The following is a 144,179-nucleotide window of genomic DNA, read 5'->3' as shown; positions in this document are numbered from 1 at the left end:
GTGAAATATAAATATCATTGGAGGTCTTTCTATTTACAAAGGAATAAAGATAAAACTTAGTATAAACTCAAAATGACAAACGATTTTGTATTGTACATTATTTGATTACATGAGCTTTGACAATAAATAAAAAAAAGTTTAACTCATTAGTAATAGCATAGAAGGAAAATTAGCATTTATATTTTCTGTAAGTATTACCTAAGTAATAGCGTATAAGGAAACTTATTGATAGAGACATTATATATTGTTGTTTCAGATGGTTCCAAAGAAATCTTCTTCAACAGGTGGATGTGCCAAGAATTGGTTTCATGCTACTTAGAACATGAACAATTTTTTATCTCTATTTTTTATCTAATGACAATGCATGCTCTTATTCTTAGGATCTGAGCAACACAAGTAATTGGAGAAAATTTGAGGTCTTTGCAACTATAATTTCAAATTGAGAAAAAATAGCATTTATATTCTCTGCAGTATGTAATTGAAAACAATACATTCTATTAATTCTGTTTTCAAAAATGTAGCCTACTACATATTTAACTTTACCGATCACAGTACGTAAATCCTAACCAAATTCTAAAAATAACAACCCTAAACCATAGACTACCTACAAAATCAAGCCTAAACACATTCAAAAGAGTTTATTTACCACAACAAACACATTACTATCAAAATTAAAAAAAAAAGAATTACCTATTCTATTGCAAACCAAATCACTAGAGCACAAATAACACTAGGGCAAAATTGAACAACATTTCATTCATGTAAAAAACAACTAGCAGAATCTCATTCTCTCTTTTGTAATCAAAGAAAGGATATAGGTTACAAAAAAAAGTTTTTTGTACCTTGCAGTAGCGCCGAAAATGTTGCCTTCCTTCCTATCTCGTTTACGAAATAAGAATCTATCCTCGCCGGAGAAGACACACATGACACTTGCCGTATAATCGCGCTTCAGAATCCAGCCTCAGTCGTCTTCTACGGAGCGTGTTGCTGGGTTCAAAGAGCAACAAGAACAAGGAATTTTTTTACTGAGAGTGAAGAGAAGTGTGAGGAATTAAGGTTTTGGCTTCGTTGCTATTCAATACGGTACCGTTTCGATGTCAGCTTCTTAAACACTTAAAACAGCGTTGTTTTATATGGTGACGTGTATCCCTAATGTGCCAGGTCACACTCAAAATGAAGATCGCATGATCTTTTAAGACCATTTTACATTACTCTTATCACTGACAAAAAATAAAAGAATTATATATATAATTACCTAATTAACCAGACACTAATTTCAGCAATGGTCAGCTTCTTGAATTTAAAACAATCTTGGCTTGAATGGTGTAAGATACCTTTCACATACATTGGACCACATGAATGAATCAATGGCTGTGCCAATTGTTATTTAAAAGAGCATGCATTATATCTAATCTAATAATCCTTGTATTTCAAACTCATTCTATGATTTCCAAATTGCTATAATTAACTTTAATGCTGCAAATGATTATCAAAGAAGAATAATTAGAGTCAAGCTCTGAGATTGCCCTTATTGGACTTACAACATTTTGGTTGTGACAATGACAACCCATGTTCGCTTGAGCTTTTCAACCATATTTAGAAGGAAATGAAAGAGCTCACCGAACATACATGTATTATTTAGTTTTCTACAAAAGAATATTTGTGTTACATCTTTTTTATTTCTTAAAGAATTCCATTTGATTGATCTTTAAAAATTTAGTTAACATACACTACAATATTTTTGGTTTTAAGCCTCGGTTTTTCATGTCACATTTAAAAATCATAACCATAAATAGTCTATAATCATACTTTTTTATTTATGGTCACAGTTCTGAAATTTTAAAAATTACTTTTTTTGTCACATAATTTTTCAAAAAGCGTGACAATAAACGCCAAAAGTCATAGTTTTAAATGGAACACATTTTTAAAAGAATTATTTTAGGCTTTAGATTACTTGTTTTTATGTCATATTTAAAAATCGTAACCTAAAAATGTCTATAATTACATTTTTTAATTAAAAATTGTGACCTTAAATATTTATAGTCACAGTTTTAAACTGTCACCTAAAAAAATTCTATACGTGACATTATATTAAAAGGAGATAACTATTATATTGGAGGCATAACTGTAAAATTTTATTTTACTAAAAGAAATTATAATTTGATGCAATTGATGACATTCTAAACCTTAGATACGACCTACGCATTTGATGTTAAGAACCTTCAGAGGTTAATCTCATTTCACATTTGAATTAAGAACCTATTTATGTAAAAAAATATTTTAAAATACCAAAAGGATGGATTTAGCATATTTAAACATTTTTTTTTTGTTTTCACGATGATCTGATGAGTTTAAACATATAATGAAAGGAAAACAAAGAGCTAACAATATTATTTTTATCCTTTAATAAAATTAGTTATTATAACTAATACAGTGTATAATAATTTAAATTTGAAAAGTTTAGGAAAATATTCTATACTTTTTACTATAATCTGTACTATAAAAATATTATCATTCAGTTTTTAATTTTTTTTATAAAACCCATATTTTTTTATAAGAATACCTTGATTCTCATTATTCAAACTTATACTTTTTTTAAATATATTATATATATTACATATTATTGGTAATTAACAATGATATTATATGGTAATTTATTAAAGACAAAAGAAATAAGATAAATCAGAATCTTAATGATATAAAGAAAAGTTTATATTAAAATCTCATTGCCATAAATGTAACACATGGGTCAATGGAGGGGAAAATAAATTAAAACGCATGGGTTCTTTTTGGTGGTGGAAAATACATGGGTTTGCCATTCATTATTTTATTTTTTCTTGGTCAGTAAGTTGCATGTCTTTGGTTTTGGACTGCAGTACTCTCAAATATCTTGAAATTTGGGCTTCAGCCCGAAATATAAACAGTATTCTGTTCACATATTTCATTCATAATTTTGTAGGTCTAAAATAGTTTAGCTCCATATTGATTTTGAATTTTTAACTATATATATATATATATATATATATATATATATATATATATCTTTTAGCAAAGTTAGTAAAAATAAGAATTACTCCTAAATGATATTTGGGAAGAGAAATAAGAATTGAATATGGAACTCCAAATTCAAGTGAAATAAACAAATTAAGTTTTGGACTCAACCGATGAGGTTTGAAATTTGAACCCAAGGTAGCATATGACAAACACTTAAACTGAATACAATAACAGTGGTAGAGGCTTTGTACTGTTGGCCTCATATAGCCACATTTTAAGTTTGATTTCCAGTTGTAGTTAAGTGTGATAGAATTTGTATTGTGTGTGAGTGTGGTGTGGGTGAGTGGATAGATAATGTTTAGGATTGAAAATTGTCCAAATCCGTCAACAACAAAAAATTGAATACAATAATGTGGTCTAATTCTTTTCAGATTATTGTTTGCTAGTGTTACAAATAAATTATACTTTTATTTGAACCAATTTGAGTCTAAAGCTAATTTTATAGGAAAAGTATAGGAACTAAGTTAAATCAGCTAATTTTTTAAACAATTTTATTTAATTATTAATTTTAATTTTTTTTTAAATTTAAAATTTGAATAATAAAAAGTTGACTAACCTAATCCTAATAAAAAGTGTAAAAACGCTCTCCCTTCTCTCCCACTCTCATTCTTGTAGTCATGCACAAAAATCCTTCCCCTTCTCCTATTTTCATAGTGACGTTGTTCACACTCCTCTCCATTTGGCGCAGCCGTCCCGATACCGAACACCACGTTGTTAGGCGACATCCCACAACCACCTCTTCACCACCGCGAAGTAAATCAGAAGAAGCTCTGTCGTCCCATCTCTTTCGATTCATCGTCGCACAGTCGCTTTGTCGTCCAGGATCACTGTCCTCCTTAGGAAGGACTGTGATCACCATTCTCTCTCATCTCGTTGGTCTTCTTCCTTATCTAAAGTGTCGATTCGTTGCTGCTCCAGTGCGCCGACAATCTCGCCTCCATGACCACCGTGTCGTTATCTCCTTGGTGTGCCAAATTTCGTGCCGATAGGTAGTTTATTACAAGAATCATCGCCAAATTTCCTTGGTCCACCGCAAGAATCATTGCCTCGCTGCCGTTTTCACTGATTGAAGGTTTTTGTCTAGCTATTTACTCCTACGTCATAATTTTGCAAGTTATTTTTCTTGTCTTCTATAAGCAAGTTTCTTTGATTTCATAACTATTGCTAGTGCTTATTTGGTTTCCATATTTTTATTTGTTGTTTTTTGTATGAGTCATTCCAGAAATTCAAAAAGGAAGACAAGCAACTTTCAGGAAGGAACAGAAGCATATATACGAAGATCTGATTCTTTGCAAAGAGTAAGTTCATGTCTGGTCGCTATGGCCATCAACTCTCATTCTCCCAATATACTTAGATACACTCTTAAATAATTGATCAATCAACTTGTTATGCATAACGCATATAGATAATAGACTTATGTTTATTGCCATGGGTTAGGTGAAAATTGAATAATTGATGGAATATAATTAGATTAGGGTAAAATCTGCCGTTGTAAACTAAAGATGAATGTGAAAAATTAAATAATTGATATTTATTTTTATATTTTTCGGATGTTCTCTTTTTATACATTTTTTATGTTTTTTACGAATGGTATTATGTGTTTCTATTTTGATTTGGTTGTTCTCTTTGCAGAGTAAATTGAAAAAAATGGACTTATAAGAGCAAAGGACAACCGACAATTCATGAGGGATACATGTTTTCTATGCTCGTTAGCAAGTAATTTAAATAATTGGCAAGTGATAAACTTCAGGAAAAGAAGATTGATGGTTGTGGTAGAAGTAAAAGAAACCTGTTCTTGAATGAAGGAGGCTTTAGATATATTGATTCAAAGACAAATTCAGTTGTAGATTGTAAAAATTATAGGCGTCACTTGCTTTTGAAACTTGCAAAGGTGTGGAAGAGTAAGAAATTAGAAAGGGGATATGATATTTTTGGAAATGAATGAATCAAAATTGATTATCAACTTGAAAAATTATAATTCATCATGGTTGCAACTTGCAATTTTTTTCCAATAGTTTGTTTTCTTTTTTTATATATCTGTGTTGGTATAGTCAAAATTAAAGACTGAAATTGAATATAGAATGTAGAATTAGTTGAGAGATGTGGTAAGTAAGAGTGTACAAAAGGTAATTCATTTTTTTATTCATTTGATTATTTTTGTAATAATGATAAACAAATAACTAGAAGTGTAACAAAACACTTCTGTCAAGTCTCTTTGGCAAAAAGAGATTGTGTTTTTTATCATTTGTTACATGTTTAAACATTGAATTATATACACAACACCAACAAAATTTTTATTCTTATTACTAATGATTAGATTATAAACATGTCTTAAGATTCAGAGAAGAGTATATGCTAGTTTAACAATGTTCTTCATTGCTCTTAAATTTTTAATGAAATCTTGTAATAAAATTGAGTTTTAAAGTCACATTATGCTAGTGATTAGGAATAGGTCACAATTAGATACTTTCTTGAGCAGAAGCAACTCTATTCTTTTCTTTTCATTTTATGTTGAAGAACTAATTAACAAGAAGCAACTATTAATTGTAAACAATTTTGATTCCATCATCAAAATAAAAGAATCAATGATGCCAAAAAAGGTGTGATTATTGTTTGTTAAATTGCAATTAATTTAGAAAAATCATCATTGTTAATCATTCTATTAGAAAAAATCATCATTGACTAACATGCGTGCGATGTTTTGGGTTTTGTTTTGTTTTTCACTTATGTGGGATAAGCTTTTTTAATTTGACATTCACATGGTTTCTGATAAAATAACATCCATTTAGTATGGAAAAAGAACATCCTAATGCTTGACAGAAATAACATCCACTTAGATATTTGTAAAAATAATCATGTACCTACACGAAAAAATATGCCGAGTAGGACTTAAAAAAAGGGTCATGCAATTCTTAAAGAAATACAGTCATCCACAACTACAATACAAGAAAACTCAAAAAATATATAAAGTAACATCCATCTAGTAAGAAAAAGGAACATCCTAATGTTTAAGAGAAGTAACATTTATTTAGATCTTTGCAAAAACAATTAGATATCTACACGGTGAAACATACTGAGTAGGATTTTAAAAAAAGAGGTCATGCAATTCTAAACGAAATATAGACATTCACAACTGCAACACAAGAAAACTTAAAAAATGTATAAAGTAGCATCTAGTTAGTATGCAAAAAGAACATCCTGATACTTAACAAAAGTAGCATTCACTTAGATCTGTGCAAAAACAATCAGAAACCTATTCGGAGAAACATGCCAAATAGAATTTAAAAAAAAAGAAAGAAAAATGCAATAGCCCTAAACTCAATAAAAAATCACCTGCATACATAGCAAATCGAACATCATTTTGATATGAACATAAACATTTACAAATTGGAAAGAAAAAAAGGTTTCAGATTCACCATCTTTAGATAGCTGAATCAATTGTGATTAACATACAACATACAACCTACGGGGCATGTATAAGTAGAGTCAATTAAATTACAATATTCACAATGAATTTAAAAACCATCTGCATACAAGATAAACTTCACATTTATGTTCTTGATAATTAAAAATCAACCATGGTGAAAATAAATGGCCTCTTACATCATATTTAAGATTAAACTTAAATTAAACCAAAATTAATCTAATTTTGGTATCAAACACTCAAACCACATTTACAAAACAAAAAGTCTGTGCAACGCGTGCATGAAGAATTCACAAATTCAGGGAACAAATAACAGTATAGAAAACAATTTAAATGATCAACATTTTAAATCGGAAAGAACAAAAATTTCTTCCTAAAAAAGCTATACAATCTCTAATAACAGTAACATCCAATCTATAATTGCTTCCAAATTAAGCATAATTAAACACAAATCAAATGAAAAAATTCTCAGATACTTCTTCCCTTCAATATAGGGTTAAAAAAAACAGATACATATTCAAACGTGGTAAAAATAGGGACAAAGGACTCATGGTGGAAGGGTGGCGGCGCAGTGGCGGTAGCACGGCAAGGAGGAAGGTCAGCGACGACAGTGGACACGGACGTTGCTCAGAACGCGCATGGAAGCACCGGCAAAGACGACGTCTAGAATTGGGTGGAAGTGGCGGGTTGGTCGACGCAGCTACAACGTTGGTAGTGAAAGTCTCGACAATAGTGGTCGTTTCACGTTGACGGTGACTTCACTGGCAGATGGCCGTGGCACAACAGAGATGTCGACTAAAGGAGGAAGAGAAAGGATTGTGCATGAATTTTTTATTTTACTGAAAAGTGAGGTTAAGATAATTAGTGGATGAATTTTTTGAGTGTTTCTTCAATTGTTTGAGCTTTTTGTCAAAAACCCATTTAAATTGGGTAATAGTTGGTAGATCTGAGTTGGTTTAAGTGAAATTGAATATAAAAACAACCAATTAATTTAAGTTGGTTTTATTTTAACCCCATTTTCTCCTTATATATATTCTTAGTTTCTATGTTACTGCATGACTGACTTGCACGGTCGAGTGCCCACCATTCAATGCTAATTAGTAATTAGCTATAAATTATAGACATTTTTTTGAATTGTCGTATTCGTGTGTTAGATATATTTTAGATATAATATTCATTGATATTCGTCCGACATGCATATTTATTGTGTCCAACCGTACTTTAATAAAAAATAAAAAAATTTTCCAACACATATAGACACTTCTAAATATCATCACGTGTCAACGTATCTAACCTTATTCTTAACATGTATTTTTGAAAATGAATTTAAAAATAATATATTATTATTTATTAAAATAAAATATATTTTAAATATTTTATATAATTAAAAGAAGACATTAAAAATAGTTAAAATTTTTTTTATATTTTAATATCAATAAAATATCATAATATCATTATAATTTATCCAAAAAATACTTCATATTTATAAAATATGTCATATTTTAATGCCTTATAAAATTTTAAAATTCATGTGTCTATATATCATGTGTCGTATCGTGTTATGTTCTGTGTTTATGTCAATATCCGTGCATCATCAATAATTAATCGGTAAATTCGATCTTTGTAATTTTTTAATTATTTGATAAAATATGATACTTTATTATTTAATATTTTTTTATATTTTTTTATTCTATTTATAAAATATATACAGAATATACATTCGATTAGTTAATTTCACTTAAAAATATAAGATAAAAAATCACATTTTATTAAACAATTAAAAAAAATAAACTTCCGATTAATTACTATCTCTTATTGTCAGAGGCTAGTATCATCGACTGCCTTCAAAAACCATTATTACACTAGTGGCGAATTTATAAAATTTTGATAATAAAAAATATATAATATAATAATAAAAGAGTGTATTTATTTTATATTTTTAGAGTATACGTTAAAAGTACAGAACTGAAATTTTTATTAAAATATAAAAAATTAAGTTTTTAATGTATTTATATTTAAATTTTTTTATTAATAATAAATTTATCATCTGTTTTGAAAACACATGTTAATTAAATACTATTAAAAATTAAGCGACTCAAAAATTTATAAAATAAATAATTTTACCCAAAAGTATATGATATAGAATTTTTTTAACCCATTGTTTACTCTATATAATATATAATAATTTTAATATTTTAATTTAATAAATTAAATTAACATTAGAAAATGAAAAGACAATCCTAAAAATATGGTAAATTGTCTTTGTTTTCAAGTACAGAATATTGAGATAAAAAAATAAAAATATAAAATTATATTTGACAAAAAATATTATATTTTTTATTATTATATTTTTTATTTTTTAAATAAAAATAAAAATAAATTAAATTTTTATAATTTATTATTAAATAAAATATAAAAAAATTAATTTTTATATCTTTATTATTTATATTTTGTCGTAACTAAACGCAACCATGATAATATAAGTCTGGCTTGCCGCCTAACTCATATTGCACATGGAATTTTTTTTTTTTATGATTATTAATTAACTTTGGCGTAATTATTAACAGTTAGTAATAATTAAATCTTGTACTGAACGGCATTATTATGTTCTATCTATAAAAAAAAAACAATATGAATAATGTTATATGTATGTACATGCATGTCTTTATCATCTTATTAGCATAGTTACGTGGTTGACAATGCAAGGTGCTAAGCAGTGTATGTGTCCACATGCATAACCAGATGGGGGCTCAGAAGTCAAGCTTACGAGCCACATGATTCTGTCTCCCATTGGCAACTAGAAGAAACAAAAATTAGAAATCAATATTCTTGCTTTAAATTTCAATATTTTGTGGTCATTGCACCATTTCCGAAGTGATAGCTATTATTACGATTTATTTTCATCCTAATTCATTTATATTAAAGTCAAAATATAATTTCATTAAATAACGTGATAGTGATCATAATGGCATATTACAACTACAATTATAGTTGTAGTTGGCAATTTAAAATGTGAGTTTAATTTGTTCGGTTTCTATTTTTATGTTTTGTTATTACTTTTTAATGTTTTTGAAATTTTACTTAAAAAAAGAGTAAAAATAAAACATGAAAATAGAAACAATATTTTATTATTTTTACTATTTATTTTTCTTTTTTTTCACTAAAGTTTATTTAGGTTGTGTTTCCATTTTTATAATTTTCCATTTTGAAAAGTTTTCTAAAAAAATGAAATAACAACGGAAAACACAAAATATAATATTCTTTTTCTTTTTCTTTTTTATCAGAAAATTTTAAAAATAAAGGAAAAATATCTTCTCAAACCAAACATGATCTATCTATGTAGGTCTACAACCTAAGTGCGAAATATGATCTATATGTTAAGTAGGTTAGAGTGTGTATTATCTCTATTTAGGAAATTTTTTAATGAGCTATTTTGTGCATTATTTATCTGTCTAAGTATTAATAAAAATAAAAAAAAAATTATTTTACTTAAATATTAAAAAATTAATAAAAATTAATAAATAGATATCAATAGAATTTTAGAGTTTTGATTCACAACATATATAATATAGCAAAGTATAATTTTGCAAAATGTCCCAGTAATTTTCAAAAACCGCCATTACATGTCCGTCGCTATTTATTAGCATTTTTGTAATATTACTCAATATTTAAGTGATTCATTTATCTGAACACAATATTTAAAAAATTTAGCCTTGGAATTTATCTGCTAAACATATATAGGTATTAACAATTTGAAAACTAGAGAGGGTTTTTTCTTGTGTCATAACTGTATACATGAATGTTAGATGTTACTTGTGCACACTGCCAACTTATAAACTATAAAAAAAATGGGCTCAGAACACAAGCATTTATAGCTATTAAGTTCATAGAATTAATTGAAACGGGGTTGAAGAATGAGAACCATAATAATTAAAGATTGAACTCTGCTAGAAATTTTGGTTATATATATGATATTATTATGTCATATCTCTTCTAATAATAGTGATATATATGCTGAAGATTTGAACATGATGATAATACTGTTGAACGTACTTGTCATAATTAATCCACAATAATATTATGGGAAAAAGAATTAAACAAATTTTTATAGTGAAGCATCTAAGATGGCATCCATGATATATATTGATTAATATAGAAATATTTATACACACTTCCAATGTAGGCCCAAAAAAAAAGAAAAAAGAAAACAACAGAAAAAAAAAATCTTGATTAAAAAACAGTGACATGCATGCATGATGAAGATAGTTAAATAAATTTCTCAATATTAGTCTCATCTAGAAGCCACTTCTCAAGCAAATGGAAAGGCATCAAAACTTGACCAATTTCTTCAGTCTTGCTCTCTTCTTGTTGGGAATAAATTGAATGAGAAAACTCTAATGATGAAGTAGTATTATTTGAAGACTCCAAACACTCCTCATTACCAAAAACTTTTGTTCCTAAAATGCCCTCCTTGCTAGAAGCAGTGTCATTATTATTATTCTTCTTCATCCACCCTTTGAGCAACCGAGCTATGTTATCAGCATTTGAAGCATAGCTTAAAGATTGTGTTGCTTTATTATTATTATTGGATGAACAAGAATTAGAATTGGAATTGGAAGAAGAAGAACAAGATAAGGATTCAATATTATTATTATTATTATTATTATTATTATTGTTTTGTGGTGAGAGTGCATGAGTGAGTGCTTTCTTTGCCATGTTGATATCTGTTTGGAGCCTTCTTTCCCACTGTCCACGTGGCATAACAACTTTCTGAGATGAAAAATCATTATTATTATTTGCCAAACAAGACCCATCTTTTTTTTCTTCTTCCAATTTCTTGCTGAGCCTTTTTTTCAGATAGGTGTTCCAATAATTTTTTATGTCATTGTCTGTTCTTTGTGGAAGGTAAGAAGCTATTGCAGCCCATCTGCACCATAATTTTAATTACCATGTCAAGAAATTCAGATATCATCCCAAATATTATTTAGGCAAATTCTTTCAAAAATAAAGAATGTATATCAAACTTAAAATTTTTTCCAAAAATAATTCTTTTTTCTCCACATCATATTCACTTATAGGTGAAAAAAGAATTCATTGCTTTTTTAAATATTTTAAGATATAAAAAAATATTCTTTAAATTTTATTTAATTTAATATTTAGGAAGGTTTTTAGAATCATAGTATTATATATATACATATTTATATGTGATTGAATATAAGTATATATCTTCCTTTATATATATATATATATATATATATATATATATATATATATATATATATATATAAAACAATTTTATTTGAACATTTGAGATTTTATAAGAGGTATGTTCTTGGACCCAAAATTTAAAACATATGAGTGTACCTGTTTCCCAGTAGAGCTTGAAGGTGAATGATCATATTCTCCTCTTGGTTTGTGAAATTACCTCTTTTGATTCCTGGCCTTAAGTAATTTGTCCATCTAAGCCTACAACTCTTACTGCACCTTAACAAACCTGAAAGATTATATAAATTTTAACAGAAAATAAAAGCACAATATGATTATATAAACATTTAACAAATTATTAGTTCTTAAAAGATTAAAAAATGGAACAAATATAAACTTTAACTTTCCATTTCTTAATTATATATATTCTTTGAAAGTACCAATTTCTTTAACAAAACACAATATAAAGTAAAATAAATGAGGAAATTAAATATATGATTATACTAATAATTATTATTAATTACCAGTTTTAGAAGGAATAGCTTTCCAATTTCCAGGGCCATGTTCTTGAATGTAAGAGACTAATAAGATGTCTTCTTCAGGAGTCCAAGGACCTTTCTTGATACCTTCTTTGTCACAACATGGTGGTCTTCCCATGATCTCAAAAGTATAATAGCTTCAAATTTCTTCTTTTCTTTTTTTGTTGAAAATTTCAATTTGAGTAGTACTATGCAAGAGTCCAAGCATAGCATAGCAAAGACTTAATATGGTGAGAGTATAAATAGGGGAATTTAAGTAATTAAATAAAATAAAATTATATATGGAGTGTGTGAAGTGAAGGCTGACTGAAGCAAAGAAAAGAAGGGGCAAAGGCTAAATAGTCAAAAGTTGACGGCAAATGCATTAAATATATTACGAGTAAGACGGCAAAAGTCAGCTCAGCTACACACCAATATTAATTGCCATGTCTCTCATTTTTAATTCTATCCCTTTATCCCATTAACATACATAATATTTATTAATTCACATTTAGAAAGATAATAAATATATATTAATATATAAATATTACTACCCTTTAATTAGGATTAGAATCATTCTCAACCTTACTCATGATATTCACCCAACTTGTAGGACAACTTTTTGTTTAGATTTTGTATTAAGAAATCAGACCTCCAAGTTTTTTATTTTTAAGTTTTTGGAAGTAAATCAGAGGGATCGTTTTGCATGGAGGGAGGATCTGAAATTCACATTAAAATAAATCGGACCTGCGATTTTTTCATGATAAAAAAAATTTTTTTTTTTACGATTTACATGAAATCGGATGGTTTGTTTTTTCTATTAATTTACTTTTTAAATTAAATTCAAGAAGTCGCTGAGTTTAAGTTGTGTCTGACACTACACCAATGTTAAGTATCATTTCTCTTCGTATCCAAGTTAAGTATCAGTTTTACCTCCATAATCAAATTAAAAAGCGTAAAAATGACGGATGAAAAGAAAAAAAAATAATAACATCTAATTATCTATATGTAAATGTTTTTTTTTTCTTTCGTGAAATAATCTCTGAATTAATATAACTAGTGTATGTTCCCGTACTTTGTACGGATAATACATAAAATTATATTAAAAATTTTATTAAAAAATTAAATAATATATATAGCAATTATTATTATAAATATTTTATGAAGTTATAATTAAAATCAAACTCTTAAAATTTTTAATATTAAAATATTAAAAATAATTAGTATTTATCTTAATCAATTTGAGTTTGTTAAGTGATCATCTCACTCGTCCGCTTAAACAACTATTAGGAGTTAGAATCTCGCCTTGTGTATATAGCAGTCCATTGGCTAGCAATAAACCCTTAATAAAAGGAGTATCAATACGTGGTTAGACTTGGCAGGAGTTTTCGAATACGCAGGTACCCGACCTGTCTATACCCGGATGAAAAGGGTAATAACTTGACCCGAGTCGGGACAGATTTTGCTCAAGACAGGTATCGTCAGGTTTATGGTGTACCCGCCCCAAATGTATACATATAAACACTTTTTAAGAATTAAGATTTGCCTCACATCACACATGATTCATAATTTTAGTCTATACTCTATAGCCATGCAAGATAAACTCAATCATCCTCACCTAAAATCTTCTTCTTCTCGACTTCTTCACAAAAAAACCGCATAGCTCCTGTCATGTTGTTGCTGAGTCCATCGCCGCTTACCTATTCACAACTCCCATCTTTCTTCACAGCCAGAGACGAACCCACGTTTAAAATAGAGGGGGCATTTGCCCCCACAAATTTTTTTAAAAAAATTAATACTTATATACATATATACCACTTATTATATTATATTTGTCTCAAAATAAAATATAAATAGTTCTTTTGTATTTTATGTTAAAAAATATTTTGTTAAACTTAACACATAATAATAATTATATTGTTAAATTTGATTTAGTATGAAAAATAAATAAATAAATACACTCAAAAATTAGTGATAATTAATTATATTATATTAGTTAATTAATTAATAATTAAATTAAAACTTAGTTTTCTAATTAAATACAACTTAAATTATTAGTTATTTTTTAAAAATTGTTTAAGATAAAAAAATATATTATCTATGTATTAATATATTGTAATTATTTTGGTTAAAAAATTTATTTATACTATAAAAATTATAATAAGTAGATTTGACAATTAAGTAAAATAATTGTTTAAAAATATATATATAAAATAATATTTAATCATGTTAAAAATAAAAAAAAGTCCTTATAAATATTTTTTTGTTATTTTAAATATTATACTATGTGTATGAAATTTTATTTTTATTATTTTAAATATTATAATAATGATTGTGTGTATATTTCTAGTTCTTATCAATATGTATTAGATAGTTCTAATTTTAAATTTTGAATATATCTAAACCAATTTAGATTGATCAAGTGATCAACTTAGTCGTCCACTTAAATAAGTATTGAGGGTTCGAATTCTGTCTCGTATGTATAGCAACTCGTTGCTGGCCAATTGTAGATTCTTAAATGGAATTCAAATTCATGACGGATTAGTCCTTAACTTGTTGAATATCGTGGGAAGCAAAAAAAATATCTATATCTAAATTTTATTATATTTTTGTCCCCATTACTAAATTTTTCTGGGTCCGTCACTGGACACAGCTTATGTTATCATCGCTGCTCATCCCGTTACCGTCGTTATTGAGCCCGTCGCCACCATTCTCATGCCGAGTTTCTTTTCTCTAGGTAGATTTTCCTCTCTCTCTCTCTCTGATTGTGAGTCTGTTAAGTTCTTCTATTCAAACATTGATATTTAAATTATAAAAAAATTGATTTTCATATTTTATAAAATATCATACTGGCGGTAATTATAAATATGACGCTACTTAAAATTAAATAAAGTAACACAGATAAAACAAATAAAAAATAAAAAATTACTTAATATTGTATAAAATTTACCTATAAAATTCTGTACCAAAAAATGAATTTAATTTTAGTATATTAATAATATAAAATATTTTATATAATCATTTAATTCAATTAGATTTATCTATTTAGGTCATTATTGAAAATAAATTTAAGATACCAATATACAATTACTTTAAATTAAGCAACAATTATCAATACTATATAAGAGACATACTATTCTACTAAGAATGACTGCCATAAGGAATAATTTTCCAATTTTCTATACTAATATTAAAAGTTTATATAATACTATATAATAATATTATCATTATCATTACTATATGATATCAAAACAAAAAAATCACCATGCTAATATAATATTATTAATATTATATAAATCATATTTGTATTTATTTTTCTGTGCGTATATAATATTTAATTAACACATTAAGACATATATAATATTTTGTTAATACATATATAATATAAAGTGATTTACAAATTATTATTAATTTGTATATAATGTATAATTAAATTTAATGAATTCAATTAGAATAAATAATAAATTATTTATTTTATTTCAGATTTTATAAATGAATAAATTAATTAACTAATATAATAAATTATAATTAATGTAGTAAAATTAATTAAGTAATATATATTATAATAAATTATATTAATATTTAAATATTTAATTAAATTAATTAGCTGATATAATTAAGTCATGGTAATAAATTATATTGAATGAGTTAAAATAATTAAATCGAAAAATACTCTCCAGAGTATGCCACGTTAATTCCATCATTAAGTGCAAATATCCGATTTTTATATAATAGAATAGATATACAGTAAAGTAATAAATGCTGAAGCAATGGATGCCACTGAAAAGCGCGTGAGGCATTGAATGATGATACACTGGGAATGGAAAGCTTCCCTCTTTGCTTTCTAAAGTCTAAAACCACAGCGACCCATTAATGCTAACAACACAATACTCATTATCCTTTTCACAGATAACTTCATTATTTTTCCTTTTTTTTTATATTGAGGGTTTGGTTAATATGTGTTTTTAATCAATTTTTTATTTATTTTATTAAGTATAATCTTTTATTATTTAATATTTTATTATATATATATTTTTTAATCTCACTTAAAAAATCATAAAAATGTACCTGAGTCTTGTTTTTTTCCTTTTAAATGAGTGGTCATCATGTTAAAAATTAATATAATATATTTTATTAATTACGAGAACATAATTAGTTTAATTGAAATTTCATAAACTATTTCAATGCAGGAGGAATTTGGAGAGTTTAGCTCGATTTTAATATTATTAATTAAAAATTTTTTGAGTTTAGTTAATATGTGTTTTAGAGTATATGATAAATTTATTATTAATAAAAATTTTTAAATATTTTTATTTAATAAAGACAAAACAAATAAATTAAAAACTTAATTTTTTTATATTTTTAATAAAAAAAATTTAATTTATAAATTTAACATATACTTTTAAGACAAAAATAGATAAATAAAAAAATTTTATAAAAAATGTGAATTTTTAATATATTTAAATATATTTATTAAAATAAAAATTTTAAAATATTTTATTAATAATAACTTTAAATAAATATTAGTGTCATTTTAACTAAACTCTTAAATTAATCGTCTTTTTTACTATTTATTTCACGTTTTATTAGTGTTTCAATAGATATTAATGTGCCTTTACTCTACGTTTCACTAGACACTTAGTTTGTTTTTATTAGATCATTATTTCTTTCTTTTATTAATAATGTATTAATCTTTATATATACAAAACTATAATAAATTAATTTTTATATAATATAAATATAAATATATCTAGATATATTATCAGTATCTTAATATATTAGAAAAAATGAAAGTTAATTTAACATGAAGAAAACATTAAATATTCTTATTAAAATGACAAAATGTATATTGATTAAAAAGTATCATGAATTTAGGTGAAGAGTTTAGAAGGAGATGGAGAAGAGAAGAGAGGTAAAAACAAAGAAGAGAAAAATTGAATCTACAATTTCTGTTTTTACAGAGTGAGATTAGTGTTTTTAGTATTTGTTTGGACACTATTATTTTGATAAAAAAAATTTAATAAAAAATATTTTTTTTATTTTTTAGTATGTTTGACAAATTTTTAGTAGTAAAAGTAAAAGTATTAGAAAAATAAAAAAAAATCTTTTTTGAGAAGCTGTAATTTACATCTTTTTTTAAAAGATTTTTTTCTTAAAAAAATATATTTTCATGTAATAAATAACTAAAAAAGTATTTTTATATTGTTATACCCAAATATAATTGATAGATAAAAAGATCTTTTTGCATAAGATACCCAAATATAAAATTACTTTTACCTTTTCATAAGATCTTTTAAAAAAATAACACGAAAAAATGATTTTTTTTTTGAAGTTCATCCAAACAAGCTCTTATAGTTACAAGTAAGAGAATCATTTTTAGAATTTTGTAGAAGCTTTGCACTTAATTGATTCTATTAATTTTTAAAAGTTGAGAAACTAAACTAACTTCTAACTTATTTCTACAAAATAGAAAGGTAAAACAAAAAGTTAACTGCTTTTAGCTGACTCAGCAGTGACTTAAAGCTTAAGACAGCTATACTGCACTACTCTTATATCACCATCTCCACTTTCTTTCTCTTTTAAATTCTGCCCACAGCTATGCTTTAATACTCTTATCATCATTTCTATATTCTTTTCTAAATTTTGCTTTTGAGAATACGAGTACCATAACAGATTTTGAGATATTAAATATTTCAAATTAATATTTCAATAATTTTCTATCACTTCTATCATTATCTCTGTTACTACTATCATGACTTTTTTTTCTCATTAGTTTTGCTCTATTTTCAAATTCTAACTGAGCAATATCTAGTTTGGACATAGAGTGTAAGAAATTCTCTAAAAGCATTGTCTTTGTTAAAGTATCTGTTAACTGAACTTCTCCTATAATGTGACTCACTCTGACAATTTTGCTATTGACATGGTTCATCACAAAATGTAAATCCATCTCAAAATATTTTTATTTAGAGTAAAAAATTGGATTGGCAGCTAATAGCACTGCACTTAAGTTATCACAGTATATTAGTGGTGCTTCTTTTAGTGAAAATTGTAACTTAACCATTAAATTCTTTACCTAAAGTAGTTCTTCCACTAAATTGGTATCAGAGCTTATGGTGTCACACCTTCCGTAAATTTTAAGAAACTAAATTCTGATTTAGTTGAGGCTCAAATATAATGGCATAACTGCACAAAGATTTACTACAACGTAACACTAATCTCAATGAAAATAGATGAGAACAACTACTTATAGTAAAAAAATCAGACAGAATCAACAATTAAAGAAAATGATATGCCAAATCATATTATAAGAGAAGGAATACCTCTAAAGTTTCTTGCATAAAAGAAAAATGGAATTAGTACAATGAATCATGAGTTTCAGAAGTGAAAGAGACAAGATACACTCATCAAATCGTGGTTATTAGCTTTAATAGCAAACCATTCACAAGACAAGAGTGGTTAGATGTGTGTACACTTGTCAAATTTAGAAGAGGTTAGAGAATCTCTTCTCGTATTAAAGTCACAATGATGCATTGAAACATAAGTTGACTAATATTCAAATTGGTCCATCTGTTACTGAAAATGTGTTATCAATAAAAAGAACGATTGATGAAATAGTTTTCATAGTTGAATCTATGAAGGGAAGCGATCATGTAAATACGATTCTAATTAAATGATTTGACTGAAGAATATTCATTATTGATAACTTCTGTTCTAGCCAGATTTCAAAGAATAACTATAAGTGAATTGAAAACTCTACTCTTAGCTTATAAAAACATGCTAGCAAGATTTCGAACGCCAGAAGCGTTTATCCATGCAAATTTAGCGTAACATCTTTAGTTTAGTCAAAACTAGCAAATGAAAGGTGGATTCAGAGGTGAATTTCGCGGTAGAGGTGGAAGAATGCACAGAAGAGATAAAGGCTCATATAGTGAAGGTAGAATGATGCAAGAATCACAAAGTGTAGAGAAATACAAAAATACTATAGTAAAAAAAATAGAATGCCAAAAGAGTACACTGAAAATAGAGAAGTGCAAGAACAACCTTACTATAGGCATGGAAGAGAACAATATAGAAGAGGCAGAATACATGATGGAAGAAATATATGAATAAAAAGTCAAAGTATGAGAAGCTCTAGCGTCAAGTTTGTGATAAGATAGATCACACAGTCAAGACATATTAGTACAGATACTTTGAGGAGCAATATGAAAGTGACTATAGCAACCATATTAATCAACCCAAAGTCAACTTTAGTAATGTGTTAGCTACATCAGCAACCATTCAAGATCTAAATTGGTATCTTGATTTAGGTGCTACACACCATATGACACATGGTGAATATAATTTGATGGAGAAAGAAGAACATGTTGGAGATGAATAAGTTGTGATAAGAGATAAAACATGTTTACAAATCAATCTAGTTAGTAATTCGTGCTTTAAATTTGATTTGAACTTTAGGTTATTTATGTTGAGAAAACTTCTATTTGTTCATGAAATCACAAAGAATTTGATGAGTGTATATCATTTATGCTGAAATAACAAAGTTTGTCAATTTTATCATAGTTCACACACTAGCAACTTATGTCACCATTCTGATACCATGAAAGGTATCATGAACTTAGATAAAAAATTTTGATAATAGAAAAAAGAAGAGAGGTAAAAAAAAAAATAAAATTGTAATTTCTGATTTTGCAGTATATTCATGAATTGAATAATATAATGAAAAAATAGTGATTTTATAGTTACAAATAAAAAAAATCTTTTCTACAATTTTATAAAAGTTATGCACTTAACTAATTCTACTAATAACTTCTAGAAATTTAGAAGTTAAACTAATCTTTAATTGATTTTTAACCGATTTATGTAAAACAGAAAGCTAAAGTTAAAATAGAAAATTAACTACTTTTAACTGAGTCAGTAGTGATTTAGAGCTTAAGACAACTATAGTTTAATACTCCTATCATTGATAAAGAACAAAAAAAAAAATTAAGATAACAATTTACAAAAAGTACGTCACTGCACAACTACTTTTTTTTATATATAAAATTATATAAAAATTTAAGTTTCTGACGTATTTTATTATGTATTTATTAAAATTTAAAATTAACAATAATATATATTAACTAATTAACTGTATGCTAAATTCTAAATGATACCGAAGTTTTTTATGCCAATTTTAAATATGCCAATTTTTTTGTGTGTACTTGTGAATAGTTTTGAAGTAATTGAAACCAGCCCCTTTCTCTTTCAACTTGTCTTTAGGTTCATTAATTGAATTGAACTGGTAAGTTGACTATTTAATATTTTTGACAGTGATCATGTGTATAATTGAGTCCCTTGATTCTGATCGAGATAAAAGCCATGAATACCTACTTATATGAATCATCTCGCGCTGCTCGTGCTTATGTAGAATATTAGATACATATATTAGAAATTAGAATATTAGATTATATTTTCTTTTTTAACCATCATATAAATAAAACATTAAATTTTCTTGACTTTTTGCCTTGAGGAAATTAATTCGTCTGCATAAATATTTGACTTCCTTAAAGTTTTATCATACATTAGACGAATAAAGTAATATATAACATTCACGTTTCACATTTGACACTATATATGACAAAATTAATAAAGAAATTAAAATGGTAAGGTACATGAAAATTAATTAAAAAGAATTGTACCATATATGCACTCCATGAATTATTTTATAATATTAATTAAAAAATTCAACAGAATTTATTATTTTTAATCAGTATATTTAATTATCAATTTAATTTCTTTAGTTTAACAATTTAACACATACTTTAATCTACACTTTTAAATATTATTATTTAATTATTAAATAAAAATAATAAATTCTGCTTTCTAACATTCTCATACATTAAGTTTTTATATTATTTTTTTTAAATTTATATGCACATATTTATAATTTCACAATTATCCGAGAATTTTGACTTCCAATCATTATTTGTATGATCTTATGGATTGGCATAATGGTATATTTATCTTCTATTTTATAGCCTAATTAATATGTATATGTATTATAGCTAAATATTTTTATATTTTATTATATTGTTAAAGTATATAATAGTTTTTCCTTAGTATATAAAAGAAGTACCATGAATTTTGTTTTTTAAATCTTAAACTAATAAATAGAGACACACTAATAATGTTATGTCTAAGTTAAATTAGAGAGAAGCCAAGAAGATCAAGTTGATGGATCATGCTTGGCCAATTAAAAGAGAGACCTTATTTTGGGGCATATAATACATGGCCATATGTATATATATGGAAAACCATTGGTGATGATCAAAGATGGGTCAAGAAATTTGGTGGTGGAAATCAAATCTAATAATGAAGTTATTTTAACTGTGACAAGATCATAATAAATTTGGTGAATTGCATTTGCAAGAGCAGGGAACCCATACATACAAAGTATCAAGGGCCAGCGCCATGCATGCCTTTGAATGCCATACTCTTTTAATATATATATATATATATATATATATATATATATATATATATATATATATATATATATATATATATATATATATATATATATATATTAATTTTTTAAATTATAAAAATATAACTTTTAGTCAACTAATATTAATCAACTTTTTTTTCCTAAAAAAATATTTTATTAATGTAATGAAATAACATGAACGATCTCCTAGGAACTACACACAGGAACAAATTTGAAAAAGATTCAGCAAAAACTATGATGTAATTGAATTACATTATTAATTGAATAAGTAATTTTCCTAATTTCTCAGTAAAAGTTCCGTTCTCTTCTCTCTTACGAAGAACTTCCAGTTCATCTTCTTCATCTTCTCTGCATGGATGGACGAGCCGTTTCAACACACATCCAAGGTCTCCTCTGTTCTTTATTGAAGACCAATTTATTCCTTGCTTTCCAGATCTGCCAGCACAGGTTCGCTGCCAGCTCTATATCACTTAAATAGTTGTGGCTTCTATGTCTGGTTGCTTGTATGAACTCTAACCATCACTCCCATGGTTCTGTTTGTTGTGCCTCTGCGAGCTTCCATGCTTCCACTAAGTCTGGATAATAAAAAATGCAATGACCCACTGATTCTTCTTTCGTTTGGTAGCAAATACACATAGGGTTAGAAGAAGTGATTCTGGAATGTAGCTTTTGGTTGACTGGTAAGCCTTCATGACCCATCTTCCAGATATAATTTTTGACTCTAGGTTGGCTTTTTATCTTCCATATGTTCATCCAAAACTCTTGCTGCTTGCATCGATCAAGGAGGAACTCCGCTGGAGGGTGGTAGAAGAGGAATGCTACTTGGTAACGTGACGCTACAGAATATCCGCTGTTGTTGGTCCGCATACAGGTTAGTTTATCATCGCCTTCACAGATAGGAGTATTGATGATTGCTTCAGTGATTTCTGGTTAGAAAAATTGTGCTATTTTAACCGGGTCCCAAGTTTTGTAAGGTAAAATTAGTTCTGAGACCCACTGAGAGATTCTATCAGTGTTTTGGTTAGAAATATGCATAACTACATGTAATCATTGATCCATGAATCTGTTTGAATGTTCACCATATTTTTTCTACCAATTTTTTAGATTAGTCCTTTTTTCAAGACTTTCCTGCCTTCCATGACCCTCCTCTAGTCCCAAGATGGGTTATTCCTTGTCTCCGCTCTCAAAAAACTTGTAAACCTGTAGTATCTGCTCCTGTAGACTTTATTAAGCAGTGAATTCAATTTAGTAAGTAGCCTCTAGCCTTGTTTTACAACCATTGCATGGTTGAAAGCTTTTAGGTCTTTAAAATTTAGTCCTCCTTGATTTCCGGGTCTACATGTAATCTGCCAACTTATCCATTACATGTTTCGCTCTCTATTTTTTTGTCCCCACCAAAAATGTAAGATAGTGCGATGTAACTCCTCTAGCAAAGTATCAGGCAATCCAAAACAGCTCAGAGTATAAATGGGAATTGCTGTAGCTACTGCCTTTATTAAAATCTCTTTACCGCTAGGAGAAAGTAGAGCTCGTTTTCATTGTTGGAGTTTTTGACGGACCTTGTCTTTATTATAGTTGAAAGTAGCTCTCCTGGACCTCTAAATAACTGACGGTAGCCCCAAATACTTATTTTGATTTTCAATATGCGAAACCATAAGAAGATTAGACAATTGGTCTTGGGTTTGAAGTGGTGTATTTTTGCTGAAGAAAATAAATGACTTGTCTAGATTAACCACTTAGCCACTTATACCCTCGTAGGTCTGTAAGATACTTAGTAAGTCTCGGAAGTCTCCTTCTGTAGCTTTGCTAAATAAATTTGAATCATCTGCAAAAAATAGATGGGTAATTCTGGGACATCTGTATTCAGTCTCAAACCAAAAAAGATCTTGTCTCTGTTCTCCTTTGTGGAGCAGATGAGAGAAACCCTCTGCACAAAATAAAAATAGGTAGGGAGAAAGAGGATTACCTTGACACAACTCTCTACATGGTTTAAAATAACTACGTGGTTGACCATCCCCAGTAACAGAGTAAGAAACTGTCGTCACACATTCCTTCATCCAATCTAACCATTTATCGCAAAAACCCAATTTTTTCATCATCGCCCAAACAAAAGACCATTCGACTCTATCATAAGCTTTACTCATATCAAGTTTTAGAGCTAGTTCACAGTCACCATATCTCTTATTTTTCAAGAAATGCATAAACTCATGAGCAATAAGAACATTATCACTAATCAGTCTTCCTTTAACAAAATCACTTTGATTGTCACTAATCACTTTATTCATGACTATTTGCATTCGATGTACTAAGATCTTAGAAATAATTTTGTAAAAAACACTACTAACGCTTATAGGCCGAATATGCTTCATAGAGCTAGCATTATCAATTTTGGGAATAAGGCAGATATGAGTGTGATGAAAAGCTTTCAAAATTTTACCTCAAAAAAAACTTCGGACTACTCTAATCACATCATCCTTAATTGTCCCCCAAAGTATTGAAAGAATTTAGCTGTAATCCCGTCATCCCCAGGAGTTGAAAAGGGGTTGATAGAGAATCAACCTTTTATTTGTGGTTGCATCGATTTTCAGAGGCACATGTTGAATCTTCTCCTCTGGATCAGTCAGGTTGTTAAAGGCAAAAAGATTCACAAAATAATTCTCTATGATTTCAGCAATTCTGTCCAGGGTCTGTTGCTGAGTTTCCTTCTTCATCCTCTATAACACACACCTTATTCCTCCTTGATCTTGATTTGAATTTAGAGTGAAAGAATTTAGTGTTTCTATCTCCCCAATTCAGCCATTGAACCCTGGATTTTTTCCTCCAATACCGTTCCCCATCCTCCACAGCCTCTTCAAGTTTTGCTTCCAATATCCGAATCTCTGTGGGATTAACATGCTTCCTTTTTTGTATTTAGCAACCAGTCTTTCCTTAATGTATGAAATTCAGACTTGGAAATTAGTGGCGGAGTTCCTTTGCCAGTCCACCAACCGATGCCTGCAGTTTTTTAGCTTTCCAGCCAACTTAAATATTAGAGATCCAAAGATTTTTATTTTTCATGCCTCCTTAATTAATGCCACCACCTCCTCTTTTTCACACCATCTTTCTTGGAAGTGGAATCTTCTCTTAAATGTCCTCTGTTGTTGATCGTCACTTAACAAAATTGGTTTGTGGTCTGACCCAATACAATCTAAATGCGTCACAAATGCATTTGGCCAAGCCACTCTCCATTCATTAGTGACTAGCTAGCACCCTATCCAGTCTATCCCATATCAGATTATCTCCGAATTGACGGTTGCTCCAAGTGAATTTTCCACATTCGAAACCCATATCCACCAACTCACCCTCATTGATAAAGTCATTAAATTCTTGAATTGAGAATTTTGCCTTGTTTTGACTACCTCCTTTTCATGATAGAATCTGATTGCATTAAAGTCTCCTATCACAATTATCTTTTTGTCCCCAATCTAAACTCTTTGCAGCATTCTTTCGAATTGTTCTCTTCTTCTTCTTTCTTCTGTGGCTAAATAAACCCCAATTGTCTCCCATTGTTGATTAGATTTCACATGGTGACACTTGAAGTGAATAAAGAAACTTTCTTGCTCAATAACTTGCAAATTAATGCCTTCCTTCCATGCGACTGCCCTGCCTCCTGCCTGACCTACCGGATCCACCGTGAAACAATTTGTAAAACCTACCCTCCTAACAACTCTCTCCACTGTCAAAACATTAGTTTTAGTTTCACTTAGAAACAATGCTTTGGAAGAATGGGATATTGTGATCCCTTGGATGTTGTGAATTGTCAGGAGATTTTCCAAACTCCGACAGATCCACATCAACATTTGCATCCCTCTTTAGGTTCCATATGTTGGGTGGTACCTTCTCCCATGCTTGCTGATGTATCCACTACTTGACATTGTCTCTTCCAATTTGTCATGTCTTGTAACCCCATATTGTTTCTCTTGGATCTTGAGACCAATTTGAGGGTTGGTTTTCTTCGGGCTAACTATTTCAACTTCAGCTTGCTGCCTTCGTTACCCTTATCACTTTGGCTTGTTAATTCACAGGTGAATAAACTGTTAGAATTTGTAGCTTCTATCAAAATCTTCTCCCTTATTTCGGTTTTCTGGTTTGAAACCTACCTCAACTCCACTATTTTGTGAATTACCTTCTTGAAATGATAAGCTAGCAAATGCACGTATTAGATTTACTGGTGTAGGCTTCCTCGACGTTTGTCTCCTCTCCTCCTTTTTTTTAGGTTTGTTGGGGTTTTGGTTCTTCTTTGGATGTTCTATTTTTCTCCCCACTTGTTCAGCTCTTAGCCACGAACCCCATTGTTCCTCCTTTGACTGTCTAACTGCCGTATCCTCTAAATTCTGTTGACAATTTCTCACTTCATGACAAATAAAAACACAATAATAACAAAAGTTACCGATACATTCGTATTTCATGTTCACCTCAATTACTTTCTGATTATTGCCTGTAATTTTAATGGATCTTCTTAATGGTTTTGTGATGTCCAGCATCATTTTCGTCTTCAGCAATCGGTCCTCCTTACCCCTTATCGAAAATAGATCCGTCTCTAACACGCTCCTAAGTGTTTCTCCTACTTTGCTACCCAGGTTTCTTGTTTTGCATTGTTCTAGTAATCCCCATAGTTGAACCCATGTTGGAATCGTTGCAAACTCCTCATCTTTAATTTTCAAGTCCTCATTCTACCTTCGTAGATTCAAAATGTAAGTTTTGAAAAGTCAAGATGCACCTCTTTCAATCCTGATCAAGCCTGTTTCATTGTCGAAGAAGAATTGGAGCAAGTTTTTCTCATGATCCATGATTTTGAAACCTACCAGTTGGCTCCAGATTGCATATAAAGCTACTTCAATAGTCTTTGGATTAATTCTCCAATCTAAAAACAGCTTGCCTACAAGACTCTTCAAACATTTTTCTATCCCCTCCTTTATATTTTTATCATTGAACAGAATGACTATTTTTTCATTTGTCACAATAGCATTGGTAGCTTGAATTCGATCGGCAGCATGTGGTGCCATTGTTCCCTAGTAGTCTTTTATGAAATGGACTCACAATTAAGGATTCTCCTAAAACAATTCTAGCAGAATAAAATATACAAACAAACCCTAGAAAACAGGGTACTCTTATGCAATGTAAGTATTAACTAATATTAATCAACTTTAGTGCTTAAATTTATAATTTAGAATTTAGAGTTAAAAATTTATTATTTAAAATTTAAAATTTAAGATAACAAAAATAATTTTTAAAAAATTAACTAATGTTAGATAAAAAAAATTAGTTATTTAGCACTATTCTTTTATTTAATAGCTTAAATTTTTTAAAAAAATTATAATTAAAAATTTAACATTTGATACTTATCAGCCAAACTCATCTTTTAGCATGAAACAAAATTTTCCAGAATCTTATTTATTTTTTGAGGTTTTAAAAAAAATTATGAATTAAATTTGTCTAAAATGAAGAAGTTTTAGAAGTACAAAAAATTATAAGATTGTTCACTCATTTTAAATCAAAATAACAAGATTTATATATGATAAAAATTATATCGATGACGGTCAATTATCAAAATTTAGTTTACTAAAATTTTTTATGTAAATTTTTTTCAAATAGAAAGTGTATATGAAAATAGGGCATTTCTAATGTGAAATAATGATGTTTCCTAAAAATTAAAAGTCAACTTTAATTAACAACATAAAATAAGAAAAGATAAAAACAAAATATTATGAATATCTATTAGGGATAAATATTTTTGTGTGTATTTTTAATTTTTTTTCTTACATGCTTCTTTTAGTTAAAGATATCTACTATTAGATCATTCTAATAGAAAGAAGTACCCATATATAAATAGAATAAGACAAGATATCGAGAATAATATATAAAAAATAGAAATATAAAAATTAGTATTTTTATATTTTATTTAAAAATAAATTAGAATAAATTATAAAATTTTAATTAATTCTTATTATTTTTATTTAAAAAATTTAAAAAAAATAACAAAAAAAATATAATTATAAAAAATTAATAAAAAATAAAAATAAACTATATCTTTTTATTCTTTTGTTAGTGTCTGTATTTTTTTTGTCAGAATAAATACAAAATACACTAATTCAGTATCTCTATATATATCTCATTTATCAAATATAATTTTATATTTCTGTATTTTTATTTCAATATTCCATATATATAAACAAATGCAACCATTAATATAACATACTAGACACTACTAATTAAGATTATGAATAATACAGTAATACTATACATTTAATTTTTTTTTATTAATCATGTCCAATCAAATTAGTCTAATATAATAAAACTCAGTTATAGCTAATATTATTTCAAGTCTTATTATTTAATCTGATTGAACTTGATTTATAAAAAGATTTGAATATATAATATTACTCTAAAATTATATATGAAACGAAATTTTAGGATTTTTATTAACTTCAACTCAATTTAAAACATTACAGCAAGTCAACTTTTAAATTATTTAATATTAATTATTTTTTTAAAATTTATTGCTTAAAATTTATAATTTAAAATTTGCAACTTAATATTTAAAATTTATAATTTATAATTTAACATCTCAAATTTAGAGTGGAGTGGCTGACATTAAGAATAATATTGAGAAAAAAAAAGCATTGTTAATATAAAAGTAAATAAAAAATAAAATATAGTAAATATTGACTATATGAACAAATTATATATTTTTCGTTGTTTGATTCATTAAAGAAAAGCTTAAAACTAATCAAAATTCATTATTTATCACTTTTTCTAATAAAGCTAGATATGAACAAAAGTTTCAACGCCTAAGGTAGAATTCAAAAAGACAACCAATAAAAAAAAATTTAATCTGCTCTAACAATTATTTCTGTATTAATAAAATAAGTCTATATGGCATATTAAATCGTTGATTTATTCGTTAAAAGTTAATTATGATTGAAAAATTATTTTTTTTATTAAAAATTTTGTTGTCTTTCAAAGATAATTGTGATAATTGTGAGGACCGTTTATTTTTTGTTACATTTTTTGAATACATTAACTAAATTTACTATGTAAAATAAAAAAATTATTTGTAAGTTTTAAATTATTTTTATTTATAAAAATTAAATAAATAATATATTAGTGATTAATGTGTCACATATTGGAGATAGAGAAATTGTTATTAAAAAAACTAACCAATTCCATAAAATTAAATATCAAAGATCGAAATAGATATTTTTTTTATTGAGTGCCTCGTTTTTTTTCAAATAAATTATTAGAAGTTGGGATGGTATTCACCCACCCTAAAAAAAACATGAAACTATGGAATTAATTAAAAAACACAACAAATAAAAAAAAAAAAACAGGAAACTATGGAATTAAAAAACACAACAAATAAAAACATGAAACTACATGAGATCAATACCATATCTGAGCAAAACTTCCAAGTGCATAGCATCCCCACCCCAAGAGCCTAGACCCACATGTGCTTATGTCTCATTGTCTCTTCTAGTTCTTGACCCTAGCTACCTTCACCATTATTGTCTTCAATAGCTGCCCCATAGGTTGCTATCCTCTCCCTTGCTCAAGTTCATTATTATTATTATTATTATTATTATTATTATTATTATTATTATTATTATTATTACTATCTCACCATATATATATTTTAACAATTTCCATTGGATTCTTAAATGTTTTTTCTTTATATTTAATTAGTATCTAATACATGTTCAAAATGTTCCAATCTTGTCCCTTTAATCTCTCCCTCTCTATCTCTTTCTCTCTCTATATATATAGGTCAAATTATTATCGCTAATAATTTCTAAACACTAGTAAAACAAAAAAGGAATATTTGTCTTCAGTTCACCAAAAAAGATTCTAGGTGTGAAATTTTAATAGAAAGAAGCATAATTAAGTATTAATTGGATTTAAATTAAAGTACAAAGTTTCATGCTTAAAAAAATAAATTGAATTTTGATCTACTAAGAATATAAAATAATTTATACAAATGTGCAATTACAACAGTTCTTTTTTATGACTATTTGCATAGTCAACATAAAAAATAATTATTTTTATTGATATAATATTACGTAATTAAATATATGTATATTATTTATATTTAAAATATATTAAAATTAAATTCTAAAAAATTATGACATTAAATTAAATAGGAGGAGGGGGGTGGTTGGGTTTATCGTCCATCTATAAGATTTTTCTATTCCAAGTTTATGATAAAATAAAATATGATCAAGAAACATGATAGTCATATAATTTTGACATATAGTAATAACTTGTCAAGGGTTCAATCCATAGATGGAAAATGTTTCTTAGTAGTAGCAATTGAAATAGGAAAATTCTATACAAGCAAATTAAAAGATGAATCCAATGCAAGACTGAAAGCTTCAATGCTTCTTGAAGAAACAACTTGGAATATGTAAAGCCAAAGAGGTCAATTGGTCAAGGGTTCCAAAGATGAAGGCTTGTCTGTTTTAATTTTTATTTTGCTTTTACTAGTTTTGACTATGTATACATGACTACATGTAAAGGAAGTTCTACCGTGCTTATCACACAAATAAGCATACTATACTGATCTTAGGTGTCAAGTCATTGGGGATTGAAGGTAATTTTTTTAAAAATAAAAATAAAAAAAATTAAATTAAAGAAAAATGTTTTAAGAAAATCAGTCACACATATATCACGTCAATCTGTAAAATTTATAATCTGAGACCAATTTTTTTTAAACGAAAAAAAAATATTAAATTATAACAAAAAAAATCTCAAATTCTAAAATATATCTCGATAAGAAACTAACTATTAAGTCCATACGCAGAATTTTTTGAATAAAAAAATAGTTTATTATATTATTTTAATTATTTTATCATATTAATATAACTTTTAATAAATTTTATTTTATTTTAATTAAAATAATAATGTATCATAATAATACAAATTCTGGGAATAGTTTTTTAAATAAATAAATTAAATATTTTATTTATTAAAATATATTATTTAAAAGAAATTTATTAATTTATGTAATATTAGTTATTTTCTTTAAGTTATTTTCTTTTCGTGTCAAAAATATAAAAATTAATAGAATATTTTTTTAAAAAAATATGAGTTTAAAGACTTAATGGATTTTTAATTGTGGATATTTTTAACTTGTATTGTAAAAAGTTATTCTGTTAATTTTAATATTTTTAATTTAGTAAAAACTTAATTATAAATTAAAAATAATACAAAAATTTAATTAAAAAAATTATAATAATTTAATTATAAATTTAATAAAATTATAAAAATTAAAATAATAATTAAATATTTTAATAAATATTAAATTAATGTATAATTTTATAAGTAAAATTATTTTAAAGGAAAAGTTTAAGAGTTGACAATTTTATTAAATTTTAGCCACTATATAATCAGTAAAAAAAATGAATAATTTCATACTATTGGATGAAATTTCACAATATTAAAAATATCATTAATAACTATTTGATGACTACAAATTACAAAAGTTACCGACTCCCTAATACTCCTTGTTACGTTGGGTAACCGGAAGTTAATGGGCTGGACTCGTTAGGTTGGCCCAATCGTATAAGGGAGGAAGCCTTTGAGCGGGTTAGCGCCTTTAGAGACTCCTTCCGACTTGTGAGTGTGGGAGAATGGGGGTGGTACCTGCAAAGACACTCCGATGCCTAAGTTAGCAAGGGTGTGAGCAGGTCTAGAGAGTATTGGGACTTAGAGATACCTGAGGGATGTCAGTGTATTTATAGTGGTGAACCAAAAACCACCGTTGGAGTAGTTCCACCTTTTAGGGTGGATAACCGTCCCTTTATCTTAGGGAGGTTATGATATGGCTCCTGGAAGTGGGTTGAAAGATTTTAGAGACAGTTATTATCTGCCAAGTAACTTTTGATCCCGACTTTCTTAGAGCAAGCCGTAGGGAACACCGACCTCTTGAGAGGAGGTCAGTATATTGAGGAGTCCAATTAGTGGGTTGGATCTCGACATGGACTTGAGTTTTAGCGTTGGGCCAGGGTATGAACACTCCTCTTATTTTAATTTCAGCTTTTACTCAAATATAATTAATAATTTATCCGATTTTTTATTTTATAATGGGGCCATAAATGCATCAATTCCAATGAGATTAAAAATGTTATAAATTGACGTGATGTATGATTGTATATCTCATTAACGTACTTATATTAGAACATTTTCTTTTAATTTAATCTTTTTCATTTTAAAAACAAAATTGCCTTCAATTTTCAGTGATTGACACATAACCTCAGTATATCATGCTTATTTTTGCTGTAAGCACCGTAAAATTCTCCTACATGTAATATGTGACTATAATGTACATAGAAAAGAACGATTTTTGTTTATTAGATTTCTTTTTTTTCAAATTTACTGCTATGATGGGCTATATTTACTCTGTCATGAAGTTACTTTATATAAAAATTTAAGCGGATAGAAAGAGAGACATATAAATAATTATATCTTTAATAAAATATTTTTTTAAGTAATAATTTTTTTTAGTTTACTTGAATTTTTATGTATAAGTTTTTTTTTTTAATTTGTCTTATTCCAATTTTTTTTGGGTGGTCTAATAAATAGGGGCGGAGCTAGGTGGTGGGAAAGGGGGGCGATGGCCTCCCCTAATTTTAATTTTTTACATGTAAATTATATGTAAATTTCAGTTTAGTCCCCCTTAAATTTTTATTTTAGTCTTAGTTTATTGTATAAATATTTTTGGTCCCCCTCTAATATTTTATCTAGCTCCGCCCCTGCTAATAAAGATTGAACTATAGGCCTTCCGGTTATATCTAATCAGTGTCTAATTACACATATTAAGTGTCATGTATATTATCAATTAACATTTTATATAATCAATCATTAACAAAAAATTGACTAATTTAATCGATAAAAATTTTTAGAAACGAATTTAAAGAATGACGTATCTTTTAAGGATTAATTTACCATTAATCTTATATAAAAATCCTAAATTTTACTCTTTTTACTATGAGGTGAGATTACTCTTGTAAGTAGAATGATCCTGTCTCTACATGTACATATGAAGTAGACACATGACATAGCTTTTGGATTTGGATTTTTTGTCATGTGCACCAGGAACAATAATAGTGGCATTGGCAAGGTTGGGAGGAACAATAACCATGTAGCACCAACAATTGAGAAGAAAATAAATTGAGAATAAAGTGAGGAGAGGTTAAAATGAGTTGGTGGGTTCATTTTGGAGAAGTTTGTTACTCTATTTATCTTGTGATGTCACCTTCAATGGCCATTAAGGGTGTCGGTATATAGTACTTGTTGTCCAATCCATTATTCAATCCATAAAGTTCACGCTTTGTCCACACTATACTTGTCACATTGTTTCAATTATTTAGATATCTCTTCAAAGTTTAAACACATATTTAATGGGTTTGCATTATTGATTTTTTCAACAAGTACGTACTTGTCGGTGACATTGATTTACTAGCTACTAGACCTTCAATTCTCATTCCTTAGTAAATTCATATGCTGCTCATGTTTGGTTTCTATTTTTATTTTTAATATTCTTTTTAGAATTTTGTAAAAGAAATTAATAATAAAATTTTATTTATTGTATAATTTTTTATTGTCACCAAAATTATTGTAGTCGGTGGTAAGACTACTGGACCTCTACTATCTCTTCTTGTCTTCATGCTCTTTTTTTTCTATATTTTCTTAAAAATGAAAAAAATTAACCAAGTGTTAAAGTAAATCTATATATTCTATAAATCAATTCAATTTTTTTCTATTTTTCAAACAAAAAGTTTTATTTTAAAATAAAATCAATTTTAATTTATTGCAATCCAAACACACCATAAAATTTAGGAATAAATGTATGTTCAAATGCTTAGTTTTTATTGTTACCAGATATTTTTTGGTAAGCATTTATTAGAGCAACTCTAATAAAATATTTTTAGAATATGACTTTTAGTTTGGTAGTTTTAAAGAGTGAACTAATTTATAATTAAAATTTGTATCATAATTAATAGATGAAATAAAATTAATCTCACCTTAAAAAATATATTACTTTGATGAAAAATTAATAAAATTTTATTATTTATATAACTATATTGATAAAATAATTAAAAATAATATCAAATTTTAATTGAACTAAAATTAAGTATTAAAATGATAAATTTTATTTTTAATTTTATATAATTAGTTATAATATATAATTTTATAAATATTGATATATTATTTTATAAAAAACAAAATAAACCAAATTTAAAATTAGTATTAGAGATGCTCTAAATTTTTTTCATAAGGGATAGGTGTATGGATAAGTCCTGTTGGTTTTAATTTGATGGACTGATGCTCTCTTAAACACACTTTGTACTTTTCAAAAGTTTAAATTAATATTTTGTATTTGATAAAAGTTGATATGCTTATACTTTTGGCTTTTAAAATAAAATGTGTTTCTAAAGGCACTTACAAGTTACAAACATGTTTTCCAAAATCAATTTATCTGATAGAATATATATTCTTATTAAATTACGTTATGTATAACTAATGATTCATCATTTGATCTCTTAATTCTTATCCATAATATATATACTCTTAAAGGAAAAAAATTAAAAGGGTAAACCCATATGCATCTTCTACTGGATAATCTACTAAAATGGTAATTGAAAAGTTATATCATTAATAAGAATAATCTTAAAAGATACAAATAATAAATAAATTTTAAAAATATTTAAAAATATGATAAATATAATTAAATATTAAATATTTATTCTCAAAAAATATTTTAAATCATAAAAATCATACTTGATACAATTTTGTAAAAATTATTTAAAAATAAAATATTTTTATTTTTAAAATTTAATAATATATACCAAGTGATCGAATATATATAAATTTTTTTTAGTAAATTTTGTTTTGGTTGTCACAGTATTTTCTTTTATATTATATTAAGTTAATAAGTTATTGCATGTACAAAATAGAATTTAAATTCTTAATATTTATTTAACTAGAGGAGTGAATTGACTACTCAATCAACCCAAATTGATTAAACGAGTATTTTTTAATTTTACTTTATGAATGAGATCGAAATGTTAGAAAGAGAAGAAAAATTTAAAACCTTGGGACACAAGAAATATGCAAAAATATTGGATTGGCCATGATTGTATCGTGCTCTCATAATAGTGTGAAGAGTTTATTGTTTCGTGTTGGGCTTGTAAATATCTGAAATGTAGACATTTATTTCGTAAGTGAAAAATGTCCATCCATAAAAAAAGTGAAATGTTCACAAATCAGCGTATTATTATTTTATAAAATTTATACCGAAAAATTATTTGTTTGTCAATAAAAAAGAGTTGTTAATTAGGTTGGATTTAATAAAATTGCATAAATAATTTAATTTTAATTCCAATTTAATTCATAAAACAATAACAATCACTTTTAATGCAAAATGTTAAAAATAAAAAACAGCCCCTAATAATTGAATAACATATGTGAAAGTAGGAAATGCTACCTGATAAAGGGATAAAGTCCTTCTGTTTGGTTTTATGCGACTTTCTTTTTGTTGAGGATAATAAGGGATGAAATCCCAAAAATCTTCAGCTACTCTATGTTTCTTTGCTTTTAATTCAACAAAAATTGCATTTTTTTGGAAGAGATTGTTGGACGAAACTCTGAATTTCATTTTTGGATAACTATTTTTTTGTTTGATGCACAAAAATCTATGAATAATACAAAACAAAAAAATAATATAAAAGGAAACCAAAATCAAAATTGATTCTTGGAGGAGATGAAGCCACATTAATTTACAGAACAATATTTACAATTATTAGACTATTTGGTTTCAAAGAGTAGCTGAGCATCCTGTAAGAAATACGAAGACGCTTGAACTATCAATAGAAGTAGATAATAATGGAAAAAAAATACAAATTTAACCCATTCAGGCCAACCCAAACAACGATAAAGAAACATATACATATAATTTTCTGGAATATCTATAAAATTAACAATAGTAATATTTAGTAGAAGTAAAATATAGCTGATCTTGCTTGATAATTCTTCTCGAATAGATTTACATGCAGGGCAGATTTTGTTCAAAATTTGTGCCATCTCCCATAGGAAATAAGGATGGGGTATGGTAACGTTAAATTTAATCATTCCATAATGGCCTGAAATTAAATATTAATCCTTCACTGTCTTTTTTAGTATATTTGCAAATGATAATCTCTAAATAAATTGTTCTGAAATACATCCTTACCTTCACAAAAATGACTGACTTTAGAGTATAGAATGTATGGATATACATCCTCAACTGAACGAAAGGCTTTAGCGCTACAAGTGGTGCATTCATAAGTTAGATTTGGAAGCTCCAAATCAGAACCATTAATATGTCGACGGTCTTGTATTTTCAAACTAGAGGCATTCTCCTCTAAAAGGTGAAATTGATTAATATCTAATACACGGTTAATAAGAGTAGATTACGCATATCTCAGCAAACAACTGAAAGCCAATACATATAAGATCAAGAATATACTTAACTATATCTTCCTCAGTTAGAAGGCCAAACTTTATTCCTGTTATGCATGGGATGAAATTATCAACCATGGTGGTGCGATCAGCCTATTTTTCCGCCTCTTGCTCCCGGAGAATTGACTGGTACTTCCTTTTCAAGAATAGGCTCTCTCTACAATGATGATAACTCCTGTGTCTTCTCTTGTCTATCGTTCATCGTCCGCTAAAGTCTTGTCTGCCTACCTGTTGATTTAGTACATTCTTATTGTTAGTATTGCATATGTGAGGAGTGCATGAAGTTAGTCCCACATTAAAGAAAGCAAGAAAGAGTGAGGAGTTTATAAGATAAGAGACCCATTAACTTACTACCTTAAGGTTTTGAGTTGGATGTGGTGTCTTCTCATCTTATGTTCTCTCGCTTGATTCCTCCCCTAAATCTCTCGGTGGTCGAGAACTCTCCATGGTTGACCTAACAAGTGGTATCAGAGCCGATGGTTAATCCGTCTGGTGGTTTTAAGGAGTATTCAAGGTGAAGTATCAAAAGTCTTCCCGCCAAAGGTGGTCCAGGTGGCGTGTCCCGTGGTATTTTGCGGCGGTGTCATACACAAATACTCGTGGCGGAAGAGCAAGAAAGAGGGGTAGTTGATGCTTGATGTGGATGTTCACAGTTGAGGGGGTGATTGTTAGTGTTGCAAGTGTGAGGAGTGCATGAAGTTAGTCCCACATCAAAGAAAGTAAGGAAGAGTGAGGAGTTTATAAGATGAGAGACCCATTAACTTACTACCTTAAGATTTTGAGTTGGATGTGGTATCTTCTCATCTTATGTTCTTTTGGTTGATTTCTCCCCTAAATCTCCCGGTGGTCGAGGATTCTCAAAGGTTGGCCCAACACCTATCCCCTCCCCTTAGAGAGTTTGATCAATCTTCCTCGAGGAACAGGTTAAATAGCTTAGGCAAGACTTGACCCATATTTGTAGTAGATCTAACTCGCTTTTTGGCTGGCTCCTTACTACCAAAAGAAATTCACATGCATCAGCAACATACAAACCTTCCTATTAAAGGCAAGTTTAGTATTTTGTCTATTTTCTCAATGGAGTCTCCTGGCCTCCTCACCTCCCTCGCTTGAAGTTTCCATCAACTTTTCCCATTCAGTCCTCATGCTAAATGTTGCCAACCTGCACTTTGGGTCCCGCAAGAAGAAAAAGTTTACTGGTGTGTGATCATGACACCATGTAGTACTATGATACTATATGTTAACATATACCCAAGCAACAAGTAACTCTTACTTATTACATTGATACTGCCTGATGTAGCAAAAGAAGTAGCACATGGTTTTGAGTCTATTTACTAAAGCCATTAGAAAGAAAAATGCATGAGTCGAGAAAGTATATGTGAACTCTCCACAGTTGGCCCAACAAGTGGTATCAGAGCCGATGGTTAATCGGTCTGGTGGTTTTAAAGAGTATTCAAGGTGAAGCATTGAAAGTCCTCCCGGAAAAGGTGGTCTGGGTGGCGGGTCCCGCGGTGTTTTGCGGCGATGTGATGGGCGAATACTCGTGGTGGAAGAGCTAGAAATAGGGAGAGTTGATGCTTAATGTGGAGGCTCACACTTGAGGGGGAGATTGTTAGTGTTGCAAGTGTGAGGAGTGCATGAAGTTAGTCCCACATCAAAGAAAGCAAGAAAGAGTGAGGAGTTTATAAGATGAGAGACCTATTAACTTACTACCTTAAGATTTTGAGTTGGATGTGATGTCTTCTGATCTTATGTTCTCTCGCTTGATTCCTCCCCTAATCTCCCGGTGGTCGAGAACTCTCTACGATTGGCCTAACAAGTGGTATTAGAGCCGATGGTTAATAGGTATGGTGGTTTTAAGGAGTATTCATGGTGAAGTATCGAAAGTCTTCCTGGCAAATATGGTCCGGGCGGCATTTCTCGCGGTGTTTTGCGGTGGTGTGATTGATGAATACTCGTGGCGGAAGAGCTAGAAAGAGGGGGAGTTGATGCTGGATGTGGAGGCTCACACTTGAGAGAGAGATTGTTAGTGTTGCAAGTGTGAGGAGTGCATGAAGTTAGTCCCACATCAAAGACAGCAAGGAAGAGTGGGGATTTTATAAGATGAGAGACCCATTAACTTACTACCTTAAGGTTTTAAGTTGGATGTGGTATCTTCTCATCTTATGTTTTCTTGCTTGATTCCTCCCTTAAATCTCCCGGTGGTCGAGAACTCTCCACGGTTGGCCCAACAAGTGGTTTCAGAGCCGATGGTCAATCGGTCTGGTGGTTTTAAGGAGTATTCAAGGTGAAGCATCGAAAGTCTTCTCGGCAAAGGTGGTCCAGGTGGCGTGTCATGCGGTGTTTTGCGGCGGTGTGATGGATGAATACTCGTGGCGGAAGAGCTAGAAAGAGGAAGAGTTGATACTTGATGTGGAGGCTCACACTTGAGGCGAAGATTGTTAGTGTTGCAAGTGTGAGGAGTGCATGAAGATAGTCCCACATCAAATAATGCAAGGAAGAGTGGGAAGTTTATAAGATGAGAGACCCATTAACTTACTACCTTAAGTTTTTGAGTTGGATGTGGTGTCTTCTCATCTTATGTTCTCTCGGTTAATTCCTCCCCTAAATTTTTCGGTAGTTGAGAACTCCCCACAGTTGGCCCAACACCTATCCCTTCACCTTGGGGAGGGGAGAAAGTGGCCGTTGCACTGATAGGAGTGTAATCTAATTGAATCTATCTATCTTTTTTGTCATTGAGGAACATGTTAAAGAGTTTAGGCAACATTTGGCCCCTATTTGTAGTAGATCTAACTCGGTTTTTGGCTGGCTCCTTACTGCCAAAATAAATTCACATGCATCAGTAACATAAAACCTTACTATTAAAAAGGCAAGTTTAGTATTTTGTCTATTTTTCCAATAAAGTCTCCTGGCCTCCTCACCTCCCTCGCTTGAAGTTTCCGTCAACTTCTCCCATTTAGTCCTCCTGCCAACTGTTGCCAACCTGCAGTTTGGGTCCCGCAAGAAGAAAAAGTTTACTGGTGTGTGATCATGACACCATGTAGTACTATGATATTATATGTTAACTATTATCCAAGCTACAAGTAACTCTTACTTATTGCATTGATACTGCCTGATGTAGCAAAAGAAATAGCACATGGTTTTGAGTCTATTTACCAAACCCATTAGAATGAAAAATACATGAGCCGAGAAAGTATATGTGAACTCTCCACGGTTGGCCCAACAAGTGATATCAGAGCCGATGATTAATCGGTCTAGTTGTCTTAAGGAGTATTCAAGGTGAAGCATCGAAAGTATTCTCGGCAAAGGTGGTCCAGGTAGCGGGTCCCGCGGTGTTTTGAGGCGGTGTGATGGACGAATACTCGTGGTAGAAGAGCTAGAAAGATGGGGAGTTGATGCTTGATATGGAGGCTCACACTTGAGGGGGAGATTGTTAGTGTTGCATGTGTGAGGAGTGGATGAAGTTAGTCCCACATCAAAGAAAGCAAGGAAGAGTGAGGAGCTTATAAGTTGAGAGACCCATTAACTTACTACCTTAAGATTTTGAGTTAGCTGTGGTATCTTCTCATCTTATGTTCTCTCACTTGATTCCTCTCCTAATCTCACGGTGGTCGAGAACTCTCCACGGTTGGCCAACAAGTGGTATCAGAGCCGATGGTTAATAGGTCTGGTGGTTTTAAGGAGTATTCAAGGTGAAGCATCAAAAGTCTTCCCGACAAAGATGATCCGGGTGGCATGTCTCGCGATGTTTTGCGGCGGTGTGATTGATGAATACTTGTGGCGGAAGAGCTAGAATAAGGGGGAGTTGATGCTTGATGTGGAGGCTCACACTTGAGGGGGAGATTGTTAGTGTTGCTAGTGTGAGAAGTGCATGAAGTTAGTCCCACATCAAAGAAAGCAAGGAAGAGTGAGGAGTTTATAAGATGAGAGATCTATTAACTTACTACCTTAAGGTTTTGAGATGGATGTGGTGTCTTCTCATCTTATGTTCTCTCGCTTGATTCCTTCACTAAATCTCCCGGTGGTCGAGAACTCTCCACGACTGGCCCAACACATATCCCCTCCCCTTAGGGAGTTTGATCAATCTTCCTTACCCATAATGGTTTAGATTGAGCCACCAGGTAGGAGAGAAAGTGACCGTTACACTGATAGGAGTGTAATCAAATTGATTCTATCTATAGTTAAAGAGATTAGGCAAGACTTGGCCCCTATTTGTAGTAGATCTAACTCGCTTTTTGGCTGGCTCCTTACTGCCAAAAGAAATTCACATGCATCAGCAACATACAAACATTTCTATTAAAAAGGCAAGTTTAATATTTTGTCTATTTTTCCAATGGAGTCTTCTGGCCTCCTCACCTCTCTCGCTTGAAGTTTCCGTCAACTTCTCCCATTCAGTCCTCATGCCAACTGTTGCCAACCTGCACTTTGGATCCCGCAAGAAGAAAAATTTTACTAGTGTGTGATCATGACACCATGTAGTACTATGATACTATATGTTAACATATATCCAAACTATAAGTAACTCTTACTTATTGCATTGATACTGCCTGATGTAGTAAAAGAAGTAGCACATAGTTTTGAGTCTATTTACCAAAGCCATTGGAATGAAAAATACATGAGTCGAAAAAGTATATGTGAACTCTCCACGGTTGGCCCAACAAGTGGTATCAGAGCTGATGGTTAATCGGTCTGGTGGTTTTAAGGAGTATTCAAGGTGAAGCATCAAAAGTCTTTCTGGCAAAGGTGGTCCGGGTGGCGTGTCCCGCGGTGTTTTGTGGCGGTGTGATGGCGAATACTCGTGGCTGAAGAGCTAGAAAGAGGGGGAGTTGATGCTTGATGTGAAGGCTCACACTTGAGAGGGAGATTGTTAGTGTTGCAATTGTGAGGAATGCATGAAGTTAGTCCCACATCAAAGAAAGCAAGAAAGAGTGAGGAGTTTATAAGATGAGAGACCCATTAACTTACTACCTTAAGGTTTTGAGTTGGATGTGGTGTCTTATCATCTTATGTTCTCTTGCTTGATTCCTTCCCTAAATCTCTCGGTAGTCGAGAACTCTCCACGGTTGGCCCAACACCTATCCCCTCCCTAATTGAATCTATCTATCTTTCTTGTCCTTGAGGCCGCTAGATTTGACTCGTTCTTTGGCTGGCTCCTTACTGCCAAAAGAAATTTACATGCATCAGTAACATACAAAACTTTCTATTAAAAGCAAGTTTAGTATTTTGTCTATTTTTTTAATGGAGTCTCCTGGCCTCCTCCCCTCCCTCGCTTGAAGTTTTCATCAACTTCCCCCATTTAGTCCTCATGCCAACTATTACCATCCTACACTTTGGGTCCCGTAAGAATAAAAAGTTTACTAGTGTGTGATCATGACACCATGTAGTACTATGATACTATATGTTAACATATATCCAAGTTACAAGTAACTCTTACTTATTGCATTAATAATGCCTGATGTAGCAAAAGAAGTATCACATAATTTTGAGTCTATTTTTTAAAGTCATTGGAATGAAAAATACATGAGTCGAGAAAGTATATGGGGCAAATGAGAAGGATGCACCTTAAAATTGGTGGGATTTTGTACACGTTAGGTTTGTTTAACTCTCATTATTCACTAAAATGGACGTCTCAATTCAAGACAGAGAATATGAAAAAATATAAGGTAACTTTTTTATTTTGATTTCATCTGATATCAAAAATAATTTTTTAAGAATTTTGTAAATATTTAGTTAGTTTATAATGTAGATAAATTAAAGAACACTTTAAATTCTGCTTGGTCTATTGGGACGTGCTCGAACACGTCTGTGAGATATACTAGTTGGTAAAAAATTGGTAAGCACTTAAAGTAATGTAGTATGAGGGATACTAGCTGGTAAGCACATTGCAAATTAGAAAGACTTTTCTTTAAAAAATTTTAAGTCCTAAGCTAGCGCCGCTGTGTCGTTGACTCTCACTCATTGTAATGAAAAAAAATTAACCAAATGTTAAAAGTAAATTTATATATTCTATAAATCAATCCAATTCTTTCTTTTAAATTTCAAACAAAAAATTTTATTTTAAAATAAGATCAATTTTAATTTATTGCAATCCAAACACACCATTATTGATTTTTTCAAAGTTTAAACACATATTTAATGGGTTTGCATGATTGCTTTTTTCAACAAGTACGTACTTGTCGGTGACATTGATTTACTAGCTACTAGACCTTCAATTCTCATTCCTTAGTAAATTCATATGCTACTCATATTTGGTTTCTTTTTTTATTTTTAATATTTTTTTAGAATTTTGTAAAAGAAATTAATAATAAAATTTTATTTATTGCATAATTTTTTATTGTCACCAATAATTATTGTAGTCCGTGGCAAGACTACTGAACCTCTACTATCTCTTCTTGTCTTCATGCCCTTTTTTTTCTATATTTTCTTAGAAATGAAAAAAAATTAAACAAGTGTTAAAGTAAATCTATATATTCTATAAACCAATTCAATTCTTTTTTCTAAATTTCAAACAAAAAGTTTTATTTTAAAATAAAATCAATTTTAATTTATTACATTCCAAACACACCATAAAATTTAAGAATAAATGTATGTTCAAATGTTTAGTTTTTGTTGTTACCAGGTATTTTTTGGTAAGCATTTATTAGAGCAACTCTAATAAAATATTTTTAGAATATGACTTTTAGTTTGGTAGTTTTAAAGAGTGAACTAATTTAAAATTAAAATTTGTATCATAATTAATAGATGAAATAAAATTAATCTCACCTTAAAAAAATATATTACTTTAATAAAAAATAAAAAATATTATTATTTATATAACTGTATTAATGGAATAATTAAAAATAATATAAAAATTTTAATTAAACTAAAACTAAGTATTAAAGTGATAAATTTTATTTTTAATTTTAAATTATTATTTATAATATATAATTTTATAAATATTGATATATTATTTTATAAGAAGCAAAATAAAACCAAATTTAAAATTAGTATTAGAGATGCTCTAAATTTTTTTCATAAGCGATAGGTGAGCCTATAGATAGGCCTGTTGGTTTTAATTTGATGGACTGATGCTCTCTTAAACACACTTTGTACTCTTCAAAAGTTTAAATTAATATTTTGTATTTGATAAAAGTTGATATGCTTATACTTTTGGCTTTTAAAATAAAATGTGTTTTTAAAAGCACTTACAAACATGTTTTCCAAAATCAATTTATCTGATAGAATATATATTCTTATTAAATTACGTTATGTATAATTAATAACTCATCATCTGATCTCTTAATTCTTATCCATAATATATATACTCTTGAAGAAAAAAAAAGGTAAAAATTATGGTGTAGACTTTGCTTTGACTCAAGTTATATATAGGTCTTCAAACCCATATGCATCTTCTACTGGATAATCTACTAAAATGGTAATTGAAAAGTTATATCATTAATAAGAATATTCTTAAAAGATACGAATAATAAATTAATTTTAAAAATATTTAAAAATATGATAAATATAATTAAATATTAAATATTTATTCTTAAAAAATATTTTAAATCATAAAAATCATACTTTGATACAATTTTGTAAAAATAAGATATTTTTTTAAAAAAAAATTAATAATATTATACCAAGTAAATATATATACAATTTTTTTTAGTAAGTATTTTTTTTGTCTACGGTATTTTTTTTATATTATACCAAGTCAATAAATTGTTGCATGTACGAGACCAAATTTAAATGCTTAACATTTGTTTAAGCGGACGAGTGAGTTGATTAAGCGAGTATTTTTTTAATTTTGCTTTGTGAATGAGACCGAAATGTTAGAAAAAAAAAAAGAAAAATTTAAAACCTTGAGACACAAGAAATATGCAAAAAAACTGGATGGGCCATGATTGTATCCTGCTCTCTAAGATTGATAGGAATAAGAAAGACTAAAAATGGAGGTCAAGTTAAACTTTAAAACTATGTGAGAAAATTACGAAAAAACTATATATACAAGCAAACTATGTGTACACAAATCAAGTATCTGAGATAAATATATAATTAATAAGCAACCAATTAATTATACGAACAAAAAGCAACTACATATACACATATATAACACATGCATGTACATTTACTAGTAAAATCAGAGCCAAATAATGGTACTGATTTTAATGGTAAATGTACTTATCAAAACCAAATCCAAATTTTGGTTTTAATTAACTATGGTATATAATTTTTTTTTAAGTGTAAGATTTATTAGTGGAATAGGTAGTGGACATGTCTGATGAGTAATCCCATGGCAGAGTAGTATTAGGCTTATTATTATTATTATTCCAAGCAGCAGCATCATCATCATTTGGAGGCAAATTGAATGGGAACCCAGCAATTGTTGTAATTACACCTGAATCATCATCATATGAGAACCCACTACTATTATTATTGTAATGATGATGATTTGGATCTTCATGAAGGCCTATGTTGGAAGAAATAACAATGGAGCTACTAGTAGTAGTGGCATCAATTTCTTTTGTGGGTTCAAGGGTAGAATTGGAATTGTAGAAGATGAAGTTGTTGTTGGAGTTTGGAATAATAGGGTGTTGGTGTTGGTGTTGTTGATGTGTGAGTATATCATCAAATAATTGATTATGATGATTCCAATTATAAGGATGATGAGGTAATGAGGCTTTTTGCGCCATGGACATTGTGTTTGTTTTCTTGAATATCCTACATATTGCCCATGAATCCTGAAATTCCAATCAACCAAATTTCATTAATTAATTTTCTGTAATTCACTTCCACTGTATAAATATACTTTTAATAATTTCTCATTCTTAGGTTAAGGGTAAAATATATTTTTTATTTTTAAAATTTTTAGAATTTTTTAAAATATCTTTAATATTTAACTTATTTTAATTTTATTTTTAATATTTTAAATATATTTTAATTATACCCTTAAAAATATATTTCAATATATTTTAATTATACAGAAGTATAATAAAAATATATTAAAATATTAAGAAGTAAAATAAGAACTTAAATATAAATATTAAAAAAATATATTTTATATCACATACTATTTAACGATGCATAATAATATCTTTTTAGCAGCGTTAAAATAAAATATGTAAGAGATATTAATTTGTAGGTAAAAGTTCAAAAACCAAAACAAATATTTTTAAAATTCAAAACCAAATTAATTAAATATATAAAAGCTAACAGACCAAATTAATCATTATATCCTATATAAAACCCTTGGAAATAAATAAATAAAAAATAAAACTTACAGAAGCAGGGGTAGTTTTGTCAGAGCATTTCTTGGCTGAATCAGAAGAAAGTGAAGGGAGCCTAAACTCATGCATCATCCAATCAGTTTTGAAACCCTTAGCAGCTCTGCCTCTGTAGAAAACAAGTGATTTCTTCAAACCAATAATGGATTGGGCCTCAGATGAGTATATGGGCCTGTCAGTTCCAGTGGCCTTCCAAAACCCACATCTTGTCACTCTGTTGGGCCTTGCACTGTTTCTGTATTTCCTGTCTCTTGGACAGTAGAAATACCATTCTTTCTCTCCATTACTTGCCACCCCTTTTTTAATAAAAAAATATATAAATAAATTAAAAAAATTATCAGCTTATTAAAATTTGAAAAGAATCAAGTCAAAATCAAGGAATTTTTTCATTCAATTATGTTTAGATTATATTAATTTTTTTTTAACGTATGAAATTAATTAAATTTATGTTTATTTTAAAGAGAATGTAAACGGAAAAAAAACTTGTTTGAGAATTTCAGCATAACTCAAAAAGAAAATATCACAAACAGAAAATAGATTAACTATTTTTTAATCTTTAGAAAAAGATGGTGCAGTTTTGATTTTTGAGAACTCATTATTGATTATTAGGAAGCAAGTATAAAAATGGGTTTGATTTTTATTAAGGAACATATAGATATTAGAGGAATAATTTTATGTTTGTATTTTAATAGTCTATTTGTAATTTTTTTTTATCTTTTATTCTTTTACATCCTTGATTAAACGAATATATGTGAAAAAAGATGTACCAAGACAGATAAAAGAGATTAACAAAAAAACTCAACAAGAAAAGATATTAGTTCTTACTTGGAAGGTCCCATGGCTCATACTTATAGATATCAACTTGCTTGATCAATTCAATAGGAAGAGATTTTTGCTGAATTTTTCTTTTTAGATAAAAACCAACAATCTCTTCATCTGTTGGGTGAAATCTGAAACCTGGCATCATCTCATCTTCAATCTTATTCTCCATCTCAATATTCCTTTCCTCCATCTCCAATTCAATTTCTCACTGTACCAAATTCGACAGATAGCGGCAGTTTTTTAGCAACGGTTTCAGAAAAAAAAACTCTTGTATCTCTAACAATCAAATTCGAAGATATATAAGAGAAGACTTCTTGATAAATTTGTACAATAATGAGAAGAAAAGCATATTAAGTATATATATAATTAAGCTATGTAAGATTTAATTGCTAGATTAGTACCATCTTTCTATAGATGAATATTAAAAACTTTGTGGTTTGCAATAATTTTTGGAAAAACCAAACAAAACCAATTATCAATGTGATGTTTGTTTTCTCTAATAATACTACAAAAAGATAGAACAAATAATTGATGAAACAGTATACCTCAAAAAATAGATGTTGAGAAGTTTCAAGTTGTTGCACTTACAATAAATTTGTTTAGTCCAAGGAAATTTATGTGCCTCCCAAGAATGTTTATATATGCTTCCTAAGCTTCTGCCTCCCTTTCATTAAGGATATATTTATATTTCTCTAATTGAGATCACAAAAATTCCTTAGTGAATAGGAATTATGTCACTTAAATGAAGGACAAGTTAAAATAAAATAAAATAAAATAAAATAAAATAAAAACATACCCTTTAATGGATGTGTCTCAATTCCACCATTTGAGACCAGTATTAATATATAATGATTTTGGGAAAGACCAAAATAAGGATCACACAAGAGACTATAGAATCAATAGCTTTCAATACTGTTTTGTTTTTTTTCCTTTTTTATTTCTTCCAATTTATTTTTTTTTTTTGAAAAAAGAAAAAAAAAGGAGATTATTCCATTTTTCACACTTGCTGATGCTCATAAACTTCTCCCTTTCAACTTCAACATACAAAGACAAGGGGAAAATGACAAAGCAAGCTTCTTTGAATGTAGTAACAATTATTTCATTTTCTCTACTAATAAAATAAGGCAATTCTGTTTTTATTTTAAAATTGTTCTTTGTAAGTTGTTGGCTGGACCTAGTTCTTAATATAATAATCTTAATGTTATATTCAGTATGATTGATTGTTTTCTATATACCTAATTCTTCTATGGCCGATTTTGGAAAAAAATATCATTTTTTTCCCTTATAACAACAATTCATGTGTATCCAAAATTCTCATTTCAATCCCATTATTTTCACACCTCCTATCTATTCCCCATGCTTTGTGAGGAATAAGAACAAGTGACACGTCATGAGTTGTCTAGATAGGTATCTTTAAAATCTACTTAATATATTAAAACTGATTTTTTTTCAATTAATGAGAGTGAGGTGTCACTTTCTCGTGAACCCATTTTCCCTCCAAAAGAAATGCATTTAATGAATGATACATAATTATACTAATTTAGGAAAATATCTTTATTTTAATTATATAAAATCAATATTTAATGTATTATTAAACTACTTATCAATTATTAATAAAAAATATTTTTAATTATTTTAATGAATAATGCATAATTATACTAATTTAGAAAAATATCTTTATTATAATTATATAAAATCAATATTTAATGCATCATTAAACTAATTATCAATCAAAAATATTTTTAAATATTTTAATTATATATTCATTTTAATTATATTCATATCCTTCTAATTCTTATTCATTATCCAATGATTTTATTAGTGGCAAGTTGTTAACCTATTTATATTGATAATAATAATAATTTTATTAGAATAAATATCAAATTCTATTCCTAATATAAAAATATAAAACTTAATTCCTTCCATTTTTAATTTATCACTATAAAAGACCATGTATGCTAGAAGAAAATATTATTTGTTTACCAATTACTCTTTCATTTGATAGCTTTTACAACAATTCTTTTTCTTCCTATGAGGCGTCATTGCAAGAAGACAACTATTGTGGACACAAACTACCACACTCTCCAACTTTCGTGCTCATCATTCGGAGCTCTATAAGATATGTTATCTATGAAGTATTTATAGACCATGGTGTTATCATGTATGCATAAATAAAAAAATATTTCGTATTTAAATTTAAGTCATTTACCTGTTTGTGATATATTGTAGTGTGAAATTACTTTCAATATGTGTTGTATAATGATATTATGTTCTAATTTAAGCTTTTACTTTAGAACTGTATTATGATTTTATCTCAACATTTTTTCTTAGATATCAAGTTGACGTATTTTTATTTATTATTATTATTGAAACGGATGTGATATGAAATGTACAAAAAAAAGTTCTCACATTCAATTTATTTTATTTTAGTCTTCTGTCTATTCTATTTATTTTTATTTTCTTCTTATTCATTTTATTTTCTTTTTAAATGTTATATAATTTATTATAATTTATACCAATATACTTCTATTTAATATACTAAAATTGAGTTTTCCCTCAACTAATGAAAGTAAGGTGTCACTTTCTCGTGAACCCATTTTTCTTCCAAAATGATTGCACTATTTCTTTCTTTTAAATTTATTTTTAAAAATTATCTTTAATTGATATAATTATATTATAATTAGTATGTAATGAATGATACATAATTATACTAATTTAAGATAATCTCTTTATTATAATTATACTAATCTCTTTTAAATTTATTTCAGAAAATTATCTTAATTATAATTATATAACAATATTATACTTAGCATTTAATGAATAATTCATAATTATACTAATTCAAAAAATATCTCTATTATAATTATATAAAATTAATAATTAATACATTATTAACCTAATTATCAATCAAAAATATTTTTAGCTATTTTAATTATATTGATATAATTCTATTTTTTATTCATTATCCTAAAATTTTATTAGTGACAAGTTATTATCTTAATGGTGACCTATATAATAATAATAATAATAATAATAATAATAATAATAATAATAATAATAATAATAATAATAATAACAACAAAATAGAAAATTATATTTTAGAGAAATATAAATTAATTATTAATAATTGGTTATTAATAATGATAATTATATGATTAAGTTTTAGTAATCATTAAATATATTTAACATAAATAACCAAGTTTAATTAGTTAACAAATGAAAGAAAATATTATTAGACAATTGTAGAATATATATATAAATAACTAATTTAATATTAATAACGATAATTATCGTTATTATTCAATAATAATAATAATAATAATAATAATAATAATAATAATAATAATCTTTTTTTTATTAAAACACTCTTCTAATTGAAATAATAAAAATGTTTAATGAAAATAAAGGATGAATTTTTTGGCTTGAAGGATAATATAATCGAATATTCTTGAAGATTTTAAAGCTGTAAGTATATATTCTTCTTATATTAATATACACATACATATTATCTCATTTTTTCCATAAATGAAAAATAATATTTATCCATTAAATTTGTTAGTTACTCAACTGATTTATCTTATTTATTGTGATTGAGATTGATATATAGTCATAAAATTTTTTTCCTCCATTAATTTTAGTAAAGAAATCCATGACGTAAAATAAAATAAAATAAAATAAAGTCAGTATCTACTTTTTTCTCAATATTTTTTATATTTACGGTAAATATTAAATCTAAAAAAGAAAAAAATAACATTAATTATTATCACTTTTATTTATTTACATTCATAATTAAATTTAATATAATTATAGTAAGTCTCTATAATTATAACAATTTATATCTGTTACCTATATAGCAATTATATTAGATATAATTATATATCTCCTCTTTTATATATACTTAGCAAGTATTTCTATTTATATAATCTATTTAATATATTAAAATTGAATTTTTTCTCAACTAATGAGAGTGAGGTGTGAATTCCTTATGAATTCATTTTTCCTCCAAAATGAATGCATTTAATGAATAATGCATAGTTATACTAATTTAGAAAAATATCTTTATTATAATTATATAATATTTATATTTAATACATTATTAAACTACTTATCAATTATCAATCAAAAATATTTTTAATAATAATAATAATAATAATAATAATAATAATAATAATAATAATATACTTCTACTTAATATACTAAAATTGTATTTTTTCCTAACTAATTGAAGTGATGTGTCAATTTTTCATAAATTCATTTTTCTTCTAAAATGAAAGCACTATTCTCTTTTCTAAATTTATTTTAGAAAAGTATCTTTATTATATTTATATTACAATTAACATTTAATGAATAATGTATAATTATACTAATTTAGGAAAATATATTTATTATAATTATATAAAATTAATATTTAATGCATTATCAACTAATGAAAATGATGTGTCAATTCTTCATGAATTTATTTTTTCTCCAAAATGAAAGTACTATTCTCTCTTCTAAATTTATTTTAGAAAAATTAAAATTCCATGCTGAATATAGGTGGCAAGTTAAAAAAAAAATAAGCAAGTTCATAGAATTAAATCACATTTCTATAACATATATAAGAATATATATTTTTATTATATAAAAATTGAATTTCTGCACTTCATGATGGGCATGACATACTTCTTAGCGTGTTTCTTAATTTATTTTTTATAACTCGTTGAATACAATTTATTACAGTAAATTAATTATATCAACTAATTGATTTAATTAGGTATTTAAACATTACACAATTTATTATAATTGATATCAATCAAATAATTGTAATTTATTATATCAATTATTTTAATTCATTAATTTATAAGGTACATAATAACATAGATGATTTGTTACTTATACTGATTAAATACAATAAATACATATTAATTTAGTTAAAAAAATCATTGTCTCCCATGTTTTTTTATTTATTTTTTTTAATTCATTAAATCCAATAAATTATAATAAATTAATTATATCAACTAATTAATTCAATCAATTATTTTCTAATTTATTTTTTGAATTCAATCAATCAAATAAAATTAATTATACTAATTATTTGTATTGACTAATTGATTTGATTAATTCTTAAAGATATTTTTATTTAATTTATTTTATTTATTTAAATATAACTAATTAGTTATTTAATTTTATTAGGATAAATATCAAATTCTATTTCTAATATAAAAATACAAAATTTTATTCATTCTATTTTTATTTTATCACTATAAAAGAACATATATGCTAGAAGAAAATATCATTCATTTATCAATTACTCTTTTATTGGGTAGCTTTTACAACAATTCTTTTTCTTCTTATGAGACGTCGTCACAAGAAGGCAACTATCATGGACACAAATGAGCACACACTCTTCAATTCTCGTGCTCATCATTCAGAGTAATATATGATATGTTATCCATTAAGCATTTATAGACCATGGTATTATCATGTTGCATAAATAAAAAAAATCCGTAATTAAGCTTAAGTCATTTACCTTATCATGTTTGCATTTATCTAAAATATTTATCTTTCTCTTTCTCGCAGTCTATTATATTATATATTCTATCTATTCTATTATATAAAAATCGAATTTTTACCTTTAATGATAGAATCAGTGTAGCATGCTTCTGCTTTATTTTGTTTAACTCATCAAAGTCAATTCATTATGATGAATTAATTATATCAACTAATTGATTTGAATAGATATTTAAGTATCACACAATTTAAAATTATGTATATTAATTATTTGATTTAATTTTTATGATATATAAATTTAAGGAATAAATTAAAATAAGATAATTTATTACTTATTTAAATTGAATACAACAAATATAAATTAATTTAGTTAAAAATTTTCTATTTTCTAATCTTTTATACGTAAAAATGACAAAACAAAATTATAAAAAAAAGTCTTTTTTTTTCACTTTTGCTATTTTAATTTTATTTTCTTTGCTTTTTTTATGTATAATTTTATTTTATATTAACTTTATTTATTTAATAATAAAATATACTCATATTAATTCTATCATATAATAATATATTTTTCTCCTATATTAATCAAAGAATTTCAATAGTTATCAATTACATCTAATAGAATGACTGAGAAGTGAGAATTACGAGAAGTTAAACCCAGGTTCAAAATGTTGAAACAAAGAAAAGACAACAGTGGATATATGATTAGAGAAAAATGTATAATAATGACAAAATATACTAAAATTGGATTTTTTCTCCAACTAATAAAAGTGAGGTGTTAATTCCTCATGAATTCATTTTTTCTCTAACATGAAATCACTATTTTTTTTCTAAATTTATTTTATAAAAATATATTTATTATAATTATATTACAATTAACATTTAACGAATAATGCATGATTATACTAATTTAGAGAAATATTTTTACTATAATTATATAAAATCAATATTTAATACATTATCAACTAATAAAAGTGAGGTGTCAATTCCTTATGAATTTATTTTTCCTCCAAAATGAAAGTACTATTCTCTCTTCTAAATTTATTTTAGAAAGATATCTTTATTATAATGATATTACAATATTACAATTAGCATTTAATAAATAATGCATAATTATAATAATTTAGAAAAATAAAATAAAGTCCAGTAATTTATCTTCCGACTGCACACGTGTATAGAATAACTTTTAAAAAGGAGTCATGTATAGTAAATACGGTCGATGATTGTAAAACTATATACTAACATTGATATAATATTATTTCAGGTATATGTTTTGCAGGCATCAAAGAAAAGTATTGAGTTGTTTTTTAGTAGATTTAAATTATTTATTGTTTATTAGAGAATTTTGTGCATTAGAATTCTCTAATAATTTATTATTTATTTTGAGCTAATTTTGATATGTTCTTACTTGACAGTAAAACAACATATAAAAATGTGTTGGTAGGTCTAAGTATTATTAAGTTATTTATGGTCACATTGAGTATATATGTTTGATTTATTGAAGAACGTAGATTACTAAAACTAATTAATAACTATTTTAAAGTTAATATATTTAACACTAGCTTAAGAAAAAACAAATAATACATAACATGTTATATTTTTATTAATTAAATTATTATAATTTAAATTAATCTTAGCAAAATAATTTAAAATTATAATTTCAATCTTATCACGTGCATGGCACGGGTTAATACACTTGTATAATTATATAACTCGGTGTTAAAAATAAAAATTAAAAAAAGAAACTCCAAATAAAAGGGATAACTGGATAAGTAGTAGGGGTGTTTGCGGTGCAATTTTGATCGATTTTGAATAAAAATTCATCTGATTTGAATACTAATTTTACTTGTAATGTGGCTTAGATTAGTTGTTTTTTTTTTAATCCGATCTAATTTCAAGGGATTTGCATTGAATTGGATTTGCAATTTTGTAAATTAAAAAAGAGTAAAGTATTGTTTTTGTCTCCAACGTTTAGGTAAGTCTCAAAGTTGTCCTTAACATTTAAATCGTCTTATTTAAGTCCTTAACATTACAAAATCGTCTCAATGTTATCTTGCCATTAGTGATATTAACAGAATTGACAGTGGGATAAAATTGAGAGGATTTTAAAACATTAGAGACTTAAATAAGACGAAAACATTGGAGGAAAAAATGATACATTACTCTTAGAAGAATTACCAAATCAAATAAAATGATAATGAATTTTAAGGAAATAAATTGCATTACGAATTCAAAATTTTTACTCATATTTATAAAATGACTAATATATAAATTTTTAAAAAAAGAAAAAAAAGAGCATGTACAAATACAATAAAGTAAAATTAAATTTATATCTTTTTGTCTCTAATATATCAAACTTTTTAATGTTTAATTATATTAAATTTTATTTTTTAATTTTTTAATCAATTTTAATTTTTTTCAATAATTTTATTTTTTTATACATAATTATTTAATTTATTTTTAAATTTTGCTCTTAATTAAAAATAAATGTACTTAGAATAAAAATAATGTGATTAGGAGTAAAATTAAAAAATAAATTTATTTAAAATGAAAGTAATGTGATTAAGAGTAATTTACTTAGATATAATTAAAAAATAATTGAATAATTATATACCTAAAAAATTGATATTATTGAAGGATATAATTAAAATTTATTTTAAAATTAAAAATAAAGTTTAACTAAATTAAACATTAAAAAATTTTGGTACATTAGAGACAAAAAGTATTATTTATACTTTATTATATATGTATCATGCACTTTTTTTTCTTTTTCGCAAATTTATGACTAGTCACTCTATAAATATTTTATTATGAGTAAAAATCTTTAAGAGTAAAACTAAAAAAGATAAATTTATTTAGAATAAAAATAACACGATTAAGTGTAATTTACTTAGACGTGATTAAAATATTATTGAAAGATAAAATTAAAATTTATTTATAAGTTAAAAAATTTATTTAAATTAAATATTAAAAAATAAAATTAGAGATAAAAAGATATAATTTATATTTTATTATATATATAATACTTATTTTTTTCTTTTTTCAAAAATTTATCTACTAGTTATTCTAGAAGTATTCTATGATGGATAAAAATATTAAATTCGTAATACAATTCATTCCATTAAAATTTACTTTCGTTTTACATTATTTGATAATTCTTCTAAGAATAATGTATTGTTTTTATCCCCAACATTTGTGTCTTATTTAAGTCCCTAATATTTTAATATCGTCTCAATTTTGTCCCACCGTCAATTCTGTTAACAGATCCATAACGGCAGGATAACATTGAGACAATTTTGAAATACTAGAGACTTAAACAGGACAATTTAAACATTAAGGATAACTTTGAGACTTACCCCAAACGTTGGAGACAAAAATGATAAATGTACATAAAAAGTCTCAACATCAAATTTTAAATAACCAACTATGATATAACAAGTTTCAGTAATATATTGAAAAACCAATAATAATATAACAATAAAAATAAAATTATAATTTAGTTAAAATAAATACATAAAATATTTATTAAATAATAATAATACATGAATAATATAAAAATGTAATAACAAATTAAACATGTTATAAGTAAAATTATAAATATAATAATAAAATAATAATACTATAGCACATACATTGTGCAATTTGAATTAAATTAGATTAATTTTAAGAGTATCAAATTTGATTTGATTCATTATGCAGTTTATAAAAAAATAGAATCCAATTAAATTTAAATTAGTATGATTTTAATTTAAACATTTCTAATAAATATACCATAATTTACACATAGTGATATGGTGGTGGACATGGTGGATTTAAAGTGTGAATGTAAGTGTTATGTTTGGATTAAATGAATAAAATATGTTTAGAAAGAGTACATTAGGATTTTGGATTTAAATGTCACATTTTATTTGTAGTTATTCAAATATTTTATTTATTTATTTTCACTACATTTCTAGTATTAACACAGGTATTAATATATTATATATTTCTATATAATGATCTTTATTAAATATTAATAGAGTAAATGCTTAAAATGGTATCTGAATTTCAATCGTTATTTAATTTAGTCTTTAATTTTTAAAAATTACCAAATAAATTCCTGAAATTAAAAAACGTGCATCTCCGTTAGTCCCTCACAGAAATACCGTCTAAACGTTACTGATGTGGAACGTGAACTACCATGTGGGCATTCCAACTGTATGCTAATGTATACCAAAGTTGAATTTGATTCAAATTGGTATTTGGAATTGCCTAATAATATCCAAATTAGTCCATTTTAATTATAAAACCCTAATTGTCTTCTCTTCTTCGAACAGTATGCTATGTCCTTCTCTTCTTCGACTCTCCTTCTCTTCTTTGACCTCTCTTCTTCGCCCTAAACCCAAATTGATTTTTCGTCTGCGTGAGTGATGATGGGTGGTGGCGAGAGAAGCCAAAGTAACTCAAGTAAGAACAACTCTGCAGGCAGACCTTATGGCAACAAAGGAATGCACAATAGGGGAGGTAAGAACGCCATTTTCTGCGATTGCATGTTTCGAACGGTGATGAAGTACTCAACAACGGCAGAAAATCCTGATAGACCATTTTATGGTTGTCTGAACTATGAGGTAAGGTTATGGCTGTGAAGAAAATGTTAAGATGGTTTCACTTTGAGTTTGAATTCACCTGCATTTTTTACTCTGCAATATGGAATTCATTGTAATTTTTTTCGCTGGGCTGATGGATGTGAAGAACCAGTTTGTGCAACACCCATTCCACAAGAAATTTTGCATGAGTTAAATTGGAGGATGACAACCTTGAAGAGTGATGTTAAGACCATGAAGATGATGACAATAATGCTGCTGGCTTTTGTACTTACCTTTGGTGTGTGTTTAGGTTTTAGCTTGTTGGAATTTATATTCAACAAATGATGATTATGTTATGAAATTTTAAATTTTTTAAGTGGTATGTAATGTCTTGATGAAGATGGAATGAAATGAAACACTAATTTTACATGAGTTCAACTCTTGATGCTGCACTTGTTCTGCTAAAATTGTGTTCAATTAAACCAAAAAGAGATAAATCAAAACATGCAACAAAACTAATATGAAATTAATTTAACATAACATAACTAATTCCGGAACATGGAACAAGTGTTGTTTGGGCTAAAGTACATTGTGCATAACATACTATCACAATCCAAAATATCATAGGCCATAACAACATTCAAAAGCCATAGATACAAGTTTCAAATGTTACATTACAAAAAGATACATTGTTTAACCATAGCATTCAACTACAACAACATGAACTCAAAAAGTCACTACACTTTGTGCTAGTTAGACATTTTTTTTTCGATGGGTTGAATCTTGGAGTTGGAACAAATTTCAAGGAGGCCAATTTTTTAGAGGTTGCTGTACTAATTTCCTGAATAGTCTCTCTTGAAATCTCAGTTGGATCTGGAGCAGTCGTAGCAGTAGCAGCAGTGGATGAAGTTTAGATGTAATGGGGTTTGGTTGGGATAGAGATTTAGGGAACTTCGCCTGTGAACAAGATTTATGGACATTAAAATTGAGGGCAGTGAATTTTGGTGGAATGGGCTTGGAGGGAGTGGGCTGGGGGCAGTGGGCTTGGGAACCATGGGCTTGGAGGCAGTGGATTGGGGGACAGTGGGCTTGGGAGCAATGGGCTGTGTCACAGTGGGCTGGGAGGCAGTGGGCTGGGGGGCAATGGGTTGGGGGCAGTGGATATGGGACAGTGGGTAAAGGACAGTGAGGTTGGTGCAGTGGATTTCAGTTCAACTGGGATAAAGGTAATTGTTTCTTCAAGTTGACTTAATATTGTGTTGGTTTTCTTCACAGCTTCAACACCTTCTACTCTATCTTCTTCCATGCCTTCCATTCCAACCTTCTGGCCTATAGCATGATCCTCGTTAGACAACTCCATTACATAAATTATATCAGAAACCGAAGGTCCGTGCTCAAAATAGATGTGGATGACGTTGTTATTCTCATGCCAGTGCTTGATCATACTAACAAGGTCCTGGTCCACTTGCAGTCTCCTAAGACCAAACTCCAACCCATCTTCAGGGTCCAAAAACCAACATGCTTCAGCCTTATCATACCCCAATTCTCTATAATAACCTGTTACCGCAAACACGTCAAGATAGTCTTCATCGACTCCAACCCATTCATCATACAAGTCAGATGTGTAGATAAAATTTTCACCAGGATCTGTCTCAAATTTTCCACCAAATCAACACTATATTTGTAATAAGAACACATATATTTACTTCCTATTGACTATAACTTAAACCAGATTATGATTTATGTGGTTACAAGTTTCATATTAGAAACCCTAAACCCTAACATTTGCGCTATTAACAACCACAACATTCTAAACCACTCACTTATGTATACAACAACGCATTCACATATAAGTATCAAGAACCCTTAATAAAATACAAAAAATAGAAGAGAATGATCAACATGAACTGTTACCTCTCACCATCAGCAGTGTGCGAAGGTGATGCTTCGTCGATAACTCCTTCACTGACCGGAGAGAACAGATTCTAAGGATGATCCTCGGCGAGAAAATGTGAGTGGGAAGTATGGGAGAATGAACGGAAAGAGAAAAAGAGAAAACTTTTCTGAAGTTTTGGTGGGAAACGTTGAAGTGGAAAGAGGACCAACAAGAATTGTTTATTCAAAGGGGAGAAGATGTTGAACGACGTCGTTTCACACACTTAGGGCATCCTCTCCTTTAACGACGTCATTTAATGGATGCCCACATGGCAGTTCACGTTTCACATCAGTAACGTTTAGACGACACTTCTGTGAGGGACTAACGGAGATGCACATTTTTTAATTTCAGGGATTTAGTTGGTCATTTTTAAAAATCAAGAACTAAATTGAATAATGATTTGAAATTCAGGGACCATTTTGAACATTTACTCAATATTAATATATACTATATAGTAATGATGATTTCTTAATTTTATAAAAATGACAGATAAAAAAGACAAAAATACTTATTATAAACTATATGGAAATGAATCAACGTGTTATAACTCAAATGACATAGTCATTTTCCTTTACTTAGAGGTTTTTGATTCGAATCTCACTTCTAATTTTAGGAAAAAAATATATATGAAAACGATATATGCAAATAAAACTGAGGAAACATACTGTTAAAAGTTTAAGAGCCTGCCTCTACAAAATTCAATGGCTTGAGACTGCAAAATCCAAACATAATGAATGAAGTTCCCCGAATTTAATTTAGACCTCGTATGAAGGTCTAGTTGTCTGTTTCATGTCCTACAGTTACCAACCCAAGTTCAAAAACTGGTCAAAATAAATCTTCTACCTAAGTCTCTGTCTCTATACACATCAGCCCCTAATCATAATTATAACGATATTTTTTTTTAAATATGTTGAGGTTAAAGGACAATTTTCCTCCTTAGTTTCCCAAACTACCACTAGTCCAATAAGAAAAGTTTTGGTGAAAAATACTAAGCATAATTTTGTTTTACCACATGGTGTTTTACATAAGATTGAAGATGATTATTTTTTAAGCAAAATTTTTGTTTGATCTTTTTTTAAATAATTTTCGTTGTATTTATTATTTAATATATGGTATATTCATAATTCGATAAATTCATATTAGTTAAGCTTATATACCATAAGTATTTTTTTTATATATTATTTGTTATTATCAGAAGGTCTCATACAGTTCAATCTAGGTTACTTATGCTTTTATTTATGAATTTTTTCTAGTGTTTTCTGTTTTTCTTTTCTTTGCAATTTCATGGTAATTAACATAAGATATTCCCTTTCTCAAAGAATAAGTGAGTAACCCTTTATTATTGTTAGTTGTTTCGTAGCCTTAATAATATTTCGATTATAATAAATCCTATATTCCGGTTTGCTTAAACTTTAAGTTAAAAATTTACAATTCAATTTTTCAACCCTTGATCTGATCTTTATTAAGCAATTTTGACGGACCTGTAAAAGTAGATTAATCTATATATGGTTATTATTTATCATAAATAATAAAATAATTAAAACATGTAAATTTAATTAATTGCATGAATAGTTGTGAAAATCAGACCGATTTATTCGGTTGGACTAGAAAATTGGTGAATCGGTGACAAAGTCGGTCTAAATGAGTCGTCTGACTGGATAAAGAATTGAATCGATGAGACTTGATTTGAACGAGGCAATTTTGACCAAAATTGATGAACCGACGAGTTTAAAAAATCCGGACCGATTCGGACTCCATTTTTTTCGCCCCCACCCTGAAACGGCGTCTTTTTTACTTAAAAAACAAAAAAGAAGCCCTAGAAGGCTAAAATGGCGACGCCATTCTCCCAAACTCCCAAAGACCTAACCCTCTCTTAGTCTCAGTGTGGCTCAGAGTCAGAGAAGCTCGCACCACCCGACCACCGGCCAGCGCCATCGCCACCGCACGATTGTTGCGACGTCGTCGACTAGTCTGACTTGTCTCGGTGGCCCCCTGTGCATCTCGGCTCGTCGCCTCCTGTCTTGTACGTCTGTCGCCATCGTCGCGTCTCTGGTTGTCCTTGTCGTCGTTGTTGTCGCGTCTTTGTCGTCGCCATCGTCGCACCGTACTTGGTCTCCGGTCTCCCTCTTCTCTATCCGTCGTGCATCGGGTATGTGTTTTTTTATTTTTTTAAGTTATTAAGTATTTCAGTTAGAATTAATTGATTAATAATATTGATTATCTAAATCTGTTGATTATATTATTTCTGGTAGATTATTGTTGTAAAGATTATTTCTGGTTGATTAAGATGGCTTTATCAAATACACCATCAGAAACCCCAACTTTCCAAGAACAAGGATCAACTCCTGATGTAACAATTGGAACCCAAAAAAATAACAATAGAGAAAAAACTAATCCTGCATGGAACCATTGTAAACAAGTTGTGGATAAAGAAAAAATTGTTCTGTTATGTATATATTGTGAGAAGCTTATTAGGAGGAGGAATTAACTGGGTTAAGTATCATTTGGCTGGAAAAGAAGGAGATATTGAGGTATGTGTAAGGTACCAACAGTAGTGAGACACTAATTTAATCAAAATATTGAAGATCTTCAAAGTAAGAAAAGGATAACTCAAAAAGAATATGCAGAAAATTATAATACTGGTGATGAAGTTGAAAGAGAATTTGATGAGATCGAACGTAATGAGATGCGACATTAACAAAAATCAAGACTTTCAGCACCTAGCTCTAGAAAACAAAAACAATTCAAAGGATTACAATCTTTTTTTTCATCGATAGCAACACCTGAAACTCAACCAACTATCAAAAGTGTTCTCTAAAGCAAAGAAATTGTGGAGAAGTGTGATATTGCTATTACGAGATGGATGATGGATGTCTCTGTGCTATTTATTGATTCAACTTATTACTAGTCCATGATTGATGCTATTGCAAACATGAGTGCAGGGTATAAAGGCTCAAATTATGGAAGAATTTGTGGATATTTGTTGAGTAAATTGGTTGAAAATGTAAAGAAAAGGATTGAAGATTATCGCGAGATCTAGAGACAAACTGGATGTACTATCTTGGCCGATGGATGGACTGATCGTTGTAGGCGTACTTTAATTAATTTCTTGGTTTATTATCATAAATGAACTGTATTTCTAAAATCAATTGATGCTTCTCATATCTCAAAAATTGCTAATGCTTTGTTTGAGTTGCTTAATTAGGAATGTTGTATTATTTGTTGGTCTACAGAGTGTTGTATATGTAGTGATGAAAAATGCTGCAAATTTTGTTACTGCTGAAAGGTTGTTGAAATCTGAGTTTTCTAAATTGTATTGGTCTCTTTGTGTAGAGCATTGTGCTAATTTAATGTTTTAGAATGGTGGAAAGTTGGAGGAAGTGAGTGAAACTGTGTTAGATGAAAAAATATATCCAAACTTTGAAATTACTCTTTGGATATAATCCATAGATTATTATTTTTATTGTGCTAAATTAATATATTAATGTAATAATACTAACAAATTTTATATTTATTTTTGTATTAGTTATTTTTAGAATTTGAGACTTAATGTTTATTAAAATATTAATGAAGATATGTATTTTAAATTTTGATTTTAAAGTTTTGATAATTTTATATTTTTTATTTATATAGGATTGAATTAATCGGTTCAATTAGTAACCCACCAATTAAATCAGTAACTCAATAACTCAATAACGTGACCGATTTAATTATCAATTTAGTTTTGACGTTATAGTTACAATATGAGAAAGCAAATTAATGGAAACACATGGCTAGTTTCCAATCTAAATCTAAATTATTGGAAAGTTTTTTCAATAATTTTATGATATTATTTTTGTTTTTCGATATTTTTTAATGTAACGGATTAAAAATTAATCATTCGAATATTTAAATTTATTTAAAAATTTATTATTGATTATTGAATTATTATATATATAATACAAAATTTAAATTTTTAATATTTATTTAAATAAATGAACTGAGTACTAGACTAATCTAAATGGGTTAGTTTCATAATTTTCCGAGTTTAAGGAATAAGCGTGAAGGAATATAATATATATTTAATTCCGTGCACCCTTCAAAGAGCATGAAATTGATAAATAATAAATTAATAATAACATGGGGTTAAATGATTATTGATGAATGCTATACTGAGTTGATTGGTGGTATCGTACCTAAAATAATAACGAAGTTCCAAGCATATGATAAATCAAATTAAATAAAATAGATGTTAATAATTAAAAGCAAGAGAAATTTTTTTGGAACATTTAACGATCGATCAATCTGAACAATTTTGGCGACATAGTTTTAACTGTAGGCCCTACTGGTGAAGTTGATTGCATGGTTTGATCATCACGTAAAAAATATCAAATAATATGAATAGGTAATCACAGGATTTAACCAATCTTAATTATACCTTTATGATGAGTGGATAGAGTTAACCTAGCTATTAAAATTATTGTTATATATTCATAAATACGTTTATTCCCAAAAAAACCTTTGGAACTGTGAATTGTATATAGGTTTTTTTGTCATTTAAATCATAAAATTGTTTATTTTATAAATTTAAGCTATTAGATAAAATAATATAAACAATTATAAAAAATATTACGTATATACAAAAAAATTAGATATTATTATTTATATATTATTTTACTATTGTAGAATAATCAAGTCTACAATAACAAAATAATAAATTTTTTTATACTTAATAGTAGAGTAATAAAAAAAAATTATATACCAAATACATATCTTTATATATTTAAATTAATTAATAGTTTATTTTTAGTGTATATATAATATAATTTAATATACATTTATGATCTATCAGACTGAATCTTTGAAATCAAGTGTTGTGTTCATATTCCATCAGGAAGATATAATTAATTAATTAGTTAATTAATTAATCAACAGTTATGAGGAAACGTCGCTGTTATGATAAAGATAATGTATAATAATATTCCCCCTTTAGAGTATTCATGGTTTAAAAGAATATTTATCTTCCACACGAAATTAATAGCTCCAAAGAGCTTGTTTATATGCAGTGTTATTTTCTTCTAATAATTCTTTAATTATTGGCTCATTTGCTCAAAGATAAGTGTTCATTTACTTTTAATTCGTCAAGATATTAAACTGCATAGCAATATACTTAACTCAGAAGCCCTCTCACGTTGTTGATTTATTATATAATATCTATACATAAAAAATATCATTATTGTAACATTTATCTCATTTAATTTAATCAATTTAAAGTTATTAAGTTTAAAATTAATCAACATCATTGTATTTGAAAATTAACATGCATAATATTACAGTTTCTAATTTGACTAAATTGATATTATAGGGGAAAAGTATTATTAGTTTAGCTGTTAAAAAAATGACATATATATATTATTAGTATAAAACTTTTTTATAATCATTTGGACACACTTGAATTGAAATTTCAATATTTATATTTTCAATTTTAACTCCATTTCTCTTTTAGATTTGGAATTTGACTTGCTTTAGAATTTTAAATTATTGGATTTAATTTTGATTCAACACATACAAATTAAATCAATTTTAAAACCATTTAATTTTATATTATCATCCAATGTTTTGCCACAACAATTATTATAGGCAAATTTTTCATTCACTAATTAATTAAATTTCCTTGCATCCGAAAAAAAAATATCAGTTATTATTATTATTATTATTATTATTATTATTATTATTATTATTATTTCACAAGTTTTTCTAACGAAAATATTAACCACAAAAATAATCAAACGTAGCAAAATAATAAAATTTTTTCGTAAACACTAAAATCTAAATACATATAGATTGATTAGTGCCTAAACTACATAGTGTATATGTAGCATAATTGAAAAATTAATTGGGTTGAGTATATAAAACTTTTTACTTTGTCCTAATCGTTAATCTAATTCTATTTACATTTTAGTGGCTAGAAATTTTGGTAATTAGCACGAGGTTACAAGTTCGTACCTCATTATCACCATTGCGAAATTGAGTATTAATGGGCTCCGCTAGATAAACAGCAAAAAATTTGAACAACGTGGATAATGAACTAAAAATTTGGTTCAATAAAGTTAAAAATAAAAAAGACTCCACTAAAATTATCCAACTAAAAAATTTTATTCAGTAGTTCAAAAATTTTAACCATTCATTATATTTTAATTTATTAAATATTAGTTTCTCTCCCAAATATTTTGCTATAACCGTCTCACCAACCAGCCCCTTTTGCTGGCGTCACTCTCTCACCGAACATCATCGTTCACGCTGTTGTTTGGTTGCCAACTAGTCCCCATTATTGCTGTCGGGATCCTCTTCACCGCCGTTGGTTCGTCAACAAGGACCCTCATTAGCACTTAAGGATAACCATCCAACAACAACAACAACAACAACAAAGTCTTGTCTCACTAGGTGGGGTCGGCTACATGAATCAAACGATACTATTGTGCACTGTCATGTATTATGTCTACAGAGAGACCGTTTACATGTAGATCTCGTTTGACCACCTCCTAGATGGTCTTCTTAGGTCTTCCTCTGCCTTTCGCCCCTTGTCCATCTTCCATCTCATCCACCCTTCTGACTGGGTGTTCTATCGGTCTTCTTCTCACATGTCCAAACCACCTGAGACGCGATTCAACCATCTTTTCCACAAAGGGTGCTACTCCAACTCTTTCCCTTATATCTTCGTTCCTTATTTTATCCAATCGCGTATGACCACTCATCCATCTCAACATCTTCATCTATGTCACACTCAACTTATGTTCATGCTCCCCTTTGGCCGCCCAACACTCCGCACCATAAAGCATAGCTGGTCTTATAGCGATGCGATAGAATTTACTTTTAAGTTTTAAAGGTACTTTTTTATCGCATATAAAACCAGATGCACTCCGCCATTTTGACCAACCTGCTTGGATCCTATGATTTACATCCTGTTCAATCTCTCCATTATCCTATATGATGCGCCTAATATACTTAAAACTTTTAACTTCTCATAGGATATTTTCTCCAATCTTCACCTCTATATTAGTATTTTCCCTTCTCAGACTGAACTTACATTCCATATATTCCGTCTTACTACGGCTTATGCGCAGACCATACCCTTCTAGAGCTTATCTCTATAAGTACAACTTCTTATTTAGGTCTTCCCTTAACTCTCCCATAAGGACGATATCATCGGCAAAAAGCATGCACTATGGCACAGGCTCTTGGATGTGCTCTGTAAGTACTTCTAAGACTAATGTGAAAAGGTATAGACTTAAGGATGATCCCTGATGCCATCCAGCACATAAGAATTAAAATAATCATCCACATAACTACTAAAATAACCCAAGGAGGCAGCATACCAGATAATAAACGACAAGCTCATGATGGACAGAAACCCCTGGCTGAATATGGCATCGTTCGTGACAACGTGGATGGAGTCGGAGTGCGACAAGTTCATAACGGCCGCCATTAACAAGAACCACGTTGACATGGATGAGTACCCTTTCACCACTAAGCTCCAGACGAGTCCAATTTTTTATTTTATTCATTTCATTCTTTAAAAACAGTGTCCTGCTTATTTTCTTCTAACAATTTCTTTAAAAATAGGCGGAATGGCACGACTATCCCCGACATCGGCACAGGCTAAAGGGGAGACAGCGATGCGGGTGAGACTGCAGCGACGTACACGGAAACCGGTGTTTCAAGCTTCAACTGCATCTGAACGGAGTTAGAAAGAACGGCAGCATTATGATGCATTGGAACGGCTGTCTATTTTAGATGTAGAAGGGAGAACCGTACGATTTGGACGAAAGGAGAGAAAAGTTAAAATGGAATGAGAATATAATGTATCAATATATTTAGAAGAGATTAATTGTCTAACCTTAATAATTTAAATTCAAAAATTAATTATTTTAATAAATTGAGAATCTAATTTTAATAATCAATTTATTTTTTTAAACCATTATTTACGTTGTTTAATATTTAAATTGTTTACTTATACTTTCTCTTTATCAAAATGAAAACAATTACGTAGAGACTTGAATTAGGATCATGTTTGCATAAACCATAATTTCAAGTTCACATTTCACATTGAATTTTTCCCCTTTCGTTTTCTTTTGTGGGAACAAACAATGATTCATAATCAAAAGACACATTAGTAGTTAAATTAAATTATCAACTTCAATGATGCTGTGGAAAGTGCGGGATATAAATTTGTATATTACTGGCCCTTCTTTTCTCTCTTTTTTTTCCCCTCTTTTTTTAAGCCATCTACTCCCAAAAAAAAAAAGCACTCACCAATTTCTATCTACTATGTATTATGTAATTCATGATATATAGCATCTTTCTAAATTTTGTCATGTAAACTCAAAATATAGAGCATTTCTGTTTTCAAAATTAGGCAAATTACAAAAAACTCATGCACAACTAACTATTTTTAATAATGTTTAGTACTGCATTAAAAGAAAAAAAAAAGTTAATTAACTGGTGATGCAGTATGAATATAAAATTAATCTTTTTAAGATCTTTGTTCCTCAAGTTCCAGAGACAACTCGAACTTTTGACTGTCCCTTTGAATGAGCAAGCTTACTTTATCTCCTACATTGTACTCATCCAATGCTTTCAGTAACTCTCCTTTGTTCTTCACCTGCCAAGGATTCACCAAAGTTACCAAATTCATGAGTCCCTTTTCTATGAAGGAATTTAGGTAGTGTTTGGTTACTAGGGATGGCAATGGAATAGGACGAGATGGGTATTTAAGTACCCATACCCATCCTGAACACCCACACATTGCCCCATTTCCCGCCCCATTACCCACAGGTATATATATACCTGCCCTGTCCCGTCCCGTCCAGCCTCGAACCTAATTGATTTATAGTTTTTCTTCTTAGAAAAATCTATAATATGAAGAAGATAAACAAATTGAACGAAACTAATAAATAAAGTTCCAAACATGATTAAGTACTTCGAAACATAACTAAGTTCAAAGATAATCCTAAATTATTCACAACACATAGTTTATAGAAATAACCAGGTCTTACACATGAATAACACGCAATATACGCGGCAGAGCAGGGTGGATGATGGGGCGGGACGGCCATTACCCATACCGCCTATACCCAAACAAAAATAACCTGGTCTTACCCAAACCCACACCATACCCAGTCAACCGTTGAAAATATGAACAGGGGGGAGGGCAGGTCGGTCCAAATTGTCATCCCTATTGGTTATTGTCTTCAAGGCAAACAAAGTTACTTATTGGAGACAAAAACATGCTTATAGAAAAGGATAGAAACAACAAACTAAAATTGTTGATCAAGGAAAAATTTTTAAGATAAAACTTTGATTTCCAAACAACGTAGACTACGTTTTCATTCTGTGGTTTAGATAGAAAGAAAAAGATTAAGGGTGCGTTTGGTTTGTTTTGCATTCTTTTAGATAAAACAAACTGTTTTATCTTTTTCCTTCAGAAAATTCCGAAAACAAAAAACACTACAAATGAAAAACAGATAATGAAAATGCAAACCAAACACACATATTTCTATTCTCACTTTTAAGAACAACAAAAACACAAGAATTTTCTGTTTTGGGATGGAAAACTTGTTCATCTCTCTATCTCCACAACCAAATGAGTTTGTGTCAATTGTCTTTGTATGTCTATTTAAGAGCCAAAATTACTGAGTTAGAAATACAAAAACACGGCCAGATATTTTTCACTTTGGGGAAATATGGAAAATACAATAATATTTTGTCTCTACGACAAAAATAGTGACTTTGTCGCCGCCTTCACAACTGAACGAGTTTTTGTGTCTAACTGTCTCTGTTTTTCTAACTTAGAGGTTGCGTTTAGATTCTATCCTTGCGACAGAAATACAAAGGCAGAAGGATATTTTCTATTCCTACTTGCATGAAGTACAGAAAACACAAGAATTTATCAATTTACTGTCTGTGGAGATAAATTTTGTCTCTGACCCTATCTCTACAACCAAACGAGTTTTATATTTATTGTCTTTGTATAAAACTAGATAGATAAATATAAAATGAAAAGTTCGGCATTCAAAAGAGGATGATTTTAACAGTTTCTGCAAAAGACGGCTCACCGGCTTATTGTCAACTGCAACAATGATGTCTCCAAGGACTATATTACCAGCAAAGCCCCTTGTTGTCGGGTTTAGCCCAGCTTTTTCGGCGACACTATTTTTAGGAACCTGGAAATGTAAGTTCTACACCGTTAAAGCATGATTCAGAAGCAAATATGTATAAGAAAAACAACATATCATGGATTACCTGAAGAATAAGAGCGCCATTCCGGACATTAAGTTGATTTGCAATCAAGTCTGGTGCTATATCAACATTCAAACCAGCTCTGACAACCTTAGAAAGAGATAATAATCAACATCAAGAAGCAAGAAATATTTTCATAACAAAGGTATCTTTACCAAGATTGTTTGTGTGCTTGTCTATGTTTCTGCAAACTACTTACTTTTCCAAATTTAATCAGTTGTGGAACAATTCGAAGAACGGTTGAAGATGGGATTGCAAATCCAACACCAGCTGATGTTCCTGCAACACCAACAAAAAAGGCTATAAAAAAAGCATTTAGAGAAGTGCAGAAACTGGAACTTAAGCAGCCACTTTTTTATGCAAAGGAATTAATAGACCAGCAATGTGACAGGTGAAAAGAAATTGAAGGTTTTAGTCAACTGAACCAAAACACACATCCTGCTTATGTAGGTCAGTCTATTTTGTTCTTATTTTCATGGTTACAAAGAATGGAGGAAAAATGAAAAGAACAAGACAATGACAACTTGCCCGTCTGAGTAAATATTGCGGTATTAATCCCAATTAAGCGTCCTTTTGAATCCAGAAGTGGACCCCCGCTGCAACAGACAGAAAATGCAAGAAGATCAGGGTGTTATGTGGCAGCAACTAGGGAATGGAAAGCATACATTTTTGCTGGGTGAAATGAACCGGAAGGGACAGACTATGGAATCAAAAAATGATGCATTCCTAATTCAGATGTGGAAAGGATCCAAGTGTAACCTGTTCCCGGGATTTATGGCCGCATCGGTCTGAATACCACCACCAATTGTTACACCAGTTTGGCTGAAGATGTCTCGGTTAAGTCCACTAATAACCCCAACCGTGAGGGTGTGATCAAAACCAAATGGGTTTCCAATTGCCAAACATTGCTGCCCGACTTTCAGAGACGATGACTGCCCTGCCTTGATAGGCCTTAAAAGATCCACAGGGGCTTCTACCTGTATTTGTAAGGTTATGATTTATGAATCTACAGGTGATATATGCATGAAAATAATAGACATTTAGATGATGATATTATAGTATTCGAAAGTAAAGTATGATTACAATCATAAGGTTTAGGGAGTTGGATTGCTTCAAGAGGAACACAAGGGACTAATTACTAATAAACCCAGGTTGAGGGTTGTCTTATTTAATTTAGCCGAACATCAATCTTACATCACACTAACAAAATCGAAGTATATACAGACAAAGTCTTCAATAGTATTTACTTTATTAACAAAAAAAGCAACTGTTATAAACTAATAACTTTTACTGAACACACAAGGAACATGAAAGAACTTGGAAAAAGAAAAATGATAGACAATTTTAAAGTTAAATTATGAGTTAGCGATTAAAAGGTAATACATTAGAGTAGTGATAAAAACAAACAAATATAGGATCCGATATAACCCCAGCAACCATAACAGTAGCAAAACATAATCCAACATGGAAGCAAAATATTCTGATGGATAAGATATAGCATCCAACAAACCATAATTTTAATGGAAAACTCTATTGATTGGGAAATAAATACAGAAAGTGAAAAAGAAATCATGCCTTCAAGACAGCAAGATCCTTCAACCGATCAGCTCCAACAAGTTTACCCTCAAAATTCTTTTGTACCCTTAAAGAAGTGTAAAAAACCATAATTATTTAGTTGGCAGAAAGAAGTACATGAAAATAAATAAAGTCTCCATCCTCACCCTTCGGATGCTAGAATATTAACTCGTGCAACAACCTGACCAGAGCTTGGGTTTCTTGAAAGGGCATTACCAATTACTGAATATGATAAAATAACAGAAGAATCAAAAATCCATTCCAAACATGAAATGTGTCCCAGTGTGTGCATGCAGTATGTGTCTGGAGCATAGTCAACCAGCAGAACAAGGAGAAAAGAGAAAAATCATACAATACCCAAAAGCTGAAAATTTTCAATGAATCCATGCTATTGTGCTGAAAATTCATGTTCAAGTTAAGAAGAGCATTTAGTTGTGCTTAAACAAGAAAAAACTTTTATCCATGTAAAAGAAGCTTTATGTTCATTCATATCTCACTAAACTCTTAGAGAAGAGAACTAATGCTGAATGCATATATATTACTAACGCTTAACATATATGATACTTTCTTCAGTAATTCTCACCATGATAATTCGTCACAATGTGGCCTTCCTCGTCCCACACAACTCCAGAACCATTTCCTTCAGGAATCTGGACGTATGAATAACAAAGAAATAAATAAATAAAGATTTTTTTTTAAATAAAAAGGGATGAAGTACATAATTCAGCTCCTATAAACATGTAGGCCAATAGAAAAGCTTATAATTCGTATAAGCTAAAGATAATATAACAATGAATAAATGAGACAGTCCTTGATATCCTTAATTTTGACATCAAATATTAGTACTAAAGTATGAAATTACCTCAACCGCGCCAGTTATATTAAGTTGAGGACGCAATGTCACATCAAAGATGTTAACAACGGAGTACGTGTTACTTTCAAATAGTTGGACAATTCGATCCTGCCAATCACAACAAATTGGATTAAGTTACCTGGAATACCACTATGAAAGGGTAAAAAGCATGCACAATCACAGTAGACAAAGGGCAGCTACAGCTGAAAGCTGACCTCAACCGGAAAGAGCGGGCCAGAAGAAACCACAGGAGGAGTCACTTGTTCAAGTGTCACTGATGGGTCTCCCAAAGCTAGGGCTGTACATTTACAATTTATGTCCAATGAGAAATTTTGTGGTAAATATCAAATACTAGTGAAGACTTCTACTAAAGAATTTAGCATATGAAAAAAATAGAACAAAGCTGATGTCTGATGAATTTGAGACAGTTGTTCCAGTATCTCTCATAGTCAGGGATGAAAGAAAGCAAGAAAAGAACGAAAAGAGAGGATGTGATTTGACTACTAAAAACTTCGTATATTGACAATGCCTTTCGAATGTGTATTCATGAGTTGAAGGGTAATTATTGATGGCATATTACAGATATTATTTTAATACTATTGTTTATTCATGGCTCCATGTAACAATCTAAGAATAAAAAAATTGAAATAAACTTCTATGATAAAAAGAAAATGATAAGCTTCTATGCATTGAACAAGCCATTTCAAATCCAAGTTCAAAAAGTTATAAAAGTTTCCAAATTCCCTTTCCAACATTCAATCAAACAGGTGGAATGCAAAAAAAGCAGAACCGTGCGAACCTGACAAATACCTTGAAGAATGGAAACATGAATACATTGTCAAACTCGCCATCAACACGCGCCGCGTCGGCGACAAATGAATTTTCCTCAGCATTCCATCAAAATCCTGAGCTTCATCTTCACCAATCCTGCATAAACACACACACACAAAAATTACAACCCCACCCATATAAGAACCAACAAACCAACAACAAAAATGCAATCTAATAGCCAATAACAATGACAAAGATTCAAACTTTGAAACCAGTGTAACAAGAAGAAACCACACACAAACACACCCAGTTGCAAATTTGTAATTTTGAAACCTTGCGCAGTAAGGTACCTTGAAATGGAGATAGGTTGGGACTGAACGGCGTCGTTTAGGAAGTGTTGTTGTTGGGAGTGAGAAGAACACACAGAGGACATTCCATCAAAGAAAAGCTCACGGCGACTGAGAACAGTGGTTCTTGTTTGCGATGTTGGCACCGCCATTCCCACACACCAAGAATTGCATGCTGACACTATTTTCATGTTGTTTCAAAATCTGAACAAAAAGAGAAGATTTTTGTGAGGGAAGTGAAGGAGATAAGGGATTATGAAGAGAAATGAGAGTGGGAGTGAAGTGAGTGAAGTAAAAGAGAAGAAAGTGTCAACTAACTTTCTACTGAGATGACAAATGCCTCATCGTTTAACTTCCGACATAGTCTTCAATTTACTGCTTTGCCAATTCCAGATTTTTTTGTGGCCCACCCATCACACACAATCTTCAATTTACTACTCTTCAGTCTTCAGTGTCCCATTTTTTAGATGAGATAGATACACGTAGACATTTTATTTACCAATTACAAATTAAAAAGGATTGAATACTCAACCTCGTCATGATAATTTCTTCCATATCTCCAAACAAAAAAAAATTATTTTTTTATTTTTGATATTTAATTTCGTAAAATTAGTTAGTTTTGTGTCAAAAATCTCTCATTAAAATATATTTATATAAAACGTTAATCACTAATATATTTTTTATTTATTTTTTATAAATAAAAATAATTTAAAAATCACTAATATTTTTTAATTTTATACAAGTTAATATATTCGAAAAAAGTAATATAAAAATAAAAACTAAACGGTTTTGATAATTATCCTTAAAAGATAACAAAATTCCAAACAAAAAAAATTTGTTACTCCTAGTTAGTTTTTAATGGACCAATAAACAATTTAACATACTATGTAGACTTATCCGTTAATACCAATAGAAAATATTGATAGAAAAATTAATCAGTCTCATAAAAGTAAAGATCAGGGACCGAAAATAGTATTTTTTTGTGTTGAGAACCTCGTTGTTTTTTAAAGTAATTGTCAAATGGCAGTTTAAATTTTTTTGAGTAAAGTATGTTTTTGTCCCAACGTTTGGGATAAGTCCCAAAGTTGTCCCTAAGGTTTCAATCGTCCTATTTAAGTTCCTAACGTTTCAAAATCATCTCAATTATGTCCCGCCGTCAATTCTGTTAACGGATCCCTAACAGCAGAACAACATTGAGTCAATTTTGAAATGTTAGGACTTAAATAGGACGATTGAAACATTATGGACAACATTAAAACTTATCTCAAACGTTGGAGACAAAAACGATACTTTACTTTTTTCATTAAAAATTATTAGCTTGTGTTTTTTTAGAGTGAAAACACATACACCTGTGTCTAAGTGAAGATAATAGTTGAGAGTTACTAAATAATAATTTAGATATATATGTTTTTAACGAATTATAGTTCAAATTGCATAATCTCTTTATTCTTATTTAGAGGTCTCGAATTTTAATCTCCATCTTAATTTTAGAAAAAAAATTAGATAAATATATTAAATTATCTAACAATTTTTATTTAACAATTTCACATAAAAATAATAGCACATGAGTTTCTATCTTTTTTAAATATAAAATATACGTTAAGAATATATAAAATAATATATTAGATATTTTATATATATTTTTTTCTCTGTTTTAAAATAAGTGCGGTTTTTACTTTTTAAATTTATTAAAAAATTAATATATCGAGACAAATCCTTTACTCAAATATATTAATTTTTCAATAAATCAAAAAAATAAAAATAACATTTATTTTAAAACGAAAGGAATAACATCGTAATTTTCAATTTAAATGATTAGTGATTAAGAAAATGAGATAATTTATTAGAAAAACCAAATCAATTTTGTAATTCATGAGAAGTTATGAGAAAAATTACGTGCTTTCAAAATAGTTATTAAGTAAATTATATAAGAGATTAAATGTGTGTTTCAAATCAAACACTTTGGTATTTAACAAATGCGTGTATAGTTTGAGTGTTTTCTATTTTTATTTATAAATTCGTAAAATTCAAATAATGTTATATATTCATATTTTTTTTGTAAACTTAATCCAACTAAGTTAGTGTAACATCAAAAAAAATTATTCTCATTTTTTTCACCCAAATTTTATTATTCAACTTGGTTGAACTTGATTTAAAAAAAATTATACATGTAGCATTTTTCTTTTAAATTTTGGGTGAGCTATCTTATTTTTGAATTATTTGAACCAGTAAAAAATTATTATCATTTTTATAAGAGGTATTTATAGGCAACTTCTTTTTTCATTTTTAAATGTCATAATGAAAAATGAAGTATTAAAATTTTTAGTTGTTATGCTGCCATGTAATAATCCGTAATCTATATATCTAACTAAAACAATTATAAATTACCACTTAGCAATATGTAATCTATATCGTGTTTCCCAAGGTAACTATCGATCGTGTTGAAGAGTTATTTTATCAATAAATTTGTCTTTAGTTTAGAATATCAAAATGATAATATTAACCTATGAAAACTATCCCTAAAAGGAATGACAGTTCTCCCATGAAGCTGTCAACAAGAATTACATTGATTGGACATAAATTTGTCAATCATGAATCCATAAACCACAATTCACACTGATTGTTACTAGCAGAGATTTTGATCAGTACCAAATCAGTAACTGAGAGTGAACAAAAGTGTGACTAGCCTACATTAAAATTGAGCTTCTCAAAAAACAAATAATCCCTTATCAATTGTCATAAATACTACAAACTACTGAAAACTTCCTTGAGCCTTTCACAAACGGCTCTCCTGTGAAATTTTAAATTACAACTAGATACAAAGTCCTAACCAAGAAGAAAATAAGCATTATAACTCTCCCAGTTAGAATCATATCCCATCTCAGGGAATAAGCTATCAGCAACATCAGTGATCATTTTCTCATGTGAATGTAGGACTAACATATATAAGTTAGAAATTAAAGGGTTTCTAAGGAATGGATTAATGGCTCTTCCAAGCATGTCCACATCAGATAACAGCTTTTTGGCATCATTATTTCCAGACACAAGGAAAATGCAGTTTGAGAGGGCATAGAAACCAAGTAAATTTGCATACAAGGGCAAAAATGCATCTTTATGGTTACCCAAGCCTCCTAACCAAACATTACTTTCCTCTTTCCCAAGATGTTCTTCAGCATACCACACCAGTTGATGGAAGAATCTCATCCTCCATCCATGTAAATAACTCCTGAATTCATCTTTGTGGGCCCAAGACTTCAAAGTAGGTAGGCTTTCCATGTTGGAGCAACAAATTTGGCTGATCAACAGCTTCTCTTCATAATGATTGTCAATCTCCTTGTCGAAAACCTGCCTCACGAGATCTCCTTTAGGAGCTGCTACATAGCTTGCAGCATGTAATACCCATTGACAAAGGTAATCAAAGTAATCAATCCAGTGACCAAAGATGGAAGATAGGTGGTCAAAACAGAATCTTATGACCCTATCTACTTGGGTTGGAACTGATCCAGAGGGATAGCTCCTGCTTAATCCTTTTGAAGTGAAACACTTTTGAACATCTAAAGAAAGTCTCAATCTAACAGAGTCATCTTCATCCTCCAGAAGCTTGATGCATGTGAACCATGCATCCAGTACTTGATGAGCGTACAAATTTGCGGCTTCATTTTTCACAAAACCAGGAGATGAAGTGCCCGAGGGAACATGGTTATTGACAACATGCGAGCCGACAAGTGCAGCCTGCTCAAGCAAACCAGACGCTATCAAGGATTCAGCAGCTGCCTTGCGCATACTTGCTGGTTCAGATGATGAACTACATTGTTTAATCATGTTACAAAAGTAAACAATGGATTCAAACAACCAGACAAGCATTTCCTCATTATTTACAAGTTTCTCCATTCCTTCATTAAATAGAACAGAACTTGCAAATAACATGGTAATCCTCTTGGTACATACTCCCAAACAGCAAACAAGGGTTTCTCGAGTCTTCGCATGTCTTATTTGCTTGTACATAGAAACTAAATCATTCCAAAATTGAAAGAGAGTCTCAAAGTCCATTTCACCAATATAAGTTGTGCTGGTGCATTTGCCACCTCTTGCCTTTTCAAACTGCAGCAAATTCCATGCTACAAGGATCCTCAAGATGTAATATTTACATTTATGGTGTTTCTCTAATGTCAAGATCTTCACCAATGTTCCATGAAGGTTTGCTTCAGCCCAAAGCTGAAAATCCCTGATGTCCTTACTAGAAAGATCATAGACATTACCTCCCGAATCAGCTGCTTTTAGGAAATTCAGCAGCCATTTCAGTGTTGCAAGTCGAACTTCATATGCCGAGTCTGACAAGCAGTGAATCAACCTATCCAAAAGACTGGCAGAAACGTTCTCTGAGTCATGTTTATGCAACATTTTTGAACTGGGAAGAGAATGCTTCAGTGACGAATGGATTACTTCTTGCTCATCATTGGATGCTTGGAACAAACAGCTAAAATAGGAAATGGCTGCTTGTTCACGAAGTTCAGCAACTGTTGGGTCATAATATGGCAATCCATTGGCCTCTAAATCTAAGCATTCCGCAGATAATTCTAAAAGCAGGTTGCGAATGGGATAAAAATGTTTTGTTATTTGGCATGTTCTTGCGATGCTAAGCATTTGATCCAGAACCTTTAAGAATGTTTCATTAAGGATCGGGCAAGGGCAATGATTAGGTCTTGCAATAAATGACTTAGGTATAAGTACTCGGATCAATTCACCAATTATATGATCTTTCTTTGAGTTATCAGCAAGATTTTTACAGTTTATATCCAACAGAGAACTCAACTGCAAGAGAATTCCATGAATAGAGTTGAAAGAAATCTTATAGGAACCATTATTTGTACATGGTTCCTTTGCAGAAGTAGCAGATTTGTCTGGGTTCTCTATGCAGGGCAACTCAGAAGCAATATTTAGAAGCACTGATCCCAATTTCTCATTTGACACCAGACTTGTTAGAGCTCTAGATGCAAGTACACGAACACGTAAGTTGCTTTGGGTTGAACATCTCCTAATCCAAGGCATGAACATAAAAGGATCTAGATTATCTCCTGTTTCACCAGCTATTGATGAAGGCTTGAGCCTCGATAAAAGAATCAGAATAGGACACAAGCTTGGATGCAGATTGTTTCCCTGGTTCGATACTGAGTCTCCTGAAGATGCAGGGCCCAGAAACTCTGTTGCAACTTCCAGTTCATTGAACATAAATGAATGCAGCGATGGGTACCTTGGACCAAAAACAAGTTAAAAGTCAATAATTGTCAACTTTTACTGTTTGATAAAAGTAAACTATTCATACAATATCTAAAAATACATACTACTATACTAGTAATTAATGGAGCTACAACTATTGAATGTAAACCTGAATTTGAGAAAACGAACCCATAGGCCCATGAACCCATGTTTTCATCAAAATATTTCCAGAACTAGTGTCAACATTATCTTTATTGTCAAAAAAAAAAAAATTAAAAATAAATGGCGTTCCCTCTGTTTGTCTACCTTTTATTTCATAATACCAGATTCCTTTCACATAATAACACCAAGAAGTTGGTCCCAACTGCAGTAGTTGCCATATTTGTTACTTTTGCTTCCACCGAAAAGGGTATTTTATGCTTTATCTAACATATTTTGCAAAATAGATATTCGAGAAGTAACAAATACATGAAGTTCTTGCGGACTAAATAATGAAAATGATCAACTCAAAAAGTAAAAGTCCCAAAAATCTGGGGAAAAAGTAGTGAAGAGCAATAAACCAATTTTCCTCCTGTAAAAACATTAACATGAAATGGATCGAGTTGTACAGAGGAAATAGAGTGATCAGATCCAAAAGTCAAAGTCATACCTATGAAAAAACTCGAGCCCAGTTATTGCACGTCGAGCGGATTCTCGTTTATGAACATTGAGAAATCCAATCATGCGGCGAACCAAAGCGGTAAAAGCCAGGCAAGCACTATTTCTAATCTCCCAGTATTGTGAAGAGAAAGACCGAATAGACAAAATCAAAGCCTCAGCAGCAAAACCAGATGTATCGGTAGCCAAGTTAGTATCATTGAATGCAGCTCTTAGAGCATTAAATGCATGTACTGTAGGAATGACACCCTCATCTCTGATCTTTGAAGACACCTGGCTCACATTTCTTTCAGCAGAATGTGCGGATTCATTTTTGTTCATTGAACCATTTGACTTGGAAGGGTCACCACTTAAGCAATCAGTTTCTATCTGATTCAGCATAGACCCACTAGCTACATCAATAAGCCACCTTAATGCTCGTGGGAGAAGCTTCTTTGGAGTTCCTTCTGGCTCGGAAAGAAATAGAGCAATAAATGCAGCAGGTATTCCAGCACTTCTTCTTAGCAAATCATCCACCGTTTGTCCTTTGGCTACAGTTCTTTGCATAAGTTGTTCCATCCAGGACTCTGTCAATCTACAAAGTCTGAAAAGGAGAGATACATTTAAGAAGTAGCAAATATATACTATCTATGAAAACATTATTTGGCCATAATGATATAACCATCCACAATTAAGACAAGCAAATGTAATCTATTCATGATACAGAATAAGGAACATGACAAAGCCAATAATCTTAATTACTTGTACAAGGGTAAGACCTCTAACAAGATTGTAAACAACAATTTCACAACTGATTATCATACACATTTTCTACATCATGTTAACCTACGATGTTATAAGTGAATAAAAAAGAAATATGATTTGAAAACCTAACTGCATCAATATTTATCAATAGAGTAAGGTAATAAAGAATCACCATAAAGCCACCAACTTGAGGCATTCATTGTAATATGTTAGTTTTAATATTTTATCTTGATAGGCCAAGCATGCTAAATATTACTAAGGTTCTAACAAATTCATTCTAATATGTTGAGTTCTCGGTGTTCACTTGACACGAACGATAAGTAAGGAACATGGACCAAAAGAATGCAACATCATAAAGTATTTAATGGAATAAATAGAACAATGAGAGTATACCTTGGGTCATTAGAGCAAAGTAAGCGATTGCAAAGAGCTGTGAACCCAGCCCTCGTCTTGTCAATTGCGCCATTGTGCTTCATTTTCAACAGGACTTCTAGAAAGTGATTCCCAATTTTTTCAAGTTGTTCCAAATCAAGCACAGAATCAGATGAAAAACCAGCAGCATTAACAGAAGGTTTGTCAGACTCGGATAACTCTGAAGAAGCACCACTTGGCAATGGTACCTTTCTTATGACAGTCCCCAAAAGAAGGCTCACCTGAGGAAGAAAACATAGTGCAACAACAATTGGGATCCAAAAAGAGAAATTTAAAGTTATGCATCATAGAATATACAATCCTCACTCAATTCTTGTCTGAAAAGAAACAGTATTAACAAGTAAATTTTGTGTTGTTGGTATCTTCCCAGAATACTTATTAATAAATAATTAGCAATAAAATTAGAAATATATTCATGTTGTGTTAGCTTTTTCAAGAACTCGTAACTATTATAATAAAAGGAAAACAAAATTTCCCTTAAAGTTCATGTTATGTACCTCTTTCATAGCCAACCAGCAACCAACCATAACAATCTGTTCTGAAGATCTGGCAGCATGGGAGGGCTTTGAATTATTATCATTTTCAGATGAAGGCATGTGTTCATGCTCGTCATCTGGTATCTCTATCAAAAGATTATCATCATCACCCATATCATCCATGTCTTCAGGAAGATACCAAGCATCTGAAGACACCACCCATAGTGACAACGAAGTTATCCGCATTATAAGCTCCAACAGCCTTTCCAACAAATTTCTCATCTCTGCTATGCTAGACAATGCCACATCAGAATTCCATTCCAATTCCTCAAAAGTATAACGTAAAGCTAGTAATACACCATGAACAAAGCTGTTCTTGCATGCTTTAGAAAGATCTTGTTCTCCGGCTCTCACAACAGCATCCAACCAATCAACCATTGATTTCATATAAAGTATCACAGGGTTCCTGAATGTACCAGACTGATTAACCTCATTTACCAATTCAGATTTTGAACTTAAATGTATGACATTAAATGAATCTTCAATTGAACAACCTAGCTCCAGTACATACTTCCTAAATATAAGCCGTAAAATTAGAGCTCCAGCATCACTTTCCCTTACACGTGGACTGCAAACTAATTTCATAGCCCAGTCAATTACCTGCTTCAGCATGGCTTCACATGAAATTCCAGGAAGTGGGTTTGGAAAATCAAGTAATATGCGAAATGAACTCTCACGCAGCCTGTCCCAACTATCAACAATTGAGCCAACTAACAATAGAGTTGAATCAGATGAAGTCACTCCCTTACAGTAAGGATAGAGATGATTTCCTGAGAAAGAACTGTTAAAGTTCTCACTAGCTGATGGCTTCATAGACCAAGTATTTATCATAGTCAAGATGAGATCCATTGCCATCATTTTTCTCTTGTAAGGGGCAGAAGGATAGCATGAAAAAAATAAGAAACCGCTCAACCACCTCATAAAGTGAAAGAGATCATCTGCTCTTTTAATTGTCAATTCCTTGTTCCCATTTGAAGAAAGAACTTTGTTACAATTATTATGCTCAAGAGGGATCCAGTTTCCTTGCTTTAGTTGTCTCTCCAGGGCTGTTCGAACCCTAGAGAAGAACTTACGAAACAAGCTGTTCCATTTCATCTGAAAAGCAGTGGAGCAACACCTCATATTCAAAGGTACAGCTTCCTTCATTAGAGTTAGCTCTAAATGAGAAAGAAGACTTGCTGTCTTCGGGTTTAAGAAAAGAGTCTCAGCAGCATCTACACGTAGTGACTCATCAACATGTGTCAATGCATTCACTAGCCACTGAACAAGGATCTTAACATGTGTACCCTTTATGCAAACAAAAGCATGTTTTTCTACTCCCATCTGTTCCTTTTCGTCAGGATTCTCACACCAATCAATATCTCCTTCAACCAAAGCAAGAGACCTAGATACCTTGAGCAATGAAACTAGAATTGCAATTCTCTGTTCAAGATTCAATTCCATATTTCCACAAACATGCTCGGGACATTGCAGTCCACTTTCATCCCCACTTGGCCCAACTGAGATGAATGAAAGCATAGGAAATATACTATCCACATCCACTTCTAGTAAAACTGGAAGTGCATAAGTATTTAAATTGGAGCGAAGTTTTGAGAATCCAGAAGCTAGTCCATAAAGAAATGGGCGAAGGCAAAGACCTCTATAGGTAGCATACCCACCTTCAATGCCATCAGTCTCCCAACATTCATCACGCAAATATTCAAGGAAACACTTGAGAAATGATGTGGCAGCACAGCAGACATCATCATCTACATATGCCTGTACGGTATCAAATAGCAGGTCAGGGCTCATATTCAACATTTTCTTTGCTCCCAACCTCTTGGTTAGCAATGCTAAGGGAACATATCTTCCCTTACATCGTGGCCCCAGGGAAAGAAGATCTAATGCAATCTTCTGTAAGAACTTGTTAATTTTCTCACTACCCTCTGACTTACAAAGAGATGACTGAATGTCTAAGAATAGATCAAAAATGAGATGAACTTGTTTCACTGTTTGACTTAAAGGATCTTCTAAGTTGTTCCAAATAATTCTAAGTATTCGCATGCCCATTTCCTCAGGAATAGGATCATAGTCTCCTGAAAGATCAGTAAGATTTGACAATATCGATGTTTTTATTTGTTGCAAACATATTTGCATCACAGTCAAGGCATGAAAATTGAAATGGCTATCAACAGGATTCTCGCAATACCTGCAGAGCTCAGGCAAAATCCCATCATACAATATAGTCTTGATAGTTCTTTCCTCATCATTCTGAACCTCACAGCCACCATCCATGGACACAAAATGAGTGTTAAGCAAGTCCCTAGAAACCGCGGTAAGAATCCCTCTTATGAGGCAAAGCCTACTTAGCACAACAAGACTACACATTTCATTGTAGAAATCATCCTTACAAGGAATCTTTCCAGTGGCATTGCTAAACCCACTGCCGCAATCAACCCTGGAATTCAACACCTTTAAGTTAAAAACACCATGAATCAACACCAATCCAAGCTCCTGCGAGCTCAAGCACACCTGAAGGGCAGCACAGAGTGCCACCCCAGCAGCCACAAAGCAGTCCCGTGAGAATGCCGACGACCTCAAAACACTCAAAAGAACACTAACAACTCCCTCCATAACACCCTTACGATCACAATTCCCATCACCAGCACCATCACTGATTTCCCTAAACTTATGAGGAAACTTCTGCAGCAAGTAATACAAACAAGACAAACCCTCCTGACACTGCTCCATGACAATAGGGGAAGGCCTAGCCCACCCATCACTAGTCTCACAAAGCACACTCTCCAAGCCACACACCACATCCCAACCCACCAACACAGCACACTCCTTCACCACATCAACCAAGTACCCCAACTTGGGCATCCCCAGCACCGACAGCACCGCCCTTGAGGCCGCAAACCGACTCCCCTTGTTGCCGCCACCGGCAGTATAATCCTCGCAGAGCTTCTTGAAGCATCCAGCAATAAAAGGGCACCAAGTTTTCTCCTTGGCTAGCACAGAGACAAGAGTCCGGTGTAAAGGCGCGGAATTTTCTAGAAAGAGGAGCTCCAAGTAGAGTGTGGAAGCTTCTAGAAGAGCAGGGTAGTGGTGGTGGTGATCATCTTGAGGAAGGGATTGGAGGAGTTGGGAGAAAGAGGAAGCGAGGTGTTTGGAGTGGGAGAGTTGGGAGAAGGTGGAGGAGAGGGTGGTGAGTTGGAGGAGGGTGGAGTGGAAGTTGGAGAAGAGGGGGTTGGGGAGGACGGAGGAGAGTGCAGAGAGGAAAGAGGAGGGGAAGGTGACGGCGCTGTAGGTGTAGCGGTGGCGGTGTTGAAGAGCACGCCACTTCGCCGATGACATGTTCGATGAAATGCCTCAATGAACAAGAGAATGATAGGGACAAAAAGGTAATTAGGTAAAGAGGGTTTTGTTTTGTGGGTGGTGGCGCCGCAGAGAGAGGGATTAGGGATTCGAGAGAGACTGAGAGACTCCAATTGGCGCCTTCACTTGTTTAATTGTTTTCTACTTTTCTTTTTCTCTTTAGTTTTTGTTTTTCCTTTTTTTTCTAATAATAAAAAATTCGATTCTGAAAAATTTTGTAATAGATTTATAAATTCTTAAATAAAACCAAAAATCCTGGAAAAAAATCTCAGAACTTATAAATTCGTCATAATTTTTGTTAAAATGTTCTTGGTATTTTTGTTCGAAATATGTAAATCTATTGAAAATTTTCAAGTTTATTTATGATAATTAAATTGTATCAATTTTACGTTCAATATTTTAAAAACTAATTTGCAGCCAATATTTAATATAAAAAAATAAAACTCTTAAAAATAATAATATTCAAAATTTAATTAAAAATACTTAAAATTTAAATTTAACAAAAGTTCGTTTTTAATGAATTTTATATTAAGTTTATTTGATAATTTACTATAATATTAACTGAAATTAATTGTCACTCTATAGCATTGCGCTGCTCTCTAAGATATTATCAAATACGTATACTATGACCAATATTTGACAACATTTAAAACAATTAGATGTAAAATCGATATTTATAAAGTTTGGGATAAAGTTGATAAAATTTAAACATTAGGTGTAAAAATGAAAAAGCTTTTAAAAGTTATAGATATAAGATTATTCGGATAGATAGTACCCGTATTTTAAGTAAAGTATATCTATATCTATGTGTATATATTTTTTTATAGGTTAGCATTTTATTGTTGATTTTTTAATTTCATTTTAAATTTTAAAAAATAATTATGTAATATTCTATTTTTCTAAAAGAAATCAGTATTCTCATTTTTATTAATTTTTATTCTCTATTACTAAATATTTAAAAATTATTTTAGATATGAAAAAAATGATATTTTATTTGAATATAAGTGTTTTACAGAATTGTGAAAGCATAAAAAAACAATCCAACACGCAAGTAACGTGTTGCCTGCTGTCTCCATCCAGGAAGTAACCTTGGTGTATAAAAACGAAAGAGGAGTAGAACTCGGTTGCATATCATCTTTGTTTCCCTTCACTATCTCCATACACCATACATTTTCAACTTATTAAGCCAAGGTGCATTGATCAGCGGCCCCAAAAACGCAAATACCACATGTCAACATCTAAGCAGCACGCAGACTACGTGTTGAGTTCACCGTGCCACATGTCATTCATGCAGCAACACGCAACATGCGTGTTGCCCCGTGTCTCTTAGCAAGCGGCAAGCTCCGCACCGAAAACAGCAGTCATTTATGGAGAGGGTTTAGGGTTGGTGGTGCGGGAGAGTGGTGGGGTTGAGGTTGATTTTATTCTTTTCTGTTAAGAGTGGACAAAGAAGTGGTGGAGTTTGAGATTTTTCAATGTTTTAAATTAGTTTTAAAGTTGAGAGTGAGATTAGTATATTTATAAGGGCTATGTATTATCGAAAGAAGAAACAACAACTATGTTCCTTCTCACATAAAATAAAGTATGACATAATGACACTATGATGCTTTGGTATCATTAGTTTTTCTTATTCTCAGTTTTTTACCCTTCAAATGTATACCATGTCATTCATATTGAATTGTATTTTTTTTTTTTTGGTCTCATATTGAATTGTACATGATTTAATGATTTTATTTTTTATTTTTTTCAAAAAAAAGAAAAAATTACTAATGTAGTTTTTAAATAACAGTTTGTTGAGATTAGGAAACAATTTAATTATGACAAACATATATTTTTAGTTAAGTTGAAAAATTTAAAAATTTATTTGATGCATATTTTTTTATTGAAAGTCTAAGCTTGTGTATGAAGTCTAAGCTTTTTATTTGATGTATATCTTTTTATCCGAAAATGGCAAAGCAAATCAAAGGGAGAACGGTTTACTTTTTTATGGAACCAAAATCATTTACCAAAAATGTATTGGAGGAAAAAGTGAAATTAACGGAGGCAAAGTCAAACCAAAAGTTTCTTATGGTTCAAAAGCAAAATAAGTACTTGAGCAATGTCATTCTTGTATAAGTCAAATGACTTGTTGAAGGTCCATTTTTTCACCTATCACTATTTGAAAGAAAAAGAAGAAAATGATGGTTACTTTTTTCTGTTACAAATCAAATGCTAAAAATAAAATTTGGGGTCAAAGCATAATATTGAGGGTGTTGATTTGACAAACACATTAAAGGTCTCATAATCATGACTTTGTTACTGATCATCTCACCTTTGTGCCACTCTACTTTGATTTTCAACCCTGATTTTCTATTTCAATTTTTTGGGAGAAGAAGAAGAACTCAGCTGGTTCAATGCTCAATGAGTTGACTCTTTTCACAAGAGGTATTACCTCATACAAAACGGAGTAATCAATCAAGGATTGAGGCAAGAAGAAAGAACTTAAAATTCTGAGATAACCTAATACACTTTCCACTCAAAATTGGAAGTTTTGGAAGCAATGCACTACACTAAAGGAAACATTCTGCTAAGATGGAAGGCAATATTTGAGAGTTTTAAAAGGATTATGCTTATAGTTTTTAAGTTGTTTTACTTCTTTTCCTTCATGTTTCTCTAATATTATGATTCTTCAGTTTTATCTTTCCTTATTTCAATTAATGAAAAAAGGTATAAACGTGAGGATTTAGAAAAAGTCACTAAAAAAAAAAAGAAAAAGAGAGTTAGCTTGGAGAAAAAGTCAAAAATTATGTCAATCTCTTTTATAATTATTTTCTGTTTTGTTTCTTTGAATCTGAAAGGTATCATTTGCTAAGTTGGGTGAGCACTTAGTGTTGATAGTCTAGAGAGTAAATCTAGTCAAATCAAGCCTGGTTAGAAGTTTGGTTTGTCCCTGATTGGATTAGGAAGAATCCTTGAGAATTGGTGAATATAATCTTTGAAAAGATAGTGAAAATTCTACCATAGTTGTAGTGTAGACTAGATATAAGCCACATTATATAAGGTGGTTGAAACAGGATACATAACTGTATACTTTTCTCTTCTCTATTCTGTTTTCGTTTGTTTCGTTATGAGACAAAATTAAATTATTTTTTGCATGATTCATACAATAGATACAACAGAATCTATTTTTCGTGGTAAAATTTAAAAAAAAATAAAAAAATCATAAATTTAACTATCCTTTTAGGTCATTAAAAACTTTCACAGTTCTTTAAACATTTTGTTTGTTATTAATGAATATTAATTTTAGTTTTTTTATAAAAGGATACCAAATAAAATAGGGGTATCTTAAAATATGTTCAACGAACTGCAAAATTTTATCATATTTTAAATAAAAAAGTTCATATGTACACATTCTTCCTATTTGAAGAATTGATATATTTATGTCATGTTTTAATATTATGTAAATCATGACAAATTTTTTTGTGTGATTGAAAAAGAAAAACAACCAAACAAAAAAGAAAAGAAAAAACAAAGTCCTAAAGGACTAAAAAAACGTAGAACGGTCTCATTGAATTTTCAACTTAAACTCCTTTTAAGGCACTGATAGCTCAACATGCGGAGAGTGTGATCTCATCGCCGTCTTTGCTATGGTGTCCGCTACGGTGTTTGCATATCTCAAGATCAAGTAAAAATCAACATGTCACTTTCAAGCCATAGATATCAATGACTTTAAGTACTAAAGGATCTACACAACCAGCAATGTCATGAGAATTGGTAACAAGATTGTAAGCCTCTAGATAATCTGTTTCATAAATCTCATCTCTTTATTTGTCCCAAGTCCCAAACTAACAAAAATTCTCTCCAAATAGCAAACAACTCTCCTTGAAGAATATTACAGTTCTCAATTGTTCCCAAGCAGCCACCTTGCCAGTTTTCCTTCCGGTTCCTGCTAACACAGGCAAAACCAATTCGATCACCAAAACCAGGATAACTAGCATCATAATGACCTTAAAAGTACCCAACGAAGGAGAACCCAAGAGCAACTAATGATAGAAGGAATAGAAATTCGTTGCAATTCAAAAATATTCTGAAACTCTTTCTCCAAGGCTAACAACATACAAGCAACTTTAAAAGGTGTCCAAGGCTCCTGATGATTAAAAATCTCATTATTCCTAGCTTTCCAAATCCACCAAAGACTAGAAAAGAATCTAAAAATGATGCTCTTTGCTGTGGAACAAAAACCAATTCTTCAAATCGAGAGGATGACAGAAAATCTCCAGAGACTGCCAAACAAGCTTGGCTTTTGGGCAATCCCGAATACAATAAGAAATGGTTTCCTAGCAAATCAAGCAACTAGGGTAACTATCTAAAGGAGTCAAAGCCTCTCTGAAACAAAAAAACAGCAGTGGACAGTGCCTCTCGAAGACAAAGCCAAGCCAAGAATTTGATCTTTTCCGGAACAAGCTGACACCAAAGCCAAAACCAATTCCCTCTCTCCTCCCATCCAAACACCTTCTTAAAGAGCCAAAGGTAGCCATTGCGAGCATCATAAACCTTAGACACTGCCCCAGACCAAGTTCAACCTACCACTGAACCCGCTTGCACATCCGGATTGTAAGAGAGAATGTTGTCATGCAAAACCTGGTGAAGTGGAGAATAAACCTTCTCAAGCTTCCACTTTTCAGCTGACCAAAGATCTAAAATCCAAAATTTCGAATCAGAAATGTGAACATAATCCATCTTATTGCAAAGTTGCTCCTCTTTCTTCCATTTAAAATACCAAAAATTCTTATTAAATTTCCAATGCACAATTCAAAACCATCCTTCAAAATACCCCAAGTTTTGCACAAACTCCTCCAAACATAAGATCCTTTAGACGTCGAGTGACTGAACTCGTCAGCCAAAGAACAACAGTATTTATCTACCAGCAGCTGAACTCAAAGCTTGTGAGGGTGATGAAATAGTTGCCAAACTAGCTTACCAAGAAGAGCAACATCAGCACAAAATGGATCTCTAGTTCCCAGACCACCAAACTTTTTTAGGGTGACCAACACCTTCCAGCTAACAAGATTTAGCCCCCAACCATTGGCATGGCCTTTCTAGAGAAAAATCCTAATCATGGATGCTATAGAGTTTGTTATTCCTTTGGGAAATAGAGAGACTTGCATGCGGTAGGTAGGAATAGCAGCCACAACTGAATTGATCAAACAGAGCCTACCCACCCTGTTGAGTAAACGCCCTTTTCAACTGGCTAGCCTTCCCCGAATGTTATCCAAAATTTCATTGAAAGATGCTCGGGTTACCCTAGCATGAGTAAGAGTAATCCCAAGATATTTGCCTAAGTTTTGGACAAATCTGATGGATGACACTCCCGTAAAGATTTCTTTTCTTGTTGTGGAAATATTACGGGAACATAACACTTTAGATTTCTCCAAATTAATTTTCATCCCAGAAGCTTTATAGAAACTCTCCAATCCTACCATCACATTTTGGACTTGAAGCTTCTCCGCTTTATAGAAGAAAAGAAAATTATCAGCAAACATGAGATGTGATATTCTCGGGCCCCCTCTAAAAATAGTAACCGGCTTCCACCGGCCCATATCAACTTGATGGCTAATCAAACAGGACAATCTCTCCATACACAACACGAAAAGGTATGTTGACATAGGATCATCTTGCCAAAGACCTCAACGAGGAATAAAACTATCCAATCTATCACCATTCCAGAGAATAGACAATGAGGATGAAGTGACACAGCTCATGATTACTTTGACTGTAGGGATAGGAAAATCAAATTTCACGAGTGTCTGTTTCAGAAACCTTCAATCGACTCTATCATAAACTTTCTCCAAGTCAATCTTAAACGCCAGAGTACCTTTCTTTGATTTAGTCTTTTTTATGAAAAGATGAACTTCCTGTGCTATAATGATCTTGTCAATTGAGAGCTCCCCTTCCTGGGATAAATCCCCTTGGAGAGGGCCAACAATATCTAAGAGATGAGGCCGGATTCTGTTGACCAGGACTTTAGTGATGGCCTTGTAGATCACATTACAGAGACTAATAGGTGTAAAATCTTTCATCGATACCGGCAACTCCACCTTGGAAATTAGAACCAGAAGATTCTCCAACTCTCCATCATCCTCGAATCAATAGTACCCCCAAAAAAAGATTCCCTAACTATATTCCAAACATCAGACCCAATAATCTTCTAGTATTCCTTGAAAAAGTAAGCTTGAAATCCATCCGAACCCGGAGCCTTAAAGGAATTCATGCCAAAAGCAGCTGCCTTAACTTCCTCCATAATCACAGGCACAGTAAGATTACAGCAGGCTTTCTCATTCAAAGAAGGAAATGGAACTTCATCCAAACACCCTAAATCAACATTCTCCAACTGACAGAATAAGTTCTTGAAAAAAGATTCAGCTTCCCGGCTAAGAATTTATGGGTCCGTTTCCCACGCACCGTCCTTGAGAAAAAGACCATGAATCTTATTTATCTTCTTTCGCACAAGAGTCTGAACATGGAAGAAGTTAGTAGTTCTGTCCCCAAATTTTACCCACTGTTCTCTGGATTTTTAAAACCAAAGGAGTTCTTCTTGCACAAGAGTGTTATTATAATCCTCAATCAATTGTTGCTCCCTTTGATTTTAAAGATAATTAATTTGTCGCTTCAGTTTATATTTTCTAACAAAAATATTACCAAACACTTTAAAATTAAAGTCAAGAGAGTTCCTCTGCACCTCTGAGAGCTTGCTTTGCACCCCTCTAAAGTCAGACCACCAAGATTGTTTCACAATATCTATGTAACTAGGATGAGTTGCCCACGTTGCCATAAAACGGAATTGTCTGTTCTTTTTCGACTACGGGCGCCCTTTACAGCGCACCAAGATAGGATAGTGATAAGGCAGCAGGCTATTCAAAATTTTTGCATAGTCCTCAAGAAAAAGAGATAGCCATCCAGTATTAATACAAACCCGGTCAAATTTTTTCCACCTCAATACTGTTTTTCACCCTCCTGTACAAAGAAAAACGTCTCCTTATAGTCTTCAAGTCAAACAGAGCACTATCCCCTAGAGAACTGGCAAACTGATCTGCATGTCGACTCGAGAAATGGCAACCCTTAACTTCATAAGAGAATAATACTTCATTAAAATCATCGAGGGCAATCCAAGGCCCTTGAAAAGTCACCGAATGAGCTAGCAGATAATCCCAAAGCAGACTTCTGGTATTATGTTGAGGGCTACCATAAAGAACACTATACCTCCAAACCACACTCTCAAACTGAACTTCGATCGTGACACACTGATCGCAAGCATCAACCAATTTACAGAAAGTACCTTACAGAGAAGAAAGGAACCATATACTACCCTTATGTCTTACTGTCTCTTCTATACCAATAGGATAGTATCCAAGTCTTTTCCAGAACAATTTCAAATGTTGGAAGGGAACATGAGTCTCAACCACAATAAAAAAATAGGTTTAAATTTTCTAACAAGTTCTTTACAATTCACTCGGGCTAACTTATTAGAAGCACCTCTAATATTCCAAACTAAAATATTTAAACTATCCATAAAAAGGACAAAAGAGTATTAAAATTGGTGAAAATTAACTTACACCATCAACCTCACCAGAAGATTTAACTTCCTTTTGATTCATTGATAAAACACGATTCTCCCAAGACACACTCGCAGTATCAATCAGCACCGCAACTCCCTCAGGACCGCCATGTTCCCTTTCCTTGTTGAATGTTGTTGCAATGTCATCCTTCCGACCCTCATTAACAAAAACCGGCGGCGACGGCACCACTCCCATACCCAACGGAATCTCGGGTTGACCCTCAAGCACCGGCGCTTCCCCGTCGTACCTCCAATCGGCGAGGTTTGCAAGGATCCCGGCCGCGGACGTTTTTTTATGGCTGGTCCTTGTGTAATCGGAGTCTGAAGGGAAGATGGTGCACGCTGAAGTGCATCCCACCCGACCCGGTCTCCACATTGTAAGCGACACCCTCAACAATAATATTTTTTTATCACCAGCAATCCCAGATTTACTTAAACGCAAGCACGGGCATATCTTCCCCTCGCTCTCAGTTTGGTGGCCAAATCAATTTTTACCGGAACTCTTATCGCAACTGCAATACGTAGCATTGCCTGCTCCTGATAACACTAGATTAGGAGACCTGAGACCCAGATTCAGACTAGTGTAGAATCGAAAGATTGTTCACTAGGGTGGAAATCAACATCCCATGATTTTTACCGCAACTTAGTGGCCCTCGATCAACCAAGGACCACTAAACATGACCTTTTCACGATCCTCAACGGCATCAAATTTCACCAGGAAATATTCAAAACCCACATCTAGCATATTGAAACCTCCTTTGATGCGTCATACTACTCTCAACTTATGAGAAAGAGTTGTGTAACTATATTTCCGATTCATGACCTTGATCACTAAGGTAGCGTTTGGTAGAAAGATAGAGACTGAAAGACTGAGACTGAGAGACAGAGACTCAGAGACAGAGCCTGAAATAAATCTCAGTATTCTGTTAGGTGTAAAGTGGGAGACAGAAATTGAAACAAGAATGAAGCTCTAATTTAATTTGTACAAAGGGTAAAATTGGAATTAATTAATTGAAATGAGGGTATTTTAGGTATAAAATGTTATTAAAGTTTCAGTCTCCGTCTCTAAAAATTTCAGTCCCTTATGTCTCTACTTTTTGGAGGTACTAAAATATTGAAATTTTGAGGACAGAGACAGAAATTTTAGTATCAGTCTCTGAGCCAACAAACATAATACTGAATTTTAGTCTTTCAGTCTCTGTCCCAATATCTCAAAACAAACGCTACCTAAGGCTTCTCTATAAGGTTCGGCCAAACATGTCTTCGCCTCTTTTGTAAAGCTTACACACGGTGGCTGAGAATCACCCTATTTGCCAACCACTGTCGCAATACCATCCCCTGATAGAGATCTGACGAGTGCAAAGGCCTTCGACTTTGCTGCACAATGACCTTATCTCGAAAAGAGACCTTAGGGATCTTCTGAAATCATCCCGAGAATGACCCTTCATGTCACCGGATGCACACCCACCCACACTCTCCCCCTTAATACTTCCGACGGCTTTGCCGTCATCCTCCCTGTATTTCACCCTCAAACCCTTGCTCCCGCTCTCTCCTTCGCTCATTCTTTTCTTTTTTTTTTTTTGCCCAACTGATTCGTAATTTTTTTCCCAAAAATAATTTAAATCATGACAAATTACCGAAACTTCTTATGTAATATATTGGGAACAAAATTGCAAAAAATGATTATGATTTGTCCATTTATGCATAAATGGCGGTAATTTGCTAGTGATGCACCCGTTAGTCCAAGAGGACCAGATTTTACTCCATTTCATAAACGTGGCTACTGGCTCGATGAAATTGAAAAATCTGTTGCAACACAAAAGCATTATTTTCATTTTCATGAAAATTGAGCTTGGAAGAAATAACGTGAACGATTGTATACAAATAAGTAAAGTGCTACTTAAAGTTAAAACTAACCCTAATTCCCCATTAATTTTCCATCCTACAATAATTTCTTCTAATTAAATTATTGAGAAAAAAACTCTAAACGATCCCACACAATTACTTCGAAAGACAACAAAACTCTCAATAAAAAAATATCATTTTCAACCTTTGATCTTTACATTTATGAGATTTAGCCCCTCTGTTAATATTTTTTAAGGGATAATCAATCTCATGAAAATAAGGATCAGGAGTCGAAAAGAATATTTTTTTTGTTTAAAGACCTCGTAGTCTTTCGAAAAAATTATCAGGAATCGATTTGGGTAATCACTCTAAATTATTTTTGTACAAGTTACCAAAAATACCCGCCCTCTCTCCCCTGCACCCTCAAAACCACCTTCTATCATTAGACATAAATCCATCCATTTGGGAGAACAAGTATCTACTGCGGAGCTACCTTCTGGAGAACATGGCAATCCATATATGTATCAGCTTCTTGAAATATGCACAAGATTTTATAATTTCTTGTAAAAGCTTCCTCCAAGTAGGATTTGATTAAACAAATCCAATCCAAAATTATCGATGAGTATAATATTATTGAGAAACGTAAGATGCTAAAAAAAATTACTCTAAATTGTGAAGCCTCCACAAAGGGTTAATCTAACAGGCGATTTTTTTTTTTTTTTTGAATATTCAAGGGATAGCCACTTCTTGCGGCAAATTGTGAAGGGCATTCAAGCTTATATGACAGACAAAATGTCACATAGGTTGCACGCCAAAATGAATTTGGCAGTGGAAGACAGTAACACATTGTTCAAGCAAGGTAGCGGTACAGTTTTCTGTCCACTCTGTCCCTCTCCAAAAACTCACGCTCTATAAGGGATTCAATCCGTTTTTTAATAACAACTGGATTAGGCAAAAATCTTGACTGCAGCTGCTTTGTGACCTCGGCGACGATGTTGTTGTGATCTAGGGTCCTCCTGGATTTCATTATCCTCACAATTGCCGCCTCAATCTGCGGTTTTCTGTCTTCTTCCACCCTTTGCCGAGTTTCAAGATTTTCAGGTTCGGACTCCCTCTGGGCGACAACAGTACCTATCTTTACCTTGAAGAACTTGCTTGTGAATTTGTCATTAAAGAAGAATGTATCATCCTCGGCGATGTCCTTGCTCATGGGCTCTTTTCGAAGAACATTCTTTCCTTTGACACAGGCCAGAGACTGAAGGCACCTCTTCAGGTCCAGTAAGGGTATCCCCGTTGCTTGCTCAATCTCCTTACAAGTCAAGCGATCAGCATTGTTAAAAAGCATCAGTACGCACATCTGGTATGTGGAAACATTCAGCTCGTGCTTCTGGCCCTTACCAAATGTTGCCTTTAAATCAGCAGTCCCCATATTTGTTTGCCAAGACAGTCTTCTACCATTGTGCGTGCCAAGATAATAAGCCCGAAACTTCTCACATACGCCCAAGAGTTCTGATGGAAGATTACACTGAGGGCTAGGTTGAGTTGGCCATGAACCTGTCGTAAGAACGTGTACAACTAGAGAAGGGCTATCTCCCACATCAGATTGGGATGCATAGAAACCTTGCATTGTATCATAGGAAGTCTTCATGTCGGTAAACATACCCTCCAACTTAGAAGTGAACTGATATCCACACTCTGTTTTGAGCTTGACAATCAAACTCCTCTCTGCATCATCAGATATGGTCTTTCCAGAAAGAAGCCTTTTTGCCAAGTGTTGCTTGTAATACTTTTCAAACACATCCTTTTCTTGAAGGTACCGGAATAGCATCATTACTTTGTCCAATACAATCTCCACATCCTCCTCACCAACTCCTTTCAACCCTCTGCGGAGTTTGTCATCCACAAACAAGGAAATGAACTCTGGAGACCGAGCATTCAAATTGATGAAATGTTCAAAAGAGGAATTCAAGGCATTCTGGAATGTCTTGTCATTGGTAAATGACATGTTAATAATCTTATCATACTTATCCTTCAAATCCAAGAGACGCTGTACAAAGTCCACAGGATCTCTCAACCTTTCAGGATCCATGACTAGCTGCTTACCTGTATCCCGTACAAAAGCAGTCATCACGTCTTTAACAACTGTAAGCCCAGTAGGCACTCTACGAAATAGACTATACATTCTTCCCAAGTCCTCATATTTGTCATCCACAAGCATATTAACTAGGCCTGAGTTCTCCATATGTACTAGCGTGTGCATATGACTGTCAATCATCTCCTTCTCCACCACATTGGTTATCTTTATCTCACTTCTAGGATCTAGGTAGTGAGACACTCTTTCAATTTCTTCATTTAAGCGTCTCTCAGCCTTCTTCAGATAATCCCCACAATCACATGTTTCAATGAACTTCTGGGATTCAAGACAGTAAAAATTTGCTGAAACACTAAGAAAATGCTTCTCAAAGTCCTCTTGGTAAACAGACAAACCCAAATCCATTAGCATTTTTATTATGTTTCTCATCAAGCCTCTGTTTATTACTTCACCATTCCTCTCTCTGAGCACAAGCTCAAGAAGTGTATCTCTAAGCCTAGCTTGAGTTTTGCTGGAGTGGATCACAACATCTCTCCACAGATTCAACCCAAGTTCATGAACAGGAGTTTTATGGCTGCTTGGTATGAAAGTTCTGTCCATGTACATCAATATGTCTCGGATCATTTGCAAAGCCTTGTTATGATCGATCCACTTCCGGTTAAGCTCTTCCAAGAAAATTTCTCCTTGGGCAGATTCAATTGACTGAGAAATTTCTTTAAGATGAGAAGTCATGGTCGTCACAAGTCCTGAGTAAAGTTTCTCCCCAAATTTGTGTAAAACCATATTGTATGCATTCCTGAAAGGACAGATCACAATGAACAAAAATTTCAGAAATGAAGAGCAGCCCAGTGCAAAACACCCCGCGTTATGCAGGGGTCAAGGCAAGCCACACTCAAAGGGTGTAATGTAGGCAACCTAACTTGATGTAATAAACCGCTGGAAAATCTATAATAGTTTTGAACTCATAAAATAAACTTAGGAAGTTAGTTAATTCAGGGAAAATTAAACCAACAGGCTATAGCATAATTTTAGTTAAGAACAAGTCCTGACTTTTGTTCTACAATAAATACTGACAAATTTAATGGGAGATTGAAGCATAATTTCAAGTATAGAGTGGCAAATGGCATGATCTGAGCTAATGATGATCAGCATATCCAAAGGGAAATGTCATCATAGTCTTGAGGACATGGTGAACCCTACATATAATATATCAACAAATGGAGACATGAATATACTTATAAGTTAAAAATATGATGTGAATGGTTGATATGTTGCCATATGTAGTGTTCAATAAATGCAAGGAAATATATCAACATTATTTATTTCTTGCCATCCAGTGGGAGTTAGCCAATGGCAGTAGACTCACCGAACAAAAGGCATATTAAGCTAGGACACAAATAGCAATAAAGATTCTTTTTCAACATGATACTACTGAGATATGGAGATTGAAATGCCCAAACTAATTCAAATAATCTAATTTAAGTCATACACAGGTAGACAACTGAAAAGGATACAAAAGACAGACTTCATGATTATTAAGTACAAGTTGTGAAGTCCTTGCCAAGGTTTGGGAGTTTTATAGATGATTAAATCTTCCAGTCCTTTTATGTGTACACACATTTCCTCGAACACCAAGCCACCTCACTATTCTTGCACCATGGCATGAACTGATGAATCCTAAATAGTGTGTTCCACACCCCATCCAGTGGCAGAGGGGAGTGACTGAGTGTCAAGGAAAAATCACTACAATTATCATTTTTCTAATATAATTAGTCACCAATTCTTAATATATTCAAACAACCAGTTTACCACAATTCTTAACCAAAAATAACTAAATAAATAATAAAACAAAGAACCTATGCTGCTAAAGCTAAACTACACAACAGAATCACACTATTGAATTATCCATACTAACACAATTATATATCTAAAATGAAATTCTAAACGAGTAAGAAGCAATTTAAAGAACAATAAGAACAAGTGAAAAAAAGAGTTGAATTGAACAAAATAAATCAACCTATAGAGCTCTTCGAAGCTAAGGCCACTAGCATTATGGTTATATATTTCGTGGATTGCATGTTCCAGAACCTTCCAGGTCTTCTCAGCGTACTTAGGATCCACCACCACGCGGTGCTTGAACGCTTCTATCTGAAAAGTCCTCTTCTTCTGCGAGCTCATCGTCGCAAATCGACGTCGTTTTTGTCCACCACCTGCGATTTCCCACACCAAATAAAAATTCCGAAAAAACGAACAAAAGCTATAACCTAAGAAAACGCTTCAATCCAAAACCAAGAGCAACAAAAGAAATGGAATCAGAAAGGAACCTGAATCAGAGATCGTGGAAGGTGAGAGAAACCCTAGGAGGTGAAGGGAAAGGGAATTGAAGTGGTGATTGCTGTAGCTAGGGTTTTGGATTTTGAGGAAAAGGGAATTTTGAAGAATGAAAAAAGTGAAGATTAAATTGGATTTTTAGATTATAAGAAGAAAAGAAGAAGAGGAAGAAGAAATGGTGGTGTTACTGGCTGAGCATGGAGTGGGTGACTAGGGAGGACTATAATTTTTGAAAAATAATAATTTCAGACAAATAATACTACAATTATATTTAATTAGCTATGCCACTTTAGATGGTAGCTGAGTTATTGTTATTTTACTTATTTATGGATTTTATGGATTTGATATTTGTATATTATTGGGATAATTTTTTTTAATATGGTTGAATTTTGTTAATAGTCAGAAAAAAATCCTTCTAATGGTCAAATTCTTTTTTTCAACCATACATCAAAATTTACAAACATTTTATTATTCTCTTTTATTTATGTTTAACTCATCAATTGAAAATGAATAATATTATATATCCAAATTTTTTATTAACTAAATTTAATTAAATTAATGTAATATAACAAAAATCAATTATGATTAATATTATTCTAAATTTTATAATTTAACCTGGTTAGATTTAATTTTTGTATAATATTACTCATTAAAAATATAATATAGACATAATTAGTATTTACACACATCTAATAAATTTAGTCTCAATGTACCAAATTGAAATAAAAATAATAAATGAGATTATATTACATTTAAATATAGTTGCAAGTTGCAACTAAGGTAGGCAAAATCGCGTTTTTACTCGTAGAAATGCATGATTTTACGCTTTTGTTCCATTTTTTTGTTGCGTTTCTGTTATCTGTGTTGGTGGAGTGGCAACTGCACAGAAACATCGAAAAAAATCGTAGACTCGTTGGAAGTAAGAGTTTTCCAACGACCCACATTTCATGAAGAAAATTGGTCTATAAGGTTCTGTTTGGTTTGTGTATGTACTAAGACATAGACATTAAAACATAGACACTTGAGACATAGACATAAAATATTTGGATATAATGAACATGACATTAGTGTAGTGTCTACTGTTATGTTTGATTAATAAAACACAAGAATACTACATAATTAAAATGACCATTTTGCCCTCCTAATTTAAATTAAAAATTCAATAATTAAAAAAAAAGACCAGAGAGGCAAAGCCCCAAATTGATTCCAGGGTTTCTACTTTCTCCCATTAACCTCAAACCCCAAAAAATCTCTCTTTTCCCTAATTGGCCTCGTGATCCCCTTTTTTGCGGTACTCTTCTTCTTCTGTGTGGTGCCCTTCTTCTTCTTAATTGTTGCGAGTGTGTTTGATAGGTTCAGTTTAACAAAGAGAAAGAGGAAGGCATGCCTCATCGATGGAAAGCCCGTGTGTTGAATTAGCGTTGAAGAAGAAGTCAATGCCAAGAAGCGTCTCCTTCACATTTGGCAGGTATCTACCATACCATTCATAATATTTACAGTTTAACTATATTTTTAAGAGTTAGGATTTTGCAATTTAGGGTTTAAGGTTTACCGCATTTTGTGAATACGGTGCTTGATATGTGTAGCTGCTGCAAACCAAGTTCATAATTTTAATAGTTTACATAGTGTAGTTATATCCCCAATTTCATAACTTCAACGGTTTAACTAAGTATTGATGAATGAAATTGGAAACTGCATGTGTTATAGAAGTGTGGATTAAGAATTAAAATAGTAGTAATTGGAAAGATGAAAATAAGCCATGCTCTTCCATCGATTTGGTATTAAGAAAACCATATATATTCATATCAATGTTTCTTGGTTACTATGTACAGAGCATATGATAATTTTTTAGTGCCATGGAAGTGAATTAGTTACAAAGATAATAATTTGACATTGGTTCTCATAGTTGATTCATTATAATTGTATGTTTTTAGAACTTGTTCTATATTATTTTAGCCATTTAACATATATGCATTCAATGCGTTTGATGACTTGTTTGTGTGTGGATAATGAATATGCTTACTTTGAATCTATTTCAATGACTTTTGTTACGGTGTATGTTTCAACCTAGACCTTTTTTGTATTTTTTTTTTCAATATTTTTAAGCAAATGGGACCTTTTTGGAGTATACACTAACCAAATGTGATGGTAAAAACTAGAAATCAAAAACTAATATAACTTCAATAATCTTTTTAAAAGTGAATTCATAATCTCTGTAGTAAAAATTCAAGAGGAGGGGACGAAGTGGTATACTTTGCTAGAAGAAAATTTATATTTTTCCAGAGGAGGAAGCTTATAAGATGAGGTTTTTTGTGGACCAACCTGCCTTTTTAGATCTTTATTGGGAATATTTCATTTTCTACTTGTGCTTACATTGTTAGAAAATTTACCTATGAATAATACTAGCGTAAAGTGCTGAAGCTATGGATTTCAAAGGAATACAATGTGTTGTAAGATCAAAGCATATTGTGCTTCCACTAAAGTTTTGTTATTGAAATTCTTTTTATAGGGAATGTTTGTGCCTGCTATCAAAGGATCAGGCAGTTATGAACAGCAGCAGAAATGGTTGTCTTTAGCTTATAAGATGCAAATAATTGGTTGTTATGCACAAATAGAACTTGGTCATGGATCAAATGTTCAATGGCTTGAGACAACTGCAACTTTTGACCAAAGTTTCATCAACAACAGTGTCATCTCCTACGAGTATATGCTCCGGTAAAAGAGTTGCATTTTCTTCGGGATCAACATCCATGTTCATATGAATAAAATTTTTGTAACAAACAACACGCAATAATAATGTGGCTTTGAATTCTAATTGAATAGAATGAGGGGTTTCGTAGAATTGCCATCTCTTCTTAAGCAGCCTAAAGCACCACTCAATCACATTCCTAGCCGACGAATGCTTCTTATTAAATAACTCTATACGATTTTGTGGTGCACGGTGACTTTGAGCCCACTCATTCACATGATACCAGACATTTCTATAAGGAGATAAAAATCCTCTATCATTGGTATAGCCAGCGTCCACTAAATAATAAGACCCTAAAATGGAAGGATGAAAAAGTTATGGGTTATATTGTAATTCTTTAATAGATAGCGGGCACTTATCAAAAGATTAATTTAAACATACCAACAGGTATTTTCAAGTCATTACGTCGAGTAATTGCATCTCTAAATACCCTTGAATCAGATGCTGATCATTCCCAACCGCTAAGGACATAGATGAAATTTATGTTCTGATTGCAAACTCCTAAAATATTGGTGGATATTCTAGATTTTCTTGTCCGATACCTAGATTTATCACTCTTGGGGACTGTGACATCTATATAAGTGCCATCTAATACTCCTAGACAACTCTATCAAATGGACAAAACAAAATAGTTATTACTTACAAGTAAACTTGACCAATAAGAATTTAAACTTTATGCAACACCTTACCTTAAACCATTTTCATCTGGGATCTATACAATTCTCTGGTACAGGGCTGCTTTTGCAAATAACACACTTTGGACACCGAAACTGAACCTAACACCTTATGAAAATACCTACTAACAGTTTCACCAGACCTATAAAATCTAACTTGTACGCTGCGATTTTTGGTATGATGAACTAATATGATCAAGAAAGTTGCTACTTGCTCGCCTATGCCAACATGACCATTTTCATCTAACCCACCTTGAACTTGTAGCAATTCACACAAATTAGTAAATACATTCAAACTCATTCTTAACTCCCATATGCAATTTCTATCTCCACCCGTCCCAATGATGTTATCTAATGCATCTCGCCTTAATAGCAATGTGTTCACTCTTCGCCCAATTGAAGAATGACTCCACCTTCTATTTCTAATATATATATATATATATATATATATATATATATATATATATATATATATATATATTAAAGTAACTAAAAAAATAACATCAACATGTCAAATTGTATTTTCATGATCTAGTAATATTCAACACATAGCTTAATTTGTTCAGAACGATCCATCATCACTTCCTAAGAAACAATAAAAAATAAATGCATAAAAATAAAATAAATTCTAATATCCAGTATGACAACACTCAAAATAAACTTTTCTTTATTATTTCAATTAAATTACAAATAAAAAAAAAACATTCATTACATAATCACATACTCATACTATCAAGTTAATCATTTTTGATACATAAATGGAGAACTCTTAATTTAGTTCAGTTGCTAATTTTTTGTTTACTATAAATTGAAAATAAAATTCAAAGTAAAAATATACTAATAAATTTTAAAATTAAGCAATCAACCGGCTGGCTCAGATTCCATAAACAAAAACAACAAATAAATTATTGGAATCTAAATATAAGTCATCAAGTGAAGATACACAAAACTCCATTATCATAGCAAGTTTAGAATTGGGGACAAGTACAACAAGCTCTCAGATGAACTCAAAACTATAATTTTCTATCATCAAACTGATTCAAATTGAAACATAATACTATCACATTATCTTTCTATTTGTTACCATTACTTATAATATATTTTATTGACAAAATCAGAGAAAACATGATAACCCAACATAATACTCCAACTGAACCCTAAACATAATACTCCAACTGAACCCCATCAAAAATACATACCTAAAACAGAAGATTACCCAACACATATGTGCTTAAAAAGAAAAAAAGGATATCCAATACAGCAACATACAAATACAATATACAAATAAACAAAAAGATTACAATTATTTCAAACCTTGAGTTGAGTTTTCTAGCACAGATGAAGGAAAAAAATTGTGATAGAACAACAAAAAGCTTCAGAACATCGGACAACACACACAAGTGAAGAAGACACAAAGTTGTAGAAAGCGAGAAAACAGAGGAGAAGAGTTTAGAACTAGTTAGAGTTTGTGAAAAGGAGAAAGAGATTGTCATAGAATAATAAAAAGTTTCACAAAATCAACTAACGCATACACACAATGAAGAACACACAAAACTTCAAAAAACAGAAGACAAAAGCTGAGAATTGATTAGGGTTTGTAAACAGAGAAGGAGATATTTGGAATTTTAAAAATTTGATGAGGATAAAATGGTCCAAAAAGAATTTTAGATCTGTGTCCATGGCTTTAATTCCGTGTCTCATCATTTTACCGAGACACTAAAAACATGTATATTGTGTATGTTTATAGGTATGCGTATCTCTCCAATTTTTGTGTCTCACAAACCAAACACGAGACACATTCCACTATGTCTATGTCTTGTCCAGACACACACACTAACCAAACGCAGCCTAACTTCAGTTTTGCACAGCCTAGTAGGCACCCAACCCGAACCCAAGTCCAAGCCCAAGCCCCAATTTGTGTTTAAGAAGGATTGGAACCCTAGGTTCCCCCGCCCCTCCCCCCTCCTCTCTCTCCCCTTCTACATCTGAAGCCTTTCTCTTCTTCTTAATTCCGAAATCAAAGTATAGATACTAGTGATGGTGGTTGATATGGCAACTCTCTATGTCTCTCATTTTCTTCTTTCAACCTTATCTTCTCTTTTTGCCATTGCTAAAGCAACGTAGGTGTAGCTTGGTTGCGCTACTGCCTTCTCACCATCACTCAAGTACCATGGGTGGTTTGGTCATACTGCTACAACTCTCCTCTTCTCTCTTGGATTGCTGGATGTCGTTGACTGCTTCACTATTAGCCTCCTCCTCCTCATTTCTTTTGTTGTTTTTGTGTTAGATTTGTTGTGTTTAATTTAAACAGGTTCTATTAATTTTTTTAATTTTCTTTGCTTAGTTATTAATCTAGTTTGCTAGCATATATTATAGCCATTAGCATATAATATACATATGTTCTGCTCTGTAATTTTTTTAATTTGTTCTGTTTTGTTTTATTTTAAATTAATAAAACAATATTTTTTTTTGTTGTGGGTTTAGGGTTCTGTAATCTAATATGTTGTTAGTAATATATATATATAAAAGAATTAAGAATGTCATCTAACAATCTGGGTGTTTTATTTGTTATTTGGATTCAATTTAATGCTATTGTATGAACTTGAGCTGTGACTTGTTATGATTTATCTGAATTGTGTGTGATTTCAATGATTTGGTTTATTTAAGACTTACTTATAAAACTTAGGGTTAAATACTTCTTTCGTCCCTAAGGTCTGAGGCCAAAATCAAAATTGTTCCTGACCTTTTTTTGTTATTAAAATCATCCCAAACGTTACAGAACGTTATAAAATCGTCATTTTCTACTTTAATTTTTTTTTACCAAATTACCCTTAATAATTAATATAAATAATAAAAATAATATTAAAAAAAGCAAGTTTGATTATCTCTGTAGCCTTTTTTCCTTTTCTTTTTTTTCTCTCTTTTTGACATTACACGCTTCTTCATTTTCTAATGGGAAATCTTCTCTTCATTGTTTAACGAAAATTTTATTCCTTGGAAGTGTTCTTGAGCTTCCATTTCAGCAATTCTATTCTCAAATTTGCCTTTTTTGGTGAATACAACAGAAACAGATACTTGCCTATTAGGTGTTTGCAAAAATGCCACAATATCAACCATCTAAAGAAACTTTAAAGCTTGATGCTTTTTTGGGTCTAGATAATAAGGTCCTGTTGAAAGTTGCTGAGAAATTAGAGCTGAAGGTGATGATTGAGGAAATGAAATCTTCAACAAGTATTTATGATGTTCCTGTAGTGTTCATTTGTCCAATTTCACTTGAGCCAATGCAAGAGCCAGTGACACTTTCAACTGGCCAAACCTATAAAGATCCAACATCGTCAAATAGATCTCACTTGGCCACAGAACTTGCCCCAGAACAATGCAAGAACTTTGGGGAAGGGGATGGGGGGCAGACGAGGAAGGGTAGAGAAGAAAGGGAAGAGATACGGGAGTGGGGTGCAAGTGGAGGGGGGAAGGGTTTGTTTTTATTTTTTAATATTATTTTTATTATTTATATTAATTATTAAGGATAATTTGGTAAAAAAATAAAATTAAAGTAGAAAAGAACGATTTTATAACGTCTGGTAATGTTGAGGATGATTTTAATAACAAAAAAAGGTTGGGGACGATTTTGATTTTGGCCATAGACCTTAGGGACAAAAAAAGTACTTAACCCTAAAACTTATGAGTTATGTTTACGTTTTGCTTTACGATTTTACGAATTACAATTTTACATCGACCTTCCGAATCAACATAAAAACTACGAGTTTACTACCTTTTACAACAATCTACTAAAATAAAAAAATTTGAAAAAAAAAAGTCAACAAACTATAGTTCAAATGACATAATCTTTCCATACTCACTTAAAGATCGCGAGTTCGAATATCATTCCAAACTTTAGAAGAAAAAAAGAGAAAACTAAAAGAGACTTGTAAAAAAAATAGACAAAAGAATGTGATGCAACTACAAAAGAAAGAGAGAGAATCAAAAGAAGAGAAACAGCAAAGAGTGAGAGAGAGAAAGAAAAGAGGAAACAATTCGAATAGTGAAAGAGGGATCGGAGAAGGAAAAGTGGCAAATAATGAAAGGGAAGAAGAGCAATTAAGACGTTAAAATTAGGTGAGAATGAAAAAAGCATTGTCACATACGAAGATAAATATCATAAGGAGGAAGAGCATAGTGTTAAACTAGAGATGACGGAGGAAGCATTGATGAAAGAAAAGAATAATAAATGAAGAGGGAGGCAGAAAAAGAAAGAAAAGGAACAGAGAAAAGGGGATTATAATTATGATAAAACTGACAGTTGAAAAATAATTAAAGATAAAAATATCCAAATTTGTATCTTATAGGTCTTAATGTCTCAACATTAGAAAAGATCATTGAAAAGTGAAAACATGTATTTTATATATATATTTATATATTACCGTATTTATAAAAAAATATGTATCTTAACAAATAAATAATAGACATGTACTACTATTTTTATGTCTCTAATAAAAATAGTCACTAACCAAAGTCTACCTTCTTTTCAATTATAGTTAAATTTCCATACATAAATGCCACTAGAACATGCTATGTGGCTGAAGTCTTAATAAGTGGTCATTATATTAGATGCACATATTGAAAAGTACGATTTTGGTATCTAAGGTATAAGTAAAAAAAATTTTTGTTTTCAACCTTTTACTGCATAGAAAATTATCACTAAAGTTTAACTTAATTTTAAAATCGTTCTTTGAACTAAAATACTCTTTTTCTTCTTCACCAAAATACCTAATTCTTCTTCTCCATCACAGCAATGCCCAGTACCCAGTTTTTCATCTTTATCACAACAATATCTCTTCTTCTTTTTCTTCCTCTTCAACTAGAATTTCAACAAAATTTTAACAACAGCAACATAATTTCAACAACAATAATAAAATTTCAACTAACGGATATCAAAAAATCAAAAAAGAGAAGCAACAGCAACATAATTTCAACGACAGTAACAAAACTTTAACTAAAAGATATCAAAAATCAAAATAGAGAAGCAGAAGAATGGAATGGAATCAAAAACAAAACAAAAACAGAAAAATAATAGAATCAATACCTAGGATAGAATCAGAGTCAACAACAGTATGATTAATAAAATCAGATTTGGAATAGAAGCAGAATAATCAACTTAATCTGAAATAGAATTGGAACTCAGCAGTGAGGAGCAATGGCAAGCGACGAGGAACAACGGCGACATGCGAGGAGCAGCGAGAAAGAGGAATAGTGGCGAGGATACGAAGCAGCGGAGGAGGTTCGACGACGACATTGGGTTTAACGAACGGCAACAGTGGTAGCTGGCGCGATGGCGGCAACATTCCTCCTCTATCTTCAGCTCGCGCATCCCTGTCTCTCTCTTCGCGGTCAGCAACGGTGGCAGATCTAGCGATGACGGAGTAGCTCAGAACGGCGATGACGACGCGACTCAACGGCGGCAACGAGCCAAGTACGACAACGGCGGCCTCCCTTCCTCCCTCGTGTGATTCCCTTCTCCCGACTTTCCCTCCCCCTTTCTTCTTCCCTCCCCCTACATGATCCCTTTCTCCTTTAACCCGTTTTTTTCTTTCTTTTTTTTTTATTTTATAATTTTTTTAATTAGGGGATAATTTAGTAAAAAAATTAAATTTTTGGTAAAAATGATAATTTTAAAATTAAACTAAACTTTAGAGATTATTTTGTATGCAAAAAAAATTTGAAACAAAAATTTTTGATCTATATTTTAAAAACCAAAATCGTACTTAACCTAATTTTTAATATCTCATAATGTTATTTACGTTTGCGATTGACAAAATTGCACTCCAATAATTCCTCAGTTCTTTTTTATCTAGTGAATCACGCCCTCTATTAGCTCATGACCATTTTTATCTAGTGAATCACGCCGTCTATTAGCTCATGACCATTTAGAATTCTTAATCCAACATGTAAACTTCTCCTAAGAACAAAATATTCATTTATCTTGTCATACTCAAATTTTTTTATGATAGTTTCTCACAAAGAAACACATCTAGCATGGCAAATAAAGTGTTAATTCACTAAACAGACATTAAAAACTATATGGTAGTAAGCTTTTTTTTTCAAGTTACACTCTAAATACACCTCATTTTCTCTCTTTCTCATAAGTTTTATATATATTTTTTAGTCACAGTCAGAATTTTAATTCGGTGTATAATTCAAACAAAACATATATAGATACCACTAAAATGAATTTGGATTCTCTAAATTTTGAATTTTTATTTTAGAGGGTAAAGTGTAATCTCTCACCCTTGAATGATTTCTCTCTCATATTTTCTCTTGGTTCCACCCATGAAATAAATGGTGAGAGATTACACTTTACCCTCTAAAGTGAAATTCAAAATTTAGAGGATTCAAATCCCACTAAAATAAGCCTTACAGATAGTATATAGCAATAAATTTAAAATATTTGGTTGCCCTAACTAGGAAGGGGATGGGAGCGCAGAAGAGATGTGGAAAGAGATGACAGAAATATTAGAAAAATAACATAATTTTTTGGTGAATTTAGAGGAATAGAACCAAGAGACAAGGAGTTTTAGTAGTGGAATGTGAGTGTACGAAAAAAGATAAAGGCAAAAAGAGAGTGCTTTAAAGAGTGGTGTTTGTGTTGCAATACAGATAATTGAAAAAAGTATAAGGTGGCTAAGAAAGAGACAAAAGTATTTATAAGTGAAGCAAGGATAAGAGTATATGAAGGTTTCTACCAATCTTTAGGCACGAAGAAAGGGAAAAAAAGGTATTATATAGAATTAGATCAGGTTAAGTTCATAAAGAATAAAGACGGAGATGTTTTGTCTCAAGATGAGAAAATCAATGAAAGGTGGAAGAGCTACTTCTACGAGTTATTTAATGAATGATAGAAGACTCTTTCGAGTCTTGGTCGGTTATGCACGAAGGAAGAAGATCAAAATTTTGACTACTATCAAAGGATTTGAGATTTCGAGGTAAAAGATGCTCTAAAGCGGATGTAAAATGGCAGGGCAGTAGGACCCAATAATATTCTGATTGAAGTTTGGAAGGACCTTGAAGATAAAGACATCAGTTGGTTAACTAAACCTTTTAATGAGATTTTAATGTCGAAAAAGATGACATATAAGTGGAAAAATAGCACCTTGGTACATATATAAGAATAAGGGAGATATACAACATTGCAAAAACTATAGAGGGATCAAGCTCATGAGCTATACCATGAAGTTATGGGAAAAGGTGATAGAATGGAGGTTGATACAAGAGACACAAGTAACAGAGAACCAATTTGGTTTTATGTCAGGCAGATCTATTACTGAAGCTACATACCTATTAAAAAGGATAATGGAGAGGTATCGTAGTAATAAAAGGGATCTACATAGGTGTTTGTTGATTTGGAAAAAGCGTACGATAGGGTGCCAATGGAGGTCTTATGGAAGATTTTGGAAGGGAAGAGAGTAAGAATCGCATACATTCATGTAATTAAAGACATGTATAATGAGGCTACAACTAGTATAAAAACTCAAGGTGGTGTGATGGAGGAATTTTCTATTGGTATAGGATTACACTAGAGATCATCCTTAAGTCCATACATTTTCACATTAGTCTTGGAAGTACTTACAGAGCATATCCAAAAGCCTGTGCCATGGTGTATGCTTTTTACCGATGATATCGTCCTTATGGGAGAGTCAATGAAAGATTTAAATAAGAAATTTGATTTATAAGAGAAGCTCTAGAAGTGTATGGTCTTCGCATAAGCCGTAACAAGACGGAATATATGGAATATAAGTTCGGCCACTGAAGGAAAAACCCTAATACAGAGGTGAATATTGGAGAAAACATCCTACGAAAAGTTAAAAGTTTTAAGTATCTTAGGTGCATCATACAGGATAATGGAGAAATTAAACAAGATGTAACTCATAGGATCTAAGAAGGTCGGTCAAAATGGTAGAGTGCGTCTAGTTTTATATGTGACAAAAAAGTGCCTTTAAAATTTAAAGATAAATTCTATCACACTGCTATTAGACCGGCTATGCTTTATGGTACAAAGTGTTGGACGGCCAAAATGAAGTACAAACATAAGTAGGGATGTCAACGGGGCAGGGCGGGGGCGGGGAATGCCTCCCTGCTTCCCATTCCCGCCCCCAGATTTGCTCCCCGTCCTCATCCCCGTTCCCCACTGTGGGAAAATATTGCTCCCCATTCCCATTCTCCACAGGGCCCCATTCCCCGCGAGGACCCCATTCTCCATCTATCTGATAGTTTTAACTAATTATTAATTTTCATATGAATAGAATTTCAAGTATCCATCCTATATAAAAACAACAAGATTTTATACAAAAAGTCTAAACGACAATATGGCAACTTCTTTCGAAATGACGCAGTGGGGGGACGTAACGGCGTGCCAGAGAATAGAGCAGTGGACGAGGTGGGAGACGCGGCAACAGAAGGGAGAATGGACATGATAGCAGAGTTACGGAAAGGAACGCCGTAAATAGAGAGCACGACGCGGTGAGGGTGATGGCATGGTGAGGTGTGACGATGCGATGAGAATGGAGAGTGGCGAGGGGGTGGCTACAGAGAGGTTGGATGAAGTATGAAGTATGGACAGCGTTAGGGATCTCTTAATTGAAGAAGAGTTATGCAAATGAGGATTAGGAATTTTGGGTTTATATGTGTGTGTGTGTGTGAAAAATTTTCCATAGTTGGATCCCTATTCGGGGCAATTCCCGTAGGGATCCCCGCATTTCGGGGAGTTTTGCCATCCCTAATTACATAAGTTAAATGTGGCAGAGATGAAGATGTTGAGATGGATGAATGATCATACGCAATTGGATAGAATAAGGAACGAAGACATAAAAGAGAGAGTTGGAGTAGCACCAATTATGGAAAAGATGGTAGAATCACGTCTCAAGTGGTTTGGACATGTGAGAAGAAGACCGATAGAGCACCTAATCAGGAGGGTTGATGAGATGGAAGATGGACAAATGGGTGAAAAAAAAAGAGGAAGACCAACCATGAGGTGGTCAAATGAGATCTATATTTAAACGATTTCTTTGTAGACATAATACATGATAGAGTTTAATAACATCATTTTATTTATGTAATCGACCCCGCGTAATAAGATAGGACTTTGTTGTTGTTGTTTGTATATTTTTGGTTGCTCTACTATTTGCTTTTTTTTTTGGACATAATCCATACCTAACTATTTCAGTGAACATTTTTAAATTATTTATTTTAGTAATTATTAAATTTATTTTATTTATTTAAATAAAAAATCAGGCCACTCCCTCTCGTATATAAGCATTTTCCTAAGAACTCAAGTAGCCATCATGGCCCTCTATTATTTTGGAACGTTCATATCCCTCTCTATTTCTTGTTTAGTTGGGCTTCCAAAAACTGCTCTATATTGTTTACATTAACACCTATCTAACCCCCCCCCCCCCCCCCCCCAAAAAAAGTCATCTAAATACTGTGACTAAAACCGTGCCCAAAAGTCAAAAGAAAAAAAAATACTGTAACTAAAAAGAAAAAAGAAAATGTAGTATTCTCTTTGAGGTTATGGCTGGCGTTATGCACTGATTGTCTGAACTCTGAAACCTCTCTACCAAATATATATATATAAAATTTATATATTAAAATTAATCACTAAAATCAACTACTAATATATTTATGTAATTTAATTTATTTTCAATATGTATTTATATTCTAATATATATTTTATATCGGTGACTAATTTTAATGTACACGTAACATAATTGAAAAAAGAAATATTATGCCAAAGACTAAAATAATGCCACAGCCAAAGAACCTGAATTTTCCATTGCCTTAACGCAAAATTTAATTCTCTTATACTTTCTAAATTTGTTTGCTGACCAGATAATCTAAAAAAAGAATAAAAAGACTCCAATAGTTGAATAAGATCAGAATTAGTCTCAAGAGTAATTCAAATAACTGATGTAATATGAACTTGTAGTTTCACTGTTTCAGCAAAAGAAGAAAAAAAAAACTTGTGCACAAAGTACAACAGTTATTTAATCTCTGAATAAAAGTTATATTACTATTTTGAAATTCAGACTTTTGCATGTTGTCACCCTAATTGGTTACATTATTTCAAGACCTAAATTACAAGTTGCAAAATATTGTATCAAGTTACATTTTATCTCTTTGTTTATTAGATAAATTTGTTCATCACTATCTAGACAATAACCATTTTAATTATAAATTATTCAGAACTAATACATTAATGGCAAATATTATTACGAAAAAATATATTTTTTTTTCTACACACAAAAAATTGGTATAACATCTTTTAAGGTAAAGCATTAAAAAGGCACTTGAATTTTGTTAACAATAAAAATGTCTTCATTTTTTTCTATTGATGTAAAACATTTTAATTTACAAAAATGCATTTTTAATACTTTTTAAAATATTTTGAAATAATTTAAAAATGTGTCAAAAATACACACTCATAAATTGAGATATTTTATATCGACAAAAAAAATATTTTTATAAATAATAAAATTTAAAAATATTTTTATCAGCATTTAGATCATTTCAATGTATTTATAATGATTATTCCATCAGTCACCAAAAAAAAGAAAAAATAATGATTATTCCATCCTTTATAGATTATTGGATGTCTAATTGAAGGCCCAGCTTTTACGAGCCATCTAGGCCCAGTATTGTTTCCTGTAAAAACGGTTAGGTATGGGAGTTAATAGGAACAAAAATAAAATAATTAAAATTTGTGGACAAAAAATAGACCAAATTGAACAAAAATATAGATAATACTAAAAATAATATGACATAATGGTAAAATTATAATCTCTCACAATAATAGAGAAATATATAATACTCTCTTACGTATTATGAAAATTCATACAAAGGATATAAATTCATACAAAGGAATTATACATATGAAAGACTTTACTATTTTTTTTTCTAAGTTTCACTCACTAATTCTATACAAAACATAGCATATATTAGTAAATATCTTAACCCTTATATATAGTATTTTTGTGGAGGTAAATTTAGTTATAAGTTGATCAAGTTGTGTACAAATAGTACAAGTATGTGTACTAGAGTCTTCTTCTATATTTATTTTTATCAAGTTGTATGATAAGTTGATAAATATCAACTTATGTAACAACTCATTCTTTGATTAAGTCAAAGATTACAACTAAGCTAATTTATCTTCAAGTTACAATTTTTTACTAGAACTTTGACTATGCAAATTGAATAACTTGCAAGTAATTCTACGAATCTTCTAATTTGATAAGAACCATTCGCATTATATTTGACTCTAGACTAAATTTAAATTCTATAATATTTTTTAATTTTTTTAAAACTTCATCATGCTCCACTTATATTACTTGTAATCTCTAACTATTTTTATTAATTTTAAATCAAAAAAAGAAGTTTGCTTCCTCTTTCCACAAAAACCAGACCTCAAATTAGACACGCAGAATCTCATAAAACTGCCAACAAAGTTCCTAGCCTTAAAACAATTATTAGGTGCAACATAGTGGCCAATAATGTTTTATGTCTTTTAGAATAATAAGTGTTTATTATGTGCACGCAATCAATTCCTTTTAGCATGAACAATTGATATGTGTTGCCATTTTTTTTCATCATAGGAGCTACCAATTCTGAGTCTTTTCAAAAGACTACACAGAATAACTCAACTTCTAAATTTAGAGCCATTGTATCATTGTAGTGATCTTGCCACATTTTTGTGCACAAGTAAAATATCAATAGACAGAACAAAAGCACAAAGAATACACAATTAAGAGGTTCCAATAAAACACTTATATATCTCCCTAATTTTTCTACATAATATGAAGATCCAAAAGTGTGTTTAAAAATGGAGAATACACAATTTTTTTTGCATGCCAACATATATACATACACAAAAAGAAATTTGAATTTTGTGTTTGAAGTTTGTTGCAAGGTGCAAGAGCATGGTTTGATTTTCACTCATGAAATTAATTAAAGTTGTATAGCTAAGGTGTTTAATTTCAAGCCACATGCTAAAAGCTATATCATGGTGCCTTGGATCATTATTCGCCGTTATTGCTTAAAATAGTATTTTTATTTTTTTTTTCTTTTCACTTAAAAAACAATCATAGCTTATAAAGTAGGATAACATAATAGTAAAGTATGTTTGGTCAAATCATTAAGATGATGATGGACTCAAAGGAGGAGTGACATGTTCTTTATAAGATATGGGTCAAAGGCCCATTGCTCAGTATCATGATTCTCATATACAATCATGGATATTTTCAAAGCAATATAATTGTTGGGCCATAATTGTTTCTTACCTTATATAATTAAAAAAAAAATTATAACTCAACTCAAGTTAATTTAGTGGTTAATTTATTAATCTATTTAAATAAAAATAAATATTTTAAATTTAAATTTTATCTTATACATGTAACATGTAGTAATTTATTGACCAACGATAAACTTTTAAATAAAGCTCTAATTCGCAATAAATTAGTTATTAACCCACTGAGTTATGAAATATCGTGAGAAACTAAAAAAATTGCAAAAATAAATAAATCATTAATTATTGTTGCTTATATAATAATAACTTAAATTCAAAAATCATTGTCATCATCAAAATACTAAAAAATTCTAATATATAATCATGCTTTGGAAGTGTTTATTAAAATTGAGTTATAAAAATCTCATTATATGATTTAGTAGGTTTAGGCTTGTGTCAACAATCCTATAGTTTTCTTCTATCAATTTTTGAATGGTATAATTGCGTCTATATTATTAAGAAGTTTAATTTCTACTAAATTAAAGCATTATAGATCTTATTATTAATCATCTAGATCATTTACTAGCTAGGCTTAATTTCTTTGTGTCAATATATTCTGTTGTACCTTTTTTCATATCATTATTTGGTTTTGTCTCCTATTTATTGATCAATGAAAATTTTCCAAAAAAATAGAAAGTAACAAATAAAAAGAAAAAGGAGAAAATGTTGATATTAGGAAGTATGAACAAATTTGGCCATGTTGTTCTCTTCTATTTCAAAATAATGATAATGGCACTTAGAAAATTATATTAGGATCACAAGCTTAACAGAGAAGTTAGAATTAAAAGTAGAGGACAACCTTTTTTCCCCCTTAATTGAATCCATGGTAGAGGAATAAAAGTACCAAGTGAAGAAAATGAATGAGAAAAATGGAAAGTAATTAAGCCCCCCAAAAAAAATAATAAATAAATAAAAATTAATATACATTAAAAACAAACACAATTAGAGCATATGGGACAGAGAGATTGTACAATTTTCATGGTGTCTTGAACTAATAAACAAAAGCAAGCATTATTATATAGGAATATTATTATTTTGATGTGAATAAAAGCAAGTACTACTGCACCTAGTAGTAATAATAATAATAATAAATTGCTAGTAGTGGGTTAATAATTGATGAAGATTGAATAATTTTGTACTAGTATTATAAGGTATTTAATTTGACCCTTTTGTGCTGCCGTTTAGCAAAAAAAGAAGGGCCAGCATAATAATCATTTAATCCAAGCTGCTACAACCAATTTGAACTTAGGGATTCCATGTATCAAAAGTTCATTATACAATTATGATGCATAAGGTGGTAAAGAACAACTTACAGCTACTAATCTATTAGTAATTTAGTATTTAATTAAATAAACATAAAGATTTGTTAATATAGGGTCAGCTAATTAATAACCTCTACATATAAATAGTATCCAGATTCCAAAGTTTGTGGTCCATGCATAAACTTTGGATGTTGAGTCTACATATTTAATTAATTAGTCCTTTATTATATTAGTCCTATAGAGTGTGGACTACAAGAATTATTTGATCTAAGTGGATTAGAAACATATATTAAAAGCTATCTTTATAAAATTTGATATCAATTACTTTAAAAGTACTTGATATATCTTTTTAAGTTTTAGATTATATGAACACAAATTATATATTAGACTATTAGATTTATTAATGTTAAAATTTTATAAAACTTAGCACAGATGATTTTTATATAATGGGTGGTTATAATTTGACAATTGAACTAATTAAATTTAATTTTTATAAAAAAAATATGTGTGATGTACTTTTACTTAAAATTACATTTAAATTGATTTCTAACAAATTTCAGATCAAATATTTTAAAGATACATATAATTTATATTTATATATGGCTTTAGAATTTTATGAAAGAAAAAATAGTAAAAATAATAAAATTATAATTTTTGTTTTTGTTTTTTGAAAAATTTTCCACACACTCTTAAATTTCTAATATTTTTATTAGTCTAAAATTTTTTGAAAATTAATATAGGCATCTTGAAGGATAATATGATGGTATTAGGATTAGAAGGACAAACATGGAATCCCAATTAAGAAAAAAAAAAAGCATATCACATGGTGCATTATTATATATAGTGTTAGTAAGTAATACATACACAAGAACTTAACTTAGTTCACCAAAACGGATCCCATGTTCCCAAAAGAGACTACATCCACACCCAAATACACTCACTTATAAAATAAATTTCTACATATTTTTTCCCACTTCAATTTAGTAATTAGTTTCTCATCACATCAAAATTGGTCATAGTTTCATTCCATTGCACTTGTGATTATAAACAATTTAACTCCTAAACTTTTGAGCATTAGAGGCCCCAAGAACAACACAAAAGTACAATTCACTGTTTAAGAACAACCGACCAGTTCCAAATACTTTGTGAACTTTATTTATTTTTTGTTGTTCTTAACATTATAAAAATCTTACTATTTCATAAATTTTTTTTTAATTATTCTATTGGTCTCTATAATTTTATATATTTTTTAATTTTTTAATTAAATTTTTTTAATTTTATAATTAGGTTATTTTTATGTCACAAATATTAAAATTAATAAAATATTTTTTCAAAAAATATGTGGTTAAACATCTAGTTAGTTTTTAATTATAAATACTTTTAATTTGCGAAAAATATTCAGTCAATTCTAATATTTTTTATACCAAAAATTGTCTAATTATAAAATTAAAAGTAATGTAAAAATTTAATTAAAATAAAAATATAAAATATAATTAAAAATTTAATAAAATTATAGAGACTAATAGAATTTTTTTCATTAGAGTATTAATTTAATGATTAGAGTGAACCGCTATAGCTATAATTTATCTAAGAGAGAAAAAGCTTAATTTCTTTATTGTTCTCATCATGTTATTAGTGGACTATGCTATAAACTTTTAGGAGGGATTAGTCTTTAATTAATTATATTTTATGATCATAAGATGCAAATAACATGACCAAGATATGCTTCAAAACCTTTAATTTTTTTGAATTTTCCCCCTAATGGAGCATGATTATTGCAACTTGAAACTATACGCCAACCAATGAGATTAGAAGATTCCAACACGTCACATGGACATATGTTAGTACTTGACATTAAAGAATTCAAATCTCTATTACTAATATATTATGTGTGATGGCCATTTAAAACTAACAGTAGTCATATATGACATTAATTTTGGTTTGTATATAACTATATGTGTGTTATCATGATTAGAACACATAATCATGAGTTTTTTAGTTAATTAACCTTTTAAAGTAATATATGAACTAAACCTTTCACATAAGACTTAATCACCATGCATGATTCGCTAGCATGTAACATTTAATTTTCTTGAATAATATAGAAAGTAAGTTTAAATTAATTGATGTTTAATCAATATTACTTAATATGATATGAAATGAAATGAAATAAAATATAATAAAATTTATAATTTATAATTTTATTTTATAAATTTAATTATTTTAATGAATTCTAATTTTAATTTTTTTTAGTAATCAATGAATTCTATTATAATCCAATGTAGAATAAAAAAATATTTTTATTTCATTCCTGGGCCGGACAGAGGCTAAGGCAAAAAAAAATTTGCCAAAAATATCCCTCATAAAAAGCCCATATTGATAACATAGCCACCATGGTTGATAAATATATATTGCAAAATAGGGAGTTGACGGTGGCCTTTGGATGTGACATGAAAAAGTTTGAAGAATGTTTTTGTAGGCTTAGTAATGGACAATTTATATTATTCCAAAGTGTGTTTTATGATAGTGACATGCATGAGATTATAGGTCTATGCTAGGATCATATTGGTTCCAATTAGTGTTTCACTTGATTTTGCCATTTTAACTACTCCTAAGTCTTCACCACAAATAATAACTAGGCCTTATTTTTTTCTTTTAATAATTTAATTTATTTCCCCTTTGACACAAGAATTCTTATCTTTTTGAAAACTTAGGTTGAACCCAAGATTTTATGGAGTTGAAAAGGTACATAGACAATTGGTCAAGCTAGTATAAATGTTTATCTCGTATTAGTATAATAAGGTTATAGTTATAACGTCACGTTTACCCTTTGACATTCTTTTTTGACTGATTTTGTTAAGTTATATTGTTTAAGCTGAGATTTTCTAACCACTGTCCACTGATATTAAATATTTTATTATGTTCCTAATATGATTGTGAATACTTTTTTTTCTCGATTACAAATTTCTGTTTATTTATTTTTTTATTGATTTTAATATTTTGTGAGAAAATAATAATTTTATTTTCAATGTTTTACGTACAATAGGTCCTAAAAAATATTAAACAGCAGTGATATTTTATAATTAATATTTAATATGAAATAAGAAAAATTTTGCTGTGTGAAGATATCAAAACGTCATTTTGAAGAGGAAAATAATCACTAACACTTTAACTATTTTTATAAAAACATAATTTATCTTTATTTGCGGCTTTTCTGATAGATAAAAAAAATCATATTTACTAATATATAAATTTTTTTAAATATTTACTGTTTTAAGCATTATACTTAAATTTTGCAGGGAGTGGATTTTCTCGATAAAAAAATTTAGATGGTGTTAAGTATTTAATCTAATCATTTATTGTTCTCTCTCATATTTATTTTTAGTCCCACTTATAGAATTAAAGATAAAAAATCACATTTTATTCTCTCAAATATTAAAAAAATGGAGAGGGTCAATTTCCAATTTTGCGGACAAAGACGATTTTGCAGGCACATATTACATAATAGTAAGAGAATTTAGGTTCTGAAAAATCGGTTCGAACCAGCCGGTTGAATCGATCAAACCGTAAACCGACAAAAAGACGGTTCGAATAAATAGCATAACCGCTAAATTTGAAAATCGGAATTGAACCGTCGAACTGGTCGAGAACCGTTCGATCGAACCGAACTGAAATTCAGTCGTTTTTTTTTTTTTTCGCCCAAACGGCGCCGCGGTTTCATTCATTGAAAGTTGAAAGTTGAAACCCTAATCAAAGCTACGCACTCTCTCAAAGTCTCAAGTCTCACTCACTCAGTCACTCCTTCTCCTTCCTCTTACATGCGCCTCTCATCTCAATCTCCTCCTTTACTCCATCCTATATTCTTCTTCTTCAACCTTTGAACTGGAAACTTTAGTCACCGCCGCAGTTTTTCTTCGTCGCTGTGCTTCAATGTCCAACCACCGCTGTCGTCCGCACTGCAACAGGCCAACAGCGTTGTCACAACGCGTGTTCCACCTCCTTTTCGGTCAAGCTTCCACCGCTGTCTCGCTGAGGTTCTACCACTCTTCAAGTTCTGTTGCCCCGCGCTCCAGCTCCTGTCTTTCTGTTCGAGCTGCTTAGCCCTCTGTTCCGTCCTCTCCTCGCGTGTTAGAGCCGCCGTTCAACCACCGTTCTGCTTCTGTTCAACCATCTCCGTCGCATTTCAAAGCTCCAGCTCCCTCTCCCTGTTCTGTTCGAATTTCACAACATGCTCCAGCCTAAGGTAATTTATTTTCCTTTACTTGTTCTTTCTTGTATTAATTATTCAGTTATTATTTTATTTAATTGTTGTTTTTAATGATTAGTATGTTGTTCCAGTTCTTGTTTTCTTTTTGGTTTGTTGTATTTTAAAGCTTTAGTTGTTCTTGTTATTTTGATTTTCAGTTCTAATTGATCTTATTAACTTGTTAATTTGATAAATTAATGTTTTAGTGTTATTCTTAACTTTTAAATTTTGGATTTTTAAGTTGTTATGTTGTTCTTGATCTTTTGATAATTTGTTAATTTTATAAATTGTTCTTGTTATGGTTTGTTGTTCTTGATTTGATAAATTATTTATGTTATTAATGTTGATTTGATAAATTATTCATGTTGTTGATCTTAATTTGCTAAATTGTTCATGATGTTGATCTTTATTAATTGTTCTTGTTATTAGGAAGAGAATGGAATTGAGGTATATCAATTTACAGATAATTATAAATTGAAAAAAGGACACTCACTGGGTAGAGCTCCTTTGTTACTTCATTAAATGTTTTTTTGAATTTCTGATGCAATACCTGAGATTAAGAATTGAATGGAAGATGAGCAATATTGACTTTCTTTTCGTTTGTTTGTTTGAATATGAATTCAATATTTTGTAAAACTGACTTTTACTAGGAATCCTACTGTTTGCTTAATATGTTTCAGTTCCTTTCAGGCTGAGCCAACATACTGTGCATGACAGATTCAGGTTATGATATAAATATGAAATAGAAGGAATGGTCTCAAATGGTTGGTTGGTGCTCACCTCTTCAGTAGCCTCAATACACCATCTCTCTAATTCACTCAATCCTGTCTTCACATACTCTCTATTGCTGAATGAACAACACTCAGGATGTAACAGAAGACTGACAGTGATCAAATTAAATACATCAAAATGTTAGTATTCTCTATGCAGCAATTTGATATATAATATGAAGAGGGTGAATAATTGAATGGTTTGTGATTAATTTTTTATTTTTTTTGTTATTTGACTTTTGTGTTTGTATTTGGATGAGATTATAATATTGTGGTTGATATAATACTTTTAATTTGGATAATATTTTAAATATTATATTAGTCTATAATTATATTTTTATGTGTTTATTTATATTTTATTTATTATTTTTTTATAAAACGATTTTTTCGGTTTAACTACGGTTGAATCTATGAACCAACAAATTAGTAACTAGAGCGGTTCGATAACTGGTTCGGTTTTCAGAACCTTGAAGAGAATGCAATTGAATAGTTGCTGCTAACGCAATAGAGGAAGAGAATTTCTGCGATTATTGTGCAGCTGCTGCATGTGAAATAGGAGACCACTATATAACAACGTAATAGCGTCTGCGACTTCATTTTTATTCATTTGTTTAAGGTGAGTGTTATAGTATCTAAAATGTGATGTCTAACTTAATAAAAAATATTAAAAATTAATATTTAATTTTAAAAATATACAAATAAATAATTTTTAAATATTTAAAGTTTATCACAAAAGATAAGTTAGACAAAAATTAAATACCAATATTATATCTCAGATGCAGTGTTCAGGTCCTGCATCCTCACATGTATCTCGGATGTATTAGTCCATATCAGAATGTAAATATATTTGGGATGCAGTGTATTCGAGATGCTCTCATGTTCATATTTCAAGTGCACTCAAGATATGACTCTCGGATCCTGTATCACAGCACAAGATCAGTGTATTCCAGATGTGAACATTTTTCGAAGTTACCTACCGTATCCGAGATGTGACTAATTGCACATTTTGGCAAATTTTTTTACGTTTATTTAAATCGATAAATACTATATTTATTTAATTTAAATAAAAAAATTCATATATGATATGTTTTTAATGTTATAAGCACTAAATGATATAATATTGAATATAAGTATTGAATATTATAATAATTTTAGATATTTTTATTTTAATTTATTTTTTAATTAATAAATGACACATTATTTAAATATATTTATTTTAAAAAAATTTAAAATAATAAAAACTTTAAATTTAATTATTATCTTTTTTAAGGTAATTCACCTTAATAAAAAAATAGAGTTTAAAATGATACAAATATCCTAAATCATAATTGGTTATTACACGCCTTATTCTAAACACATTTATATAAATTGAATACCCATTTACATATAAATCAAATAAGGTAAATTTGAATTAGTATGAAACATAGTAAATCGAATTGAGTAGGAATGCAATTTACTAGAAGAGAAGCGAGACAAAAATAGTACAACACTAAATCGAATAAACCTAATTCGATTTACTACTTGTACAAATTATTGACATTTTTTAATTTTAAGTTAATTGTTTATTTATTCTTTATTAACTTTAAAACATAAATGTCAATAACGAAATACTCTCCATTTGGATTCAAGTTTGAGTTCATATACCACCTTAGAGAATTATACTTTATAATAACTTTTTCAACATAAAGAGTCTCGATAATAATTCTTTAGATGCTAATGAGTTAAATGATATTTTTAATAAATTTTTAGAAATCGTTTATTATTCTGTTTTAAATTCATAAGTTTATACAGATTTTTTAGAATTTAAACTAAAATACAAAATTTGACTTTCTATTCTTATTCGTTTCGACTATGTACATATCTTATTAGTAGTAAATCGTTGATTCGATTTAGGGTTGTACCATTTTTGTCTTGTTTCTCTCCTAATAAATTGAATTGACTCAATTCGATTTATTAGGTTTCATGCTAATTTGAATTTACATAATTCAATTTACATATAAATGGATAAGATCAAGTTACCCTGATTCGATTTATATAAATGTGTTTAAGACAGGACGTGTAACAAATTCTGGTTTAAGACATTTATGTAATTTTAAACTCTATTTATTCTATTAAGGTGAACTATTCTTATTTTTATCTAATTAGATTATATATGAATTTAATTAGTATTTATATCTTTAAAACATTGAAAATGCTATAATAATAAAATGTGAAAATACATAATAAATAATAACATTTTTAAATTATTCATTTATCTAAAATAGAAAAACAAATTCATTAGGAAGAGCATACAAAAAAAAAATTAAATGAAATAGGTGTGGCAATAGACATGAGAATATGAAATTATTCTAGGTTGAATGAGTTAAATTCGACAGTTGCAAAATGAAGGAATAATAAATAATTAACAAAGCTTGCTACTAAATTTGTGTATACGAATACTATACACAATTTTGTATGTGAAATGATTGTTCTCTTATCTGAATGTTGGCTGTGATGATCATTTATGCAAGCGACATAAATGTGAATTTTCAACTTGGGACCACTCAAAATCTTATTACAAATAATGATTATGAACACATTTTTCTTTCTTTTTTTTTTCCCTTTAAATTCCCCCCTTCTCTTTTGTGTAGATTTAGTGACAATCTAAAACTATTATGGAAAGGCCATTCTCAATAGACAACAATTCTGAACCCAAAAAGAAAAACAACAAGATTGTATTCAAATAATAATATAGAGAACACAAATGTTTTGGGCCATGGCAATAATAATAAAACTTCCCTCTATATCATAGTTTTCTTGCCATTTGATGATGGAATAGGTTGTCTTCTTTACAACTAAACTTGAACATATAAATATCAATTTAGTTTCTTGCTGTAACAGCAATAATATATATATAAATAGAAAAGGAAAAAGAAAATAAGAAGAATGAAGAAGAAGTTAATTTTTCTATTTGTGTCTAAACTTTAAAGCTACTAGCTACTATATTGAATGGAATATTATTGTGAATGAAAAAAACAAAAGAAAACAACAGAAGGCAAAAATCAACCTTTCTTGAACATCAAATCCGTCCCTCTTCATCACATATAAATTTCCATACCCCAAAAAAAATGTTAATTATTTCAAAAGTAATCTTTATTTACTAATTTAACATTATTTGTATGCTAAGAAAATTTAATTAATACTTTTATTTTTCTAGACATTTTATGGTGAGAATGGTGCAAGTGGTGCCTATATCTTGTTTTACCTTTTTTTTAATTTGTCTTTGTAAAATTGTAAAGTTTTTTTTTTGGGTGAAAATAAAGATAAAAAAATTGAGACATTTTAACACCTATATATTCGTTAAAAATAATAACTCTTTATTAATAAATCTCTATTGCTCAAAAAAATGTAGGGCGTCAATTTGATTTGATAATAAAAAATTATGACATATACATTAATAAATTGAAAATAAATTAAAAAAAAAAAGAGAAAAGAGTACTAATAAATATTTTTATGGGTAATTTGTTTGGTCAAAGTAAATATTACATTTTAATATATTTATTATTTATTAAAGTAAAAATGTAGTAGTAGTATAATGGATAAATGATTAAATTCATTCTAAAAGATCACTTGTTTTCCAAATTAGTTTCCAAAATTTTTTTTAAATCAAATTCGTCCTTAAAAAATTTTAAGTTAATCATGTTAGTTCTTCTCTAATTTTTTTTGACAGCGCTAAAATTTGTTAATGTGAGATGCTAAGTGATATTACAACACACATAGGAGTCTTAATTAATTATTAACATGATAAGTTAGTTTATAAAATTAGAATAAATCAAAATCTAATTAAAGAAAGAACTTGAGATATTAAAATTCTTTAATTTGGGGTTGATTTGATCTGATTTTATAAACTTATCATGTTAAAATTATTAGATGTATGTTATGTGTCGCTTAACGTGTCACATCAACAAATTTTGATATTATTAGCAACAAAAATAATAAAAAGAACTAAAATAACTAATTTAAAATTTTTTAAAAATAAATTTAATTAAAAAAATTTTAAAAATTAATTTAAAAAATAAATAATCTTTCGAGTACTAATTTTGTCTATCTACTATGATAATAATAATAATCATCATCATCTTATAAATTAAAGCTTTAGTAATATTATACATAAATAGTTAAATACTGTTAGTTTGTTTTAAATGTATACAAGACTTTTTTGAAACAATAATTAATGACAGTAGTCAAATCTAGACCATGTCATTGAGTTCGAACTTTGAACATATTTAATGCGTTTTATATTAAAGATTTACAAGGATAGATTTAGCGAGTATATATATAAAGTCATCCCACATCTAAAAATCAGCCATAAAATTAATCATCAATAAAATATATATTAAAATAAAAATATATATTTAAAATAAACTAATAATATATATAATTTTATTTTTAATATGCACATAATATTTTTTTATATATTTATACTGCTATATATATCTTAAAGATGTATAGTTATGTTATTAATTAAAAAAATTTAAAAATTTAAATTTTTAATAAATTTGATATATATTTATTTAAAATAAAATATAAATTTTTTTTATGATACATAATTTGAACATGTATTCTAGCAACATATTAGTTAAATCATATTTACAATGACTATAAATAAAAATGGGTTCCTGTTAAAAAAATATTTTTAATTCTTTAGATTGTTATACAATATATATTCTTTACAAATACACTAAAAATTTTGTTACAAAAACTTATAAATATATTAACAAATACACTATAGACCGGGTTACAAAAAATAAATAAATAAATAAAAGTACTCTACAAATAAATATTTTGTCCAATTAAGTCCAACCAAATTATATAACCATTTTTTAAATTCACGCATACTTCTTTTTCTTCCTCTTTCGTATACGGCAGCTTCTTTTTTTTTTCTCTTTTATTATCGTTTTGTAGTTACCACCACTATTATTACCGCCGCCACCCTACCACTTTCTTTTTCTCCTTATTCTTTTTCATTTAAATTTTTTCTCCTCTTTCATTTTCCTCCTCCATCATTATCATCGTTATTGTTAGAGAGTGAAATAAAAAGAATTATGAGAAAATAAAATAAGAAGAAAAAGATAAAAAAAGCAGCAGAAAAGATAAAGAAGAAGAAGAAAAAGAATTTTAAATTCTGCAGAATTTATCAAAAAAATAAAACAAAAATTTCTTAATAATAACATATAGATATCTTAGTTTTGACACCGAAATTTCGGTATCACTTTAAACTCTAACAATAATTCAATTCAATAAGTGTGATCTACATTCATTCAACTAAATAAAATTGTAATATATGTTCATTCAAGTTTAATATGATAAGCAATACTTCTAAAAGAAGATGTAAGAGAAAAAGAAAAGAAAGAAAGAAAGAAGAATAAGAAGGAAAAAATGTAGCATTAAAGAAGAGATCTCTGTGTTTTGTAACAAAATTTTGATGTTAAAATTATGAAAATTTGGTGTTATTTTTGTTTATGGCAAGAATTTAATCCAATAAGTGTAACTAAAAAATTTCTATGTCACGGTTAAAAAATTTTAGCATTATTTTCTGATAAATTCTACATAACTCAAAACTCTTTTGCCTTAATTATTTTCTTCTTCTTCTTCTTCTTTTTTAACTTCTCATAATTCTTTTATTTTACCTTCATAACAAGTGATAAAGTAAGCTGAGAAAGTGAAAGTTAGTTAGTTAAGCAAGCAGTTAGTTACATTTCAGCTCAGTTAGTTAGCTTACCTTGAGCACTGGTTAGTTAACCAATTTAGCATGTGTGGTTCACAATATGACAACTAGCCAAAATTATGTGCTATAAATAGCTTAAGGCCAACTGTTTCAACAATTCAACTTTACTATTTTCTACACAAGTAAATAACATAACCTCTCTCTCTCTCTCTCTCTCTCTCTCTCTCTCTCTCTCTCTCTCTCTCTCTCTGTTCAATTCTTCTTCTCCTTACTCTTCTTCATTCAGCCTGATACCTTTTCATGGTATCAGAGCAATACATTCAACTTCAATAACAGAAAATTTATCAACAACAGAGATTTCAATGAATCAATCAGTCATAGTTCCAAACTTTTCCTCTTCACCAATCTTTATGAAGCTCGATGATGATAACTTTCTGTAGTGAAAAGATCAAGCTGAATCCACAATCAAAGGCCACAATCTGCTTCATCACATCATAGGAGAAGGAATTCCTCTACGGCTTGATGGATCACGATGAATAACATCATAATTTACAGTTTGGAAGAGACAGGATGCATTACTGAAATCTTGGCTTCTTGCTTCGATGACCAAGCCCTTCACAACTTGGATGGTAGGCTATGTTTATTCATATGAGGTCTGGAAAAGGTTAGATGATAATTTTTCTTCTCAAATTAGAGCAAAGATAATTCAGTTCAAGAACAAACTGAGCACGATCAAGATAAGAAACTCAGTAAATGAGTATGTGTTAGTATTAAAAGAAACAATTGATATCTTAGCTTTTGTAGGAGAACCAATGTGAGAGAGTGATCAAGTTAATGCTATCTTGAATGGTTTAACTGAGGAATATGGCACGATAATTTTTTTTGTGGTTGCAAGACCAATAAGCATCACTGTTGGAGAGTTGGAATCACTTTTATTGACTCATAAAAGCATGCTGGAAAGGTTCAGAAAATTAGACTCGTTCTTACAGGCAAATGTAGCACAAAGTGCACAAGGATACTCACAGAATTTTAACACAAGAGGCGAATTCAGAGGTAGCTTTCGAGGTGGTGGCAGAAATATGAGAGGTGGTCGAAGTTTTTACAATGAGAGTGGACAATTTAGTCCAAACAACTGTAATTCAATAATTGATGGTGGCAACAACTTCAGTGATTCAGAGAACAGAAGTTTTCACAATGAAAATGGGCAATTTGGTGCACAATATTACAATTCAAGGTCTAAAGGAGGGAATAATTTCAGTGGTAGTAGCTCAAATAACAACTCAAGGTACGAAATTCAATTTTACAATGATTCAAGATTCAATAATAACAATGGAGGCTCAACAATGTTCAACAATGTCAAACCTATCTGCCAAGTATGTGATAAGCCTGGACACACTGCCAAGACATGATGGTACAGATATGAAAGGAGTGAAGGTCAAAGAACTCAGTACAATAGGTTAAATGCACAACTACTGCAAGAAGTACAAGCAAATCTGAGTAATGTATTAACCACACCAGCAACAATGCAAGATCAAAATTAGTATCCAGACTTGGGTGCTACATACCACATGACCTCAGACCAGCAAAATTTGATTGAGAAAGAGAACTATGAAGGCATGGCTTAAGTGATTGTAGGCAACACATCAGGTTTGCACATTAACCTTGTTGAAAACTCTTATTTCAAAATTAATTTGAGTAACAAAAACTTCTTGCTACACAAACTACTTCATGTTCATGACATCACAAAAAATTTGGTTTGTCTGTATAAATTCTGTTGTAATGACAATGTCTATTTTGAGTTTTATTCTAATAGCTGCTGTGTGAAATCTCAGGCAACTAAAAAGATTGTCATACATGTGCCGGAGAGGTTGAAAAGGGAATGTACAAGTTCCTCAATTTTACTCCGTCAAATAACTCAGCTGTATTTGTCTCAATTGTGTCCACAACAGCTGATCAACTTCTCTTATGGCACAATAGATTAGGCCACCCTTCGAATAATGTTGTCTCTCTATTCTAAAGTCCTGTAATATTGTTGTTTCCTCAAATAAAACCCTTGAATCATGCTGTATTGGAAAGTTTCACAGTCTTTCCTATCCTCCCTTTGATACTGTGTATACTGCTCCCTTACAACTAGTTTACACAGATATTTGGGGCCCTGCTCCTATTTCTGACTTGAATGAAAACTATTATTTTGTAAATTTCATTGATGCTTATAGTAAATATACCTGGCTGTATCTTATTAAAACTCGATCTCAAATCAAGTCAGTTTTTAAATGTTTCCAACAAATGTTTAAACTGCAATTGAATACTAAAATTAAGATGCTTCACTCTAACAATGTTGAATATATGAGTTTAGTTAAAGATTTGTAGGCACAAGGAGTAATTCACAGGTTCACCTGCCTACATGAACACCAGCAAAACGGCAGTGCTGAAAGAAAGCACAGACATGTGGTGGAGAAGGGCCTTGCAATACTTGCAGGTGCTGGAATGCCAACAAATATTAGGGAGAAGCCTTTATGGCTGCAGTTTACTTGATAAACAGGCTGCAAACTCAAGTGTTGTAAGATCAATCCCCCTTTGACAAATTGTTTACAAAGAAGTTTAATTACACAACCCTCAAGGTATTTGGTTGTTTGTGTTTTCCATATTTGAGGACATACAATAGGCACAAATTGAAATTCAGATTAGCACCCTGTATTTTTCTAGGCTATAGCACACCTCACAAAGGATTCAAGTGTCTGCTTGAACAAGGTAAAGTGGTGATTTCAAGCAATATAGTTTTTGATGAGTACCAATTTCCATTCAAAACTGGCACTTTTAAAGTCTCACAACCATAAGAAGTAGATTCCCTACCCCACCTTCAATTGGCACCAACCATCCCTCTCCTAAGAATTTCCACAGCTTTAAATCCAAGCAACAATCCACTAACAAGTTCTAATGCTACTTCACACACACCAACTCCTATCCAGCCTAACCAAAGCAACTCTCCTCCCTCATCCGTACCAACTTTACCTACCAATTCTAGTTCTGGTCCCTCAAACACTAAATAACCAGACCCCCAATCCTACCTTTTCTTTTCCTGTGCCATCAGCCCCATCATCCACTCTAATCCCAATTCTTATTTCAGACCTCGAAATTGTCCTTTCCCTAACAGATGATCCCTTACCTACACCCTTGAATACTTAACCTATGACCATAAGGAGTAAAAATAGAGTGTTTAGGCCCAGAGTCTTCTTTGTTTATGTTGAACCAAGGTCAGTAAGAGATGCCTTGTCAAATCCAGCCTGAAAGGCTGCAATGGATGCAGAGTACAATGCTCTAATCCAAAATTATACCTGAAAACTAGTTTCCTTACCTGAAGGAAGAGAAGCAGTAGATAGCAGGTGGGTGTTTCGAGTTAAATATAACTTTGATGGCAGCCTCCAGAAATACAAAGCCCTATTGGTAGCTCAAGGTTTTTCACAATGGCCAGGCTTTGATTTTAGTGAGACATACAGTCCTGTAGTAAAATCCACCTCAATTTGAATTGTGCTTACCTTGACTTTGTGCAAGAATTGGAAGATCAGGCAGCTTGATGTGAATAATGCCTTCTTGGATGGTAATCTAACTGAAGATGTATATATGAGGCAACCAAGAGGCTATGAACTGGGAGATAGTCACTTAGTATGCAAACTTACAAAGGTACTCTATGGTTTAAACTAGGCACCAAGGGCCTGGTATCACAAGCTCTCTACAGCCCTGCAACATCTTGGATTAAGTGCCACAAAGTCTGATGTTTTTGTTTTTGTCAGGTTCAAACAGAATTCCATACTACTTGTGTTTGTGTATGTTGATGATATAATCATCACAGGTGATTCTGAAGAAGCAATCTCTCAAGTGATTCAGCAGCTAAATCACAACTTTGCACTAAAGAACCTAGGTGATTTGCACTACTTTCTTGGAATTCAGGTCACTAAGACTAATGTTGGTGGTGTAGTCCTGTCTTAAGAGAAGTATGTCAAAGACTTACTTAAAAAGGTAGAAATGGAGAACTACAAACCCTGCCACACATCCCTTCCATCCCCAGTCAAATTCTCTGCCTTTGGTGGTTCAGTCTTTCATAACCCAAGGCTTTACAGATCAGTTGTAGGAAGCTTACAGTATCTCACAGTCACTCATCCAGAGCTGGCATACTATGTAGGCAAGGTGTCACAATTTATGCATACACCTCTGGATGAGCATTGGAAGCTGGTAAAGAGAGTGTTGCGATATGTCAGTGGCACATCAAACTTCGGCTTGCATTTACATAAAACCGGCATCCAAAGCATTGCAGCATATAGTGATTTTGACTAGGAAGGTGATCCAGATGATAGAAAATCAGCTGGAGGTTTTTGTGTTTTTCTTAGAAGAAATCTTGTATCGTGGAGTTCAAAGAAGCAAGGTTCAGCACTGAAGTTGAGTATAAAGCTATGGCAGATCTAGTTGCTGAGATGATATGGATCAAGAACCTCATGGTTGAACTGAAAATTCCACTCAAAAAATTCCCATCAATATACTGTGACAATCTCAGCGTAGTATTATTGGCAGCAAATCCGATTTTGCATTCAAAGTCAAAGCATGTCGAGATTGATCTACACTTTGTTTGAGATTATGTCACCAAAAAAGTTGTTTAAGTTACTCATGTCCTTGAAACTGTGTAATTGGCCGATGTGTTGACAAAACTACTGTCAAGTGCTGCATTGTTGGAATCTAGGATAAAACTAATGGTAGAAGACCTAAAGCAGTACAGGTCTCCCTCTGTCAGGCTTAATGAAGAAGAGTTAAAGGAAGAAGTGATCCTAGAGCAATGTGAAAAAGCAAAAAAAATAAAGAGAGAGAGAGAGAGAGAGAGAGAGAGAGAGAGAGAGAGAGAGAGAGAGAGAGAGAGAGAGAGAGAGAGAGAGAGAGAGAGCCTTGATACAATCCTTCAAGCAAATATGACAACTATAGCAGAATAGAACATCACGGATTATAACAGTGAATTAACAAATAAGCTCAACAAATCTAAAACATTAGAAGGGAAATTAATTAGTATGGGTCATGATAGAGTAAGTTGAGAAAGTGAAAGTTAGTTAGTTAAGCAACCAGTTAGTTACATTTCAGCTCAGTTAGTTAGGTTACCTTCAGCATTGGTTAGTTAACCAGTTTAGCATGTGTAGTTCATAATGTGATAGCTGGCCAAAATTCTGTTCTATAAGTAGCTTAAGGCCAACTATTTCAGCAACTCAACTTTACTTTTCTCCTTACTCTTCTTCATTCAACCTGGTACCTTTTCAACAAGAATAAAAATAAAAAAAGAGACAAAAAATCAAATAAAGTAAAAAAAACATACGTAATGCCACAAAAATCACCAAAAAGAAGAAGAAGAAATACGAAGGAGAAGAAGAAGAAGAATGTAAAGAAGAAGAAGAAGCACGGGATATGAAAAGGTAGCGAGTTCACACATGCTAATAATAAAGCTGATTTTTGTTGGGTTTGAACCAACTTGGTTAGACTTGGATGTGTAACATCACTTAAAATAAATTATTCTATATATAATCATTTAATTAGATTTATATTGAATATGAAAATTATATTTTATTTTGTATACTTATTAGGAGTATTTGTGGTGCGGTTTGAATCGATTTGGATCTGAGTATTAATTTTATTTGCGATGCAGTTTGGATTGGATATATTTTTTTTAAGATATGATCCAATCTAATCCAATTTTCAAGCGGTTTGGATTGGATTGGATTTGTGATTTTATAAATTAAAAAAATTAAATATACATAACAAGTCTCAATATCAAATTTTAAATAACCAATAATGATATAATAAGTCTCAACAATATCTTGAAAAATTAACAATAACTTAACAATAGAAATAAAATTATAGGTTAGTTAAAATAAATAAATAAATCTCATTTTGAACATAAAATATTTATTAAATAATAATAATACATGAATAATATAATAAATTGAACATATTATAAGTAAATTTGTAGATATAATTATAAAATAATAATATTATAGCGCATCGTGCGGTTTGAATAGGATCGGTTTTGAGAAGTAGATCCAAAATCCAATCCAATCCATGCGATTTGTAAAAAAATAGAATCCAATCAAATCCAAAATAGTGGTGTTTTAATTGATTTTCGATTTAAATTGAATTATATGAGGAGTTTAATTTGGATCGATTTGAATTCAAACACCCCTATTACTTATCATGTTTTAAGATTAATGGTATTTCAGCAACAATAAAAAATTAAAAATTAATCTAAAATAGTCTAAAATTATTTTATATATATATTTTAATTATTACTTATTTTATTTTATGTTTATTAATTGTTACTAAAATAATTAAATAATATTAAATATAATACATCTCTAATTATAAATATTACATAAATTAAATAAAACAATCTCAAGTCATTATCTTTTTAACAGAATAATACTCTACAACCAAGTTAATTATCCAACCAATTCTAACTAAGTTGGTATAACATAATTGACATCCACGCGCTACTATCTCTAACTGCCTTTTGACTAAACACACCACTATATGCATTTCTCTTTTGACGGCTTCTTTATCTGCAAATTTCATTTTTTTTAATTTATTCTCATCCCTAATGTTGCTGCTTCTTTTTCTTTTCCTCCTTTTTTCTCATTTTTCTCTTTCATTATTGCTGTTGTCACAACCACCACGCCACCACCTCCATCTCCTCCTCCTCCTCCTCTTTATTTTTTCATTTTAATTTCTTTGATCTCTTCCTTCCTTTTTCTCCTTCTCTTCCATCATCACTATTATCATCATTGTTATCGTTATTGTCATCATCGTCGTTGTCTTCTTTTTATATGTATAACAGTTTAAACTCAAAATGTACCGAAATTTCTTAATGATGACAACGACAAACAAACTCAATTCAAAACAAGTTTAGACCATAATGTACCGAAAGTAGATCCAGAATGCACCAAAATCAAAATCCACCAGAATGTACCGAACTCAAAACTCCTCTTCCTTCTTATTCTTTATCATTATCATTATCTTCTTTTCTTATTCTTCATCTTTTTTCTTATTTTACCTTCTCATTATTCATCTGGTTTTACTCTCTTAATAAGAACAAAAACAAAAAAATCAAATAAAAAAGAAGAAGAAATGCATAATATTGCAAAATTACTAGGAAGAAGAGGAGAAAAAGAAAAAATGCAGCAACAACAACAATAAAATAACGACAATGAGAAGGAAACACACGAAAAAGAAGAAGGAACGCAAAAAAGAATGAGGAAAATGCGAAGAAGAACGAGAAAAAGAAAAAGGAGGAGGAAGAGAATGAGAGAGAAGGGAGAACGCTCATGTAGTTGGAGTGTGTATTCACATTTTTACTAATGAAATTAATTTTTATTAGACTTATACCCACTTAATTAAATTTAATTGTTAAAAAAATTTGAATGTATAGTATGACTCTTTTTAATATTCTCCAATGTATTATATAAATCTAGGCTAAAAGTCTTATATTACTGTAATAAAATAGAAATAGTTGTTAAAACAAGGGATAAGTATGATTTTGGTTCCCAACGTAGAGATTGAAAATTTATTTCGTCTCCGGCCCTTTTTTGGCTATAAAATGGTCCCAAAAGTTTAAGTTTGTTTTAAAATCGTTCTTTTTACCAATTTTATTTTTTTATTACCAAATTATCCTTCATTAAAAAAGTTATAAAATAAAATAAATATAAAATAAAAAAAGAAAGAAAGGGATACAGAGAAGGGGGTGGGAGAGAAAGAAAGGGGGGCGCGAGAAGGGGGAGGAGGGGGGAGAGAAGGGAGACTGCCGCACCGCCACAGTCCTGCCGTACCGCACCGCCCCGCCGCAGCCCTGCCGCACCGCACCGCCGCACCACCATCTTCTTCTTCTTCTTCCGCCATGCACCACCGCACCACCTTCTTCTTTTTCCGCCCTACCGCATCGCATCACCGCACCACTGCACCACTGGATTTTTTGTGGAATTTCTGAAATTTAATTTTTTTGTGATTTGGCTTGAATTTAAAATATTGTTGTTGCTGAATTTGTTTATTGTTCAAAGTGCATGTTGCTTGAATTAGTTGCTTGAATTTGGGTTCTGGTGTTGATGATGATGGTGGGGTAGTGGTGGATTCTGTTTTGAGTTTTGTTTTTCTTCTGATGATGATGACCATGATGATAATGATGGTAGTGGTAGTGGGTTCTTGTTGATTTAGGTTGATTTTAGAAAAAATTCTGATGATGACGATGATGACTATAATGATACTGGTGGTGGTGGTGGTGGTTCAGGTTGGGCGTAGGCTTCTGTTTTGGTGGTGGTAGTGGTGGTGGTGGTTGATTTTGGGGTGAAGGGAGAAGGATATTTTTGTCCGAATGACAATTTTAAAACAAACTGAAATTTTGGAGACCATTTTAGAGCGAAAAAAAGGTCGGAGACGAAATCGATTTTCGGCCTTTAGGGACCAAAATTATACTTATCCCTTCAAACAATCATCTCAATCAATTAAAATATATCTCATCTATTTTTAGTAGTTGGTAGAAGTTAACTTTGTTATGTATTTTTATACTATAAAAATAAAAAATTATGTTAATTATTTTGATATGAAATATTAAAATGTACTTTGTGTAATTATTCAAGCTTTCTGTAAATATGTATAAAGATTTTGTATAATATAGATATAAAAAATATTGACATGAAAAAATTATTAATTTTCTAAAATTTATCATAAAAAATTATAAAAACAACAAAGTTAACATACAATTTAAAGTCTAATTTTGTTAGTACATATCTTAAAACTATTAGTCAAAGTGAAACAATAGATATATTACTAAAAAAAAAATTAAGAGCTAACAAAATTTGAAGTCTAATCTTGTTAATACATATCTTAAAGATATTAGAAAAAATAGATATATTACTAAGAAAAAAAAGCTAAAACTTTTAGTTTAAAAGAAGTAAAAAAATTAATTAGTATTGATTTAAATACAAAAAATGTTGATCTTATAATATTTGTTTACTAAGTTTAATTAGAGAATAAAATCTTTTGACCTATTAAATACATAGAAATTTTAAAAATTCATATTATTACATCATTAAAAGACATTATTTTAATTATCAATAATATTTAAAAGATAATAAAAAATAAACTAAAATAGTCAAAATTTATTTTATTTAATATTTATTAATTATCGGTACATACAAGACAAATTTAATTTTTTTTTGTCTTTCTAACATTACCATTTAGCTAAATCTGAAAATTTAAGACTTCAAATTAGATATATATAAAGATTTGAAATTATTTTATATATAGTCATTTAATTAGATTTATATTTAATACAAAAATTAAATTTTATATTGTATATTATCATGTTTTAAGAGTGATAATATTTCAAAAATAAAAAAAATTAATTTAAACTAGTCTAAATTAAATTATATTATTTTATATTTTTAATTATTATATTTTATTTTGTATTTATTAATTGTTACTTAAATAATTAAATAATATTAAATATATACATCTCTAATTATAAATATCACATAAATTAAATTATAAATTAAATGAAATAATTTTTAAGTTATTATCTTCTCAATAGTATCCAGTGTATAAGTTGTTTAGAAAATATACATCTAGGCTGAAGATCTTATATATTACTGTAATAAAATGGAAATGGTTGTTAAAACAATTAATTATTTAAGATATATCTCATCTATTTTCAGTAGTTGGTAGAGGTTAAGTTAAAGAATTTTGTTAAGCATTTCTATAATATAAAAATAAAAATTTATGCTACCAAGAGGCACAGAACCCCCAAGACACTGTTTACTGGATTCCTTTTTGGCTCTTTTTTATTAAGTTTTTATTTTTACTTTTATTTTTATCGACGCCTAAGTCCCTAATAACCTTGATACTTGATTCATCTCAGACAGTCAGACACTATACTCGCTGTAGTATGTTAATTAATTAGTTTGATATAAAATATTAAAATGATACTTTGTGTCATTATTCGAACTTTTTTTTATATTGTATTATTAGATGTGAAATTTTTTATGATGAATTAAATTATGTATTAAATATTGCTATAGTTATTTATAAAACGTTACTAACGTTTTGTATTTTTATAATTAAAATAATATTTTTTTGATGTTTTGTGTTTTAATAATTAAAATAATAATTTTTATTATAAAATATTAGTGATATTTTATTCTTTTATAATTAAATTTTTTTATTACAAAACGTTAATGACGTTTTGTACTACTACCACAATCATGTAAAATACTAAAATGATCAAATATTTTTATATTTCACATTAAAATTATTCATATATAAAAATTTTAGTCTTATTATTCAAGCTTTCTGTAAATATTTATAAAGATTTTGTATAATATAAATATAAGTTATATATATATATTATATATATATATATATAACAAATAAAAAATAATTAAATATAAAAATATTGATGTAAAAAAATTTATTAGTTTTCTAAAATTTATCATAAAAAATAATAAAAGCAACAAAGTTTACATAAAATTTAAAGTCTAATTTTGTTAGTACATATTTTAAAAATATTAATCAAAAGAAAAATAATAGAAATATTACTTAAAAAAATTAAGAATTAATAAAATTTGGAGTCTAATCTTGTTAGTACATATCTTAAAAATGTTAGAAAAACTAGATATATTACTAAAGAAAATAAGATCTAACACTTTTAGTTTAAAGAAGTAAAAAAAATTAATTAGAATTGATTTAAATACAAAAATTATTGATCTTATAATAGTTTTTTCACTAAATTTTATAGTCTAATATTGTTAGTACAAATCTTAAAGATATTAAAAAAATAGATATATTACTAAAACAAAAAATAAGATCTAACACTTTTATTTTAAAAGAAGTAAAAAAATTAATTAGTATTAATTTAAATACAAAAAAATGTTGATCTCATAATATTTGTTTACTAAGTTTTATTAGAGAATAAAATCTTTTTTTTACGGATATTAGGGAATAAAATCTTTTGACCTATTAAATACATAAAAATTTTAAAAATTCATATTATTACATCCTTAGAAGATATTATTTTGGAGACCACTCAGATAAAGATACCTAAAACATTTTTTTTAAAGATGTTTCCATATTGTGTTTTAATTGGTTTCCGTATAATTTATTCGGTGTTTCTCATCACATATTATTAAATTCCTCAAAAGATTTTCTTTCCAAAAATAATAAAAAACGTTTAATTTGGACTAAAACAAAAAAGATAATAGATTAACTATTATATTTTTTTTAAAATATTATTTACATAAAAAAAAAAAATAATTCATTTATATTCGTACAATATATAAAATAATTACTATATTATTATTATATTATAGATTAAGATTCATTAATTTAATTTTTTTTTATTTTTAATATAAGCATTAGAAATAAATAAAATTTTTATAACTAAATCTAGTGTAATAAAATATATATAATATTAATTAGTTCTTAAAAAATTCTAAAAAAATAGTTTCTTTCATTTTAGTAAAATAACTATTTATTAAAGTAGACAAATTAATTATTTTCTTCTCATATACAGTTTTTTTAAGACATAAAAGTAATTAATTAGGACATTGGTTAAGATAATTAAAGTTACTATTTCATTAAATTTTTAATTTAAAGAAAAATCCTAGTTTATTTTGGTATAGAAATTTTGAATTTGAAAATATTGATAAAAATTATGTTGAATTTTGATTTATGTGATTTTTATTTAAATTAATCACTATATAAGTTACAGTTCTATTTTGAAGGCTTTAATCTAATTTTTAAAGTTTTAATTTACTTAGTTTGATTTTTTAACTTAGGTATCTGTGACTCATATTAGGGTTTTAAGTGTTTAGTTGAAAAAAAAATAAGATAAAAAAATTTCAATTGTCACATCAAATAGTCGCTATAATGTATAATGTAGCAGTCGTTAGTCCATCTCAGCATGTCGTTAACGATTTTGTGAGACAGTGACAAAAATAAGATTAGAAACTAACGTGAGTCATAACTATAAGTTGGGAGACTAAATTGAGTAAATCGAAATTTTTTAAATTAGATTGAAACATATTTATTAGAACCGAACCAGCAATCAAATCGGTCAAGTTACTAGTTCATTGGTTTATTGGTTCAACCGACAAATTACTAGTTAAACCGATAAAATCGGTCTCACGTAAATATAAAATATAAAATAGTTAAAAACTTAAAATTAAAATTTGAAATACATATATTCACTAATATTTTATGAAGAATCAAGTCTCAACTTCTAAAAAGAACTAATATAAAAAATTATAAAATTTTAATACTATAATAGTATCTTATTTTGACATAATAAAAAAATAATTAATTCACAAAACATATCATCTAACTATAATATCAGTAGATTTTGACACTAACATCAAAACAAATAACCTTAATCACAGTACTAGCAATAAAATAGATCAAGTAAATTAATAAATTTTGAGTGAAATTTATATTTATATTAATAATAGTATGTAATTAAATATAATTAATTTTAAAAATAGAAAAAACAAAAATTAAATTAAATTAGATATTTGTGTATACTATATAATTAGTATTTGTCAAATATAATACTTAGAAGTGCACTGGCTAAGTGGCAAGTAGAGGTTTCACTTGTTCCAAGGTTCTTACCGGCTCACACCGATTTTATTCCTTAAACGATCCAAGGAGTAGTCCGGTTCTAGTCCGGTTCACTAGTTTTTCAGTCGAACCAACCGATCCAGTTTAGTTTTTACAACTATGGATTGAAATACGAACATAATTTCAGAGACCAATAAATATTATCTCTTTGTTGACAATGAAGTTGTTTTATTGGTAATTAAGATCTAATAATGGTTTATAATAAAAGAAGCATTCTTTTGCAACAATGAACCTATAGTAGTCGTTAGGGGTGTTCATATATTAGATCATATCCATATAAATTCATAGTATTTATCCGTATCTGATATGTAATTTGAGGATATGATCTGATCTGTAAGATGATCGGATTGGATCGAATCGGATCCACACTCTAATAAGATAGAAGTAAATATGTTTAAAAAAGTAAACAAAAAAATTATTGACTTTTTTATTAAAATAAAATTTTTTAATATTTTTTATTTTATGGATATATTTGATATCTGATCCAAATATAAGTGCAAATATCAAATTTGATCTAATGAGTTTAGTGCAGATTAGATCGAAATTTCAGTCATATCTCATTTGTAAACACCCCTAGCAATAATAACTAAAAAATTATAATAATAATTATATTTTTTAACTAAGAAAAAGTGCAAAAAAAAAGTACTAAATACAAAAATATTTAATCAAATATTAAAAGAAAATTTTACTTTAAAACAGTTAGACTTTTTTTGCTCATATATATATATATATATATAAAATGAAATAATAATAATATGATAATTATTTTATATATCACATAAATATAAATGTTTTTTTTCTATGATCTTAAGAAAGATTTTGTAAGTCTCTAACCTTGTTATCGAGTTTTGTAGTGTTAGCCCTCATATTATCAATTTGATACATATATAATTCGGATGATAAATTGTTTGGTGATGTGCTTCCTTTTTTACTGTAATATACTTGTTTATTATTATTATTATTATTATTATTATTATTATTATTATTATTATTATTATTATTATTATTAAAAAATAACAAGCCAAATTATTGCCATAACATAATAGAAGTATGAAAGTTTATCATTCTTCTCTAATGGAGGAAACAAAATTCTTTTCAATAGTTTATTTAACGTTTAGTAGAATAAAAATAAATTTTATTAGAATAAATTTTAGTACGAATTTAATATTTTTATTCATCATAAAATATTTATAGAATTACTCATAGATAATTTTTGGAAAAAAGAAAAAAACCATGATTTTTAATTTTATTTTAAATAAATTTTATTTTTAATTTAAAAATAAATTTTAATTTTATTTTTTAATAATATTAATTTTTTACCGTATATAATTATTCAATTATTTTTTAATCATATATAAATAAATTACTCTTAATAAGACTTTTTGTGTTATTCAATTATCTATTTTAAAAAATAATTAATTATTAAAATAATTAAACTTTTCACAACAAAAATAATAAAAAAATTATGAACGAAAAAATTAACCATCCTGATAATTTTTTGTATTTTTATTCATATTTTAATTATAAACAGAAATATAATTTAATTATATTATTTATGAAATGTGACTATAGATGTAGATAAAATTTAGTTATATTATTTATATATAGTTTTATTGTATTGTATTGTTTATAAAGTTAGATTATAATTATGACAATAAAATTGTTCTTGTATTTTTATATGTGTGACTAATTGGTATACGAAAAAAATAATGTTAAAATATTCTAACTCTTTAAAATAAAAATATTCGAAATTCAATTAAAAAGTATTTAAAATTTAAATTCAATAAAAATTTATATTCAATATGTTTTGTATTAAATATATTTAATAACCTATTATATCATATTGGTTGAAATTAGTTTTTATAATGTTAATTTTTTAATAATACTTTATTAGAAAAAATCATCTTTTCAGAATTTTTTAAAAACTAATTAATATTATATATTTTTTGTTACATTACATCTTGTTATAAAAAATTTATTTATTTCTAATACTTATATTAAAAATAAAAATAAAATTTAAATTAATAAATTTTAATCTATAATATAATAATAATATAGTAATTATTTTATATATTATACGAATAAAAATTAATTAATTTTTTATTTATAAAAATTTTAAGAACTTGTTATATATATATATATTGATGAATGTGATATATTTTTTTATGCAAATAATTTTTTAAAAAATATTTAATAGTTAATTTATTACCTTTTTTGTTTAGTCCAAATTAAATGTTTTTTTATTGTTTTTTAAAAAAAAATCTTTTGAAAATTTTAATAATATGTGATGAGAAATACCAAATAAATTATACAAAAACTAATTAAAATACAACATAAAAATATTCTTAAAAAAATATTTTAGACGTCTTTATTTAAGTTGCCTCCTATTGTTTTAGCTAAATCCGAAAACTTAAGACTTGGAAGCACTTTTTTCTCACTATAAAACCACACTTCACACCTCTCTCTCTCTTTCATGTTGTTCTTTCTTCTTTCTCTCTCTCGAAAAAAAAAAATGAAGAAAGCTTTCTTTGACCACTGTCTCTAACAACTCACTCATTACTTCACACTTCACACTCTCTTCACTCATCAATCATCGTCATCACCACACTCTCCTTTCCTCACTTACATTCAACAACACCAAAAAACCGTTGCTATTTCCCTCTCTTCAGATCTTCATCTTCTTCACCTTCATTCATTCATTCATTCAAATCCCCACCAAAGTTCCATCAATAAAGACCACATTTTGCAACAACACAGACACACCCTTTTCCTTTTCCTTTTAAGAGTGAGGAGCTTCTTCTGTTACTGCCATGGCTGAAGGTGTTAGTGAAGCAAACAATACTAAAGCGTCGCCATCGCCATTGCCACCAGAAGCAGAGAAGAAGAAAGAACAAAGCCTACCATTTTTCAAGCTCTTCTCATTTGCAGACAAGTATGACTACATGCTCATGATCTCTGGAACCATCGGCGCCATTGTTCATGGCTCCTCCATGCCCGTTTTCTTCCTCCTCTTCGGTCAAATGGTCAACGGTTTTGGTAAGAACCAAATGGACCTTAACAAGATGACTCAGGAAGTCTCAAAGGTATATATATCTTTTTTCTTTTAATATTCAGAAAAATTAATTATCATATCAATATTTTTCTTACCAAATTCATCTCATAGATCTAAGATCTAATTTATTTTATTTTATTTTATTTTTATTTTATTAATTATTGCAGTATGCTCTTTACTTTGTGTACCTTGGCCTTGTGGTTTGCATATCATCATATGCAGGTAATAATGTTATTTCTTTTTTCATTTATTTCCTTTCATTCATTCATTCCATTTGGTCAAAATTTTCAACTACCTTAACTCTCTCTTTCTCTTTTAATATCCCTTTATCATTGGCTTATTTTTTTATTTTTTAGTAATTTTTGTTTGTCCTCACCTGTGAAGAAGATGGATCATCACACTTCACGGACCATTTATCCTTTTTTTTAAATTTTTTTAATGATAATAATAATTCATTAATTGCGTAACTCTTATAACCACTTCCATCCAAATTAAGAGGGTCCTATATGGTGTTTGATCCCACGTGTTGTGCTAATTTTTTTTTCACCTGTCAAAATCTCCAAACCCATAATTTCAATTTTCCCTTTGCCTAACATTATCATCTAACATTCTAATTTCTAACACCACATTCTAATTAATGATCATCATCTTCTTTCTATTTTTTCTAAATTTAATAAAAGTGTGAAACAGTTTAGTCCCACGTCTATTAAATTCGATTTGGATTGACAATCAGTCTCCCTGATTTCTGGGTTATTTAATTTACCCAAAAAACATGTAACAGCATCAATTATGTCACACAATTACACATTATTATTTCACTAACCAAAAATAAATATTAGTGTTATTATTCAAATTAGGACTGAGATTTTTAATATTTAGTCCTTCAAATTTCAAAATATATAATATAATTTTTTATTTGGAGCAGAAATTTCATGCTGGATGTATAGTGGGGAGAGGCAAGTGAGTACACTAAGGAAGAAGTATTTGGAAGCAGTGCTTAAACAAGACGTAGGTTTCTTTGATACAGATGCAAGAACAGGGGATATTGTTTTCAGTGTCTCAACGGACACACTTCTTGTTCAAGATGCCATCAGTGAGAAGGTGCTTTCAATTTTATTTATTATCAAATTATTTCAAATTTAATAAATAAAATATATATATAAGTGATTAGTGAACATGGGACTTTCTTGGGTTGTTCATATCCATCAAAATGTGGGCTCCACAGATATGATCATAGATCCTTAAAGTGGTGCATGTTAGCTAATATTGCTTAACATGCGCACCGGCTAAGTTTATTTAGAGTAAAATATAAATTACTACAATTTTTTTTCTTTATTTTAAAATGATGCATGCTATGACTAGGGTGAATGTATAACTTTGACAATATTTAAAAAATATGGTTAAAGTTAAAGTAATTTTTTGTATATATTTAAGAATACTTTTTAATTTCAAAAATAAAAAAGTAACAAATCTTTTAAAAATATAAAAAGTATAATCTTAATTTTAGTAATATTTTTTAAGTGTTGCTAAAGCTGTATAAAAAATACTGTACTTTTTGTTAATTAAATAAATTTTAATTTTTATATTTTATTTTAATAGTTTAAATTTAAAAATATAACCTGCTAACTAGGTTAGTGGTATTTTTGAAGTGCATTAACATTACTCCCAAAATAGGAGTACTATTTTTATATCTTGTATTTGTTTTAATTTTTTTATATAATACTTTTTATCTTGTTTTTATCTCTCTTATTTTTTTTTTGGTTTTAAATACTTATGAAATAGAGATGCAATACATTTTTCTGTCTTGTTTTTATCTCAGTTTCTTTATATTTTTATCTAGAAATTCTTACCAAACACAACTTGCCAATTTCCTTTGATAATTTGAATATTCCACAAGACACACTTGTTGTAGTGCAAAAGGTTTAATCCAATTTTCCTCATACAAGAACTGTTTGTGTGTGGATTGTGGTTCAGGTTGGGAACTTCATACATTATCTTTCAACTTTTCTGGCTGGACTTGTGGTTGGTTTTGTGTCCGCATGGAGGCTAGCACTTCTAAGTGTTGCCGTGATTCCCGGCATCGCTTTCGCCGGCGGCTTGTATGCTTACACTCTTACCGGCCTTACATCCAAGAGTCGCGAATCCTATGCCAATGCAGGCATCATTGCCGAACAGGTGAGGTCATGAAAGTTTCCATGCTTCTAAATTGGTGAAAACTAAGGTGCACTTACCTTCATATGAAGTTGATAGTTGAAAGTCAGTTAAATGATTTAATAGATTTGACTAAATTGTTATTCAACAACTCTCAACTATCAACTTCACATGAAGTTAACTGCACTTAAGTTTCTACTACATTGGCCTAAAGTTGCTTCTATATTGCATGTATTTCAATTTTTCATTGTCTCAAAGAAAGAAAAGTGGTTGGACTAATCAGTACGATCTGCAAAATGTAACAGGCCATTGCGCAAGTTCGAACCGTTTACTCTTACGTTGGGGAGAGCAAGGCGCTGAACTCTTATTCAGATGCAATACAGAACACTCTGAAGCTTGGATATAAAGCAGGAATGGCGAAAGGATTAGGCCTCGGATGCACCTATGGAATAGCTTGCATGTCATGGGCACTAGTCTTTTGGTACGCCGGCGTTTTCATCCGAAATGGACAGACCGACGGAGGCAAGGCGTTCACGGCTATATTCTCGGCCATTGTTGGTGGAATGTAAGAGCCTTTTTGAGTTTTCATGACTCTGTTCATGTTCCTTTCAATTATTTAAATTTATATGTCTGCTTTGATTATGCAGGAGTTTGGGACAGTCTTTTTCGAATTTAGGCGCCTTTAGTAAAGGCAAAGCGGCCGGATACAAGTTAATGGAGATCATCAAGCAGAAACCAACAATTGTGGAGGATCCTTTGGAAGGCAAGTGCTTGGGAGAGGTTAATGGAAACATTGAATTCAAGGATGTTGGTTTTAGCTATCCCTCGCGGCCGGATGTCATGATCTTTCGCAATTTCTCAATCTTTTTCCCGGCCGGGAAAACAGTGGCGGTTGTAGGTGGTAGTGGATCAGGAAAGAGTACAGTTGTTTCCTTGATTGAAAGGTTCTATGATCCAAATGAAGGTAAAAAAAGTTTTAGATAAATAGCAAGGTGTTTTTTATCTGAACTATGGAGTTATGCTTAGTCTCTGTTTTTTTATTTCGAAATGGCGAAGCAGGTCAAGTTCTGCTTGATAATGTGGACATCAAGACACTGCAACTAAAATGGTTGCGCGATCAAATCGGATTGGTGAATCAAGAACCTGCGCTGTTCGCAACCACCATTCTTGAGAACATACTCTATGGAAAACCTGATGCAACAATGGCTGAAGTGGAAGCAGCAGCTTCTGCTGCAAATGCTCATAGCTTTATTACCTTGCTTCCCAACGGCTATAACACTCAGGTGGGAGAACGAGGAGTGCAATTATCCGGAGGCCAAAAGCAGAGAATTGCAATTGCAAGAGCAATGTTGAAGAATCCAAAGATTCTGCTTTTGGATGAGGCAACAAGTGCTCTAGATGCAGGATCAGAGAGCATTGTTCAAGAGGCACTAGACCGGCTCATGGTGGGAAGAACAACCGTGGTTGTAGCGCATCGTCTTTCGACCATAAGAAATGTTGATACCATCGCCGTGATCCAGCAAGGACAAGTGGTGGAGACAGGAACACACGAGGAACTCATTGCCAAGGCAGGAACCTATGCATCACTAATTAGGTTCCAAGAAATGGTTGGAAATAGGGACTTCTCC

At 30.1% G+C, this 144,179-nt stretch overlaps 7 protein-coding genes across 11 annotated transcripts in view; 2 read left to right on the top strand and 5 right to left on the bottom strand.

The window, feature by feature from the left end:
- Nucleotides 1-10,580: 10,580 nt before the first annotated feature.
- Nucleotides 10,581-12,544, bottom strand: LOC112716390 (transcription factor MYB30). The gene is made up of 3 exons (XM_025768299.3): nt 12,208-12,544; nt 11,843-11,972; nt 10,581-11,405 (listed from the first exon to the last, which is right to left on the bottom strand). The coding sequence occupies exons 1-3, from the start codon at nt 12,338-12,340 to the stop codon at nt 10,745-10,747; spliced, it is 924 nt and encodes a 307-aa protein (XP_025624084.1). The 5' UTR covers nt 12,341-12,544; the 3' UTR covers nt 10,581-10,744.
- Nucleotides 12,545-44,186: 31,642 nt separating this feature from the next.
- LOC112718349 (protein FEZ) lies at nt 44,187-47,297 on the bottom strand. Of its 3 annotated transcripts, none has more exons than XM_072205399.1 (5): nt 47,102-47,297; nt 46,894-46,997; nt 46,309-46,513; nt 45,481-45,779; nt 44,187-44,940 (listed from the first exon to the last, which is right to left on the bottom strand). In XM_072205399.1, exons 3-5 carry the CDS (start codon nt 46,493-46,495, stop codon nt 44,437-44,439), a joined length of 990 nt encoding a protein of 329 aa, XP_072061500.1. In that variant the 5' UTR covers nt 46,496-46,513; nt 46,894-46,997; nt 47,102-47,297; the 3' UTR covers nt 44,187-44,436. The 3 variants fall into 3 exon arrangements, with proteins under 3 accessions (XP_072061500.1, XP_029145302.1, XP_029145303.1); XM_029289469.2 differs by having other exon boundaries at nt 46,851-46,997; nt 47,102-47,286; XM_029289470.2 differs by having other exon boundaries at nt 46,894-47,185.
- A 19,306-nt stretch (nt 47,298-66,603) lies between these two features.
- Nucleotides 66,604-72,575, bottom strand: LOC112716389 (protease Do-like 8, chloroplastic). 2 transcript variants are annotated; one of them, XM_025768298.3, is made up of 14 exons: nt 72,436-72,575; nt 72,121-72,321; nt 71,799-71,926; nt 71,215-71,297; nt 71,009-71,107; nt 70,730-70,796; nt 70,293-70,368; nt 70,147-70,213; nt 69,331-69,548; nt 69,100-69,167; nt 68,771-68,850; nt 68,575-68,661; nt 68,388-68,495; nt 66,604-66,934 (listed from the first exon to the last, which is right to left on the bottom strand). In XM_025768298.3, exons 2-14 carry the CDS (start codon nt 72,306-72,308, stop codon nt 66,806-66,808), a joined length of 1,398 nt encoding a protein of 465 aa, XP_025624083.1. In that variant the 5' UTR covers nt 72,309-72,321; nt 72,436-72,575; the 3' UTR covers nt 66,604-66,805. The 2 variants fall into 2 exon arrangements, with proteins under 2 accessions (XP_025624083.1, XP_072061499.1); XM_072205398.1 differs by lacking the exon at nt 72,436-72,575 and having other exon boundaries at nt 72,121-72,429.
- A 2,203-nt stretch (nt 72,576-74,778) lies between these two features.
- LOC112716388 (uncharacterized) lies at nt 74,779-83,221 on the bottom strand. Of its 2 annotated transcripts, XM_029289779.2 has the most exons (5): nt 81,892-83,171; nt 79,665-81,778; nt 79,129-79,388; nt 77,984-78,574; nt 74,779-77,368 (listed from the first exon to the last, which is right to left on the bottom strand). In XM_029289779.2, exons 1-5 carry the CDS (start codon nt 81,971-81,973, stop codon nt 74,944-74,946), a joined length of 5,472 nt encoding a protein of 1,823 aa, XP_029145612.1. In that variant the 5' UTR covers nt 81,974-83,171; the 3' UTR covers nt 74,779-74,943. The 2 variants fall into 2 exon arrangements, with proteins under 2 accessions (XP_029145612.1, XP_025624081.1); XM_025768296.3 differs by having other exon boundaries at nt 79,665-83,221.
- Nucleotides 83,222-93,190: 9,969 nt separating this feature from the next.
- LOC112716387 (cullin-3B) lies at nt 93,191-97,229 on the bottom strand. The gene is made up of 3 exons (XM_025768295.3): nt 96,916-97,229; nt 96,609-96,801; nt 93,191-95,387 (listed from the first exon to the last, which is right to left on the bottom strand). Exons 2-3 carry the CDS (start codon nt 96,767-96,769, stop codon nt 93,350-93,352), a joined length of 2,199 nt encoding a protein of 732 aa, XP_025624080.1. The 5' UTR covers nt 96,770-96,801; nt 96,916-97,229; the 3' UTR covers nt 93,191-93,349.
- Nucleotides 97,230-128,684: 31,455 nt separating this feature from the next.
- Nucleotides 128,685-128,993, top strand: LOC140175751 (uncharacterized mitochondrial protein AtMg00810-like). The gene has a single exon (XM_072204300.1). The coding sequence runs from the start codon at nt 128,685-128,687 to the stop codon at nt 128,991-128,993; it is 309 nt and encodes a 102-aa protein (XP_072060401.1).
- Nucleotides 128,994-139,795: 10,802 nt separating this feature from the next.
- LOC112716386 (ABC transporter B family member 19) overlaps nt 139,796-144,179 on the top strand; it is an 8,665-nt gene continuing 4,281 nt past the window's right edge. Inside the window, exons 1-7 of the mRNA XM_025768294.3 lie at nt 139,796-140,431; nt 140,568-140,622; nt 141,326-141,501; nt 142,375-142,575; nt 142,857-143,116; nt 143,199-143,515; nt 143,611-144,179. The exon at nt 143,611-144,179 is cut by the window's right edge and continues 475 nt beyond it. Coding sequence (XP_025624079.1) covers nt 140,159-140,431; nt 140,568-140,622; nt 141,326-141,501; nt 142,375-142,575; nt 142,857-143,116; nt 143,199-143,515; nt 143,611-144,179 — 1,851 coding nt within the window. The 5' untranslated portion in view covers nt 139,796-140,158. The remainder of the gene's footprint in view (nt 140,432-140,567; nt 140,623-141,325; nt 141,502-142,374; nt 142,576-142,856; nt 143,117-143,198; nt 143,516-143,610) is intronic.

This window comes from Arachis hypogaea, chromosome 10 (assembly GCF_003086295.3).
Source record: "Arachis hypogaea cultivar Tifrunner chromosome 10, arahy.Tifrunner.gnm2.J5K5, whole genome shotgun sequence".
Lineage (NCBI taxonomy): Eukaryota > Viridiplantae > Streptophyta > Magnoliopsida > Fabales > Fabaceae > Arachis > Arachis hypogaea.
This window is presented reverse-complemented; position numbering and strand designations above follow the sequence as displayed.

Excerpts from the sequence above, each read along its gene's own strand:
- LOC112716390 (XM_025768299.3), bottom strand. The coding sequence starts at position 12,340 with ATGGGAAGACCACCATGTTGTGACAAAGAAGGTATCAAGAAAGGTCCT. Across the intron at positions 11,973-12,207 it reads AGCTATTCCTTCTAAAACTG|GTTTGTTAAGGTGCAGTAAG; the intron begins GTAATTAATAAT and ends ATAATCTTTCAG. Across the intron at positions 11,406-11,842 it reads CAAGCTCTACTGGGAAACAG|ATGGGCTGCAATAGCTTCTT; the intron begins GTACACTCATAT and ends ATTATGGTGCAG.
- LOC112718349 (XM_072205399.1), bottom strand. The coding sequence starts at position 46,495 with ATGGAGGAAAGGAATATTGAGATGGAGAATAAGATTGAAGATGAGATG. Across the intron at positions 45,780-46,308 it reads TGAGCCATGGGACCTTCCAA|GGGTGGCAAGTAATGGAGAG; the intron begins GTAAGAACTAAT and ends TTATTAAAAAAG. Across the intron at positions 44,941-45,480 it reads ACAAAACTACCCCTGCTTCT|GATTCATGGGCAATATGTAG; the intron begins GTAAGTTTTATT and ends TTGGAATTTCAG.
- LOC112716389 (XM_025768298.3), bottom strand. The coding sequence starts at position 72,308 with ATGAAAATAGTGTCAGCATGCAATTCTTGGTGTGTGGGAATGGCGGTG. Across the intron at positions 71,927-72,120 it reads CAACCTATCTCCATTTCAAG|GATTGGTGAAGATGAAGCTC; the intron begins GTACCTTACTGC and ends GTGTTTATGCAG. Across the intron at positions 69,549-70,146 it reads AGGATCTTGCTGTCTTGAAG|GTAGAAGCCCCTGTGGATCT; the intron begins GCATGATTTCTT and ends TTACAAATACAG.
- LOC112716388 (XM_025768296.3), bottom strand. The coding sequence starts at position 83,039 with ATGTCATCGGCGAAGTGGCGTGCTCTTCAACACCGCCACCGCTACACC. Across the intron at positions 79,389-79,664 it reads GCTGGTTGGCTATGAAAGAG|GTGAGCCTTCTTTTGGGGAC; the intron begins GTACATAACATG and ends TTTCTTCCTCAG. Across the intron at positions 78,575-79,128 it reads CTTTGCTCTAATGACCCAAG|ACTTTGTAGATTGACAGAGT; the intron begins GTATACTCTCAT and ends TCTCCTTTTCAG.
- LOC112716387 (XM_025768295.3), bottom strand. The coding sequence starts at position 96,769 with ATGAGCTCGCAGAAGAAGAGGACTTTTCAGATAGAAGCGTTCAAGCAC. Across the intron at positions 95,388-96,608 it reads AGCTTCGAAGAGCTCTATAG|GAATGCATACAATATGGTTT; the intron begins GTTGATTTATTT and ends CTGTCCTTTCAG.
- LOC140175751 (XM_072204300.1), top strand. The coding sequence starts at position 128,685 with ATGGAGAACTACAAACCCTGCCACACATCCCTTCCATCCCCAGTCAAA.